This window comes from Limanda limanda, chromosome 11 (genome assembly GCF_963576545.1).
Source record: "Limanda limanda chromosome 11, fLimLim1.1, whole genome shotgun sequence".
Lineage (NCBI taxonomy): Eukaryota > Metazoa > Chordata > Actinopteri > Pleuronectiformes > Pleuronectidae > Limanda > Limanda limanda.
Genome location: NC_083646.1, coordinates 28,735,143 through 28,877,049, shown reverse-complemented (window position 1 = coordinate 28,877,049; position 141,907 = coordinate 28,735,143). Strand labels below are relative to the sequence as shown.

The 141,907-nt window shown below is 42.6% G+C and overlaps 3 protein-coding genes and 1 pseudogene across 4 annotated transcripts; 3 read left to right on the top strand and 1 right to left on the bottom strand.

Moving 5' to 3' along the window:
- The first annotated feature begins 58,978 nt into the window (after positions 1-58,978).
- zdhhc3a (zinc finger DHHC-type palmitoyltransferase 3a) lies at positions 58,979-77,284 on the top strand. Of its 2 annotated transcripts, none has more exons than XM_061080549.1 (7): positions 58,979-59,227; positions 61,057-61,510; positions 63,206-63,330; positions 63,564-63,660; positions 63,843-63,924; positions 66,818-66,948; positions 77,078-77,284. In XM_061080549.1, exons 2-7 carry the CDS (start codon positions 61,169-61,171, stop codon positions 77,282-77,284), a joined length of 984 nt encoding a protein of 327 aa, XP_060936532.1. In that variant the 5' UTR covers positions 58,979-59,227; positions 61,057-61,168. The 2 variants fall into 2 exon arrangements, with proteins under 2 accessions (XP_060936532.1, XP_060936533.1); XM_061080550.1 differs by lacking the exon at positions 77,078-77,284 and adding an exon at positions 72,388-74,041.
- A 6,539-nt stretch (positions 77,285-83,823) lies between these two features.
- LOC133014032 (transmembrane protein 42-like) lies at positions 83,824-87,192 on the bottom strand. The gene is made up of 3 exons (XM_061081149.1): positions 86,531-87,192; positions 84,247-84,393; positions 83,824-84,148 (listed from the first exon to the last, which is right to left on the bottom strand). Exons 1-3 carry the CDS (start codon positions 86,762-86,764, stop codon positions 84,005-84,007), a joined length of 525 nt encoding a protein of 174 aa, XP_060937132.1. The 5' UTR covers positions 86,765-87,192; the 3' UTR covers positions 83,824-84,004.
- Positions 87,193-91,417: 4,225 nt separating this feature from the next.
- kiaa1143 (KIAA1143 ortholog) lies at positions 91,418-113,951 on the top strand. The gene is made up of 3 exons (XM_061080984.1): positions 91,418-91,631; positions 96,469-96,622; positions 112,569-113,951. Exons 1-3 carry the CDS (start codon positions 91,518-91,520, stop codon positions 112,769-112,771), a joined length of 471 nt encoding a protein of 156 aa, XP_060936967.1. The 5' UTR covers positions 91,418-91,517; the 3' UTR covers positions 112,772-113,951.
- A 13,831-nt stretch (positions 113,952-127,782) lies between these two features.
- On the top strand, positions 127,783-130,572 carry LOC133014615 (uncharacterized; annotated as a pseudogene).
- The last annotated feature ends 11,335 nt before the right edge of the window (positions 130,573-141,907 follow it).

The following is a 141,907-nucleotide window of genomic DNA, read 5'->3' as shown; positions in this document are numbered from 1 at the left end:
TCTAAAAGTAACATAAATATATTTGTATATATATATATATTTAAATTTAATAGGATTTTATATATAAATATATATGTGAAATGTTATTAAAGTTGTTAATGCAGAATTTTGTGGAACTGTCATGCTGTGTTGTGGTTAAAAATGCAATGTATTCATTGTCATATACGGTAGCTTAATGCGCCTCCGCATATACTGTTGGTTATACGGTAGTTGCAGACGCATGTGAGTAACATATGGAGTGACGCTTTAATGCATCACCGTGTCTCACAACAAGCGAGCTGAGCAACTATGATCAATGCCTCTATGGCATTGATCTACATGGTGTCAGAAGTGAAAACGAAGTCATGCCAAAGTTCGCTGCCACGACAAACTTTTCCTTTGATAAACCAGGAGAATGGCCGGAGTGGAAGCAGCCTTTTGTGAGATTCATAATCGCCACCAAGCTGGACAAAGAAGGTGGCGCCGTGCAAGTGAGCAGCCTGATATACGCTATGGGAAGTGAGTCGGAGAACTTCTTCCGTTCATTTGCATTCACAGAAGATGGACATAGAGGTGATTATGTTAGGGTGCTTGGACTGTTCGATGATTACTTTGTGCTGAGAAGGAATGAAATACACGAACGTGCATGTTTCCATCTGCGCGTGCAAAGACTGGGAGAGAAAGCTGAAACTTTTTTCAGGGCATTGAGAATTCGGCGGGAACAGAGATGAGAATATCCACAACAAAGAAGTCTCACGGAAGTTATAGCTGAAGAAGGACCTCACACTAGCGCTGACCATAGAGACAGTCAGGCAGTCGGAAGAGGTTGCTTTGCAAGTCATCATGCAAGGAGAGACAACAGGGGTGATACAAGAAGTCACTCACGAGCGCAGCAAATACCCCAACCACTACGGTAAGCCAAAATGGGGAAATAAAGGGCAATGTGGACTGTGTGGGAAAACGTGGCTCAGTAAAGATGAAAATTGCCCGGCCAGAAAATCTACACGCAATACATTAAGATACATCTATTTGTCCCAAACACATGCTCAGACATGCACAAGCACACTCATGCAAGGAGGGAAATTTAACCTCTGCTTTTAACCCATCTGGTGCAGGACACACACACAGAGCAGTGGGCAGCCATGTACGGCGCCCGGGAGCAGATGTTGGGGGAGTAAGGTGGCACTAGGGGGCACTAGACAGGGTAGGGAGAATCCTCTTGGATGTTTGACAGATCAATCCAGGTTCGTCTTTTTGTTGTTTCTCCTTGGAGTCGAACCAGAGACGAACCAGAGACCTTTTCTGCCCATAGTCCAAGTTTCTGCCACTAGTCCACCGCCTCTCCATGCAACAAAGTTGGACATTGGAGTAGAGTGTGTAGGAGCAGGCAGGCAGTAGTGAGGTTACAGAGCAAACGGAGCAGCAGCAGTCATACTTTCTTGGGGCTGTGTGTAAAGCAGGCGGGTCGCCAGAGCAATGGGTTCTTCCAGATACCGTTGCACCCAGACAGCTGTAAGCTCACCACCTTCATTACACCATTTGGCAGACTCAACTTCAAGCGGCTACCGTTCAGAATAACAAGCGCACCGGAAATCTTACAGAGGAAGATGATGGAGACCCTGCAGGGGCTTGAGGGTGTTGAGGTCTTCATGGACAACATTCTGGTCTATGGGGCCACTAAGGAGGAGCATGACGGTCACCTGGAGAAGGTAATGCAGCGCATTGAGACAGCTGGTCTGAATCTCAATCGTGAAAGTGCTCCATCAGGCAGAGTAAGCTGCGGTTCCTCAGGCATCTCATTGACCGGTCCGGGATTTGGCCTGACCCCGACAAAGTGAAAGCTATTCGGCAGCTGTCACCACCAGCAGACGTGCAAGAGTTGAGAAGGATACTGGGAATCCGCCGCAGTCTGGACAATGTACCTATACGATGCCAGCGTCTTCTCATGAGGCTCATGAGATAGAATCCAGTGGTAGACTATGCACCAGGGAAAACTCTGGTCATCACGGACACCCTGTCCCGCAGTCCACTGGCCAGCACATGCGCAGAGACAGACACACACAATGAGCTGGCATACTACGCGGATAGTGTAGGAGAGGGGATCCCTGCGTCTACAAGCAAGATGGATGAAATCAGAATGGCGACAGCAGCCGATGCCGAACTGCAGTCAGTTGTGAAGCTCATAAAGAAAGGATGGCCTACACACCTAAGCAATGTGCCCATGGACGCGAGAGAGTACGTCCAAGTGAAATCAGAGCTATCAGAACACAATGACCTGGTCCTCAGAGGAAGCAGGATTGTCGTGCCAATGAGAGGTGAGATCCTTCAGGAAATTCACGAAGGGCACCAGGGCCTAGTCATATGTAGGGAGAGCGCGTGCTCATCTGTGTGGTGGCCTGGACTCTCTACGGCAGTGGTTCTCAAAGTGGGGGGCGCGGACACTCTCCAGGGGGGGCGCGATGTCAGAGGTAAAAAAAAAAAAAAAAACGACCTGTCACTGGTTAGTGAAAGCTCCCTTAGTGGCGAAATGCAAGGGGCTGGACTGACACAAACAAATCAAATAATGTTTCGTTCCTGATCCACCAATCAAAAGAGGAGTGTTATCATTTGAACGCGAGTTGCACGTACGCTTCCGAGTATAAAAGTAACTGCAGGCATGGTCAGCGCTCACCCTCACTGAGACGATACCCTGCAGAGCTTGTGCGATTGATCTTGTTCCCTCTATTATTCACATATTCATTGCTTTATAAACAGTCTTTTTAAAGACTCACTCCTTCCTTTCCATTCTGTGCTGCCTCTGTCTACATTGTGTACTGTTCGTTTTGTTAGGAACCATTGCCTAGAACAGCCTTATTCATTATTCGTGTGCAAGTTGCTCACAGCCACACATACAAACACACTCACAAGACCACGACGTTGCAATTACAACTTTATTAACATCACATACACTGTATCAGCAAACAAACACAACCATGGAAAAGTTTCTGATTCGGTAAAGTCAGGCAACCGGTGCGCCAGTTGCGAAGAAGCCAAAGCTTCGCAAATATGACGAGAGCTATTTGCAGTTTGGTTTCACCGTCACTGGCACGACTGAGCAACGTCCTCAGTTTGTTTTGTGTGCCGAGGTGCTGGCAAATGACAGCATGAAGCCATGCAAATTAAAAAGGCACCTCGACAGCAAACACCCGGACTGAAAAGAGAAGCCTGTGGACTTCTTTAAACGTAAACGTGATGGCCTCCAGCAACAACAAACCACCATCTCCAAGCTTAGCACTGTCTCCAAGCAGGGTCTGGAGGCATCGTATGTAGTTGCTCATAGAATTGCTAAGCTTGGCAAACCCCATACAATTGCTGAAACACTGATTTTACCGGCCGCGCGATAATGATAGGAGAGAGTGCAGCTGCTAAACTCAGCGCAATACCCAGATGGGGTCAGGGCACGAACAGCTGTTGCTGCACAATGAATTTCGCTGGCTCTCCAGGGGGCGGGTGTTACAACGGCTGTATGAGCTGCGAGAGGAGGTAAAGTTGTTTTTGACTGAAAGTCAAACAGATCTGGCAAAGCACCTGGATGATGCCATGTGGCTTGCCTCTCTCTCCTATTTGGTGGATATTTTTGACCGGCTGAATGGCCTTAACCTAGGGTGACCAGATGTCCTCTTTTCCCCGGACATGTCCTCTTTTCGAGACCCAAAAAATTATTTTTTTTTGCCTCGTCGCATATTTGTGTTTCTGGGTCTTTCACATAGCCTACTAGTTATTTCGGCCTTCCAAGTTCTGGAAATGGTACCACCCTTACGTTCCACCTTCTTGCGCGAGCTGACTGTAGAGAGAGTCTGTCATTGGGCGACCGATCTCAGGGTTGCCAGAGCCACGATAATTATCCTCCAAATACGACTATTTTGAGCCTTTGGAACGTTACTTTGCCATTTCCAATCTGGCAACATTGAGCACCTTGCCGCTTCCACTCCGTGCGCTGTTTACAACAGCACATTACATCTGCAGCCATGCCTAAACGTAAATGTAAGTTCACGGACGAACTAAAAAAAAAATACCCATGTTTTCGCCTCGGCCGTGATGCTTCGGAAGCTGAGTGCATGACATGCAGAGCAGGCACTTACGTGTCAGTGGCAAATAAAGGTGGCAGCGATTTGGAAGCTCACGTACACTCTGCAAAACACAAAACTGCAGCAAGAGGAGAGAGCTCGTTGAGTAAAGTGACAGACTTTTTTGTGAGTAAAACCGACACTTCTTTTACGGCTGCAGAGGGTACCCTCGCTTTTCACACAATAAAGCATCACAACAGCTACAGATCAATGGACTGCACATCTGGTTTGCTAAGAAAGATTTTCCCAGATTCGGTGACAGCTCAAAAAAGACAGAAGCCCTTGTTAATGCCGTGATAGCCCCACATTCTGTCGAAGTTGCTCTGAAAGCACTCGAAGAAATCCCGTACTGTGGCGTGTCTACTGATGGCAGCAATCATGGAGCTGAGAAAATATTCCCTTTGCTCATTCAATATTTTGATTGGAAGAATGGTGGTCTGCAAAGTAAATTAATTGAAATTAAAAGGCAACTCCTGGGTAAGATTCAGTCTTCAGAGAAATATGACCAACCACATGAGGAGGACTGAAAAGTGTCTTAATTTTCTTATTTTAATATGTGGCCATATAAGTAATTTATTATTTGGAATATTGTATTTGTTATCATTATTGCTTTAATATATGAGGAGGACTGAAAAGTTTCTTAATTTTCTTATTTTAATATGTGGCCATATAAAGAATTTATTATTTAGAATGTTTTATTTGTTATCATTATTGACACATTTAAATGCCACAAAAAAGATTTGTTTTACATTTGCACTTTGCAATTTTGTTAAAGTTCAATAAATAGATGTTCATATAGTAATTTGTATCATTTTTGTCATTTCATTTGTGACATTTGTATGCATTCACATGGTCATGGTGCGGCATGCTATACACTACACCTCCCCACGCCAACCCCCCCCCCCCCCCCCCGCGACGAAGTGTCCTCTTTTTTACAAACTCAAATCTGGTCACCCTACTTAACCGGTCTTTGCAAGGCCGCGAATCTAACGTTCTGCTCCTCGCTGATAGAGTGAATGCCTTCACTCAAAAAATTGCTCTCTGGCATGGTCGCATCAGTTCTGGAAACTGCGACATGTTTCCCAGCCTTGCAGACTTCATTGCCGATGCACGTGGCACTGATTTCTCCTCTCTCCTCCAATCAGCTGCTGATCACCTTTTAGCGCTGAAGAATCAGTTTGGGTCCTATTTCAAAGAGGACTACCGTTCATTCGCCTGGGTTCGGGATCCATTTCTCTGCTCAGCAGACGAGCTGTAAGTAGACATGCAAGGGCAGCTTATTGAGCTGAAGAGTGACAGTAGTCTTTTCAAGACTGACTGCGCTCAAAACTAAATATCGCAACCGCGCACAGATCGAGGATGACCTGAGGATATGTTTGTCAAACATTGTCCAAGATTTGAGGACCTTTGCAAGGCAAAGCAGGCTCATGTCTCACATTGACAGACCTGTAAAATGTTTTTTAAAGATCACAAAAGGCCCATAATAATAACAGTATCCTAATGATAGCAATAATAACACTTATTATTATGATAATAATAATAATATAATGATGGTGATAATAATGATGAATTATTATAATAAGACAGTATGCAGGCTCAGATAGCTGCTAATATTAATAGCCTATTAACAGGCCTACTACTACTGATCAAAATCATAATAATAATAACAATAATAATAATAAATAGTTAAAAAAGGTATAAAAATAATTGTCTTTATGGGCCTAACAATAGCCTAACCTTGACATGTCAGGCCTATCAATAATAATATGCTATCTATCTATGCAGTTTGAGGGCGGCGGTGGCGGGCGGGGGGTGGGGTGGGGGGCCCCAACTACCCCTAACCAGCTTGAAAAAGTTTGAGAACCCCTGCTCTACGGAGATAAACAAGCTTGTGACGTCATGTCAGGTGTGCTGTGAACTGAAAAGAACACAACAAAAGGAACCTCTCATCTCCACACCGCTTCTGGAGCGACCCTGGAAGAGAATTGCAATGGACCTTTGTGAGCACAACCACCACAACTACCTGGTAATCTAAGATTATTACTCCAGGTTCCTAGAGATACTGCAGCTGCCCTCGACAACGAGTGCACAAGTTATCCAAAGACTGAAAGCGGTCTTCGCCAGGTTTGGCATTCCAGATGAGGTGGTGAGCGATAGTGGACCTCAATTTTCAAGTGCGAAGTTCAAGGAGTGCGTAAGGCAGCTCGACTTCAAGCACTGTATATCCAGCCCTCACCATCCACAGAGCAATGGGCACGCAGAGAGAGCCGTGCAGACAGCGAAGAAAATTCTCAAGCAAGAAGATCCTGTGATGGCTCTGATGAGCTATAGGTCCACTCCCTGCTCCACCACAGGCTTCAGTCCAGCCGAGCTGTTGATGGGGAGGAAAATCAGAACCACACTCCCCGCTCTGGAGAAAAATCTCCTACCCAAATGGCCCAGCATGACAGCTGTGAAAGAGAGGGACAGGAGGGAAAAGGCTTAACAGGCTCACTGCTTCAACCGCTGTCATGGAGCCAGGCCCTTACCTGCCCTGCGACCAGGATGTGTAGTATTCTCCCAGTTGGACCACGAAAAGTCATGGTCTTTGCCAGCGGTGATCTCAAGCGAGAGCACCACCCAGAGATCCTTTGTCATCAGGACGCAGCATGGAGCAGAGCTGTGTGCTCCAACCAGGGCCGGTTCCCCAGCCCACCCCAGCAGCACACAGGGAGGTCAAAGGGACAGGCACACACTCTGACGGAGCCACAATGTTAGAGACTGTTCCTGTCAGTCAGAGATCAGTGTATGTTGAAATGTCTCCATTTAAGTTAATCTTGGTTTGTGCTATGTGCTGTCTGAATAGCTATTTTCAGTTAAAGTGTTCCTATGATGTTATCGACATAACACTCAAAAGAGGTGGAGATGTAACATACGGTAGTTTAATGCGCTTGCGCATATACTGTGGGTTATACGGTAGTTGCAGACGCATGTGAGTGACATATGGAGTGACGCTTGTTGTGAGACACGGTGATGCATTAAAACGAGCTGAGCAATTAAGAAGCCTCTAAAGCAGTGGTTCTTAGGGGTAGTTGGGCCCCCCCCCGCCGCCCTCAACTAAACCACCATAGATAGATAGAGAGAGAGAGAGCATATTGTTATTGATAGGCCTGACATGTCAAGGTTAGTCTATTGCTATTGCTGGGCCCATACAGACAATTATTATTACCATTTTACTATTTATTATTATTATTGTTAGCAGCCTCGTCGTAGTCTTGTGAGTGTGTTTGTATGTGTGGCTGTGTGGCTGTGAACGACTTGCACACGAATAATGAATAAGGCTGTGCTAGGCAATGATTCCTAACAAAACGAACAGTACACAATGTAGACAGGGACAGCACAGAATAGAACTCAAGTGCTGGTATTTTATTTGTTGCAACTTGTGGATGATTGAAGATGTAAAGGTAGGTGTTAAGGAGAAAAGGGCTAGCTGCAGTTGGAAAAAGTTAGCTAGCTAGAAGGATAGCTCTTTGGGCTACGAGCTTTCTAAGAAATTACTCCGTAGATTAGGCTATGAATAGGCCGGCTGCAAGTGCAGGAAGGTATTACTAAGGAAGGAGTGAGTCTTTAAAAAGACTGTTTATAAAGCAATGAATATCTGAATGATAGAGGAAACAAGAGCTATCGCACAAACACTGCAGGGTGTCGTCTCAGTGAGGGTGAGCGCTGACCATGCCTGCAGTTACTTTTATACACGGAAGCGTACGTGCAACTCGCGTTCAAATGGTAACACTCCTCTTTGGATTGGTGGATCAGGAACGAAACAGTATTTGATTTGTTTATGTCAGTCCAACACCTTGCATTTCGCCACTGAGGGAGCTTTCACTAACCAGTGACAGGTCGGTGGTCTTTTTTTTTCTTTTTTAAAATGTTTCTGAGATATATTGAATTGCATAAAAAAGTTACGATGGTGCGTGCCCACCGCCGCGTGAGTTTTCCTCCTTTATTCTGGTCGGTGTGTACATACCACCTCAAGCCTGTGTTAGCGAAGCACAGCGGCACCTGGCTGACCAGATAACCGGCACGGAGCAAAAATACCCGGACTCTGTTCTGATTATCCTTGGGGATTTCAACCAAGCAAATCTCAGCCGCGAACTGCCAAAATACAGGCATCACAAGTGTCCCACCAGGGACAAAAACACACTGGACCACTGCTATACAACACTTAAGAATGCAATCCGCTCTGTTCCCCGTGCAGCTTTGGGACTCTCCTCCCAAGCTACAGGCAGAAACTAAAATCTGCAAAGCCTGGGGTGAAAACTGTGAGGAAATGGACCAAAGAGTCAAAGCTGGAGCTACAGGCCTGCTTTGACTGCACTGACTGGAGTGTTTTTGAGGCTGCATCTACATCACTGGACAAATCACTGACACTGTGACGTCATATATCAGTTTTTGTGAAGGCATGTGCGTACCCACCAAAACGTACTGCATCTTTAATAACAATAAACCTTGGTTCACAGCAAAGCTCAAGCGGCTTGGTCAAGCTAAGGAGGAGGTCTTCAGGAGTGGGGACAGGATCCTCTACAAACCAGGCCAGAAACACACCGCAGCGGTTCGCCGGTCTCGTTTCCGAACTGTGTTGCTAATTCCGCAGCTTGAAGCTACATAAAGGCAGCTAGCTTCCCACCAGCTTCCACACACAGTCAGCATGGACTGCCGATACTAACTACTGCCCAGTGTTTGTTCTTAACTGACGGTATTTGAGAAACAGTGTCATGATAGAGCAGTGGAATTAAAGTCGTGACAGCGGGTTTTTGCGCTGTTACCACCGCAGTTAGCATGGGGGCTAGCACGCTAGCGCCGTTATGACGGGGCATTATAACCGTATGTGACTGTACACACATGCCGTTAGTACTCTAACCAGCCACCGTCAGCCGGACAACTCCGCTGGCTTAACACACTTGTCACATTAATCGTAGTTGTGTTTGGGTTTATTGTGATTTAGGGAAAGAAACAGGAAGTTTGAGGTCCGGAAATGATGTCGTTCCGAAATGCTGTCGTTAGCGGACCAATCAAAGCCAAGGGCTGTCCCTAGACTCTCCGAAATGCCCACGAATAGCAGTGATGCCGGTAACGCGCTACTTAGTAACTCGTTACTCTTATCTGACCCCTTTTTTCAGTAACGAGTAATCTAACGCGTTACTATTTCCAAACCAGTAATCAGATTAAAGTTACTCCTCCAAGTCACTGTGCGTTACTATCTACTTGAACATGTGCACTTCTCTCTCTTAATCTGTCACTCGCACACATCAACAACACTTCACTTCCTCATTGCCCCCCCGATCCCCAACACAAGCAGCCAATGAGGGCCTGACATTCCCAACAACGCCATCCTATTGGTCTAAACAGTCACATGTCCCACCCCGACCTTCACTGACCCTCAGGATATCGGAACGCTCCTTCAACAAAGTGTTTTACTGAACATACGTCAAATCCAAACATAAACCCAGTCCGTTACAATATATTTGATTTTCTTCTTGCGTCTCTGGGAGTGAGGTCATGTAGCCTATGCGACAATTAAGTTGAATTGCCCTCGTTTCGTGCCATAATAAACAAGATCCCTACTACTGTCAATGCCGGGCTGCCTCACAGAACAGCTTTTTGTAAAACCACTCCTTGCTTCTCTAATGCTGTGAACAACAGGTACAATGTTCATAGAACATGTTGAAAAGTTACATTTATAAACAATGTAGATCATAAGTAGTACGTTTTTCCATTACAGTGTTAACAGTTAAATATGTCAGGTCAAGAAAGATTGTCATTCTTTTATTTTTTATAAAAACAAGTATTTATGTTAAGTGAAGTCAAGAAAGACTGTCTTTATTTTATTTTTATAAAAACATGTATTTTTTCAGGAAATAGTTTTTAAGTTCAACTTAAAATGTCAGGAGATACATTATACGTTGTTGTTGTGTACAGTACTGTTAAAAATGCACTTCTAATAAAGTGAGTGTTGGCAAAACCGGTGTCATTTTTATGTTGAGGCGGCGGGGCTGTTGTCGTCAGCTGCTGAATGTAACTAATAAAGTAACTTGTAATCTAACTTAGTTACATTTAAAATCAAGTAATCTGTAAAATAACTAAGTTACTTTTAAAATCAAGTAATCTGTAAAGTAACTAAGTTACTTTTTCAAAGTAACTGTGGCAACACTGACGAATAGTTAGAAAAATCAGAGGTGCACGAAAAGCTCTCCGAGGCGCTCGGAGTGGGCGTTTCTCTTTCCGTTTCAGTCCGTGTCAGTAAAAACGGAGAAGTATATATCAGCCTTAAGGGGATCAGAGGAGCAAAGAGAAGCTACTCTGAAAAGCTGAAAAACAGGTTTTCAGCTAACGACCCTGCATCAGTGTGGAGAGGCCTGCAGGACATCACCAACTACAGGAAAACCTCCCCCCACCCCATGGAGAACCCCAAACTGGCTGAGCATCTGAATGTGTTTTACTGCAGGTTTTGCAGTAAAACTGCAGGTTTTGCAGTCAGACTCTGACTTGGAGTCTGACTCCAAGTCAGACTCCACACAATCATCTGCACCCCCTTTTATCACCTCCCCCCTCCCCCCTGACTCCCCACCTGCACTGACGGTCTTTGAAGAGGATGTGTGCCAGCTCTTTCAGAGACGGAAGACAAGGAAGGCATCAGGCCCAGACAGGGTGTCACCCTCCTGTCTGAAAGCCTGTGCAGATCAGCTGGCCCCCATCTTCACACGGATCTTCAACAGATCTCTGGAGCTGCGTGAAGTCCCCTCCTGCTTCAAACGGTCCACCATCATCACAGTCCCTAAGAAACACTGCATCACTGTACTGAATGACTACAGGCCCGTCGCCCTGACGTCTGTGGTCATGAAATCCTTCGAAAAACTGGTGTTGACCCATCTGAAGTGCATCACAGGCCCCCTTGCTGGACCCCCTGCAGTTTGCCTACCGGGCAAACAGGTCAGTGGATGATGCAGTCAACATGGGGTTGTAATACATCCTGCAACACCTCGACTCCCCAGGGACCTATGCAAGGATGCTGTTTGTGGACTTCAGCTCGGCGTTAAACACCATCATCCCAGAAGTCCTCCTCACCAAACTCACCCAGCTCACTGTGCCTGCCTCCACCCGTCAGTGGATCACAAACTTTCTGATAGACAGGAAGCAGCAGGTGAGGCTGGGTGAAATAACATCTTTGAGGATTTCAATATTTTTAACTATAGGTTGTGCTGACAGAATTCTAAACAAATAAAGATAGAAGCATTTCAAATTATATTTGTACTCTTGACAATAAAGATATGAGTAGTTTTAGCTAGATATTATGCCTTCATACAAATGATTTTAATAACCGCTAGTGGTAGTTAAGAATGAATGTTTCACTTGTTCTCATTTCTAATTTTTGTATTAAAGCCTAATTCCCTTAGGTTCATTAAACTCACATAGATTTCGAGCAGCTGTCTGATAAGTTCTGGAGGTCGGACAAAGTGACTTTGTTGACTTAATTCTGTTTCGTTGCTTTGGTTTCGAGGATCCGAGTGTTTACAGTGTCAGGATTGTTTTGATGAAGCAGAAAACATAATATTCTTTGCTCAAATGGACAACAGTTTGGCCCTCATGGGCTCAGCTGTGTCAAGGCCTTGGGAGTGGCTCCTTGCTACTTCCGTATTCAAATGCCAGGAGAATGGCCTGCTCCTGCGCACTTCCGCGGAGGGAGGAACGAAGACCTACTGTTATAAAATGGACAGGCGCCGGATGTTAGTGGCACTCTGATACCACTAGTTTATGGAAGCCCATTGCATTGCTGATGATTAACCTGTTCATTGCTTTCTAAATAAATACTTGTTTGAACGAAACCGAGTTCGGCTCATCTTCTCTTAAAGAATAAACGAACATGCCTAACACATCCAGCACCCGGTCAGTCAGCACTGGTGCACCTCAGGGATGTGTGCTCTCCCCACTGCTCTTCTCTCTCTACACAAACAACTGCATCTCAGGAGACCCATCTGTTAAAATCCTAAAATTTGCAGACGACACATCAGTCATCGGCCTCATCAGGGATAATGATGAGTCTGCATATAAGGGGAAGTTGGACAGCTGGTCCTGTGATGCGGATCGCAACAACCTGGAGCTGAACACGCTCAAAACCGTGAAGATGACAGTGGACTTCAGGAGGAGCCCCCCAGCACTGCACCCCCTCACCATATTCAACAGTACTGTTTTGGATGTGGAATCCTTCAGGTTTCTGGGATCCACAATCTCTGTTTTACAGGATCAGCAGCTTCTCTGCATGGATCATTGTTACACACAACTACGGAATAGTTACAAACCCCTCCCCCGCCCGGCTTTTGGGAAGTCGGATCACACCTCCATTATGCTCATCGAGTCTGTTCTCTGCACATCCATAACTGTCTGGTTTGGATCGGCCACCGAATTGGAAAAAAATAGACTCAAATGGACAGTCAGGTCTGCAGGAAAGATCATCGGTGCCAACCTTCCCACCATCCAAGAACTGTATACCTCCAGAGTCAGAAAACGGGCAGGAAAGATCACTGCGGCCCCTTTGTTCTACCGCCGCTGTGTTTACCAATACGCCGACGGAGGAGAAAGAAGCGAGGGAAGCGCGCCGGTATCCTGTGCAGATCTCGGACGAGATGCTGCAATCCCCCGCTGCCGAGCATTCTGCTCGCGATTGTTCAATCCCTGGACAATAAAATGGACGAGCTACACGCACGGATTAACTTCCAGCGGGACATCGCGAACTGCTGTGTGCTGGCGCTCATGGAGACCTGGCTGGATCCCATGGTGCCTGACGCGGCCGTTACTCCGGCCGGCTTTTCCATCTACCGGCAGGACAGAACCTCCGAGTCGGGTAAGAGCAGAGGTGGAGGGGTGTGCTTGATGGTGAACTCTCGCTGGGGCTCGGATGTTGCTGTGCTTTCTACACGCTGCTCACTGGAGCTGCTAGCGATAAAAGTGCGCCCCTTCTACCTGCCCCGTGAATTCAGCTCCGTCATCATCACAGCTGTTTACATTCCCCCGCAGGCCGACAAAACGTGCGCATTAGACGATCTGTACGGAGTAATTAATGGACTTGAGGATGCACACCCTGAGGCAGTCTCTATTGTTGTTGGTGACTTCAATAGGGCTAATATGAGGAAAGTTTTGCCAAAATATCTGCAACACATTAACTTTCCCACCCGGGGTGACCAGACTCTTGATCATTGTTACACACAACTACGGAATAGTTACAAACCCCTCCCCCGCCCGGCTTTTGGGAAGTCGGATCACACCTCCATTATGCTCATCCCAACCTACAGACAGCGGCTAAAACAGGAAAAACCGTTTTTTTTGGGCAGTTCAACGCTGGAGTGCTGAAGCCATCTGCACTCTCCAGGACTGCTTTGAAACAACAGATTGGCAGATGTTCTGTGTTGCAGCGGATGGGGACATCAACGAATACACAGACACTGTCTCTTCATATATCTCCAAATGCATCGATGATGTCGTCCCTAGGGTCAGTGTCAGGACTTTCCCTAACCAGAAGCCCTGGGTAAATGGTAATGTTCGTGCTAAGTTAAGAGCACGGACCTCTGCCTTTAACTCCGGTGACCCAGAGGCCTTGAGGAAGTCCATATGGGACCTGCGGATGGCCATCAGAGATGGAAAAAGAGACTACAGGGACAAGCTGGAATCCAATTACCTCAGCTCTAACCCCCGACGCTTGTGGGGTGGCCTGCGACACATCACAGGCTATAAATGGAGAAATAGCAGTGATGATCAGCCCGCCGCCTCTCTACCTGATGACCTCAACACCTTCTACGCACGGTTTGATGCAACCAACACCCTTCCATCCGCGAGACTGGCCGAGGATCGAGACGTTGACTGCACTCTGTCCCTGACCGTGGCTGACGTCAGGCGAGAGCTTCAAAGAGTGAAGCCCCGAAAGTCATCTGGGCCCGATGGAGTTCCATGCCGTGTCCTCAGGTGGTGCTGAACAGCTAGCAGAGGTCTTCACCTCCATATTCAACCTCTCCCTCCATCTGCAAACAGTCCCCACCTGCTTCAAGCAGGCCACCATCATCCCCATACCGAAGAAACCATCCATCACCTGTTTAAACGACTACCGCCCTGTAGCACTGACCTCCACCATCATGAAGTGCTTCGAGCCGCTGGTCAAAACCCACATCTGCTCGACCCTTCCGAACACCCTTGACCCCCTGCAGTTTGCTTACCGTACAAACAGGTCCACGGATGATGCTATCGCCCTGACAACACACACCACCCTCTCCCACCTGGAAAAGGCAAACACGTATGTGAGGATGCTGTTCGTGGATTACAGCTCAGCGTTCAACAAGATTGTTCCTGCCTAACTCGTCCCCAAGCTCAGGAGCCTGGGTCCTAAAACCCCCCTGTGTAACTGGATCTTGGACTTCCTGACGAGCAGACCCCAGGTGGTGAGAATGGGCAAGCACACATCCTCCTCACTGACCCTGAGCACCGGGGCCCCTCAGGGCTGCGTGCTCAGCCCCCTCCTGTACTCCCTGTACACGCAGGACTGTGTATCAACACACAGTTCTAACATCATCATCAAATTTGCAGACGACACCACCATCCTGGGCCTCATCTCCAACAACGATGAGACCGCCTATAGAGATGAGGTCAGTGGCTTGGTTACATGGTGCCAAGAGAACAACCTGTCTCTCAACGTCTGCAAGACCAAGGAGATGATCGTGGACTTCAGGAAGCTGCAGAGGGGGGGGGGTCACAATCCCGTACACATCGAGAATGGAAAAAGTCTCCGAGTTCAAGTTCCTCGGTGTGTTCATCACGGATGACATGACCTGGTCCAAACAAGCGGACTCGGTGGTCAAAACTGCACAAAAGCGCCTCTACTTCCTGAGGAGACTCAAGAAGTTTGGCATGGCTGGAAAAACCCTGACAAACTTTTACAGGTGCACCATCGAGAGCATCCTCACAGGCTGCACTACTGCCTGGTTTGGTAGCTGCTCTGCTGCTGATCGCAAGGCCCTGCAGAGGGTGGTGAAGACAGCAGAGCGGATCACTGGCTGCCATCTCCCTTCTGTGCAAGGCATGTACAGCACAAGATGCCTGAGAAAAGCACGGAAAATCATCAAGGACTTCTAACACTGCTGCCGTCTGGGAGACGCTATCGGAGCATCCGAGCACGGACCACCAGACTTAAAAACAGCTTCTTCCCCCAGGCCGTAAGGCTTCTTAATCAGCAACACTGACCCTCTGAACAGTTATAATGTACATTCTGCTCCACCACCATACAAATACACTTTCTACACATATATTCATATTATTTTATTTAATATTCCCCCCGCTTCAACTGTTGGTAAACTGCTGCTTCTTTTTGGTTTGCTATGTTATATGTTATATGTCTATGTTATATGTTATATGTTATATGTTATATGTTATGTTATTTTTATTTTGTAAAGCCCTTGCCTGCCAGGTCAAAAGATCACGTACTTACTACATATATATTCATATTTTTTTTTGTTTTAATTTAATATTCCCCACTCCACCCGGTAAACATCTGCTTCATTTAAATATTTTTCTGCTTCATTTTAATATGTTATACGTTATATGTTGTATGTCAATTCTTTTTTTTAATTTTTGTAAAGCCCGTCTACTGTGTAGATGCTGCCTGCATAGATGCTGCCTGCCATGTCCCAAGAATTTCACTGCTCCAATGACGCTGTCATTGTTGCATGTGACAATAAACTTTGATTTGATTTGATTTGATTTGATTTGATGTGGCAGGCTTGTCCATTTTGCCAAAATTCAATTTCTGCAACTCAAAATGCTTCTCAATATCTTGTGTGGCCCCCACGTGCTTGTATGCATGCTTGACAACGTCGCGGCATGCTCCTAATGAGACAACGGATGGTGTCTTGTGGGATGTCCTCCCAGATCTGTCTAAGGGCATCAGTGAGCTCCTGTAAAGTCTGAGGAGCAACCTGGCGGCGTCTGATGGACCGAAACATAATGTCCAAGAGCTGTTCTATCGGGTTTAGGTCAGGTGATCGTGAGGGCCATTCAATTGCATCAATTTCTTCATCCTCCAGGTACTGCCTGCATACCCTTGCCACATGAGGCCGGGCATTATCGTGCATCAGGAGGAACCCAGGACCTACTGCACCAGGGTAGGGTCTGACCTGACCGACAAGGATTTCATCCCGATACCTAATGGCAGTAAGACTGCCGTTCTCTAGCCTGTAGAGGTCTGTGCGTCCCTCCATGGATATGCCTCCCCAGACCATCACTGACCCACCACCAAACCGGTCATGCTGAACGATGTTGCAGGCAGCATAGCGTTCTCCTTGGCTTCTCCAGACCCTTTCACGTCTATCACAGGTGCTCAGGGTGAACCTGCTCTCATCTGTGAAAAGCACAGGGCGCCAGTGGCGGACATGCCAATTCTGGTGTTCTATAGCAAATGCCAATCGAGCTCCACGGTGCTGGGCAGTGAGCACAGGGCACACTACAGGATGTCGCGCCCTGAGGCCACCCTCATGAAGTCTGTTTTTGACTGTTTGGGCAGAGACATTCACACCAGTGGCCTGCTTGAGGTCATTCTGTAGGGCTCGGGCAGTGCTCAACTTGTTCCTCCTTGCACAAAGCAGCAGATATCGGTCCTGCTGATGGCTTGAGGACCTTCTACGGCCCTGTCCAGCTCTCCTAGAGTAACTGCCTGTCTCCTGGAATCTCCTCCATGTTCTGGAGATTATGCTGGGAGACACATCAAATCTCCTTGCAACGGCATGCATGGATGTGCCATCCTGGAGGAGTTGGACAATCTGTACAACTTCTGTAGGGTTAAGAAATCGCCTCATGCTCCCAGTAGAGATAATGACTCTAGCTAAAGCCAACACTAATGGAAAACCAGTCAAAGTGATCAAGAGGGAGAAACTTGAAATGGCCTCCACATGCAAAACCACTCCTATTTTGGGGGTCGTCTCATTGTTGCCCCTCTAGTGCACCTGTTGTTAATTCCATCAACACCAATGCAGCTGAAACTGATTAACAACCCCCTATGCTACTTAACTGACCAGATAATTATCAAAAAAGTGCAATTGAATTCATGCCATACCCTGATAAAAAAGTGTTCCTTTAATTTTTTTGAGCAGTGTATTTGTCGTAATGTTACGTAGCTTTGATAATACTTTCATAGGCCCCTCAGTAAAGAAACTATGGACCTAGATTCTGGTAAAAACAAATTAATTCTTTACAAATTTCCTACCATTAACTTGCAAACACAGCATTTGCAAATACAAAAAAGACCTTAACAAAACTGATCCTTTTTTTGCAAATACAATACACACAACAGACAAATATATACATATATTTAACAAATTTATGTTTGTATGTTATGTAAGTACAAAAGAAAAATCCTACATATGTATATAGCACTTTTCTAGTCTTGATGACCACTCAAAGCGCTTTACAGTACAGTTTTACATTCACCCATTCACAAAAACATTCATACAAGAGATTGAATGCAATCGCGAATATCAGAGACAATCAGACATTAAGGACGAGAAGATGATTGTGTTGTTGTTGTGGAAGCTAAAAACACAAAATGAGTGGTGTGCAGGAGTCTGGACTTCAGGAGTCTTTACAGAGTGAGAGAAATTAAAGTTGTTTCCGTAAAGGTCTGAATACGAGCGCACACCAAATTTTGTAAGGCGTGTGCTGGTTTGACTACAGATATACAAACAATATGGCTTGACCGTAGTAATGACTCCTGCAGACTAGAAACAGCATGTGTGATCCATGACTTCCAGCAGAAAGTCCAACCCATCTCTCAGCTTTTGATTATTACAACGTGAAAAGCAACAACTACCCTGAGGATGCTGTGACAAGACCGGTCCATACTGGTATCTGCAATGTCCACAGTCTCTCAGGGCTTTATTGAAAACATAATGACTGAATGCACTTATTTCCACTGGTGGTGGTATGGGTGCATTGGGTCAATTGATGAAATGGATAAAGCCTTACCCAAATTAAATCTAGAAAGTCAAATACGCATTTTTCTTATATATAATGGCTATGGTATTTGAATTAAATAGTGGATACTATACAAAAAGTACTATATAAAAAAAACTGTACTGTAAAGCGCTTCGAGTGGTCAAGGTCAAGACCAGAAAAGCGCTTTATAAATACAAAACCAAAACCAAACCATTTATACACTATCTGACCATGGTTTAAGGCAAGACCTCACTGTAGAGCAAGATGTGGTGATTGTTCAAATTGGGGTAATGGGGTTAATCTGTGGTAATAGCACTTTTAGAATTCTTTCCTCACAGGTGTTAATGATGTTGTTCTCAGTTGACACAGCAGCTGACAGAAGTAGCTCTGAGAGGGCCTGAGAGACATGTTTCAAACCTGTGTACTCCTTATCTGTTTTTTCAAATGTTACTGACAAAGTTGAATTCTGGAGTTAGGCTTCTTTGCTTGCTTGGTGTTGGCTTTCACTGTCCCAATGGGTTTGGATGAGTTTAGATGCCAGTCAAAGAGTTTTCCCCCACCAAACTGGGTATGTTTGCATTGCACACACAAGAGCAATAGAGCGCATTCTCTAAACTGAAACCACGACATTGGAAAAAACAATGTTGTTTTAGATAAAATTTTATAAAGCAGCATTAATATTTTCCTTCAGTGGAACTACAGCCAAATCTTGAACCTACACTGCAGAGAGATGCCCTAACCCAATTGGTCGCAGCCATAAACATGACATGAAATATAGACATTATCCATAATCAATTCACTCTTGCTTTCATCTCACAAGTTGCTTATGCAAACATTTCTTTCCTCTCCAGGCCTCTCTCTATTTCTCTCTGTCCATCCCTTTTCTCCATACCAAAACACCTATCTGTCCAAGTCCTTTATTGTGAAACATCTCTGCATTTCTTTCCCTACATTACAGTTTCTGTTTTGCACTGTTTGATGTCCAATGAGGCTGCATTTATAGCACTAAGCTATAGCATAAAACAAGCTATGTTGTCTATACTTTTTCCTGTTTCCTTTTTAAAATGATGATACCTTTTTGCACAGATGCTTAGTTGAGCCACAAGCCCTCAACAGTGAGCTCCTATTGAAAAATTATCTGAGCCAAATTAATCAGCCAGGACTTTACAAAATGAGAGAAGGAATCATAATGGACAGGGCTAAAGTTACCAGTATTCTAGACAGTATACTGGTAACATAAGACCTGTCCATATAGCCTTGGCTTGCTGTCTTACTCAGTAGCCCCACATCTTAATGTAATTTTCTAAAACGCATCCTTGATTTGTCTGTTTTCCTCTTCCAGATTAACCATATGGCAATCTGATTATTTTAAAAGTACATTAAGCTTTAAAAACAGCAACAGTAAATGCACTGTAACAGTAATTAACTCCTATATAGCCATAGACAAAACATAGCTCAAAATTTAGTTTCCCCATTGAATTCATGGTAAGACATTATATATGTAAAAGCTTGAATTAAATGAAGAATCATGTAAGAGCCTTACTTGTTCCTTTCTTCACAGCCACTTGCTGAAACAACCTTCTAGTTTAAAACGTTTTTCAGAAGATGTTTTGTCATTTTGAAGAACATCCAAACACAAAGTACTGGTATTAGTGCTGAAGTGAATGCATCTTCCAAGAGGTGTTTGGGCAGTTGATTGTGTTTATATAGGAGGGAAATGAGTTTGTTTTTGTAGCCTTGAAATGCTGCCTTACCAAGGCTATGATACATGTTTTTTAGTCCATTTCAGTGTTTTTCCTGTTTGTCACTGTGTCTGTAATGAAGACAGCACAAGGATAGTCAGTGCACTGACTGACCCTCCCTATCTCTCTCGTTTATTCTCTCTCTCTGTTTAGACAGTTACCTAATTTTGTTTGTTTTCAAGTTCATGTCATTCATCTGTAAATCATACAGTGGAACAAAATTGCATTTCTTAGGACCCATGTGCGACCACAGTTGAAAGACAATATTTAAAATAAGCAGCAGCTTTAAAAGACATGCAATGATGATTAATGCAATCAAATTATTTATATATTTAATTTTATTTATTGAATTACCTCATACCTGGATATATCAAACATGGATTGGTTAAAAGTGGTGCAGTATTCAGCAAACAGTAATTCCTCCTGTATGTGGTCATTCATGCTTCAGTAAGTATGTCCACAGCAAATGTTTTCAATCTACCTCAGGCAGGCTTTGTAAATACGAACATTTCCGTGAAGTAAATTATGTATCTTCTAACCATGTGTGTAATGGTATACGTATATATGGGACCCAGATGCAGAACAATACACAGCAGAGTTAAGGCTCCAGTATGCTTCTACGTATCCGTTTCTCGGAGAGGGCTCCACGGAGGGCGAAGAGTCTTTTTGATTTTTACCTCTCCGACCACTGTACGTTGAAAAAATTCACCGCCAAACCCATAGGTGGCGCAACGGAAGACGATCTCAGAGAAGCCTACCCCAATTTTGGGAAGAAGAAGTCCACGTGTGTTTATTTATCTCTGTGGCTTGCCTCCCACACACTGAACCATGGCAACTAACAGAACTAAATAAAGTGACACCCAGCAGGTCAAGATGCTGATGTTATCGTTTCTTAGCACAGCGCAGCTTTCACTAGCATGGACCAGACCACAGCAGTGTATCATTTGAATGGAATTTCAGACTGTATAGGATTTAAATTGAGTTGATTTTGGGCTTGACGGATATCATTGAGGTTCACTGCAAGAAAAGTTGAATTTTCACACAAATTGGCAGAAACATACTCCTGGTAGCAGTGGAGGGGCTGGGGAGGGGGAAGTGCCGCTGGGGAGCCAAGGTGTGATCTAATTAGCATATTAATCAAAATTGCTTGTGAGAACTTAGCTCAATTCACCGTTAGATGAAACCACAGACCTTTGAAACGAAAAGTCACTCTTGATTGGCTGGTAGATCTGTTGCTATTGGTCACCCTCGGTTCTAATAAAACATATACGTGGGAAAAAACCCTCCCACACAAAATAATAATAATAGTAATTAACACATAGTTGTTAGTACTAATAATGTATTTACATATATATCAATTTTTAGTAAGCCTTTACCAAAAGCACTGCAGTTGCTGAAGAATATCATTCCTTCTTGTGATGCTTGATGTTATATGTTGAACATATTGTAGAGGGGGAAAAAACATTTACAAGGTATATGTTGAGTCAAAGCTTTATTTACACACAGCGCAAATAGTGTAAAAACACAACTGGCCTAGCCAGTGAAAAACTAATCAGGTGAAGCTTGAAATGTGTCTTTGCTGCCTCTGTGTCATAAGTTCTTGGTGGTTATACACGGCTATGTAGGCCTATTGTCCGTATCTGACTATATGACTACATAGTTATTTCCATAAGTATGAGTTACATAATTTTACAAATGTTTGTTTGAGGTGAAAAAACCTAAAGCTGTGTGGGTTGGGTACATTAAAGATGGACACATAATTAAAGGACAATTTCTCCCCTTTATTGAAAACAACAATGAAAAACATGCCACCTGAGCGAGTGAGTTGGGGCGGGGCCCCAGGGCCTGTGTGTGTGTGTACTGTATGGGCGCGGGCTCTCGTGCAAACACACACACGCGCCCGCTCCTGTTTTTTTCATGCTGGCCTGATACAATGCTGATTTGACGCATTAACGTGACGTTCCCTTAAGTTCCCGTTCAACATATGAACACTGTACAGGAAGCCACTGCAGAGGGGCGGAAGAGCCTCATGCGGCTTCACAACTGCGGGTCGCCAACCCCTGGCTACGGCGAAAGAACGACTTGTTTGAGTGTTCCGCCGTTAAAGAGATGCGGACGTCAAAACATAAGCTCTGCTATAACGTCAGTTCCACCTCACATTGCCCCCTCCCGGTCGTGCGCCCCACACAGTTTGAGAGAATCACTTTCAACAAGCAGAGGACGGTCGGCAAGAGCTCCTGCGCATGAGGCCATGTCTCCCCTGAGATCACTCACTGTGAGTGAGGGCTGCCTGTTGCATGTGTGAGAGCTGGGCAATACCCTCCCTTGCAGTCAATGCGTGCAGGCAGCGTGACAGGGAGCGGAATAGTAAGTGCGCTCTGATTGCTTGCTATTTTAATGAAGTACCAGTACTAAAAATATGCAAAATCATTATCGTTTTTAACGTAAGGGTACCTTTCTAGTACCGATACACCGTGCAACATTAGTGTATAGACGTCTGTGTTGTGTAGCTGTGAGATTCAATGTAGCTTCTAGTCTTTTTTGAAGTGTGGCACACAGGTCAGTGAGCTCCTGGCTGTGGAAGGATGGATCCATCTCATCTGTCCTTCTTCAATCAGCTGCAAACACCATCAGGTCAATCAGCAGTTTAATGACAATATATACCTATACATGTTACTGTAAAATGATGTAATGAATCTCATCTTACCCTCTTTCTTCTCTGTCGACTCCTGAACTTCTCGATTCTGCTGCAAGGTCCGATAAGATGTACCGGAAGTTCCTTCATACTGGCCCATAGTAAGTCTTAGTATGTCTTACAAGCAGCTGGAAAACAACATAAGTAACATGAGTTTATTATTAACTAGGGCTACGTTGTAGCACGGGCGGGCCCGAGCACCAGCATGTTGAAGCCTGTTGCGATCGGTGGAGAGAGCGATCGATGATCAAGCGCACGTCTCCGCCTTGCATGCATTTTGCGCACTGCGGCACGGATAAACACTTCACTTCCTGCGTCTGTCATGCGATGTCAATCCTTGCCTGATAATTGCTCACTACGGTCCACGCTATCAATTGCACATCAAACTGTGAACATTTTATGTAAATTGAATGATAGTTGTAAAAAAAAGCTTACTTCCTGTTGCCAGTAGGTGGCGCCATCAATATTATTACATACAGACATATAGATCTGTTCAAGTAGGCCCTCTGATGTAGCGTGAGCAATTTTGTGTCAATCTGACAATGTTACCACAACTTAATTTTCACACTGATCAGTAGGTGGCGCTATGACCCTGAACAAATATTTATATATGGAGCTGTTCGGGTCAGGCTTGTGATCATAGGTCAGTAGTTCGGAGTCGGTTGGATAATGCAAAGTGGATTAACAAAATACTTCCTGTTTCATGGCGAATCAGTAGGTGGCGCTATGACCCTGAATTAATATTTATATATGGAGCTGTTCAGGTCAGGATTGTGATCATAGGTCAGTAGTTCGGAGTCGGTTGGATAATGCAGAGTGGATTAACAAAGTACTTTCTGTTTCATGGCGAATCAGTAGGTGGCGCTATGACACTGAGGAAATATTGACACATAGAGCTGTTCAGGCTTGGACTCTAATCAGGAGACAGAAGTTTGGTAGTTATAGGACAATGCACACTGGAGTTATGACAACATCGGGTCCTTCGCCGCCCATCAATGTTTACACGGTTTGACACGGTATGTCACAATTCTGCCCGTGATCCAATGACTTGACTGAGCTCATTTGAGCTGTATATTGTAAAGCAGCCAGGAGCAGATTATCAAAGTATAAAACATGTCACTTCCTGTAGCCACCAGGGGGCGCTGTGATTTCAAGTCACAATTTCCGTATAGATGTCATCAGGCCGGGACTCTTGTCTTACATGTCTAGTTTGGACTCGATTGGACCATGTATGATATACAGAACCTTGTGTTTTGATGTCTATTAATCAAACTTTGACGCCACGCCAAGGTCAACGTCATCTCAATTGGAAGTCGATCTGATGAAAGCCCTGGGCAAAGTACGTCAAAGTAAAAATAAAAGCATTAATGGCGGGCTTCCTGTTTGGTCTAGCAGATCTAACCAAGAGACTTATTTCTTTGTTCTGAAAAGACACATGTCCCTTTCGATTTTTACACAAACAAAAAACAAAAAAGGCATTTCCTGTTGCCACCAGGGGGCGCTGTGATTCGATTCTTCTCTGTTAGAGAGGGTTAGGACTCGATTGGACCGTTTATGTCCCGAGATACAGAACCTCACACGGTTTTTTATGTTTCAAATATGTTTATTGGGAAACCAATCGCATAACAGAGAAATTAACAGTCGACAGTTATGTTTCCTTTGTTTTTTACAGAAGGTGAAAAAGTAATCCCTGACAAAAAAGACTAATGACAAAGGACAGGACAAAAAAGAAAAGAAAAAAGACAACAGTGTGTACCCTCCCTCACCCCCCCCCCCCCCCCGCCCCCCCTAAGGAGTGCATCCAACTAGGGACTCAATCAGATTCTCTTTCGAGATGAGAGACCAAAGGTTGCCAGATTTTATCAAAGTCCCTCAACTTGTCTTTTAGAATAAATCGAATTCTCTCCAAATGTAAGGTGTCTGTCAAATCAGTCAACCAATGCTTAAATGAAGGGACCTCTCTCTTCTTCCAGTTAAGTAGGATCAGTTTTTTTGCTGTTATAAGGCCATATGTCAGAAGGTGCTTTTGTGCACTATTTAGCTTCCTTAGCCCCTCAGATGTTCCCAGAATTATTAAGGTAGGATCTGGATCTAGTTGGATCCCCAAAATCAACGAAAAGAAATCAAATATTTCATGCCAATAGTTCTGAAGATTGGGGCAGAGAGCGAAACTATGAGATAGAGTACCCTCCATGGAGTCACATTTCTCACACAAAGGAGAGACTTCAGGAAATATTTTATGCAGCTTCGTTTTGGAGTAGTGAAGTCTGTGCACTATTTTAAATTGAATCAAACAGTGTCGGGCGTTTATAGAACATTCATGGATGTGCTCCAAACTCTCCTCCCACACATTGGGAGGTATCAGGGCTCCGAGCTCTCTTTCCCACTCCTCTTTTATTCTGTCCATCTTAGGAAGGCACAAGTTTTGTAGTATCTCATATAGTTGCGAGACTATGTAGCATGGATTGGGGAACATATTAAATAAACTCTCTATCTTGTCGGGGTTTAACTTCTCGAAATTAGGGAGGTGTGTTCTGACATAATTCCTTATCTGAAGATATCTGAAAAACTGATTCCTCGGTAAATTAAACCTTTCTTGGAGTTGCTGGAAAGAGGCAAAAGTCCCCTCTATGTATAGGTTACCAACACGACGAATCCCCAATTGTTTCCAGGTGGAAAAGGCCTCATCTAGAGCCGAGGGAGTAAAAGAGGGGTTTGCAGTTATAGGTAGCAGTAATGAAACTGCCTTAAGTTTGAAATGATTCTTCAGTTGTTTCCAAATCTTAATTAAAGCATAAATTACAGGGTTATGTTTAAAACAAAATCTATTGACTGGGACGGGAGATAGTACAACAGCTCTAATAGAATAAGGTAGACAGTCTTCCCGTTCCATCTCTAGCCCATGGTAGGGTATTGGGTTGTCATCTAACCAATATGCCATAGAGCGTATCCCAGTGGCCCAGTAATATAAAATAAAATTAGGCAGTGCTAGCCCCCCATTAGTTTTGTGTTTACAAAGATGGTCCTTCTTCATTCTATGAGACTTGTAATTCCATACAAAGGGGAGAATGATTGAGTCCAATTTAATGAAAAAAGATTTAGCAAGGTAAATAGGTAGGTTTTGAAAAAGATAAAGTAGCTGAGGGAGAAAAATCATCTTAATAGCATTCACTCTGCCTAGCAGAGAAATGGGGAGTGTTTTCCAAAATTGTATATTGTTTGCTAACTTATTTAACAGGGGGTTGAAGTTGGCCTTGTAAAGATCATTATACTTCTTGGTAATTACTATTCCCAAATAAGCTAAACTGTCTGATGCTACTACTGGTAGTAGCTCGCTTTTGCCCCAGTTAATCTTGTACCCCGAGAAACTACCAAACAGTTGAAAAGTTTTCAAAATTGAAGGAATTGTAATCCTAGGCTGCATGGCAAATAACAAAATATCGTCCGCGTACAATGATATTTTACGCAGGTAAGGAGCCAGCAATCACCCAAACCTCTTTATCTGTGCTCGGACTGAATGAAAATCCTCACACAGCGTCACAGCGCTCCTCCCATTCACACACGGCTCTGCTCACTCACTCACAGAACAGCTCTCTGTCTCTCAGTCACTCAGGTTCACTGCGCATCGGGACTGTTCCATAGGCTCAGTCAAGGAAGCAGAAATGATTCGTTCATTTCCCGACTGGGTCTTCGGGTACGAGTCTTTGGAAAATTTTTCACGAGACCTGCATTGGCTCAGTAGAGGAGCGCTGCAGATGTAGCGAGGGACGTTCACTGTCTCCCGGAGAAATGAACACTCCGTGTTTCCAGCACAGAAAGACGCGAACCACATCCGTCCACAAGTCACAATGACTGGCCCCGTTATTTTCACTTTACATTCACACCTACTTTACAATAAAGTAAACCTCTATTAAATACAGTACAACATGACAGTTTGTATGGTTTGAAATTGTCATTTATTATCACACTGGCATTTAATTATCACGGCAAACAATTACACTGCACTAAACTTTAAGTGTTAATGTAAAGTGAAAATAACAAAACCAGTCTGTATGACTTGCGAACGAATACAATTCACGTCTTTCCACACCAAAAACACAGAGTGCTCATCTCTCCGGGAGACAGCGAACTTCCCTCGCATCTTACTCACACACGGTTGTTAAAATCCCAACAAAACCTATTCAGTTACAAAAGAGATTAAATATCCCCCATTAACAGCATTGAAAAGAAATGTAAACTTCCACGTCTTAGCAGACCTTATTGAAATAAACACAGAACACAAAACTCTGGGGCTTACACTTATTCATAAACCCCTAGGATTAACAAGGTGTCCCCTCCTCTGAGTGATTTAAAGCCATGCTGTCTCTGCTGTGCAATAACATCCAAGGAAATAATGTGATAGTTCAAAAATTAAATTGTTTAAACTACCAAATGAAATATGAATTCTAGCAGACATGCAGGCAGAAATCAAATAAATAAGTAAACTAAATGACAATTTTTAAATACAAATATTTCACATTATAATAGGGAGGAGGGGGAACCGAAATCCAGGCCTATAGCAGGCAGAAATAATGATACTGATTGTAATATCAAGGCATCATTGTGTTCCTAATACTCTCAAATTCAGTGACCATTCTCTCAAAGTAATATTATTACCATGGTTGTGGCTATGTTATTTTCATGTAATTGTCCATAGGTGTTTATTAACAATACCTCTGGTCCAGTTGTCATTTACCTCCAGTCTCTGTCAGAAGTGACTGGGCCTTGCTCTTAGATGTGCACCTCAGGTACGACCCTGACCGAAGTGGCGTTCAGCATACAGACGGGCCTCTTCAGGGTCTGTGAACGTGGTCTCTTTACCATTATGTGTCACTCTCAACTTGGCTGGGTATAGGAGACCAAATTTAACTCCAGGCTGGTCTCGCAGCAACTTCCTGGCCGGAGTGAAGGCCGCTCTGCGTTTAACTACAGTGGGTGGAAAGTCTCTGAAGACTTGGATTCTCTTCCCTCGAAATGTGAGACTTTTGGACTTCATGACCTTCTTCAGCATGCTCTCCAGCGCGTGACAGTAGTGCACCCATAGAATCAGGTGCCGAGGTGGCTCGTTGTCCCTGGGACGCTGTCTCAGGGCTCTGTGGGCTCGGTCGATCACTGGTTTTTCATCCAGCTGTAAAACCTCCACAAGCAACTGGGCCACGAAATCACTGTGTTTCTGGCCCCCTTCCGCCATTTCTTTCACTCCCGTGATTCTCAAATTCTGACGCTTGGATCGTCCCTCCAGGTCCAAACACTTCTCTGACAGTTGTTCAACTTGGCTGTGTAGCTGCTTTACTGTAGCTTCGAGGTCCACAACAGTATCAGAAGTAGCATTAGCATCTAAACTTTTCAGCGTCTCACTTTGGGAGTCTAGTCGGCCATTTACCACAAAAGACGCGGCGTCACTCTCTGCTTTCAGAGCTGCGATTTCAGATCTCAAAGCCGTACTCACAACAGCAATCTTCTCCTGAATCTTGTCGCAAATGTCCGACTTAGCTTGGGACAACTCCGCTTGCAGTGATGCTATGGCGGCCAGCACAGCCTGGATGTCCGTGTTCGGCGTGCTCGGCGCCGGGTCCCGTCCCTCACTCTGGACCGGTGCTTCAGTCGAGCCTTCATCTTCCTTCTGTGTTTCCCAGGACTTCCCCGCTCGCGTCGGCATTTTTCGCTGTGCAGTGGGAGAGTTTAGGATGAAAAGTACGGTAACCGTTGGGTCGGAGGTAACACAGGTTTTGTTTTAAATGTAATTAAAACGTGAAATCTGTAGGAGCTACAGAGCGACGCGTCCTATCTCCTCATTGCTCCGACACGCCCCCCCCACTCATCTCAATTTGAAGTTGATCTGATGAAAGCCCTGGGACAAGTTCTTCAAAGTAAAAATGTGGACCACTAAATGGAAAATGTCGGGCTTCCTGTTGCGTTTTTCATAATGCTCCCTGAGACTTTTTTTATGATTGGTCAAGATACACCTATGTTCGGATTTTGGTGAATATCGGTTATATGGAAACCTAGGGGTTGTGTTCCAGGTGGTGGTGTTGAGCCATTTTGCCACGCCCTTTTCAAATTACTCCAGAATACGTACATTTTCACCACTTTCTAATTTTCTGCAAAGTTTGGTAAGAAGTTCAGCATGTTAAAGCCAATTCAGTTTAGTCACAATAATAATAAGAAGAATCCTTACAATTTCAATAGGGCCTCTCACCATTCGGTGCTCGGGCCCTAATAAGAATAATCCTTACAATTTAATAAGGCCTCCCACCGGTTCGGTGCTCTGCCCTAAGATGAAAAAGAATAATGCCTACAGTTTCAATTAGGGATGCACCGATCCGCTTTTTTCACCTCCGATACCGATATCTGAGGTTTAGTATCGGCCGATACCGATCCGATACTAATTAAACAGTCGGATTCCCCTGGTCCGCACCAGTTCTAAGTCACCCGCGGGCGAGTTCACCAACTTTGCAGCTCCGCCGGTTCCGTTCAAACTGAGCAGGGCGGGAGATCCGGACCGGGACCCGTCCGGCACCGGGCCGGCGGAGGGACCGGGAGCCGGACCGGGAGCTGGAGCGGGACCGGTAGCTGGACAGGGAGCGGCACCGGGAGCCGGAGCCGGAGCGGGAGCGGGAGCTGGACCGGGACCCGGACCGGGGTTCACAGCCGCCCCGGGGAAGCTAGCGGCGGCGGCGGGCGGAGTGGGCAAAGTTCCGGCTCCCGGTCTGGGTCCCCGTCCCGGGGCACCAGCAGCCGGCAGCCCGGCTCCGGGGAGCCCCGCGGCCCCGGTGGAGGCGGCTCGGCTCGCACCGGGGCCGCGGGGAGAGGCGCCGGACACTGTCGGCTCCGCACGGCGTGTTGCTTGCGTATGACGTCACTCACAGCGCACAGCATAGAATTACACTGAATAGATCAGCCGATATGGATCGGCCCATTGTCACCGATACCCGATCTAGAAATTTCTTCAATATCGGTACCGATACCGATACAAATATCGGATCTGTGCATCCCTAGTTTCAATAGGGCCTCTCACCATTCGGTGCTCGGGCCCTAATACATGGATAAAGCCTTGCTACATCACCGTTGGAAGATCAACAGTAAAAACACACAATTACTTAACAGTTACTTATATACAATGGCATAATTTTCCACACTGCAAATCCGGATTTGCAGCTAGAGTCTCGGCCTAATGTGCAGTGACTGCCTCCTTGTGGCTCAGGCTGTGAAAACACAATGATGAAATGGATCAGATAATGTTAACGTAGAGAATGTATTTTATACAGCACAGCGCTTCTCTTCTTTAAATTTATCCTTGCTCCAGTTCGTGGCGCCGGCTATTTGCGTCAGAGATGTGAAGAGACGGGCAGTTTCCTATAAAATACAACCGGACAAAAAGTCACGTTTATGAAAAAACTTAACAAGACAAACTCTTGAGTTTAAGCAGTCCGTACATATTTAAACATGCACTAGTTTTGCTCAAGCACTCGATGCTCTCTTTTTCTTTTTACAACTTTCTCGATAATACCACAGTTGTTAACACGCTAACACGAGTGTGCATTGGACTTCTGGAGTTTCATACTACTGGACTACTTGGATTTAGGCAAAGTATATTCTTTAACAAGCTTCTCTGCTAGATTAAAATTGTATCCGCTGTCTTAGGTTAACTAGATTGATAGGTTGTACTGTTTGGTCTTACCTTGAATTGTATGAGCTAGGATTTTGTTTATAGTTTCACTTAAGTGGTTGAGAGTTAAAAGGGAACGAGCTAAGGTTAAAGTGCTTGATCTTTATTCCAATTCTGTAAAGGACTAATTTCTTTATTACTTTCTACCTTTTGAGGTAAATAGACATTGTCCATTATCAGTGTTTGACAAATTAGGAGATTTTGTGAAACTCACCTGATCAGTGAGTAAAGTGACAAGTTTCTCTTTTGTTGAACTCTGCTGAGTTTCTATTGCTGGGCAATTACCACCTTGTGCCTGATTGACTCATGAGCAGGGGGTGTGGTCAGCACAGCTGTAGCCAACCATCATCAACTCTGGTTTAAAAACCAGGAATCTTTTGAAGCATTAGCTTCAGCGTCTGTGAAGACTCATCGTCTTCATACAACTCGGAGGGTAAAGACAAAGGAGTCTTTCGTTGGAGTATTCGGCGGAGGCTGGGTATTAAGCGGCTGTTTCCTTTTATTTGAATATGTGTATACTTTCCGTGCGCATTTCAAATGTAGATACTTTAGGCCTTGCACTCGTTCACACCATACCATAACCTTTCCGCTCTTATCTATCCCACCCGTTCCACACATACCAAACACCTTGTTACAGGGGGCTTATGGAACTGCCAGTCAGCTACCCGCAAGACAGACTTCATCTCTGGCTTTGCTACAGAGCAATCTCTTTACTTCCTTGCTCTCACTGAGACTTGGATCACACCAGACAACACATCCACCCCAGCTGCTCTCTCCTCTGCCTTCTCTTTCACCCACACACCCAGACCCACTGGTAGGGGTGGCGGTACAGGTTTACTCATCTCCCGCAAACTGAGTTTTTCTCTCTACCCACTGCCGCTTTTTACTCCAACGTCTTTTGAATTTCATGCTGTGACAGTTACTCATCCGGTTCAATTAACTATCGTTGTTCTCTACTGTCCACCAGGTTCTTTTGGAGTTTTCTTGGAGGAATGAGACGTCCTCCTGTCAAACTTCCCAGAAAATGACCATCCACTTATCCTTCTGGGTGACTTTAACATCCAAACAGAGAAGTCATCCGACCTATTACTTTTACTGTCTATTTTTGCTCTCTCACTCAGTCCTTCCCCTTCTACTCACAAAGCCGGTAACCACCTTGACTATATTTCACCAGAAACTTTTCAACATCTAACCTCACTGTAACCCCATTTCATGTCTCTGACCACTTCTTTATATCTTACTCTCTTCCAATATCTCAAACTGACAACCCTACCACATCAACAGACTCTGTACCTGTCTGTAGCAATATTCGTTCCCTCTCTCCCGCCTCCTCTGTTTTATCAGCCCTCCCTTCCACTGACTCTCACTCATGCATACTAACTCAGCCATGGACATTTTCCTTTCTACTTTGTTCTCCTCTCTTGACTATCTCTGTCCTCTTACGTTACGACAGGTCCGCAAGTCCTCCCCAGCTCTGTGGTTGTCTGACTTGGTGCGTGCAGACAGAGCCACTATGCGAGCATCAGAAAGGAAATGGCGAAAGTCTAAACACCCGGACAACCTGCTCACTTATCAGTCTCTTCTCTCCTCTTGTTCTGCTCCTATTTCCACAGCCAAGAGCATTTTTGACCAAACTACAATTCAATCCTAATTTTTTAACCCCAAAAAACTCTTCTCCATCTTTTCCAACCTCCTTGACTCCCCCAGTCCCCCTCCTCCTTTCTACCAAGCCACTTTGTCAACTACTTTACAAAAAAAGATAGAGGACATACACTCCTCATTTTCTAATTCTCCTTCTACAACTACATTTCCATCAACTTCATCTTCATCCCCTCCGCTTTCCGTTTTCACACCCCTGTCTCCCAATCAAGTACTTACCTTGTTAACCTCTGCCCGCCCGACCACCTGCCCCCTTGACCCCATCCCATTCTCCAGGCTATCGCTCCTGACCTTCTTCCTTTTCTCACCCATCTTATCAACACTTCCCTGTCAACTGGCTGTTTACCTAACGCTCTGAAAGAGGCAAGAGTATATCCTCTCCTGAAGAAACCCACCCTCGACCCTTCTGAAGTAAATAACCACAGACCTGTCTCTCTTCATCCCTTTATTTCCAAAACTCTCAAGCGCACTATCTTTAATCAACTCTCCTCCTATCTCCACCACAACAACCTTCTTGACCCTCAACAGTCTGGATTCAAGGCAGGCCACTCAACTGAGACTGCCCTCCTTGCTGTCTCTGAGCAATTTCACACTGCTAAAGCAGCCTCTCTCTCATCTGTCCTTATCCTTCTAGACCTGTCTGCTGCATTTGACACAGAACCACCAGATCCTTATTTCCTGCCTTCAGGGCTTGGGTGTCTCAGGCTCTCCTCTGTCCCTGCTCTCATCCTACCTCAATGGCCGCACTTACCGGGTTACTTGGAGAGGATCTGTGTCTGAACCTTGTCCTCTCACTACTGGCGTCGCTCAAGGTCCCCTTCTCTTCTCTCTGTACACCAACTCTCTCAGCTCTGTCATTCACTCACATGGTTTTTCCTATTATAGCTATGCTGGTGACACCCAACTAATCCTCTCTTTTCCCCAAACTGAAACACAGGTAGCAGCACGAATCTCTGCCTGTCTGTCTGACGTCTCTCAGGGGATGTCTGTACACCACCTGAAAATTAACCTTGACAAGACTGACCAGTTTTTCCTTACAGGGAAAGACTCTCCCACCTATGACCTTACTATTAACTTTGACAACTTCGTGTTAACCCCCACTCAGACTGCTAGGAACATTACTGTAACAACACTTTCCTGTAGATTCATGCTGTACAACATCAGGAGAATACAACCCCTTCGGAATCAGAAGGCGGCGCAGGTTCTGTTCCAGGCCCTTACCTACCTAAATTGACACACTACTCCGCTCTAGGGCTGCAACTAACGACTATTCTGATAGTCATTGATTATTGAAACGATTAATCGGATAATGAATGACACAAATTCTCAATTGCTCTTATTTAGCAAACAGCTTTAAAATTTAGCTTGAGGTTGTTCGAGGCATGTGATGAATGAAAATAAAGACAACAAACAAATGCTCGTGTCATGCTTACATGGAAAGAGCGGTCCGCCGCACACATATTGCAAGTATTTTTTTTTGGGCCACGTTAAGGGTGAAGTTCTCCCTTTCAGAGATAGGGAGGGAGCGAGATGGCTCATTACTCAGCTACTTCCATCAGCACCTCCGGTAAAACGACGTTTAGTTCAGCTGCACGGCACGAGAAACAAGCGCTATGACGTAACCAACGAATCATCGACGAGTTAATTCGTCGTCGACTATTTTTGTCATCGATTTGTCAATGACGCCGATTAATGGTTACACCCCTACTCGCTCCCTTCACTGGTTACCGGTGGCTGCCTGCATCCATTTCAAGTCATTAGTTATTGTGTACTATTGACAATACACCACTGTTCACACATATGCACATACTTTAACGTGTAGTCAGATACATATAATGTCCTTTGAGCGTAAACACACATACATTCATCTTCTGCTTCTCAACTTCAGATACACACACACATATCTCCAGCTAGTTGCAAGATTGAACATTCTCATGCTCCGTATCAAACAGGGAGTCTACCACACAGCAGATTAGACGTAGGGGAGGCTTTCTCTCACAGTGCTTTCATGAATCACTTCATTATATTAAATTCTGAGATGTCCTCTCTCCTGTGAAATTACCAGTCTTAGAATGCTTTGAGCCCGGGACACTATGACCTCTGGTTTCACTTCACTTCACACATGTAATGAGCACACACTCAGGCAAAATGCTTATGACCTCTGGTGGCCACAACAGTGGCATGCATATCATCATCATCAACACGCGACGCCAGGATGAGGACCCAACGAGCCAGGAAGGCAGGACTGCCTTGTGCTCCGACCAATCCCAATCCAAGAAGAACCTCTGTCATGCCCAGTATCAATATATAAGCTTTGTGTGCACTCTGTCTCAGCGCCATTTTTCCTTTGCAGTTTACTGTGTAGGATCAGTGGTCCATGAATGATAATTTGCTGGACACAGCAGTTTCCTGACCTGTGACCTCTGAATAAACCTGCTTAATTTTAACTTGAGAACGACGCCTCCTGCCTTTGATTTCCACCCGCAACAGTACCGTGCTGCTAACGGATCAGGTCCAGTCTACATCCAGGACATGGTCAAACGTTACACCCCAGCCAGTTCAATCCGCTCTGCTTCTGCCAATCGGCTTGTTGCTCCCTCACTGCGAGCTAAACACTCATCAAAATCATGACTGTTCGCTGTCCTCGCTCCTAAATGGTGGAATGAGCTCCCCATCGACATCCGGACAGCAGAAAGTATACACATCTTCCACTACATGAGGCTGTGACTGGATGAGCCCTCTAACACAATGACGTTAATGACTAACATAGCATCTTCATGAATGCACGTATTCACGATCTGAGTGTGACGTTTTCGGGGTAAAACTTTACAAAAGACCTTTTCACTTTTGAAGCAGCGGTTATAACAGTTTTTAAATTGTACTTTCCATTTATATGGACCAGTGTTTTCTTTCTGGTATTAAGTTAATGTACTTACATGATTCTTGCTCTGTTGTACCCTCATAATTAAATACACTTGTAAGTCGCTTTGGATAAAAGTGTTGAGTGTTTTAATGGAATACTGGGAACGTTTGATAACAACAATAGGACAATTTAAGTCCGAATTTTGAGGCAATTTGCAGAGTCAACAGCTTAGTATGCCATGGACATGTGAATATGGTGCTATATGAGTTGTTCCTAGCAGTTTGGGAGGACAAATGTTTGGGACTTTGTCACAGCTGATATGCTTTATGTGAAGCAGTGTTTTGGTGTCAGCAGAAAGACTTCTCTTAGATCAGTGGTTCTCAAAGTGGGGGGCGCGAACACTCACCGGGGGGGGGGGGGCGCGATGTCAAGAGTAAGAATAAATAAATAAATAAACATTTTTAAAAAAATGTAAAAGAAAAAAAAAGACAGCTGACCTGTCACTGGTTAGTGAAAGGTCCCTCAGTGGCAAAATGCAAGGGGCTGGACTGACACAAACAAATCAAATACTGTTTCGTTCCTGATCCACCAATCAAAAGAGGAGTGTTATCATTTGAACGCGAGTTGCACGTACGCTTCCGTGTATAAAAGTAATCGCAGGCATGGTCAGCGCTCACCCTCACTGAGACAACACCCTGCAGAGTTTGTGCGATTGCTCTTGTTTCCTCTATCATTCAGATATTCATTGCTTTATAAACAGTCTTTTTAAAGACTCACTTCTTCCTTAGTAATACCTTCCTGCACTTGCAGTAGGCCTATTCGTAGCCTAATCTAAGGAGTAAATTGCTCCACAGTCTTCTTAGAAAGGTCGTAGCCCCAATAGCTATCCTTCTAGCTAGCTAACTTCTTCCAACTGCAGCTAGCCCTTTTCTCAACACCTACCTTTACATCTTCAATCATCCACCGTGTTGCAACAAATAAAACAACAGCACTTGAATACTATTCTGTGCTGTACCTGTCTACATTGTGTACTGTTCGTTTTGTTAGGAACCATTGCCTAGCACAGCCTTATTCATTATTCGTGTGCAAGTCGCTCACAGCCACACATCCAAACACTCATAAGACCACGACGAGGCTGCTAACAATAATAATAAATAGGGTGGTTAGTTATGGACCCTTCCCTCTTTTCGGTTTCCTGCCGCTATACTAAGCCCCAGCCCTGCTTTCATTTCCCTTAATTCCCCTGCCTGAGTGTTTGCTTATATTGGAGTTGGGTGTTGGTAAAATTTAGGCTTCATTGAGCTGCATTGAATATATTGTATTAAATAAATCAAATAAGTCTTTTGTTAATGTAACTCACTCTCTGAACCTATGGATGCTTCAAACCTGTGTGACCTCATTTATTTTAAAACTCATCCTTTTAAATTCCTGGGCCTGAAATTCCCCCAAAGGATTTTGAATGCAATCCAACTTCTTATAGGTACAAAGGAACCTCTTCCACTGACCATCTGCTTTTGCAAAATGTAACTTTGAGGATCAGTGACAATGCCATCAAAAAATATATTAACTGAAAGGTAGTGAATTAATTAATCAGGCCTTTCAAGTTCAAGAGTACTTCCAAGCTGTAGATCTGTTAATTAAAAAAGAAGACTTGGAAGAAACTCAAAACCACTGTTCATCAAAAATTATTTTATTTCCATTTTCAAAGGAAGTTTTCCATGTTATAACAACAGCACTTCTGGTTAAGGAAGACAGGGATCATATTGAATATCCTTATTGAATTCCAGTTCAGTAAGTTGGACTTTCTATAGCTCTATTAAAGTGATGAATAGACGGTCGATTCAACTGACATGACATTTTTACAAATATTTTCTGCTCCAGAATCATGTGTCATAACATGTACATTTAAATTCCCAAATTCTAACTTTAAAAAGTTGCACGTGAGATACTAAGTGAGGCCTTCATAGTACTTCTATTTAAGACACTGCTTATTGTAAAAGCCCATATCGTCGAACCTAGAGCCCGCTCTTCATAGGTCAGCACAGCTGACAAAGAAAGCTACATAATCAAGAGAAAATATTAAATAAAAGAACCAAACTGTGATGGAAAATGACAAGATGCTTTCAATTGAAAGCACAATTTTATGGGGATGTGATTAGAGGCACTGAGCTTTCTCTTTTCCTGCGGAATGGAATGGAATGGAATCCTTTGTAGGTATTTCTTTTATTTCTGTGTCCTTTATGCAGAGTACCCAACCCTTACAATTACATTTATTTCACCCCTTTTTTCGTTATATGTGATAGGGGCCAGCCCCGAGCAGCCTGTTAATAGTTCTCCTTTATCAGCTATTCGTAGCTGCTGGGCGCTGTTGTTTATCTATTTTTTATGTTTAAATCATAAAAAGTAACACAGAAAGGACCTCAGAAGAACTGGAGGACAGATCATTTCTTGTAGTAAAATGCAGATAAAACATAACGTCTCATTTCTGCCCCTCCTAGTCTTGTCCCAAAAATAATGGATGGTCTTGGGTCTCTTACCTCGATGGTTAAACACTTCATAAGAAATCTAAGTGTCACTATGGGCCAGGCCCCGACTCTGGACCAACATGTCAAATGTCTGATTCACTCTTGTTTTAACCAGCTGAGAAATACAATTTACATAATGTGCTAAACAGGAAACAAGACAGAATCTGGCAGCACTAGTACAGAAAGATGAATCAAACCCAGCACACAGATAAAGGTCAGCAGGAGGTGAAATTACCAAGTAAGGGCATGAAGTTTGAGGTTGCATCCGCTATATGCACAGAAACCAGTCAAAACAGCAGTAAGACATTCATAACAGTAGTAAGACATTGATCAGTGGAATTTTCCATTACATCACTCACCTTTCACCTATAACAGCAAAGCTTTCTTTGATCATTTACTAATGGTCCAAAATACTGCCGCTAAACTCCTTGCCATGTCCTCCAAAAGATGTCATGTGACACCAATCCAGAGGAAACCTTCCAAGCACTGAAAGGAGACATGCAATCTGCCCAAGCACATGGAAACCCAGATTATTCTAAAACATTTCAATTGATTCTCGCAAAAAGGTTGGGATACACAAGCCAGTATTAATGCAGGAAACGCCAACAGGTAAGCAACCACTAGCCTATTACAGCACAAAATTAGAGGATATCGAATCAGTACTGCCACCTTGCTAACAGGGTTTAGAAGCAACTGTTTTGGCTTTTCATTAAGCATCTTCACTATTGAGCCGCTCCAAGCTGTTTGGTGGTCACCTGTTCTTGTATCCACAGTAGAAAGAACATTGAGTGAATGTGACGTATGTGTGTGACAATACACGGAAATCCTTATCAGCCCCAATCGCACATATCCCAACCCCAGATTGCCCTTTTTGGCATCTAATGATTGACAATATGGACATGATCCAACGAATAGGAGGAATGCTATAGAGATTCCTCCTTCCTTCTAATATAGAGGAAGATGCTGCCATCCCAGAGACATTACAACAGATATGTCCTGGAGAGATGGTAAATGTCAAAGTGTTCAGAAGAAAGTGGGACCAACCCAGACGAGAGGGTCCCTACAAGGTCATTTTAGCAACACCTATGACCTTGAAAGTTGAATGTAAGAAGGCCTGGTTTAACCTCAACCAGTGCTGCAGAGCAAGCGACCCAGAAAGCAAAAGCGGACGAAAGCCACTCCCTGGGCAAACTGGGGCCACTGCCACCTCCCCATGAGAAGGTAGATGACCGCAAAGCCCACTGGGATGCTGTTGTGCGCATGCGCAGAATAAACAGTCACGTGAATTCTCAGACCAAAGAGACGATGGTAGTCTGTCCTTTTTCTCCCGTGTATATTAGCTACTAGAAGGTGCTTGCTAACCACTTAGGTGACAGAACTTTGGCTCAGAAACCCAAACCCGGCGACCGCCCCAGACCCATGATTGTGCGGCCGCACTACTACTCGGATAAGGAAAAAGATCCTGCAGTTATCCAGAAACAAGGGCGAACTTAAATTCAGAGAGGTGAGGGTCCACATACTCCCGGATATGAGCGCCGAGCTCAGCCGCCGCAGAGCAGCTTTTAACCCGGTCAAGGCGAAGCTCAGACAGGCAAGCATCAGGTATGGCATGTTCCACCCATCCGACCTGCGTCTCACGTGTGACGGCGTCTCACACTCCTTCAAGGTACCCGCAGAGGTAGGGATGGGTATCGTTCGGTTTTTATCCGATACCGGTTCCTAACCGATACTTTTAAAACGATACCGGTGCCTAAACGGTGCCTGAACCGATACTTTTTTCAAAAAAGTGCACAAAACGATACTTGACTAAGAAAGGCTTTTTTATTGCCAAATATATTAACTGTATAAAGTAGATTATAAATATAAATAAATACAAAACCCTTTTGAACTTAAAACTATGAATAACATACGAACTGTTAACAAAAGTTAACACTATACTTAAATAAATAAAAATAAATACAAAACACACACACTCTGACTCGTGACTCTGACTTCGGTGCCTGAGCCAAATGAAGACTGAGGGTCGCTTTTCCATCACTCAGAGACCCCCGTGTCTCCGTGGCTGGGGCTGTCGCAGGCAGGCTTCGGCCCGCCTTCGTCCCCCTAAAATGCGGTCGTTTTTATGAAACATTTCTCGGCGTGGTCTTCGTTCCTCCCGCCCGAGCCGGTCCCGGAGCCGGAGCCGGTCCCGGAGCACCGCCAAGGAGGAAATGCGCCCGGCGGGGGGGGGGGCAGCCAGCGCCGGGGAGAGGTCTCACGAGGAGATCCCCCACCCCCACACCTGCACGGGAGCCCTGACGCACGCGGGGCGCGGAGACAAGAGTCTACCGGCAGCCGCGGCCGACATCCGTGAAGGAAGGAGTGGAAGTGTGAGGAGGCGGGACGAGCGGAGACCTCAGTCTTCAATTGGCTCAGGCACCGAAATGAGGCACCGAAATCTCCGTTGCATTTCGGTCCGGGTAGGTACCGGTTGTATTGGAACCGGTTCCATATTGGAACCGGTTCTCGGTACCCAACCCTACGCAGAGGTGGAAGATTTTCTCGCCAAATGGAGCCATTCCTCCTCTGAGACATAGGTAAACTTTACCGGTGTCTCATGCTATAAGCGATTCTCTCCCACTGGTACTGTAAACTTTCTTCATGTATATTTTTGCTGCCCTGAGCTGATTTAAGTTGATCCTAGGCTCAGCTGAGGTACAGTACCGGTAATATGTTCATTTGTTTACATTTTGATATACAGCTCATAAACTCATAATATCCTCAAAGGAGACCACATATTTTATTTGTGTAGCCTATTTAGTTCCCTTTATTATGATGAGTGGTTCTCCATGTTTATATCTGGATATTGAAGGCAGGGATATTAGTTTTTCTTTAGTTGTGACTACTGAAACATATAACACTCTAAGGAGCAGTGTGTTTTTTGTTGTTGTTTTTTCTCTGCGTATGATAGCTCAATGGAAGAGTACCAAATGTGTATGGGGCTTCTTACCTCTCGTTTGGGGAGAGGTCATTTGGGGAAGGTGGCATAACGTTTTTTCTGTCTGTATGTATAACTTATTATTTTGTATTAATGGATGTGTGGCAGTGTCAGCGATATCCTGTGGATGCTTTAAAAGCAGTCAAATTCGTGTCTACCTCTGATTATGGTTAATTCAGTGCTGACCAGGAGTAATGATGATATAACTGTGAACTGTATTAGTTGGAACACCAAGGGAGTTAATCAACTTATCAAACGTAATAGAGTTTTATCCCATTTGAGAAGTCTTGATGTTAATATCGCTTTCCTTCAAGAAATCCATCTCACGTCCTCTGATCATAACAGATTATGTAAAGGGTGGGTGGGGCAATTATATCACTCCAATTATCAAAGCAAGTCTAGGGGAGCTGCAATTCTTGTTAATAAGAATACTCCTTTTATTGTGCAGACTGTCACTGCAGACCACAGAGGGAGATATGTTGTGGTCACAGGTACCCTGTATAATATACCTATAATTTTGGCTAATGTATATGCGCAAAACGGAGATGATGCACAATTTCTGAAGCCTTTTTTATCCTCATTACTAGGGATGAGCGAGTACAGCATTATCTGTATCTGTTAACCATATGAATTATCCGTATCCGTACTCGGAGTGGGCCTAACCCGGAAGTGGGTGTGATTTAACCCGGAAGTGGGCTGGTTCAACATAACTTTCTTATTTTTTTTAAATTTATTTCCGCACCAGGTGTGTGTGTGTGTGTGTGTGTGTGTGTGTGTGTGTGTGAGTGAGATGCGAGGGACGTTCACTGTCTCCCGGAGAAATGAACACTCTGTGTTTTTAGTATACAAAGACGTGAATTATGTTCGTTCACAAGTCATACAGACTGGTTTTGTTATTTTCACTTTACATTAACACTTAAAGTTTAGTGCAGTGTAATTGTTTGCCGTGATAATTAAATGCCAGTGTGATAATAAATGACAATTTCAAACCATACAAACTGTCATGTTGTACTGTATTTAATAGAGGTTTACTTTACTGTAAAGTAAGTGTAAATGTAAAGTGAAAATAACAAAACCAGTCATTATGACTTGACAAATATGATTCACGTCTTTCTATACTAAAAACACAGAGTGTTCATTTCTCCGGGAGACAGTGAACGTCCCTCGCATCTCCAGCGCTCCTCTACTGAGCCATTGCAGGTCTCGTGAACATTTTTCCAAAGACTCGTACCCGAAGACCCAGTCGGGAAATGAACGAATCATTTCTGCTTCCTTGACTGAGCCTATGGAACAGTCCCGATGCGCAGTGGACCTGAGAGCTGTTCTGTGAGTGATTGAGCAGAGCCGTGTGTGAAGGGAGGAGCGCTGTGACGCTGTGTGAGGATTTTCATTCAGTCCGAGCACAGATAATGACTCCGATTACTCGTATTATACTCGTAATCGGCAAAAGTGCTTTATCCGTACCGGATACTCGTTTTAGCCGAGTATCCGGCTCATCTCTACTCATTACCCAACTTAAACACACACAGGCTTATTCTAGGGGGTGACTTTAATTGTATATTACATCCAGTTTTAGACCGTTCCTCTAGCTCTCCCTACAATATAACAAGATCAGCGAAGATTATTACTTCCTTCCTTCAAGTATACAATATGATTGATCCCTGGCGTTTCCTGTACCCTGATCTAAGACGTTATTAATTTTTCTCCGCTGTGCATCATTCCTACTCGTGCATTGATTATTTTTTAATTGATAGCCAGTTGCTGACCTCAGTCAGAGATTGCAGGTATGAAAGTATCGTGGTTTCTGATCATGGGCCTGTAGTTTTGCAAATATCCTTCCCTAAGAAAGTAACTCGGCGCCCATGGCGCTTTAGCAATACTTCACTCGCTAATGAAGAGTTCGTTAACCATAGAAACACACAAATAGATTTTTTCTTATCCATGAATGATACACCAGATGTTAGCAAGTCCACTCTTTGGGAATCGCTTAAAGCTTTTTTGAGAGGAGAGATTATTTCATACACCACCTGGGAGGGCAGGAATAGAAAACAGTGCCTTAAAGATCTTACAGACCAAATTCATCAGCTGGACCAGGCACATGCACAGACATTTTGGGGGGCAGGTGCTCAAACCCCAAAAAAGGGAACCCATCGCCAAAATTATTTATGAAATTAAAAATAATAATGATGATTAATAAATAAAAACTTACTGATTCTCCCTCATTTGTTTTACTAGTTGATGGCCTGATCCAATATAAAGTTCCCTGTCCTTCTGCTTTTGGAGTCTGTCTTTTCTTGGCATTATGCTGCAAATTTTTTAAATGAGATAAATAAATTTTGTGCATAATAATCAAGAGTGACGTACATAATCTTTATACAGCTGACAACACAGTACACACACATTTTTGTTTACTGTTTTCTGACAGAGTTGAAGTATAAGCAGCATTACACTAATAATATACCACAATATATACCTCACGTAGCTCAACTTAAGACCTACCTTTCATTTCAATAATTACGATTTTAAATGAAACAAAACTAGTGAACTTTTTTAATTTGTAGAACAGTAAAACTGCCTTTAAATTCTCTGCCTGCCTGCCTGTCTGCCTCTCTGTCTGCCTGTCTATCTGTCTGTCTGTCTGTCTGTCTGTCTGTCTGTCTGTCTGTCTGTCTGTCTGTCTGCCTGTATCTCTCTCCCTCTCTCTCTTCATTAAACATGACAAACGTCAGTAAATAGCTGGAAAGGCTTTGAAATCACGGATTTCGTGAGTTTTTTGTTAGTTTATTTTTTATGAAACGTCGGACCAGTTGCGACGTAATGTTTTCAGCGGCGCTAATGTTGTGGTTAATATATCACCAAACAACTTTGGGGGATTGCACACGCAGCGTCATTACCTGTTTGTGTGATGCTGCGGGTCAGAGGAGAAGTGGCTGCAGCCGTCTGGCGCTCAGCTGCATGAGGAGGAGGAGGAGGAGGGAGAGAGAGGGGGGGGGGCCTTGTGAGCGCAGCGGAGCATGTCGGGGCGAAATTCTCACAAGAACTCAAATAAATGCCCTGTCAGATATCAAAACACATTGGGGGGAATTGATGACAGAGAGAGTAATTTTTATTCTTAAATATTGATGAATGAGGAAAAATTTGGACTCCAGCAGAAGGGCACTTTTCTCATCCAGGGCAAAAGGGCTGGTGCTTGAGCTCTACTAGGGGTCTATCTGTGCACGTGCCTGAGCTTTTAAAGGAGAGGTCAGCTCTGCAGACAGAGTTCGACTTGATGACCACCTATTATACAGAGCAACTACAGCTTCAATCTCGCTCTAATCTGTATGAACACTCAGATAAGGCAGGCAAGACTCTTGCTCAACAGATTAGGCAGTTCACAGCCTCTACCCTGATCACAAATATCCATAAACATGACGGTCAGATCTCTAATGACGAGCAGGAGATACGTAATGAGTTTAAAGCATTTTATTCCTCCCTTTACACCTCTGAGGTGATCCACAACCCTTCTAGGCTAGAGTAGTTTTTTCAGAGCATGGATTAGCCTCAAATAAGTGAATCATTAATGGAGCAATTGGAAGAACCTCTGTCTTTGGAGGAAACTAGATCAGCTCTTTACAGTATGCAGAATGCTAAAGCTCCAGGACCTGATGGTTTCACGGTCGAATTCTTTAAAAGATTTGGAGATAAGTTGCTGCCATTTTACTTACTCTTTTTGAGGAATCCTTTGTCGAGGGCCAACTTACACCCACACTCTCTCAGGCTCTCATCTCAGTTATATTGAAAAAGGATAAGGATCCCCTTAGCTGTGGGTCTTACCGTCCAATATATCTCCTGAATGTGGACTGCAAATTGTTAGCCAAAGTCTTGGCTCACCGCCTAGAAGCTACCCTACCTTCGATTATCTCTCCAGATCAAACTGGTTTTAAAAAAAAACGCCTCTTTTTTTAATATTCATCAGCTTTTAAATATCATGCAGAATGCGGATCCCAATCAGCCATTACCCGATGTAATTATCTCTCTGGATACTGAAAAAGCGTTCGATAGGGTCAAATGGGGCTACCTTTTTCAGGTAGATAGATTTAAATTTGGTCCAAAATTCATATCATGGTTAAAATTGTTATATAAATCCCCAATGTCGTCAGTACGCACTATGGACTCCCAATATTTTCCGTTGCAACATGGCACGAGACAAGGATGCCCATTTTCCCCCGAACCTCTGGCAACATCACTGCGCTCCTCACCTGAGATTTGCGGCATATTAAGAAGTGGAAAAGAACATAAGCTATCATTATATGCTGATGATTTATTGTTATATATTAGCGATCCCCAGAATACTTTATCGCACATTATGACTACACTGGATCGTTTTACCGAGCTTTCTGGGTATAAGATTAATGCTTCAAACAGTGAGCTTTTTCCTGTCAACTCTGCTGCACAATCACTCTCTTTTAATTCCTATCCTTTTAATGTGACTAATGATAAATTCACTTACTTGGGTATAGTTGTAACTCGGAAAATCTCAGATCTCTTTAAACTTAATTTTAATCCACTTTTAGAACGCACCAAGATGGCCTTCGACAAATGGTTTTCTCTTCCTATCTCATTAGCTTGCAGAATTAACCTAATAATCTCAATCTCAATAAGATCATCTCTGACTTCATTTGGAATAAGAAACCTGAGAGCCTTGGCTTACTGGCTTCAAACCTATGCTAACAACAAAGCCCCTGCCTGGGTCCAAATGGAGGCTGATGCGAGCCTCCCATTATCCCTCCCAGCCTTGTTGTATTCAGCAATGCCTATCACACCACGCCGTGCTTCTATTCCCCTCCTTGTCTATCATTCTCTGCGTATATGGGCTCAGGTGCGAAAACACTTCGGTTGGCAGGCTAGCTCGCTTTGTGCCCCAATTATGGCAAATCATCAGTTTCCCCCCTCACTTGAGCATGACTCTTTCTTAGTCTGGCGGGAGAAAGGTATTGTCTCATTTAACGTTGAACAACAGCCCATGGATACTCTGTTCCCAACAGCTCCATCTAATAAAGGCATAATATGCATTATGTATATGAACCTTTCATCTTTACAGACGGCATCTCTTGATGCATTGAGAGAAGCATGGCAGGCTGATCGGAATTTACAAATCACAGATACTGAATGATCAGATATATTTACAAGGATACACTCCTCATCAATCTGTGCCAGACATGGCCTACTTCAATTCAAAGTAGCACACAGACTGCACTTGTCTAAAGTAGGGATGCACCGATCCGCTTTTTTCACCTCCGATACCGATATCTGAGGTTTAGTATCGGCCGATACCGATCCGATACCGATACTAATTAAACAGTCGGATTCCCCTGGTCCGCACCAGTTCTAAGTCACCCGCGGGCGAGTTCACCAGCTTTGCAGCTCCGCCGGTTCCGTTCAAACTGAGCAGGGCGGGAGATCCGGACGGGACCCGTCCGGCACCGGGCCGGCGGAGGTACCGGGAGCCGGACCGGGACCCGGACCGGGAGCCGGACCAGGAGCCGGACCGGGAGCCGGACCGGGATCCGGTCCGGCTCCCGGTCCCTCCGCCGGCCCGGTGCCGGACGGGTCCCGTCCGGATCTCCCGCCCTGCTCAGTTTGAACGGAACCGGCGGAGCTGCAAAGTTGGTGAACTCGGACCGGGGTTCACAGCCGCCCGGGGGAAGCTAGCGGCGGCGGCGGGCGGAGTGGGCAAAGTTCCGGGTCCCGGGTCCCGGTCCCGGGGCAGCAGCACCAGCAGCCGGCGGCTCGGCTCGCATCGGGAACCGGGGGAGAGGCGCCGGACACTGTCGGCTCCGCACGGCGTGTTGCTTGCGTATGACGTCACTCACAGCGCACAGCATAGAATTACACTGAATAGATCAGCCGATATGGATCGGCCCATTGTCACCGATACCCGATCTAGAAATTTCTTCAATATCGGTACCGATACCGATACAAATATCGGATCGGTGCATCCCTAGTCTAAAGCTAGAATCGTGAAGATGTTTCCAACAATTGATGATTCATGTAATAGATGCAATTTTTCACCTGCAACATTAGCTCATACGTTCTGATCTTGTCCGAGACTCTCGGGTTACTGGTCCTCTATATTTGATGCCCTATCCAAGATATTTGAAAGCCCAATAGAGCCGAACCCGCTCACAGGTATATTTGGTATTCAATGTGAGGATGACCATCTTCCTAGGGCACAATCTGATCGCATTGCTTTTGTCACCCTCTTAGCGAGAAGAATAATTTTACTTAATTGGAAACAGGCTGCCCAACCCTCCTATAAACATTGTGTTAGAGATACGCTGCAACTCTTGAAGCTAGAAAAGATCAGACTGGCTCTGCGACGTCCTAACTTCAGCAGGATATGGCAACCTTTTATTACATACCTGCTTGAACAAGTGTGAAGTTTTGTCCTATATGTCATGTACAGTATATATTGTTATTTATAATTACTGAAAACCACATGAATGTTCTCTCACACACACACCTTATGTTTTGTCTGTTTTTTTTTGTTTTGTTTTATTGATGACAATGATGTCTATGTATATATATATATTTTTTCAATTATTATTATTTAATTTTTTCTTTTCTGTTTGTCCCCTGGGGTGGGGGGCGGGAGGAAAATTTGTTCATCTACGTCTGTATGTATGAGGTTTCATTTTCAATTGTGAAAACCAATAAATAAAGTGGAAAAAAAAAAAAAAAAAAAGGACCTGCAGGCAGCCTGGGAGGAGATTCAGCTCAAACAGGGAAGGAGGGGTTGGAGTGATGGGACCAAGTTAAACAAGGACAGCAGTAGGATGAGGAAACCATGCTATCATCAGCCTGAGACCATGCCAAATAAAACAGGTGCAATAGTTTGACTACACTAGACTGGATAATGAGGCTAGACCTAGAGTAGTGGTGAGCTAACAAGTATCGATATGACATATTAACTTCTTGCCAGGTAGGCCGTCAGACTGTTAAGTGTCAAGCGTTGTTATCAGATCAGAATGTTACCTTTCAAAAGAGACCAAAACCATGCATGTATTCCAAATGGTTCAAGAACAGCTTTCAATTTACTTTGGGTATGCCTTAGACAGGTGTGACGGCCTCCTGCCTGTGGATGTGTGTATGCGTGTATGGTGGCCTCTGCTTTGTCAAGCTGCAGGTGATGAGCTGGTGGGCGTGGCCAATTCCCAAACCTGTGTTAAGCTGGTCCTTCCTCCTGCCTCAGGCTCTTCCTGACATCGCCTGGCTCCGGAGGGAGAGCGGTGTTCCGCTCCGCCGCAGCCCCTCGTTTTCTATTGTGTTCTCTTGGTTTGCTTTGCCGTCACTTTGGTCCCTTGTGTTAGGGAAATAAATTATCCTTTTGTTACTTTTACCTGCGCAGTTCCTTTTATTTGTCCGACCATGAGCCGGGTCGTGACAAATGTGGGGGCTCGTCTCGTTGTCCGTGTGCGCTAGTAAGCCAGAGTTGTGAATGAACTCACGGGAGTTTGTGAATGGAACCGTTTTGGCGGCGTTACTATTGAGTGGCGTGGGAACCCGGAAGTCGCGAGGGCTTGTGTGTGTGGTTTGTACGCCACGGTTTAGCTGTGAACTGCGTAGGTAAATTTTGGGCCATGGTTGTGTTGTTTCTCTGGGTCACTTGGCTTTTGTTGCTGCTTGAAGATAATTGTTTTGTCCGGGCATCCTGATCAGTTAGCCGCCGGGTGAGCAGATCTCGCCACTTTATTATTTTGCCTTTTTTGTTTTGGTCGGTAACCCTGAGGAGGGAGTGCGCTGGCTTTGGGTTGTTGCAGCTGGCCAGTCTCGGTCAGATGTAATTTCCTGCGGTTGGTGTCACTTCGAGCTCGGCAAGCCGACGAAGACTACGTGAGGTTTAGTAAGTATTGTGGTAGGTAGTTAGGGGTTGGGGTGTCTCGGCTTGTGTTTTTTCGTAGCTCCTTGTTTGGGAGTTACCTGGTAAGTAGCAGCAAAAGTAAGTGTCCTGGAGTTTTGTATTACTGTGTGTAGAGTATGGCGGATGTGGCGTTTTTTGTTCAGGCTCCGTCGGAGGAGTTGCTGGATAAGTGCACCCGGGAACAATTGTTTAAAATAGCGGAGCATTATCGTATCGATATCCCAGATAGAAGAGTGAAAGACGCGACAATTCAGAATGTTTTGTTTGCTGCATTATGCGAGTTGGGTATATTGTCGGGTGCTGCGCGTCCTCCCCAGGCCAGGGTGGAGAGTTTGGCTCCACTGGCTGCGAGCGCGAGTGACCTCACGTTTGAGCAGCAGAAAGAGTTACTGGTGTTGCAGTTGGAGCATGCTAAGACGTTGAAGTCAGTTGAAATAGAGAAGCAGATTGCAGTGGAAAAACTCCGCTACCAGACGGAGCAAGCGAAGCTGTCGGTAGAGCAGTCTCGGCTGGAGTTGCTGAGGGCTGGATTTTCGGGTGGAGCCGCCTCGGGAACGCAGGAGAGTTCCTCCGTTCGTCCCGGGGGCGGAGGTGAGTGTTTTGATGTGCTTGGCAATCTGCGGTTACTTCCGAAGTTTAATGAGCGGGATCCAGAGTCGTTTTTTTCTTTGTTTGAACGTATGGCTGAGTCACGGAAGTGGCCTGAGTCAGCCCGCACGGTGATGCTCCAGTGCGCACTGACTGGCCGTGCGCAGGAGGCGTATTCTGCTCTGTCGGTGGCTGATGGCCAAGATTATGAGTGTGTAAAGTCTGCCGTATTGAAAGTGTACGAGCTCGTGCCGGAGGCTTATCGTCAGCGCTTTCGTTCATGGAAGAGAGTGGAGAAGCAGACGCACCTCGAGTTTGCTCGTGACCTGGCGGGTCATTTTGCGCGTTGGTGTGCCGCGTTAAAAGTGGAGACGTTTGAGGATTTGTCCGAGTTAATTGTGTTGGAGCAGTTCAAAAATTCCATACCTGAAAACATTGCACAACACATTAACGATCTCAAGGTAAGACGTGTGTCTGAAGCTGCTTCAGTGGCAGATGACTATGTGTTGACGCATAAACGCTCTTTTGGTGAGTGGCGCGCGCATAGTGGCAGCCGTGGTGGACTGTTTGCAGAGCGTGCTGAGGCAGCTCTGGGGAGTTATGTTGGTCGTTCAGGTAAATCCGACGCCAGGGAACGTAACTCGAGGGGTTTTGAAAAAACCTGCAGTTATTGTCATAAAAGAGGTCATTTCAGAGCTGATTGTTACGCACTTAAACCCAGGGTTCCCCAGGGGGGTCCCATGGCGCAGCCAAAAGGTGCTTGCTGCGCTGTCTCGTTGCCTCGCGCACCAGTGGTGAGTGAGGTGGGTGTGCCAGCTCGGGGTGAATCCGTGTCTGTGGGGTTGGCGTCTTTTCTGCCGTTCATTTCTGGTGGCCATGTTTCTCTGGTGGGGGGCAGGTTGAAGGTGCCAGTTAATATACTGCGCGACACAGCGGCCTTTGATTCCTTCATTCAGGCTTCTGTGCTGCCTTTTTCCGCTGAGACTCACACAGGTTGTTGGGTGCCTGTTGTAGGTATGGAAATGAATGTTTTGCAAGTCCCTCTGCACAAAATCACATTACACTCTGATCTCTTCCAGGGCGAGATAGCTGTGGGTGTGAGGCCGGCGCTGCCTGTTGAGGGGGTCACTCTGATCCTGGGTAACGGTGCTGCAGGTGAGCGTGTGTGGGGTGATGTGGCCCCGTCTCCAGTGGTTTCCTCAGTTCCCCTGGTGAGGAAGCAGCCTGATGAGGATGAAATAAGTTTCCCCGAAGTGTTCACAGCGTGTGCGGTGAAGCGGTCTATGTCCCAACATTCTCCACCAGAGCCGCCTGAGCGTGGCGTGGGTGATGGTGAGGCAGTAGATGGGTGGTGTTTCTCCCTGACTGATGTTTCCCTTTCAGTTACGCAGGAAGAGTTGGAGAGTGAACAGCGAGCCGACGCGTCCCTGAAGGGACTGTTTGACATGGTGTTGCCTGCGTCGGAGGTAAAGAACGACTCTCACTGTTACTTTCTGTTGAAGGGATTGCTCATGAGAAAATGGGTGCCTCACGGGGACGATTTTGTAGGGGATCCCGTCCTCCAGATTGTCCTGCCTTCGAAGCTCCGGGAGACGGTGCTTCGCCGGGCCCATGATGACTCGGGTCACTGGGGGGTGAGAAAAACATACAACCGAGTGCTGAAACATTTTTTTTGGCCTAAATTAAAGAGGGATGTGTCTGAGTATCTGAAAACCTGTCATACCTGTCAACTTGCGGGGAAGCCAAATCAGGTGATTAAACCAGCTCCTCTGTTTCCGATTCCAGCTGTGGGTCAGCCATTTGAACACCTTATTATAGACTGTGTGGGTCCGTTGCCACGTTCCAAGTCGGGTGCTGTTTTATTTGCTTACTGTCATGTGTCAAACCACCCGTTATCCGGCAGCGTATCCTTTACGCACGATCACAGCGCGTTCTGTGGTGCGCGCCCTGACACAGTTCATTGCTATATTCGGTATCCCGAAGGTGATTCAAACTGACCGCGGATCAAACTTCACCTCTCACCTGTTTTCACAAGTTTTGAAACAGTTGGGGGTTAAACACAATAAAGCATCGGCATATCACGCTCAGAGTCAGGGGGCCCTGGAGCGTTTTCACCAGTCTCTGAAGTCGTTGTTACGTACATATTGTGTGAAACTGGACGGAGACTGGGAGGAGGGGTTGCCCTGGTTACTGTTAGCGGCGAGGGAGGTGTCCCAAGAGAGCACAGGGTTCAGTCCCAACGATTTGGTGTTTGGGCACACTGTGCGCGGCCCTCTGGATCTTTTGTGCGAGCAATGGCTTGATATTAGACACATAAAGGGTGCGGAAAACGTCGTAGCCGACGCACTGTCTCGCGTTCCTCAGGATTGAGGTTTGAGCTAAGACTTTATTGCTGTTATGATGTTGTCCTGTTGCGCTCCTGTTCCGTCTTCTGTCATCCTTCCCTCTTAAATTGCTTCCCACTGGTACCAGGTTGCTGAGGTGGGGGTGTGGAAGATGCGCGTAGTGAGCTGTGTGGTTCTCAACAGCAGCTGGTGTTCCTGTCCTCGGATGTGTGTGCCCTTGTGTGTGTGCCTTAAACATCGTAAACTCTATACGTGTAAAAAAAAAAAAAAAAAAAAAATCTTCAAAGTAAGTAGAATGTATATATTTGTGAAGAAAATAAACTTTATAGTAGGTAGAATGTGTAGCCTATATATGAGCAAAGTAAAAAAAAAAAAAAAAATTGGTTTTGGTTTAATAATGAGGGAGCCATTGTCGAGTTCGGGGTTGGGCCCCGTTTTTCAGGGAGAGGGGTGTGACGGCCTCCTGCTTGTGGATGTGTGTATGCGTGTATGGTGGCCTCTGCTTTGTCAAGCTGCAGGTGATGAGCTGGTGGGCGTGGCCAATTCCCAAACCTGTGTTAAGCTGGTCCTTCCTCCTGCCTCAGGCTCTATCTGACATCGCCTGGCTCCGGAGGGAGAGCGGTGTTCCGCTCCGCCGCAGCCCCTCGTTTTCTATTGTGTTCTCTTGGTTTGCTTTGCCGTCACTTTGGTCCCTTGTGTTAGGGAAATAAATTATCCTTTTGTTACTTTTACCTGCGCAGTTCCTTTTATTTGTCCGACCATGAGCCGGGTCGTGACACAGGCATTTTAGGCGAATTTCACCCGACTGTTAAGAGGTAGATAAGAAAACTCCAGCTCAGCTGGTTGCTCTGACGAACCTATGTCTGGCATTGGAAAGGACCATGAAGTTTTATCGATCAAAGGCTCAGTTCAAAAGCCTCTTTTGACTGAGACTTATTATAGGTGTCAGAGTTGGACAGTGGGGCAGTAGACCTTCCCAAGGGGCTCTCCCAAATCACAGCCAGAGACAGATATGTTGCTTTTAAGCATGTTTTATTGAATCAGACACACAAGAATAAACCTAAATAAATTTAAACTTAAGCAACTAGCCTTGCAGCTTAGTCCTTCGCTCAGTGTCTGGGCGTCTGTCTAGTGTCTGAGTTCCAGAGTCATTCCCGTGAGGCAGCGCAGACGCTGCCTTTTAAGCACGAGGACCAATCAGCTAACAGCTCTCACCTTCGCTGATTGATCCTCTGCGGTGCAGGTGAGGGTGCTCTCCCATCCCCCTCACTTCCACAGACAGATAACCAGTGATTGATAACACAGATACAAAAAACTCTGATTTAGAGCCAAAATCAAAAAAGATAGTAATGCAACCGTTAGATCTGGGACGAATCAGAAGCTTTTAACCAGGAAGGAGGTGGGAAAACAACCACTCGAACAGACAGTGAACATACACAATCTGAAGGTCATTCTTTAGTTAGGTTACGGAGCCTGCTCGTGTTTATTGCTTGTGAAAGAATAAATTCTACTGTATTGAACTCTGACCATCTTTTTTCCTTTTGATCAACAATTGAAGGCTCCAGTAACAATAGAATATACGTGTTGGATAAGAAGTCAAGTCTTAACATCTGGCCTAGTCTTAGACATTTTATCTCCAACAGGAGAGAGAACCAAAGATGTTGTATTTTCTCCTTTAATAAGGATTTTAAAATTACCATCATGATTGCATGATTGTAATATCTTAGTTAAATATAATTTCAAAGTATTATGGTCACTTTTTTCACATCAACCTTTGAACAAAAGATCATGACCATGCTAGCGATCTTTCTATTGCACGATAGTCACGTATTTTCAAATAATTTCATGTCCCCCCCCCCATTCACTTTAGTAACTGCAAACAAGAGCATTGGTTTATTTAAGATCAACAATGTTATAACAATGACATCCCCGGCAAAACTGTCTCGTCTGTTTAAATCAACGACTACTGATGACGTCTCAGGGTTCCTCTATGACTACTGAGTATGTACTTCTTGAAGGGCTGTCCCAATTCATAGGGGAAGATTTCAACCACTACTCCTTGTGAGTCTTCTTCAAGAGAACCCTCGAAAACAAGGGGTGAAATGGAATTGGGCCTACGCATAGATTTAAATTTGTATATTTTTTCTGGTAAATGGGCATTGCTAAATTAAGGTTATGGTTATGGTTACTTTATTTGTATCCATAGATAGATTTGTTTTGCTGCAATAAAAAGAGGAAGCATCCATCCAAAACAGTACAAAATTCTAACACACAGACAGAAGACAAGACCACAACAACCATGACAAAAAGTGTTAAAATGCAATGCTATCAATAGAAACTGGTTAGGGACAAAAGTACAAATTTGGCTATAACACGTTCAAGTGAAGAATTGCAGAGGGAACAAAACTCTTTCTGTTGCGTTTTGTTTAACCCCTTTGGGCTGTTAACCTTAGACCAGAGGGTAGAAGTTGAAATCCTCCATGTAGAGGATGCGAGTCAACAACCGTAAGGGAGCTGGTTATCCTCTGTAGCTGTCTGGTGTACAGGGACTCTAGACTCATGTGACGCTCACCAATCAGCCGACTGGATCATTTCACCATCTGACTCGGTCTGTTTCTGTCCCTTAAATACGGGGTCACAAACCATGACACCAAAGAAAATATAAAAGGATGATAAAATAGTGTCAGCATGGGTTTGTCAATATTAGAATAGAACATTTTACTTTAACAGTACAAACGCTGGTGACCCTTTTTGCACAAAGCTTCAATGTTTGCTTCAAAGTTTAGTTTGGAGTCAACAATAGTCCCAAGGTTTTTATACGCTTCCACACATTCCAATTGGGGAATATTGACAGGGTTGTTCTACAAAAGAATCCAAGACCAGAGGAGAAATCTGATAGCAGACGATTCACGAGCGTGCAGAAAGGAGCCAGAGTGCGGCTGAAGCATTGAGCACAGGAAATTTCGTGTGACCAACAATATATGTGAGTGCAAGCACATAGTTTGAGCAGAAGCAGAGCAAATTTAAGTGCAAACATTGTCAGTCGATCGAGCACAACATTTAAGAAGATAGGGCACAGAAAGCAGTGTTACTTTGTGATATGACATCAGTGGAACCTTTTCTCTCTCTATCAGATTTTGGATGCTAAAGGTGGATTGAGAAAATCTTCCATGTAGTGTAATTTGGGTACCAAATTCGCGTGCCTCCAGGGAAGGCGCCGCTTGTTCCTCCTCCCTGTCTGCAGTGTTGGACAACCTTGCTTCACCGCTGATTGCAGCGCACAAGTCATTTATCCCTGTCCGTTTTAACGCACCCCCATACACTGACCGATTCTATATAAATCTGCGGGTTCCAGGTCAGTTGGCTGGGATGTCGACCGATGCAACGGTCTCCACACAGACTCTTGCTCCGGTCTCCATGCCATTTCCTGTTTAGGGTCTCTGTTGGCAGTGAGGTCGAAAACAGCAGCACCCCTGGGTTCTGGTCCTTCATCCATATTGGGACAGATGCCAACAGCCCCTGTTCATGGGAAACCGATATTCCAGGTATTTATTACATATCTTGTTTTTGATTACCACAAATCATTATTTTTATTTTTCCTTTCTTACTTTATGAACAAACAAACATTTTATATTTTGACATTAACTTTACACACATCGTCAAAAATAACCCTTACAGTATACATATTTACCACGGAACATCTGCCATTAATTTCTTCTGCCTATATCAGTGGTTCTCAAACTTTTTCTGGCATGCCCCACTTTGGAGCTAGAATATTTTTCATGCCCCACCCGCTCCCCTACCCCAACAAAATGATGACAAAATGGATCAAGTTTAACATGTGTATTTACATAACATACACATGAACATTAAATTCACATTACTTTCAGGAATTTCTGATGTGAAAATAAAAAAACCTTTTGTGACATTTGTCGCATTTTTCAAAAAATAGTGCAATAACTTTGCTTAAACCCAACTTAATTGAAGTACTTTTTGTGACATTTATCACTACATTCCTCCATCAGTCTCTACTTTCAAAAATAATATGATCACTTTATTTCAAAGAAGATAAAGCTCGACCAAAACGAACACATGCAAATGACTGGGGTGTAATGTTTGTAAGTGTCTTCTTAATTTATTGGGTCTCATAGAGTTTTCAGACATAAAATACACACTGGCCTCTCCTCATGTCCTACCGCATTCACTTTGAACCGAAGAGCAAGTGAGTGGGGGCGGGGCGGTACCCCAGGGCCTGTGTGTGTGTGCGCGCTGTCTGAGTGCACACACACACACTTGCCCGCTCCTGGTATTTCATGCTGGCATGATACGATGATGATTTAACAATTAACCTGGCGTTCCCTATAGGGCTACAACTAACAACTATTCTGATAGTCGATTAATCTATAGATTATTTGAACGATTAACCAACTAATCGGATTCTGAATGAGACAAATTCTCAATTGCTCTTATTTAGCCAACAGCTTTTAAATTTAGCTTAGTTACATGTGATGACTGAAAATAAAGACAATAAAGATTGATACTTCATTAAAAAATGTCTTTTAATAAACTTTGCTATTGATACAAAAACAAAGAAAAGTTCAAAAGTTAAAGTTTTTGCTAATATAACAAAATTTATTTAATTCAAGTTTCCCTTTTTCCTGTGACCCAAGGACAGGCGAAGTGCTGATACTAAAAATAAATAAAAAATCAAGTATCCATTTTTTCTGTTAACAAAAGGGCAGGGAAAGTATCAGCAATAAAAACATCAACAAACAAAACTACAGCCTTCTTCGGACTGCATAATTGTGATTAACAAAGACGTTTGTCAGGCAATAGGATAACATTACGCTTTACACTCATAAAAAAAATGTTTAAACTATATTTTTTGTAATACGATGTAATTACGTCAAACATGCCTCCTCTTCAAATGCTCGTGTCGTGCTTCCATGCAAAGCAGATCCGCCTTTTAGTTCAGCTGCACGGCACGAAAAACACGGGCTATTATGTAACCAACGAATCATCGACAATTAAATTCGTCAGCGTTTATTTTTTTCATAGATTTTTGTCGATTAATCGTTGCACCCCTAGTTCCCTGACTTTCACGTTCAACATATGAAAATGGATTTGTAAAGTTCACTGTTCGTGAAAAATATGCGCGACATGCAAAACACTGTACAATAAGCCACTGTAGAGGGGCGTCAGAGACACATGGGGCTTCAGAGTCGCGGGTTGCCGACCCCTGGCTACGGAGAAAGAATGATCTGTTTCGCCATTAATAAAGAAATGCGGACGTCAAAACATTATCTCGGCTATAACATTAGTTCCACCTCACATTTCCCCCTTCCGGTCACACACCCCACCTGTTATGCCTCAGCGCCAAACAGTTTGAGAATCACTGTGTTAGTACAAGAGGCAAACAAACGTATATTATATATATATAATATTAATATAACTCAAACACAATATGGGAGACTTTATGTCAGAAAGTAAATGCTATAGGTAAAACCAAAGAACAACGTACGAAATTAAGAGAAGCTGGCAGGACATAAGAAGGAGAATACAAGAAAAGATTGCTATAAAACCTCTGCAAATAAGACAGGTTGGGGGCTGGTGAAAGAGATGCCTCTGACCAATATTGAGCAGCAGGTGCAGTTCACTTTCTGAAAAAAACTGTTCTTCCATGCAATCTCCTCTCACCAAAATAACTTCAGCCATCTGTGCACAACGCTATCACGATTAGCAGCCACCTTTAAGGCAAACGTACTAAATTGACAGTGCCTGTTATTCTCCACGCAATCCTCAGTGCACACCATTTGTAGATAGACTTGCATGTTTTTTTGCAGGTGAGATCAAGTTTGCCCACTTTTTTAAATGCACAACCTTTAATAGATCAGGCCCTAAGTGTATTCAGGAGATCTGACAAAGAGCATCACAATATATATATCACAATTTATGTCTATATATCTGCAGCTGTGGTTTACAGGTTATGGAGCAGGTTCCATCAACTAATCTATTGGCCTTTACAACTTTTGCTATATTAGATGAAACAGTTTGATGGCGTTTTCAACTGTTGTTTTCTTAAACAGATGACGGAAACATCTTTAATATGTTGCTTTCTTAAATAGATACAGACATGCATCATGAATACTAATCTTGGAAATCAAGTAAGTGTAGGATAAAGGTCATATATATAGGGAGATATCTGCTTTAAATTAATGTAATTCATTACAAGATCAGTATTGTTCTGTGTTATGAATAAATGTGGAGAAAAATATGTTTGAAAGCAGCTTTAAAAAATAGTGAGCTTGAGGGTTAAGAATATTGCAATAGTGTATGAGTATATGTTTTTACATGATTTCCTTCAACTAAGCACCTAGTTAAAATCTGATCATTTTATTCAACATGTCTGTCAATTTCATTGGAACTAACAGTAAAGTCAAGTATGCCCTCTGCTGTTTTGCTTGTGAATTACAATGTTCCAAACAATTCCAACGCAACATCTTCAATTGTATTTTTCAATTATCTGTAAGAGCAACATATAAATCAAATTTGAAAGATTCAGCTGCTGAATGATTGAAGCCACAATATCTACTAATGTGTTTCCTTCTTGGAGGAGCAACGGGTGGCAATTTTTTAACGAGTTATTAAAGTGCAATCCAAATATTAAGTTTTTATCAGCTGCACAAAATAGGGAAGAAAGCTTAAAGAAATAAAAGGTAAATGGGGCAGTTCGAGGTTCAGTATCTTGCCCAAGGACACTTTTGCATTTGGAATGAGTAAGATTGGGATTGAACCACCAAACTTCTGGTAAAAAGACAACCGTCTTGGTCAAACAAATCGAAGCAATGCATTGTCAATGTGTTGTGTATGTATAGTTTGTGCGTAAAGCAGAATATTAATTATTATTATTTTTGGTTTAGGAGTAAGGCTCATGTTATGGGAACACAATAAAAGTCCTCTACTGTAATCTAAGTAAGCTTTGTTTAACAGTGCCTTAATGTGTGTGGGTAACTCCTTATGGCTTCTCTGAAATGTCTGCACTACCTCTATTTAATGAGATCACTATCTGAATGTTTGGTTAATCTATAAAGAATATTAGTTGTGTCTGACCCCTGAAGAGGCAGAGCTACTCTGAATTGATGGTCCAGGCATCCACAATTGTGACCTCAATTCACATTATAAACTGACAAAAAGTTAAAATCTTATTGGCTGTCTGAACTTTGCACAGTGCTCTCTCCTTTCACTCGTACACAAAATAGTACAAAAAACAATACACTACTCATGCTTAAAATGTTAAAAAAAAACATAAATTATAGGCCTTTGGAAACTCAGTTCATATCCTACTCACATTACTAACTGTAAGAGGTTCCCAAACTTTTGTAAGACATTGTAATTTTCTCTTACATACTGTTTGTCTTTTTCCTCAATGTCGGGCTTGAAGTTGATATTATGTGTTTTATCCTAATCACTGTTTTTATTCTCTATATAGTTAAACAGAACACTTTGAGGACAGGGTGAAAAAAGTGATAACAACAAGAAGGCTACACACATACGCTGTATGTGTTTAGAGATACAGCTGTTTTAGATTTATGTTTATTATGTTGGCTTACGGCTGGCATTTTTATAAATAATCAAGTCACAAGCTTTTTATAGGAGAAAAGAACAAAAAAATTATGTATTAATATATATATATGTTTGTATATATTTTATTTACATTTATTTATATTTATTTGTTTTTTTTCTCATAATGTTGGAAGCCATGGAAGAGTTGGTTCCCCGAGTATGTCAAAGTGGTGGCGCATGCGTACGTCTGAAACGGAGGCGGCTTTATAGGTCTTGGTTTCTCTACGCATGCGCGAATTCCACAACCTCCGTGCGCAACCAGTTCACCATACGCGGAGAACCGTGCGCTACCACGGCTGCAAACACTATATCATATATGCCACGTCGTGTTGTTTGTGAAGGGCGGGAGGAGCATGTTGAGGAGGTGTCACAGAACAGCTGCAGAGGGATCGGCTTGAAGGTGCTCTTCCTGGCTCATCGTTCAGATGAGATTCAGCGGTAAATAATGATCATTCATCTCCAGTGAAGGCAGCCGAACAGTCCCGGTAGTCTATCGCTTCACAGTTTAAAGTAAGCATACCGACAGGAATATGTGACCAAGTCAGGAAATGCTTACCCTGACACGTTTTAAAAGCACGAGCATTAGCTAAAATGTACTGTGTGTTGATTAGTGTGTGTGTGTGTGTATCAGGTTTCAGTTGATATGTAGGCCTGAAAACTGTCTTATCAATTATTGTTAGCCACTAAATTATTACTTTATCTAGCCTAAGACAAGGATGCCTGTTTACCTCGCAACAATGACAAAAGTAAGATATGTATATGATGTATTATGCATAAGATTTTAATGTAGACTTGATGCATCAAGGAGACCAGAAGGTGAAACAATATACAAACGCCAACAGAGTAACATAAGCAATTGTCTGACGATGTCTCCCACAGCATCCACATATATCTTCCTCTATTTGCATCACCCATTCCAACAGCACATTCATGTTTGGCTAGAATTGCTGTCACTCTCTATGTTATCTGTAGGTGTTCTCATCCTATTGGATAGTTAAGTCAAAAGCATGCATTCCTAAATCACATTGTGTCCTTAAATCTTGCCACTGGTGGAATATGCAAAAGAGGTGAAGTTGGTAAGAGTGGATGTTGGTGCCTCTCTGTCTGGCGCATCTGAATTAGATACGAAAGTCCCTAAGCGTAGACACTACAGTGCACTGTTGGTTGGTCCATTATCTATAACCTGACCGTGGGCACTTCTTGGAGAGTAGGGAGTGTGTGAAGAATGGACAGGATCGTAAAAAAATCCTCAACATAAAGTCTGTAGAACGTCAGGAGTGAGTAAACAGCAGGAGATCCAGCGCAGGATTCTCCCTGAGTGAGTAGGGAAGTTGATGACGGTTCATGCGTAAAGATAAAAAAAAATGAGAAAGCTATTATATCAGGGTTCCGCAGCGGAATTAATATATTACTTCCTGCATCTGCCTGTTGCACCACCCCTTACCTGAAAAATCCTGTAGAGGATCTCCCGCTCTGTTGTGCATGCGTGAAAGGCAAACAGCAGAGAAAGACTGGAGGCCGGCAGGTGTGTTCTGAAAATGTCTTTAGAGTTGCAGGGATGATTGAGGTTTCATATATTTAGTGCTCAATGGGAGAAAGTTTAATTAGTGAGTTTTCATGGAAGGTTCAGTTCTATTCAGCATGTCACCACATCACATGGGTTTGTCATCCACAAATCTGCTGTGCAGTGTGCCATAAGTACTTCATTACAGGTTTAGCATTAGCACACATCATTGCTTCAAGCTCTGCATGTTGTACAGGTGTCCAGGACTGTAAATTTACAAACAGTTGTTCCTAGTGTACAGTTATGTTTAAAAAAAAAAAAATGTTTTGCAACCATTCAGACACAATTTCACGCCTTCTGGCAATTTAGGTCCTGTGTATCTTTGGACCGTGGGGGGATGCCAGTATACAGAGAGAGGACCCACACAGTAATGGGGAGAACATAACTATACCGTATACAAATAGATTTATTCATACATTCATCTCTATTTTCAATGAATTTTCTGTCAAAAAAGTGCCCATCACAATTTTTCTTAATCCCAACCTAATATCATCAAATTGCTCAACAGTTACAATGCTTAATATATTCAGTAAATACTCACAGTTGAGAAGCTGAAACTACAGAATCTTACATGTTTGATTAACAAAATGGATGACCATTGTTTATACGTCAATAGATTAAGCAATTAATTGTTTCAGTTCTGCAGCATCTTTCATTTGTGTCTATTGCTAGTATGTGTTTTTTGTACCATACATCCAACAGTAGCGAATTTTCAATCCCTCAGATTTAATAGAACCAATGCATGTGGATTCATAATATGTTTTTTCCCCCTTAGAAATTCACTAGAGACACAAATTGTGGACCCTCCTGCTCTTCACCATCAGCATGCGGTGACTGGGGTCTGAAGACCCAGTGTGTCCGGCAGCAGCAGGCAGCTTAGATGAAGGATGAAGAGCCCAGTGCACAGATACAGGGACGTAGAGCATGGGCGTGGGCATGCCGGGGATAGGGCAGGAGTAAACTGCCTACAGGCTGAGCAGCGCATCCCCATTTCCAAAGATGTTATCACTTCCTCCTCTGCCTCTGCCATGTGGTTCATCTGGGATGCCTGCGGCATTGTGTGCGCGGTCATCACCTGGCTGCTGGTGTTGTATGCCGAGTTTGTGGTGCTGTTTGTAATGCTGCTTCCCTCCAAGAGTCTGACTTACTGCATTATGAATGGGACCTTGTTCAACACACTGGCCTTCCTTGCCCTGGCCTCACACCTCAGGGCCATGTGCACTGACCCTGTAAGCTGAGCTTTTTCGGGGTGTTAATATCTGGGGCTGTACCCAAATAAGATTTTTTTTAGTTGGATATTCAATGATTCTTTTTATGTGATGTAACACTATTTTTTTTAATAAGGTTTTAGGGAGATGTTCAGGGTTACTGCGATCATGTTATTTACTCACCCTCTGAGCTATTAGGGTTGGGAAATTGGCCGAATATAATGTCTCTAATATAAAGTCTATAAAGACTGAGTCCATTGTCAGTTGTTTTTTTATTCATTGCTGCGTGCATTCATAAATTTATCGAATCCCATCTGACTCCACTTGCTCTCTTTTGATCTCTCATCCAACACGCCTGTAAATCCATACTGGGTAAAAACAACAAAATTTGTCTGTAATTATATTACAAACGTGTTGTGTTAGAATCTGTTGCTGCCCTGCACGTTTGCAAAGATACAACGGTTAAATGGTTTGTATTTATATAGGGCTTTTGTAGTCTTTACGGCACAGTTTGCCATTCAAACACACATTCATACAGTGCATCTATTAGCAGCACTTATTTTCTATGAGGGACAATTCGGGTTAGGGCTACACGATATTAGGAAAACATGTCGTATGCGATTACTTTGTTCAATATTGAAATGACGATATGACTTGCAGTCCCTGGCTACGGATGCAGACACCACGGACAGCTCCATAGCCGGGAGAAAGTGCACAGCCCGGCTGCAGCGCCACCAGGTCCAAGTCAGACACCACAGAGCCATGCACAGCTCCACTAAGTCCACCAATGGTGTTAATTTTAGGTCTTTTCATACAGGTTTGGGCCGTGAAAGTTTTTATTTTTTATTTTTTAAATCTTTTAGCGTCTATCATTGTGCACTGCGCCAACTGCGTCAAACCAGACAAAGTGACACCAGCTCTTCCAGTGCCAGATACATTTACTAAGTTTACAAAGTCTGTTGTTTTTACCCAGACTGCATTTACTTGTGTGTCCAGAGAGAGAGAGAAACGAACTGAACTGAACTTTCTTCACAGTTAATTATTTGGATACTTAAATACAGCAAAAGAAGAAATGCAAAGAGTTTATAGAGCTCTCTGTGTGATAACAAACACGAGATAACTCGTGAGCCATCATATTTTTGTTCTTGCATTTACATGGAATGCAGAGAAAGTATTCATGAGGATGTGCATGTCTAATAACTGACTTGTCTCAACATGCATGCTTATATGCTTATATATATATTTATGTATATCACATATACGGGGTGACTGTGGCTGAGGTCGTCCTCCAACCTGAAGGTCGGTAGTTCGATCCCCAGTCTGTCCCATCTGCATGCGGAAGTGTCCTTGGGCAAGATGCTGAATCCTGAATTGGCCCTCATAGAACAACAAAAGTGCTGCTAATAGATGCACTGTACGAATGTGTGTGTGTATGGGTGAATGTAAAACTGTACTGTAAAGCGCTTTGAGTGGTCATCAAGACTAGAAAAGCGCTATATAAATACAAAACCATTTACCATTTTACCATTTATATCATCTTCAATCGGGCAAAACATGTCAGTAATGATGTATGTCGAACAAATGTTCAAGAATTTGTGTATAGATAGGCAATGCAAAATCTAAATATTAAAGTATGTTTAGCCTTATTTGCAAATTATTTTGACTAATTATCAAAAATTAAGCTCAAGTCTTCTCTGTGGTGATGTTTCCTGGAAGGGGGCCGTACCTAAAGGGAATGCTACTAAGGAATACATAGAAAGCCTTCAGTTGAAACCAGGTCAGGTGGTCTACAAATGTCCAAAGTGCAGCAGCATCAAGCCTGACCGTGCACACCACTGCAGGTAGGGCAAATGTGATGTAATATGCTCATTGCAGTATTTGATGTTCACACACCCTGTCCTATGTTTACAGCTGCAGTGTTTTTGTACAGTGCAAACCGTTATCAGAAATTTCAACCTAAGAAAATTGCTTGCCACAATCATGTTACTTTCACTCTCTACTAACATTGTAATTCACAGTTTGCCTTTTATTTTGATTAATTACTTTTCCCCCTTTACGTGTAACTCTCTCACAGTGTTTGCAAACGCTGTATACGGAAGATGGACCATCACTGCCCCTGGGTCAATAACTGTGTTGGGAAGAACAACCAAAAGTACTTTGTGCTTTTCACAGTAAGTTCATGCTGACAAGGAGTCTCACTCAGTAAAATACCAACTTTCAGCATCTTAAGTTGGAAGATAAGATAAGCTTTATTTATCACGAGTGGGATTCCTCAGTGGTTACCACTTTGTATGCAGTGTATGTGGTGAAATGTCCTTCATTGTGTCTTTTCTTTTCTTGTCTTTTAACCCAGATGTATATTGCACTCATCTCTCTCCATGCTCTGGTCATGGTGGTCTTCCATTTCCTCTATTGCTTTGAAGATGATTGGACAAGTGAGTGTTTTTTAAGCTCTATAAGCTATAATTTCCTTCACTGTCAAAAAAGATGTCACAATTTTGAGTCCTGGATTGATATTGTATTTCACTGTAACTATTCTCTGACACTTTTATTGTAATACAAATGAATATAAGTAACATTTAAAATAATTGGCAAGGTTTATTTTAGTTTGAGATATCTTTAAAACTAAAGAATGCTTTACACCTACATTTGGCAGAACAAGTGCGTAGGAGAGGGACAAGTAGATCAAAAACTGTGAAAAGAGCTCCAACTTGAAATCAGTTATTTATTATGCTGCATCGTTTTGGTACTAGACCTACACAGGTCAGCCACCCAATCACATTTTTTCAGTTGAAGTTCTCAGGTGAAACTGAATTGATTCATTCATGGCAAGTTCAAAATTACCAGTAAATGAAGATATAAAGTATCATTATCATAATGCAGTGGTTCTCAAAGTGGGGGGCGTACACTCTACAGGGGGGACGCGATGTCACAGACGGAGAAAAAAAAAGAAAGAAAAAAGACCGCTGACCTGTCACTGATTAGTGAAAGCTCCCTCAGTGGCGAAATGCAAGGGGCTGGACTGACACAAACAAATCGAATACTGTTTTGTTCCTGATCCACCAATCAAAAGAGTAGTGTTATCATTTGAACACGAGTTGCACGTACGCTTCCAAGAAAAAGGAACCGCTCACCCTCACTGAGACGTCACCCTGCATAGTTTGTGCGATTGCTCTTGTTTCCTCTATCATTAAAATATTCATTGCTTTATAAACACAGTCTTTTTAAAGACTCACTCCTTGCTAAGTCATACCTTCCTGCACTTGCAGTAGGCCTATTCGTAGCCTAATCTAAGGAGTAATATGCTCCACAGTCTTTTTAGAAAGCTCGTAGCCCCAAGAGCTAGCCTTCTAGCTAGCTAACTTCTTCCAACTGCAGCTAGCCCGTTTCTCCTTAACACCTACCTTTACATCTTCAATCATCCACCGTGTTGCAAAAAATAAGACACATGCACTTGAATTATTCTGTGCTGTCCCTGTCTAAATTGTGTACCGTTCGTTTTGTTAGGAACCATTGCCTAGCACAGCCTTATTCATTATTCGTGTGCAAGTCGCTCATAGCAACACATACAAACACACTCACAAGACCACGACGAGGCTGTTAACAATAATAATAATAAATAGTAAAATAGTAATAATAATTGTCCGTATGGGCTCAACAATAACAATAGCCTTACCTTGACGTGTCAGGCCTATCAATAACAATATGCTATCTATCTATATCTATCTATCTATCTATCTATTTATGGTGGTGTAGATGAGGGCGGTGGTCGCGGGCGGTGGGAGGATGCGGGCGCCCCAACTACCCCTAACCAGCCTTGGGGGGGCCCAGCTTGCAAAAGTTTGAGAACCCCTGTCATAATGAATATGATCAGGCCTCACAATGTGATATATACAATAACCATTGTCATAGAAAAACTATATATCATAGAAAAATAAACATTTGTACATCAAACCAGAATCTTCCTCCATGTCCACCTCAACATGTAAATGCAACCAAAATCCAAACAATCATCAAAATCATGCCTAACACATTTTTTAAATAACGTTTTCGGTTCAGAAAGTTATTGATTCACCCTGCCTTCCCTTTGAAAGTAGAATGGAAAACTTATATTTGTTTTAATAGTTGAATAAACATTATTATTATTATTATTATAGTGTGTGTGTCTGCTCATCTCTGTCCCTCTTCACACAGAAACAGATAATCACATTTATAAAAAGCCACAGAATTCATATTTATGTTCCTGGATAAACGGGACGTCGCTTCTTCTGCAACAATTATGTTAAAACACAGCGTTGCCTCATAATCTGATGAAGAACTTATCTTCTGTCTGTCTGTCTGTCCCTTAGTCCATCCATCCATCTTCACACAAGAACTGATAATCACATGTTTTCAGTTATTATGATTTCAGATCATTAAATCCGGATCGTTCTGGTTAGTTTAACCCTGATGTCCTGGAGACATGTTATGTATGTGTTGTGTAGCAGGTTTAAATGTGTATATCCTTAACACTAGCGTGAATAAAAGAAACACCAAGTAGACGTCTGTACTGTTTGCGTTGTCTGTCAAAACATTGATGGAATGACTTATGGATCATGTATTATATTTCTATCTGGAAAAAGTTATATTGTGATAATTATCTTTATCGTTTTATCGCTCCAGCCCTTACTACTTTGCAGATTCTGTCTCCAAATAACGTCTTTGCTGCAAGATGGCAGAATTCATGCCTGGGATATTTTGGCTTCATTTCTTGAGAGAGGGAAGAAGAGGATACCTTTCCTCCATCTTTATATACAGTCCATGGTCAGGATTTATAACTTTAATTAGTTAATTGGATGTTTCTGTTACGGACTATCAAGCAGTGTGAGCAGCAGTTCCAATTTTGATTGACTGCATCATAAATATGAATACTCTCTCTACTTTGTTCGTAATGAAATAAAACAGCAGATCACATTGAAAATCAGGTGTAGTTGATTTTTTATGATGAGTCAATAAATTGACAAAACCTATATGTGTATAAGGGACTTGCACAATGCAGCAGACGTGACTGACTGTAAAGTGGTGATAAAATATAGTATTATAGTTGTACTTAAACCTGTAGCTACAAGTTTTTACTATCTGCTTAAAAATTCATCCTAAATCTCAATAATCAGTACATCACTGCCTGTGGCTGTAGACTGAATAGTTTATTAGCTTAGCCTCCTTTATTTAGTGAAACATAGTTCAACATTAAAGTAACTGTAGTTTTTTGTAAGTGTAGCTGTTCTTCATATGATCATCTTTTTTGCCTTTTCACTTCTCTTTCTCCTTGTCCCTCCATCCCCCCAGAGTGCAGTTCCTTCTCTCCCCCTGCAACAGTCATCCTCCTCATACTCTTGTGCTTTGAGGGTCTCCTATTCCTCATCTTCACCTCTGTGATGTTCGGCACCCAAGTCCATTCCATCTGTACCGATGAGACCGTAAGTGACCTGTTTAGTGTCCAACATTCCCCTCCTATCCATTTTTTCCAACAACATCCTGCTACTTTTCAGATGTTCTCCCTGCTATTTTCACCCCCTGTTGTATAAAGATTAATATCGTTGACCTTCCACATCTAATTTAGACCGTTGCAGCCAAGTGACGTTTCTCCCTGTGTAGCCTGAGGGTACATCCACACAACTACGTTTTTGTTTGAAAACACATCAGTGTTGCTATGTGTATGCCTGTCATCCACACTTTTCTGTCAATTCTGCAAATTCCAGAACCTGAGCTTCCAGCACATCCTGTCTGGCTACAAGGATACGCTTACACAGGGCACATGAAGCTCCCTGAAATCCTTGAGATACGCAAACTGGAAGCAATCCGGGCTAGCCTCTCAACAGTTCAGAATCAGAATTCTTTTGTTGGCCAAGTATATTTTCACATACAGGAAATTTACATGGTGTAGTTGGTGCATAGGAAATAAAAGAACAATATATACAAGTAAAAAAAGCACTAACTGATATTGGCAAAAGAGCAAATATTAACAAATAGCGAAAACTACAAATAAAAAATAAAAATAAGAGACAAATGTTTTAGGAAATGGAACAATAAGTTATTTGGGCATGTGCGGTACTAAGGTGCAGTGATTTGTTGTTGATGTAGTTTGTAAGGCAAGTGGGCAAGATTTACAGCAGCAGGACAAGGGAGTGGTCTCTCCTGTCTCCTGGAGGGGAGTGGAACATGAGACCTGACCTCGACCACCAGTTGAAACTTCCCTTCCCTTTGACAGGACATTGTGCTATCGTCTACCCCCCAGTGGGACAGTCATCATTGCTGAACTGTCGGTTCCATGGGACGATGGTATGGAAGTTGCCTTTGAGAGGAAAAAGTATACAGAGCTGGCAACTGTATGCTCACAAGCAGGATGGAGGGCATACACTTATCGAGTGGAAATCAGCTGTACAGGATACACTGGATCCTCCACCCAGCGGTTCCTTATGTCTATTGGGGTCAGAGGCTACAAGCTGAAGAAGGGTCTCAAAGACTTTGCGAAGGAGGCAGAACAAGGGGCTACAAAGGAAGGATATGGTGTGGTGCAGAGATGGATTCTAGGGCCAGCTGCAGTGAGTGGTAGTGAGACATCCCTGCTGCTGAGCTTTCACCTCGAGATATTCCGAGATTAAAGGAGCAAGTGAATAGTGTCTCCCACTTGACAACCCTGCAGTAGGCGCAATGGCACCATCTTAAATGCGTCAAGCAGAGTTACCCAGCAGTTGGACCCACTTGCGCTTACATTTACATTTGATTCAAAGCCAAATCATTTGTTTTGGACAGACATTGATTCAGTTTTAAGACGCTGTTTTAAAAAGAAAAACGTATTAGTATGGAGCTAGTCTGAGAAAACACTTTTTTACTTTGATTTAAAATGTGTGAATAGAAACTTGAATGTTGAATGTGTGGTTTGGGATGGTAAGACCAGTGATAAAGGTATATATGGTTTCAAAAAAATGGTTGTGAAATTAGTCTTACAGGAACATGGAGCTCTTCCACACTAAGCTTTATGCAACCATACGAGCAGAAAATACTAATTTAATGCAGTGCAGGACTTCCCCGTGCTTCTCATACAGCTTGTTATACTGTATTGGAATCATGGTATGCAGTTATTGTGGTAAGGAGGAGATGGCATGGAAAAAGACTGAGAGAATGTTTTTTTTCAGAAAGTGTAACTGCACCTGCTGCTTTATATTGGTCAGAAGCATCTCTTCCACCGGCCCTCAACCTGTTATATTTGCAGAGGTTTTATTATGAGATATTTTTTTCTTCTGTTCTTCTTCGTATTTCCTGCCATTTTCTCTTATCGGTTTTTCTGTTTGTTTTACCCACAGCATTTACTTTTTCACAGATACTCTCCCATTTCGCGTAATATCAGTTTTATTGATATGTCTTACGCGTAAGCGCAGCGCCAAGCCTTAAATAACAGCTGGCTCCCATCCACTCCCATGTTAATCCTTTGTGCGGGTCCCGCGCTGCGCCAAGGCTGCCTAGCGCCGTGCAGCGATCGTTTCGGCGTCGAGTCTAATTTTTGCGCTTGACGCGAGCGTATCGCACCAGGAAACACAGTGAAAAATGATTTTTAAGCGATATTGATGACATATTTTATATGATATAAATGATCAAATATGCATCCCATAGTTTGTATTCCCCTTCTGTTGTCCTGGAGTTTTAATTTTACCAATTTTACCAATCACATTATTAAATGTCCCCCTCTGCCCCTCCACTACAGACACACAAGCAGTCATAAAGATAAAAAGAGAGGGGTAGTAGTATATGCTTTTATACTACTGGGTCAATGAGTCACACTCACTGACACAGACAAACAAAAAGTGAAGCAGGTATGAGAGAGTAGAGGTTGTTGACATGAATGAGGCAGTATGTGTCGAACAGTGGCAGCTAAACCGAATACAGTGTTTCCATCACGGCCGCCAATGCAAAACGATAAGCACCTTAAGATCAGGGCAGAATATGGGTCAATATATTGTCCAACAAAAACTGTTGTGTGCAACAGGCCTGCCTTAAAGGTCCAGTTTGTAAATTTAGGTGAAAGGTATCTATTGGCAGAAATTGAATTTAAAATAAACACTAGTGTGTTTCATCTAAACTGTACAAATTGTTGTTTTCTTTACCATAGAATGTTCCCTTTATATTTAATTACCAGACTGGACAAAGTAAACACCTTTTGAGTTTTTATAACAACTGAAGGATACCACAGGTTCTATTTCATGTTTAGGGGGTGAGAGGCATTCTAGTGCAACATGCAACCACTAGATATCACTCAATTTTACAGATGGAACCTTTATTATTTTTAACAATGCAGGAAGTGAGAGGTTTCCTTGCACAATTGACAGCTTATGTTCTCTGAGATCTGTCCTATCCAAGCAAAATTGGTATTTTATAATGAAATATCCTGAACTGAATCGATATATTGAACGAATTGAAAATCAAATAAAATCAAGACCTTGTGAATAGGAATTGAATCAGTTTGGGAAATCACTGCCGATACCCAGCCGTAGTTGAGAAATTACTAATGTATTTGGGAACTGTCAAGAAAAGGTATAATAGGTGTATTGTTGCGGTGCCAAAAGTAACAGTGAAAAATCATAGGTGCACTTAAATGATGTGCTGGTGCACCAGTGCAATCAGAGTAAAATTTTAGTCTGGAGCCCTTATCTTAATCACAATATAATGGCCTTTAGGATTTTTCACAGCAGTCTGTGATGTTCACATACGGCAGCTATCAACTGCTTGATTATGCATCTCCTGGGTTCCAGTGTACACCGCGTTCCACATTATTATGAAAATTACACTTTGCTCAGATTTTCCTAAATAGTAATGCACAGCCAGTCAGTATAGTTTTCAAGTCATCAACTGTTAGAGTATAATTCAAATTTTATTGAACAAACCTCCCAATGATAACAGTATTTTTTTTTAAATAAAAAACTCAAAATGCAGTGTTCCAAATTATTATTCTGAGTTTCAGAGTTTCAAGATATTTTATAGGTTGTAAAGAACTAAAAATTGTCATTTGTTGAATTTGCAGCATTAAGAGGTCATATTTAATGAAATCAAAAAAAGTTTTAATCAAAAACATCTTAGGTCAAGTTACATGTTAACATAGGACCCCTTCTTTGATATCACCTTCACAATTCTTGCATCCATTGAACTTGTGAGTTCTTTGATAGTTTCTGCTTTAATGTCTTTGCAGGATGCCATAATAGCCTCCCAGAGCACCTGCTTGGATGTGAACTGCCTTCCACCCGCATAGATATTTTGCTTGATGATGCTCCAAAGGTTCTCAATAGGGTTAAGGTCAGGGGAAGATGGGGGCCACACCATGAGTTTCTCTCCTTTTATGCCCATAGCAGCCAATGCCCCAGAGGTATTCTTTGCAGCATGAGATGGTGCATTGTCATGCATGAATATGATTTGGCTTCGGAAGGCACGGTTCTTCTTTTTGTATCACGGAAGAAAGTGTCAGTCAGAAACTCTACGTACTTTGCCGAGGTCATTTTCACACCGTCAGGGACCCTGAAGGGGCCTACCAGCTCTCTCCCCATGATTCCGGCCCAAAACATGACTCCACCTCCTTGTTGACGTCTCAGCCTTGTTGGGACATGGTGGCCATTCACCAACCATCCTCTACTGCATCCTTCAGGACCATCAAGGCTTGCACGGCACTCATCCGTAAACAAAACAGTTTGGAAGTTAGTCTTCATGTAGTCCTGAGCCCAGTACAACCTTTTTTGCTTGTGAGCTTGGTTTAGGGGTGTCCGAATAACAGGTTTAAGGACACTTGTAAACCTCTTGAGCATCCTACATCTTGAAGTTTGCGAGACTCCAGAGGCACCAGCGGCTTCAAACACCTGTTTGCTGCTATTCAATGGCATTTTAGTGTCTAACCCTACGCATTTGTTTGGCAGAAATCTTCCTTATTTTGCCTTTGTCTGAACGAACCCGCTTGTGCTGTGAATCAGTGACAAATTTCTTCACCGTCCGATGATCACGCACAATTCTATTGGAAATATCCAATGTTGTGATACCTTGACCAAGGTATTGCACTATTTGCTGCTTTTCAGCAGCAGAGGGATCCTTTTTCTTCCCCATAATTCCTGAAACATGTAGCTTGCTTAATAATGTGGAACATCCTTCTTAAGTAGTTTTCCTTTGATTGGGCTCACCTGGCAAACTAATTATCACAGGTGTCTGAGATTGATTTCAATCATCCAAATAGCCCTGAAACACAATACCATCCATGAGTTTAATTCAAAAACTAAAAAATGAATGTTTATGACCCTTAAATCCAATTTGCATAATAATGTGGAACGCGGTGTAATGTCAGATATATGATGACATGAGTCGTAATCAAACTATGCTTTGCAACCAGAATATAAATGAAGCATTCCGTGAATATCATGTAAAGACCATATCAACATTGTCACAAATGGTAATGGGAAATGGTCTGTATTTTTCTAGTATTCATGACCACTCAAAGCTCTTTACAGTACAGTTTTGACATCAACCCATTTAAACACATTCACACAGTGCATCTACAGTATGTGCAGGACTATCATACATCAATCATACACTCCCAGTACAGCCGTCAGAGACAATTTGAGGTTCAGAAGCTAGACCAAGGCACACAGAATGGGGGATACAGGGATCTTCTGGTTAGTGGATGACCTGCTCGACCTCCTGAGACATAACCAACCCCTTTAGACAACAGAAGTAGATAACTTGAAGCCTGAATTACTTGGCTTTTGGCACAGATGGTAAACCTTTCCTCATATTTAGCAGTTTGAATGAATTGATATTTTCATTTTGAGTTATTGACAAGGTCTCAAAAGCACACCTACTGAAGTTTGGTTATCTTTCGTTTTCAGGGTATAGAGCAGTTGAAAAAGGAAGAGAGAAGATGGGCTAAAAAAACTAAATGGATGAACATGAGGGCGGTGTTCGGACACCCTTTCTCCTTATTGTGGTTTAGTCCCTTCTCCACCCCTGACCATGGGAAGGCTGAGACATACCAGTATGTGGTGTGAGAGCTCAGCGCAGGGAACAGGGCAGCTGGGTCGGAAACAAATTGGGATGCCCGGTCCAACCCCACAGAGCAGACGTTTGCCATTTTGTTGCTCCCAATGCTGAACACGATTTACACTCTGTATCATGGACAGCTTCTCATCTCTTTTCATGTTGCCAAACCAAGTGCGCTATACATTCAATTTTGTGATGAGTCGCAGAGAAAAGGAAACTTTCAGTTTGTGTATCCTGTTTCAAACTATGATGAATCTGTTTTTGTCTGACCTTCTCTGTGTTGTATCAGAAGCCCATTTTCTCACTGTGTCTTGTCTTGTTTTTCCTTAAAGGGGACATATTGTGCCCATTTTACCACAGTCGATATGGTTCCTTGGGGTCTTAATGAAATGTCTGTAACATATTTTGGTCAAAATACCACAAGGATCATTTAAAACAGCACCCTTTTTACCCTGTCTAAAACAGCCCTCCTCAGATTGACATGTTTTGAGGTGGGGGTGAAGGGGCTTCCGTATGCCTCCCTCCTCACTGGCCATGTAAGGGACTCCCATTGGGCCTGTGACGAGGGAGGCACACGGAAGCTTATTCGCAGTCACTCAAGCATGACGTTTCTGACATAGAGAAACCATAACAAATCGCGGGAGTTGTTTTTTTTCCAGAGTTTTTGGGACGGTAGACATGCCAGATACCCAAATAAATTTTCATAATGTGTCCCCTTTAAGATTTTATTTCAGCTAATTTACGAGAAGTCATTTAACCACCTTTCCCTATTGATTTCTTGTCACTCAAATAGTTTGAGATTTAGGTACTGAAGTTTTAAGACATGGAATGACATTTCTACTGCCATCCCAGTACAATAGAAAAAAAAATTCCTGAGGGTTGCAACGAATCTTTTTTAAATTTTTTTATTATACCCAAATGTATCAAATTTACTCCCACAGGAGAAAAATAGAACAAACAGGACATTGCTTCTGGCAATACATACAATAAAGCTTTTTTTTTTCGAGTTTAGAAACATTGCAAACTATATACAACTCAAGGTAAATGGTAAAGAATTTCTAATTTTGGTGAATTTTTCAAAGCAACAATCAAATGCAACAATTTTACCATACAAAAACAGCTTGAACATCATCTTGATGTTGTGCCTCTCTCGTTTTCACTCTGGTCCTCTTCAGAAATGTTATCAACATCTGATCTGATCATAAGAGTTAAGCGCAGGTCTGAACACACCCAAATGCGTCCTGAGATCTGATCACTCAAGCCAAATCCGGAGATGGTCCGGGAAGCATGTGATCAGATTTTTGCTAAGTGAATGCAAATGCAATCTGGGCCCGAAAGGAAGGGCTGCATACTCATCTTACCTACCATAGTTTCACAATGAATTAAACATTTAATAAAGAATCTAACATGTTTACACATCTCAGTGCCCATATTTTGTTGGTAGCCACAGCACAAATATCAACCCTTTTCACAACATAATGATTGGTGTTTTCCTTAAATTGATAAACTACTCACAGCTACATGACATTAATTCAACCCCTCTGGACTCCTCTCTCCCTACCTCTTGCTTGCTAGCTCACACCAACTCAAAAAAAGCACAGTCACATCTGCATATTAAAAAAAAAATTGTAATATGTAATTATTCGCATTTAGAGTGGCAAAGTGAGATCTGATTGCAAGTGGTCACAGGAGACATATTTAGGATGCATTTTATGTAAATTTTGACACATACTTAATGCTCTCTACTTGTGATTGAATCTCTCAGGATGGGTGTTAATACTAGGTGTGAACAGGACCTCTGTGCTCAGAAATCCCATTCTTACACTGACTGAGTATTTACAATGTTCAAAAAACAGTTTTCAACTACAGCTGTCATTAAGCAAAGAAACTTCAAATTTCAGGAGTTTGCTGTGTTTGTTTCAGGGACTGCACTTCCTGTTCAGGCCTTGTTTCAGTTAAGTGAGTGTGGCTACGCAGTTAGAGATTGATGGGCTGTGTTCTCTGTACATGGAAAAACTGCATAACGTCAACAACTCAGAGCTGAGACTCAGCACACGTTACAAAAGTCTTTTTTAAGACAATTGGGTCCCCTGAGTTCTCCTTTCACACATGCACATCACAGTGGGAGATGCTCTGCTTAGAAACGTTCAACACAGGAACCAATCGTTTGCATGATACAGGTGAGGGGTGGTGCAGCAGGCTAAAGGATGCAATGAATTCTGCTTCAGAGATCAGATGCCTTTGTTTACACATCGACACCAGCTTCAACTGACATTGCCAAAAACTGTCTTGACGTCTTCATCAAGGTCTTCATGTTTCCATCTGTTGCATTTCAGAAACATCATTAACAGAGGTTGAAGAAACTGTATTTAATATAGATAGGTCACATCTGCATAAATAATCATCAGAATGATCTCTAAATTTTATGCCACACTTCAGATGGATGCATCTCAATCTAGAAATCACAGCAATTACAAAATAGGTCTGACTCTACTAATGAAAAAAAACAACGTAGAAGGCTGCTGTACCCAAGAGGTTAGCATGGTCAGTTGTCTCAGTACGGAGCACACTGCACACAGCTTAAAGATCTCTTTAATGATGGACACATACGTTTACACTCCCCCCTGCTTTTCTGTGGGGCTATTCTCTCTGTTATTTTCGCTTTCAGAGGACCACGATCCTGTGTGCAGCATTCCTGTCTCTGTCTCCCTCTGTCAGAGTTGTCAAATACCCACCAGGCACAGCTGGAGGTGTCCCTGATCCACCTCCTCATCCACAGCTGTAAATCATTTTGATTGATGATAAAAAGTTTTTATTTTTATTTTTCTTCCCTCCAAACAAAATCAGTTTGCCAGCTTGGTTTGCTCTTGCCTTATTTTGTTGATTCATTGTTGCACTGTTAATCTGGGATATCTAATGGCTTTGTGTGTGCAAAATTCAAATGTCAACTTTTAGTATCTGTATTCTCCCCTTTTTTGTATTTTCGTAGAAAAGCTTATCTTCCTGCAGTAACACAGATTATCTCTGTTTTCTCCTTTTTTTTGGAGAAAAGCTTGGCCTACTGCACTAAAACCAATTCTATTCAATGATTGATAACAATAAGTCTTGGTTATACAATTATCTCTACTGGAGAAAAGTTTAAAATCCTGTTAAAGAGAATCTGTGTAAAAAAAAATGTGAACTTCTGCATAGAGCATATTAAGCAGCATCTGGATTTTAATGGATCTCAAAGCCTTCAAAAATGCCTTCAAAAATGTATTGACTTTTGACATTCACAGTTCACATGTACACTAATACTAAAATCGGCACACTGTTTCATTTAAAATGTTCACCTATGTGAACTGCTCTCTGTATTTTATTTGAATTCTGTCCAAATATTCTGGAAATATTTTCAGCACAGGCACAGATAATCAATATTTATCAGTTGCAATACAATAACTATGTTTGCCCACTTTATTTGTAACAGTTTCACTTTGACCCTGGACAACTGTGTTTTTCAATATTTAAATAATGTTTAGAACATTTTATTTTTACATTCCCCCTCACACACTCCTATACTCACCCTGCATCGTTAAATTTCACTGCTGTCTTTTATCCTCCTCCCACTGCACTGTTTGTAATCTGACCCTTTTCTCCTAATGTTCTCTCCACCCTCATGCATTTGCTTTGGTTGATAACGCACTCTGCCAAAAGCTTTCTGAAGCAGACAGCTCTTTAAACATTGACAGAGGTAAGCTTGGATCAGAGATCATGTTTGTCATCCCATCAAGCTAAACACATCACAAGTATGCTGATTTCAATCATGAGGTCAAAGTGCACTTCTTATTTCCTTTCTCTTTTTTTTGCAGTTTTAGATTCAACTAAACATATGTATGAATGAGTGAGCTCTGTGACGCCTCTGCTGTTTTTTAAATATTTTGTATGGTTTCTTATTCCAATTATTACTTATTTTCAATTTGCACGTGAGCAGTTTTGTGCTTTAAATAAATCTTGGGCATGTTTCTTAGAAAACAACTGAATTCAGTCTGGTAAAATAATTCTCGATTGGGAAGTCAGACATTCATATTCCCTTAATTGCAACATCTGTAATGATCCCTTCACCCACCATCTAGCACCCTTATTAGATCAAAAATATTGTTTCAATTATTTTCGTAATGCATACTTTTAGTGGACCTGGAAAAAATTAAGAGGACTACAGATTTTGTTCATCATTTTTTGCAGTATAGTCACTCTAGGACAGGATTGCTGTTGGCCAAAATGGAAAGAAGGAACAAACTCAGGAACAATTTGTTTTAAACATACATACAGCAAATGAGTATTGTTGCCTGTTCAATAATTTAATTATCAATGCTATTTTTAGTCTGGTTAGTTTAACGTGTGTCTGAGAAGCTAGCCCACAAAGCTAAACCATGATCGTTTGCTGCAGTTTTTTTAGTACCGTCATCTGTGTCCCATGTGTGAATGATTATATGTAGAAGGTTCACAGTCAGTCCTTGTGACGCAGCTCCTTTCACCTCTGACTCATTGTGTCTTCTCCAGGCAATTGAGCGTCTGAAGGGCGAGACAGGGAAGTGGGTGAAGGTGCCGTGCTGGGATGCCATGCAAATGGCTTTTGGAGGCACGTTCTCCCTTTCCTGGTGCAGCCCCTTCACAGGGCTGAGCTGCAAGAAGAGTCCTCTAGAGCACAACACCACCACACAAGGGGAAATAATCAAGGAGGACGTCATAGAGATATCGCTCAACTAGGACTGGAGAAAAAAAAATCTCAGTCTGAAAGAGCTGCTCCATTGGCACATGAAGATCTCTTGGTTTCCAACATTTTCTAATGTAGAGACCACCTTTCTGGAATTTAACATTTACATATACATGTATATAAATATATATTATATCTGATATAATGTGTTAAAAATAATTTGTGTGTGAACTTTTCTAAATGCACTGTACCTTCACACACCATAAGAGCGAATCCAATGATCAGTAAATTCCTGCTGCCAGACCTCCAGTCCATATATAATAAAACAGAGAGGCTCTTAGGAGAACATCACTCGCACAGTAAACCTGTACTCAACTCCAGTGGGTGAACGCAAATGTCCAAGCGAGAGCCTCTGGAGTTTCTACAGACTTTCTCTGTCTGGCCACCCTGTATAAAGTTGGAGCACAACAGGAGACCAATACCTAAGCGACTGAGAGGTTGATGATGCTTCTAACACGTGACAGATGTGACAAAAAGGAAAGAAAGAAAAGAAAAAAAAAATCTCACCATGACAAAGTGGAGCCATACACATAGAAGACACAGATGAAGAGGTCAAGAAAGTTTTTGGTGATATGGACCTATGCTGGTGTGTTGATTCTACCTCCGCAGCAAATTTGAGATGTTACTTCCCGCCTGCTGCACCACCCCTCATCTGAACACTCCATGGGATTTGTCGCTGTTGTGAACGCACCTGAGCAGAGAATCTCCTGCAGTGTTGTTCATTTGTGATAGGAAACCTCTTGAGCAAGACCCAATCATCTGGAGTTCCTTCGGAGGTCATGTCTGAGAATGTCTTTTCACAACTCTGCTTCATTGTCTCTGAGGATTTGTATTCACCTTGTGCCTTATCGTCTTTCATGAATTTTTTTTTAATTGTGACATACTTTGCATATTGGTCAACTTCTGAACTCAACTGGCATACGTATGTGTCTGAGTTTCCATTGTCCTTTTTATCACTCCTGTGGAAAATGGAGGGTAATTGTCTTCAGCTTGAAGTGATTCCTCTGTAATTGAGTGAGCTAGAAAGTGGCTGCTGGCTCAGAGCGTTTACATTTTTAATGGGTGCTTGATGTTTGATAATGTTTACATTATTTTACCTAACTGTGTTGTATGACTTGGTGGGTTTAATCATATATTTGTCTTAATTGGAAGTTCTTATTAAATCTGTCTTGTCAAATTACCATGGGTGTGTTAGTCTTACAATCAAGTGTGGTCAGACACCCTGTTGGTGCATTTGTATTACTATTTTTAGGCAGCAGCAATTGCAGTATTTGCACAATTGACCAACCAATTCTTATCCAGATCCACTTTTTCAGAATATTAATATTTAGTGGCATAGCCAGAAACACATTGTGTGCCATGCACACTCTGCTTGTTACACACACAAACACACACACACACACACACATAAGCTGTTTGTGCACAAAGTGCACCCTATTCCTCTTCCAAAGCATTCTCATTTATCTGGTAAATTGTCTATTATGACCTTATGGCAATCTGCTGATGCCTAATGACATGACAGTGTCTGCAACTCACCAATGATTTCATAGGAAAACTACAATGCTTTTGAACAATGTGCCTGGTTGCGTGGATTTGATTTGGATTTGCCTGGATTTGAACATGACTGATAGCACCAACCCCAATGTGCTTTAGACCATGAGCTTAGATAAATTAAATAGTGCTCTTTTTTTTAATATAAGAGATGTTGAATAACCCTTGTACGTTTGAAGGTCTTCTGCACAATTGAGGTTACCAATTACCACTAGATGTAATTCCCAAAGTAGGCATTAAAAGATTCTCCAAATTCTTGGTTCTGTTCATACCTCAGTTTTTTAATTAAAGAATTTTTGTCTAACTTAGCTAGTTACACAATTAACCCAGATATGACCACCAAATCATGGCTGGACCAAAATCATGTTACACATGCAGTAAATGTAATGTGTGATCTTTATAAATAGTTTTTGATTTGCATCTCTTATTGTGTAAATCACAAATTAAGGCTCCATTATGCTTCTACGTATCCGTGTGGCGGAGAGGGACGCACGGAGACCAGAGAGTCTTTTTGATTTTTGCTTCTACGACGAAAGTCCGTTTGAAAACAATTCACCGCCAAACCCATAGGTGGCGCAACGGAAGACGAGCTCAGAGAAGCCTACCCCATTTCTGGGAAGAAGAAGTGTACGTGTGTTTATTTACCTCTGTCGGCTTGCCTCCCACACACTGAACCATGGCAACTAACAGAACTAAATAAAGTGACACCCAGCGGGTCAAAATGCTGATGTTATCGTTTCTTAGCGCAGCGGTTCCCCGGTCTTGTTTCCCAACTGTGTTGCTGATTCCACAGCTTGAATCTGCTTGAGGCTACACGGAGCTAGCTAGCTTCCCCCCCAGCTACCACACACAGTCAGCAGGGACTCCCGACACTAACTACTACCCAGTGTTTGCTTCTAACCTGACGGTATTATAGAAACAGTGTCATGATAGAAGTGGAATTAAAGTCGTGACAGCGGGTTTATGCACTGTTACCACCGCAGTCAGCATGGTTGCTAGCCTGCTAGCGCCGTTTTGAAAGCTCGTTAAAACCGTATGTGACCGTGCACACATGCCTTCAGTGCTCTAACGAGCCACCGTCAGCCGGACAACTCCGCTGGCTTAACACACACGTCACATTAATCGTAGAATCGTAGTTGTGTTTGCGTTTATTGTGAAGCAGAAGTTTGATGTCCGGAGATGTGAAATCCGGAAATGACGTCGTACGGAAATTATGTTGTTCGCGGACCAATCACAGCCAAGGGCTGTCCGTGGGGTCTCCGAAATAAACTCGGACAGTTAGAAAAATCAGAGGTGCACGAAAAGCTCTCAGAGGTGCTCGGAGTGGGCGTTTCTCTGTCCGTTTCTGTCCGTGTCATAAAAAACGGAGTAGCATATATCAGCCTCTGGACAATAAACTGGACTGGTCCACCAACACACAGGCCGTCTACAAGAAGGGCCTGAGCCGGCTTTACTTCCTGAGGAGGCTCAGGTCCTTCCACGTCTGCAACAAGATGCTGCAGATGTTCTATCAGTCTGTTGTGGCGAGCACCATCTTCTTTGCTGTGGTGTCCTGGGGTGCGGGCATCAAGGCAAAGGACGCCAACAGACTGAGAAAACTAATAAGGAAAGCAGAGTCTGTGGTTGGCTCTAAGCTTGTCACCCTGGAGGAGGTGGTGGAGGACAGGATGCTGGCAAAACTGCTGGCAATCATGGACAATCCCACTCACCCCCTCCACAAAACACTGGACAAGCTAAGGAGCAGCTTCAGCCACAGACTCATTCAACCCCGCTGCTCTAAGGAACGATACAGGAAATCGTTCCTCCCAACCGCAATAAGACTGTTCAACTCCTCTACCTCTGTCAGAGCCACCATCACAGAACTGCACTAAACCTGTCTCCTTGCACTGTGTACCTGTACAACACTCCGCTCCATATACACTTACTTCACATCATATGTGATATGTGTTCATATACACCATATTGATATTATATATCATTTTATACAATAATATTGTCTTTTGCACACTCTGTCTACATATTCTTAGACTCATAGTATATTATATTACCTATTGTATAGTCAAATACTTATATTCATATTCATACCTCTACTATATATCATATCATACTCTCTGTATATTCTTGTTTACATAAGTCTATATACACATATTTATACATGTGTACATGTTATAATTACTATTATTATATCACCATTACTATTATTATTATATATACTGTTGATGCTATTATTACCATATACTGCTTTTATATTGGTATAATTACTATCATATATAAATATATATTATGTTATATTATATACTATATATACTGTACTATTCTTATATACTGTCTAACAATACCATTACCATCATATCATCAGTACTTTTACCATCATCTTGCCAATGCACCTTATCTACCTATTTTATTGTATTCTAACAATACCATTACCATCATATCATCAGTACTATTACCATCATCTTGCCACTGCACCTTATCTAGCTATTTTATTGTATTTTATCTTGTGCTTCTGTTTTTTTATTCTTTCTACCTCAATATTTTTAATTTTATTGTATTGTATTGTATTTTATTGTATTCAAATATACCGGCTGCTATGACAACTTAATTTCCCTTCGGGGATGAATAAAGTTAAATCTATTCAAATTTATTTAAATTTAACAAATTATGGTCTGATCGAATTGGTTTATGTGGATAGATGTTAAATTTTGACACCATGTGACAAGGTCAAGTGTGTGGTTAAAAAAATCATAACTGGGTTGGTGTACACCACATTGACTGAAACCAATTGAGTCTAATATTGAAATTAATGCAGAACTAATGCTATCATCAGTATCAACATGAATATTAAAGTCTGTATATTCATGACTTTATCTGTAATAATAATAACTTTATCTGTAATAGATAGAAAATAGGATTGGCTGGGTGTGTGTGGCAGATTAAGAGCATGACTTTCAAATTAGATTTAGTTTAGGTTTCAGATTAATTGATAAACTAGATTTACAAATAGTAGCAGCTCCTCCTCCTCGGCCAGATTCTCGAGGAATATCACTGTTTACATGACTGGGTGGAGTATATTAATTTAGGCTGACATATTCTTCAGGATGCAGCCAGGTCTCAGTGAAGACGGGGACAGCAAACCTGATATGACAAGGCAGAGATCCTTCCCACCAGGACAGCAGGTACTTCTGATAGCAGGCCACAACTAATATACGGCTAATTAAACCATTGGAAGACTGAATTAGGCAAAACTTCAGTTGCAAAAGGAAATTTTATTTAACTGATATTGTTAATGTATTTTCTAATTCGGATATTAAGCCATCACCTTCCAATGTATGTGTACTATTTTATGTTCTTTTAAATGGTGGTCTCATTCCGTTGATAGCGTGAATAATCATGGAAATATTCAAGCAGATAAAAACCTTAGAATCATATCTCTAGCAAAATTGTCACTACAGAAGGTAACGTCTGTGTCTCACTGGCTGCGGTTGCGGAACAAATTAGAGTAGTAGATATTCAAGGTCTCGCCTATTTCCTGCCTTTGTGTGCAGTTTACAGCAGAATACATAGTGAAAATGATCCTTCACAACAGTTAAATGTTTATATGTTGAATATGTCATGTAGTGGAAAAAACGTATGGTGGAAAACTATTTTGTAGTTGAAAAGAAACTGAAGAGACCTTGCCCGGTCACTCAGTTTATGAGGACGGCCAGCTCTAGGCAGATTTAAACAAGTGCCATACTTCTTCGATTTTTTAAAGATGGATTTAACTGAACTCTGTGGGATGTCCAGTGAGTTGGAAATATTTTTGTAGCCATCTCCTGACTCATACTTTTCAATGATCATTTCTCTGAGTTGCTTCAATTGTTCTTTTGTCTTTATTTTGCAATTGTAGCAGGAATACTGATGAACCTGATACTGGACCTCCCAGACACAGGTGTTTTTATTCTGCAATCACTTGACACATTTCAACTGCACTCAGGCGATCTCCATTTCAATAATTGTGACACTGCTGGCATCAACTAGCTGGACGTCTGTTGAATTAGGTCAGTCACTTTAGAGGGGGAGAATATTTATGCAAACACTTATTTTACACTATATATTTTGTATTTATTGACGTTAGTTTGTAAAAATCTGTTTTCACTTTGATATGAAAGAAGCTTTTTTTGCAAATTCTTGTCAAAAAATCAAAATTATATTGACCATGATTTCATGTTCATACATTAACAAAAGGGTGAACCATCCAAGGGGGTGAATACTTTTCATAGGCATTGTATGGTAAATGGTAAATGGACTTGTATTTATATAGCGCTTTTCTAGTCTGATGAAGACCACTCAAAGCGCTTTACAGTACAGTTTCACATTCACCTATTCACACACACGTTCATACAGTGCATCTACTTGCAGCACTTTGTTATTCTATTGGGGGCTATTGAGGGTTCAGCATCTTGCCCAAGGACACTTCGGCATGCAGATGGTTCAGGCTGGGGATCGAACCGCCTACCTTCAGGTTGGAGGACGACCACTCTACCCCTCAGCCACAGCCGCCCACGCATTGTATGCAACAATCCCTGATGTTGGGGATAATTGTTACCAAAATACTAGTTTTGAAGGAAGGAATGAAATTCAATGTCCTCACCTTTCATCCAAGTATGGATGTAGGAAGTATGAAATCATATCTGCAAGGCATCTGTTATTTTGATTTATTTTAATATTTTATTCCTTTGTTTTATGTATGTTTTCCATGTTTTCCATGTTTAAATGCTAAAGTCTGTCAACTGTCTTTATGTTTTTTGTCACCAACCCCAAAAAAGCTTTAAAATAAAATATTTAAAAATTTTAACTTGAAAAGAAAACCAGAAGGCCTCTGGCCCCCAAATGTTCTCCCTGGCCTACATATTCTGCTAAGTCACATGCATGACCTCTTTATAGAGATTAGGTACACGGTCACTTCTGTTGTGATGATAGTAAAGAGTCAGAGAATATATTACTAGTTAAAAAATTACGATTCTTTTTATTAATCCAAAACCTGCTATAATCTCAATTCAGTGACAAAGTCACCACTATGAGCTAACAATATATTCTAAACATCTTGGTTGACCAAAGGTTGTTGTGACCGTAAATGAAGAGCAGAGGCCACACAAATGGGACAAGTAAAATTACTGACATTACTCTTTCTTTTTTCCCTCCCCCTCTGGGGGAGACTGAGGTGTGGATACATGAAGCAGCAACAGTCCACACAGAGTGACAGAGATGCCTGTCCACCATAGAACAGCATGTGTCTCTCCAAAAATCAGCCTTCCCAGGAGGGCCTGAAGACACAAAGCAAAGAGAATTGTGAAATGGCGATGAGGCCCAAACCTAAACACTTTCACTAAAACCTTATGTATTATATTATAAGAGAGCTTACTGAGGAGATGAAATTGGACGCAGTGGTAATCACTGTAGCTCTGGCTGTAGAGGAGCAGTGTCGGAGAGCCTTAGAGAAGAACGTCCACATGACAGTGTTGCAGGTGAACAGCAGAGCTCCACACAGCAGCCGCAGGGGGGCGTGGAGCTGTAAACACAAACATGGAAAAAAGGACAGCAGGGGTCAGCTACAGATGTTCAGTGTGGTTCAGATCTGACAAGTTGTCAAAATAGCTGCTGTAATCAATCTGTGCCCACTTCTGTAAATTTATTTGTTCCATAATAATATATATTGGTGTACTGAAAGATATGTAACATGAAATTTAAAAAATAACTAAATGATATACATGTACAGAGGAAAACAAAATAATAAACATCTAGAAGTACTGAAATAAAAAAGAACAGGCAAAAGTTATTATGATTATGTGTATTGGAAGGTTTTACAAAGGACACAAACCAATCTTGCTGTTCAATGCTTTGTGTGGTTTGAAGCTATATTGGCTACTGATCTATGATGCCGAAAAATGTAGTTATTACATATTGAATCCTTTCTTTAAAATCTCAGAAAAAACGCAAGCTGCAGGACCTGAAGACAGAGGATGAAGGTGTACTTTCTGATTGGTTAGATTTTTTTTACAGAGTTTGCACAGTGTTTCCCTATTGGTGTCTACCTGAAATGAGGGATGGTTTCTGTCTTTACTGGCCCTGGTGTTATTCCTTCAGAGTTACAATGTGCTGTGACGGAACTAAATTTGTAAACTTGGCCTTTTTTCCATAAAGCAGGGAAGTAGAATGAACATCATCAGTACTTTAAAAAAAAAAACTAAAATGGCAGATTTATCTCAGGTAAGGGGATTCTTACATGTGAGTTATTAGATGTGTTATAACTAGCCCTGGTGTTATTCCTTTAGAGGTACAATGTGCTGTGATGGAACTAACTATGTTAATGTGACATTTTCCATAAAGCAAAGAAAGACTGAACATCCTCATTAATATTTTTAGAAACTGAAAATGGCTGAGGAATAATCTGAGGAAAGGTGATTCTTACATGTGAGCTCTAGGCTTTGTTATGGCCTTCTTGTACCTTGAACACTTCTGAAAATTGAATACTCCCATTGATCATGTTGCAAACATAAGGACATTTTAAAAAACATTATGAGGATGCTGGATTAGCTTGATGGTCCTTGCTAACTTCATGAGTTCATACTGAATACCATTTTTACAATGTCAAAGACTTCACTATTCAGTGATGGAATATAAATAAATAAGTGCACCTCTTCAGGTAATACAGGCTACATAGAGAGTAGTGCAACAAACTCCATAACCAATCAGTTGAGCGAGAATTTGTGATTCCGTTCTTCAGTTTACCATTCTCATTGACATTGTGAAGACATGGCCAAATACTCACACCACTTTATATGAGGACACACTTGCCTTTTTAAGCCTCCTCAAACAGATGCTACAAGTAGATTTAGAATACAAAATTACTATCATATAATAACAAAGGTATCTATAAAATTGAAAACATTTCAATTTTATCCTGACCGAATGATCACAATTAAGGTCATAGAATTTAATTGCATAGTCAAAAATGGTGATTGTAGGCAACACTGTAGTATTGTCTACCATGTTTACATATTTGCTATGTCTAATACGCAATATTTGTAAACCACGAGGTAACTAACCAGATTTAAGGATGGGTCACATGAAATTAAGATTTCATCTTTTTTTACCATAATCCTTATGACTCTGCATTATCTATACCTGCTCTGGGCTCAAATTAATAGCCAATCCTCTCTGTAGGAGGAGAGTTGGATGTCTGGTATCCCCCTTTTTTTTAAATACCTTTTCCTCTCGACAAAAAGTATTTGCATATCCTGGGCTTTAACTTTAAGTGTTTTTTCTGCTTTAACATGGCTCTATTTCATTAATTTGACAGATTATAGCTCACCTAGTCCGTTTTACCTTCCAAAGTACCTTTTAGGGGCTATAAGACATGAGGTTCTTATGAACAGGGGCTGCATTTTAACAGCAATTTGAAGAAATACATTTTTGTGCTTTCCTAGTTTTATTGGTTTGTGTTCTTATCCAGTTATATGGGTTAACCCTAACCCTATAACCCTAACCCTTTTTTCAAAAGGCCATACATACATTTAATTACATCATGTTTTTCTCAGTGGCCTTCTGATATAAATTTAACATGCATTGACTATTCCTCATATCCCGTCTTCTTTAAAATAAAGTACAATGTTGAGAAAGGGACAAAACATGGAACTGTTACTTACCCAGTCACAATCTGTAGTTCCACCGTATTTTTCCATAGTTAACTTACACACATCTCTTATGTAGTCTGCACCAAGGGACAGCTTTGCAGACAGAGACGCGGCCGCACTCAAAAACCCCGCTAACAACGCGCAAACAGACCACGAAAGCATACTTGACGTGGGTATAATGAGTGTCTCTTTTGAATTGGAGGCTATAGTCCCTGGTTTGTTTCCAGTAGTATTTAGAAGAAACATCTGCTAAATGAACGTCAACAGTTACGAGCAATACAGTGACGACAAAACCCAAACCTTCAATTACTAGGGCCGTGTTCCATTAAGCTCGGCCGTCGCAACGCCGTAGTAAAACGTCTAAAGACTGGACTGTACTATGCGTACGACACAGTAAAAACTACAGCTTTCACTACTGTTGGTATACGGAAGGGCCATCTTGCATTTCGAAGTCGGGGGTAGTGAGGTTCGTCGGACCTTCCGAGTCGAGATTTCGACTTGAGGGGGCGTTCCAGTTGCAACTTCCGACTCGTGGGTCGGGAATTCCGAGCTTTGAGGTTTATGAAACGGAGCATAGTGCCCAATTCATGCTTCAGCCTAGAAGCTACGTCGTAGGTACGCACAGGGAGCCGATAATCCATAGTTGTGGGTAGGAATGTGAGTCGCGCTGCAATTACACCGCCGAAACGCTTGTGGCGTTAGAGTTTCTGTGTTGAGTGACTTCCGTGCCTTACGGACAGTCAAAGCGACACCCACTACACGGCACGCCTACTACATTATCTGTGAGCGACACGTATGACACTATAATCCAGACTTTACATGGTAAATTGAAATCTTGGCTCCTCCTCTAGCAACACTAAAGAAAGCATTTTCCCTTTTGAAATTGACTTTCCGATGCAGAAGATGTCCGTTAGTGTCTCCGCTCGCTGCCCCCTGAGCAGCTCACTGTCCTCACCGGTTACCAGAGTGAAGACTTTATGACTGAGGTCTGCATTGGACAGCAATATGAAAGGACAGTAGGCTACCATCCCAAAACAAACATAAAATGACTTACATTATCTGTTTAATTGTTAACAGGGTCTGCAAAGTAGTAAAGCTGGCAGTCACTGTAATCCAACCCCAGGGTGTGTATTTTCGGAGCAGTGGGCACTAAGTGAGAAAAACACATTATATGTTGTACATTACAGTTACTTTAGCTGATTAGTTCAAAGTGTAGGACTCATCTACAATCAATGTCAAAGTATAATGAGCTCGTTTTTCACTCTTGGTTCGGTGTCCCCAACCTGTGAGTGGTGGGAGAGACAACTCTCTCGTTTTGAGTTTGGGTTGTACAGTGTTGCTGTCCTTTTATACAGTATATTGTACGTTTAAAATATATACATTAGAATTAAAGCAAAAAGAACAACAGAAAAGTTAAGAGGTTGACAAAAACATTAACTTACAAGAGGTGGAGAGACACATACAATTTGTGGGGTCAAAGTCTTAAGTTGTTTCTCCCTGTAAATAAAAAAGGGATAAAGAGATAAATTACATTTAAAGTGCCCATATTTTACACCTTTCCGGAATTTAATTTGAGGCATTGGTACACCTAAGATGATAATATCAGTGTTTTAAAGTTGAAATAACTGCTGCAATGTGTATTTCCATATCATCTCTTCTGCCCATAGACTGAAAACGCAATTGTGCAATGTCTGTTTCCCCAGGAGGGGATGTAGTCTGACCATGAATGATTTCAGATGATGTATGTGTATTTATATGTATATAAAAATAAAACTACATTATCTTCATCTTTTCTCTTACAACTTGACTTGCTAGTTTAGAGAGAGTAGTACATATCAGCCCTCTCTCCCTGGCGATTCATCTACTCCTTACTCTAATCAAAAATATGTTAATTGAAGACAGGATAAATACATACAGGTTAATATTTCGCTTTATTTTCACAGACCAATTTGAACAATCTTTTCAGTCTTGTACAGTCAGTTTCTATGGGGTACATCCCGAATATATCTGATGGCGTGTGTTTTCTATGACCTGCACGAGTTGTGGTGATAACATATGTATTAAGAGCGCATCACAGCACAAGCTACGGTAGACACGGTTATTTTGACATTTAAACATGGCCATTCAATGTGTTTCACTTGCTAAAGTATTGATACCAAATGTATAATAAACATAAACAATTATTTTGAGGATCTTCACAGGCCGGTGTTCCAGTTTAACTGGTGATCATGGCAACTGGTGCTATGTTTATTCCAGATGTTGCTGGTCGGTTGCAGACTCTGTGGCAGATTCGTCATTTTCACAAAGCACTTGTGTGTGAAGTGCGGTGATTTAATGAAGGTGCCTTTGAAATAAACATCAAACAAAAAAACCTTCAAGAGTTAATGTAATGTGTCTGAGGCAACATCACATTGAGACAACAATATAAATCATATGGGTAAAAAATAAAGATGGTGTAAAAATCTTGAAAGGGTTTCGAAACGACAAGCCAAAGCAGTATTGGTTTCCGGCCTGATGACAATCTGTCTGTCTGTCTGTAACAGATATGTCGAGAACTTCTCAACCTGGCTTGAGTATATGGTGGATCCTAGGCCACAGTCCCAGAGCTTGGTGCTCTGTCCCTATCCAGGTCCAACTTATTATATCCGGATCTGGTGTCCTAGCCAGTGGGGGCACAACAGCAGAAGGCTTAGCTGAGGGAATAAGGATGAAAAGAACAAAACCATAATTGGCAACATGTATGTAATTTTGGTGGAAGTGGTGTTTTTGTCTTTGTTGTAAAACAACAACCAAATCTAGCTTAAGTGCCTCAAGCTGAAGTCATCTCAAACTAGTTAACATTTTATTAACGTCATGTTTAGCTACCTGCAACGACTTCCTTTCTCACATATCAAACTCAAACTTTTAGCAACAGGTGCGTGCAAAAGCCCCGTTACTTGAATTCAATTTGGGATTTCTCTATTTTCTCTTGGTTGGAGATCTGTTGGAAAAATTCAAATAATGTAGATATACAAATCAAAAACACATGTATGTAGATTAAGTAATTATTAAAATTTTTAATGTTGAAATCTAACATATTATAGGTTTAAAAACAGACTTATGGAAACATATTACTCTGCGGTGGCTCAGGTGTACTAGGGGCTGGTCTGAGTCTCGTGGGGGGACAACAGAAGGACCTGCTAAGAGAATAGGGATGAAAGCATAGTGAAGTTGAATGACATCAATCTCTGTACTGTTCTGTATCTGATATTACTGGCATAATATTGTACCAGCATATTGTTTTTTTTTCCCATGGCACCTTTTGATTCATATATGATTTTTGATGATGTATAGAATCTATTTCTTGGCTTAGATTAATAAACTCTCAGAAATATTAGTTTATCAATCCATGTGAATGTGTACAAATAAAGTGTATTGTTGTATTTTGGGCTCAGCCCCTCTACTGTCCCCAGAAAAGTGGGAGTACTGTCAGAGACTGTTTAACATGTGTTATTTTCTCGGTAACAATGTCTACACTGTGGCCCTTATGTGTTTTTGAGCATGTAAATGGAAAAGAAAGTAAAAGAGAAAGTAAATAGTAAATTTGTTCTTATTGAACCATTGATATTTTCAGGAATCGACATCCTTCTCTGCCCCTCAAACACCTTAGCTACCACACAGTAAGATGTTTCCCAAGTCTTATCTTAAGTATTACTATGCCTCAAACGTTTCCTTTATTATACAGTCTATTATAAGGAGAATACATGTTATTACACTCAGACCAGCCTCTCTACACCTGAGCCACCAGACAGTATGATGTTTTCACAAGTTCTCTGAAGATGTTAATCTTCCCCCAAACTGTTTTCATCTATTATACAATCTACATGTCTAAACGACTACTTTTATCTTTATTCCTTCAGCAAAGTATTCTGCTGTTGTGCCCCCACCTCAGACACCAGATCAGTATATAAAAGTTCGACCTGTTCTTTATTGTTGTCTCAACTTGATGATACCTCGGACACTTTACATTAACTCGTGAAGGGTTAATTAGATCACTGTCACACACAGGCGCTTTGTGAAAATGACGAATCTGTGACTGAGTCTGCAACTGACCAGCAACATCTGGAATAAAGACATACGAACATATCACCAGTTGCCATGAGCACCAGTTAAACTGGAACACCGGCTTGATTGTACGTCACAATTCTGCGACAACAATGGCCGGCGCGGATTAAGTGCATCGAGTAGTGAAAGGCCTGAAAACGTTTTATCTTTTTGCCGATGAGCTCTCTAGTGAAGTAGTGGTTGGTGAATCACTCGGGATTTTGAACACAGCATCTGTTATTAGTAATGGTGAGATGAAGCATCATGCAGTATTGACGCTTTCCATTCAATTGGTTCACTCATGGGCCGAAGCTTCATGGTGCTTAATTTGCTCTACTTCGCCATCAAGTGGACAATAAATGTAAAACAAGCAGAGTGATTATAATGACACCATAGCTTCGAATTGAATAAATTAATGTGTGATGTATGTGATGCCAATACATAAATTATGAACTCATTAATATGGTGTCTTTATGATACAATGGCGGGGTCAAAAGGGAAAGTGGAAACAAATGGAAGAGGTTGGTGATGTGACATTTAACACGTAAAATATGGACATTTTATTAATTTTCATTAAAAAAATTACCACTTTTCCAAAGTGCTGGGATTCAGACGGTTTCTTTTTCTTTGCAACAAACGCGCAATAAAGTCCCAAGTCCACAAAATGTGAGGGGGGGGGGGTCCATTGCGTTTCGCTGCCCCTTATTTTTCATATCGCGAACCATTTCCCTAGTAAGTCACGTGGTACGGCCGGCTCGCGAGACTTTGAACGTCACCACATTCGTCATCAACATAAGCCTCGATACGCGCGTCACAGAAATCTTCCTGGATTACAGCACACACGCTTAGCCTCCACCCGGAAAGACTGATCAATATCTGTTAACTCATTTGTAGTAGTGGAACTTACGGTTTTCCAATGAATAAAAAAAAGGTCAGTGGCGTGTCGTGGGTGAAACCAGCGGAACCCTCCTTTCTGAGGAAGTTTAAAAATGATGTTGGATACAGAGACGGACCGACCGTCGATACAAAGGTATTTGGTGGTTTGGTTTCTTTAGCTGACTGTTTGTTGTGTCAGCTAGCAGTTAGCTGCCGAAAACGTTAGCCTATTGTAGTGTATCAGATCTAAATATAAGCTGCTGATGAAATAGTTTGAAACAACACATATTTAGCATTCGACATGTTAAGCATCTGTTTCTCATTCAGTAAAGCTAAGGTGGCTGAACCGGTTTTTAACGAGGGTATAGTAACTAGTGATGAGGAGATGAAGCATCATGCAGCATTGACGAGGGACAACAGTCCAAAGAAGACTGTAGTTTCGTTTGTTGATGTTTTTATTGCTGATACTTTCCCTGTCCTTATGTCAACAGCAAAAATGGATACTTGATTTTTAATTTATTTTTAGTATCAGCACTAGGCCTGTTCTTGGTTCACAGAAAAAGCTAAACTTGGTTTAAAATGGACAAAAACTAGATTTTTCTTTGTCTTTGTATCAATAGTAGGGGTGGGAATTGGCAAAAATGTGACGATTCAACAGTATTGCGATATTTGGGCCACGATTTCAATAGTATTGCGATTCTTAACATATTGCGATACTGCAAGTATTGTGATTCGATTCTGCAATATATTGCGATTCATGTCCCCCATATTATTCAAAGGCATTACAAAAAATGAGCAAAATAAGACTGCTCAACTCACTTCAAATGTCACATTTAATTCTGTGAACAACACTGTCTTCTACACATTAACTGAAGTGCAAAAACTAAGAAAGGGTAGTGCAAAAACTTTGCCCTTGAACATTCAGGAAACAGGACCTTTGTAATTATTTTCTGAATAGGAGACCTCACGTGAACGCTGAGCTCCCAGCACATAAATTAAAATTATTTAAATACAATACAGTAACATAAAGCAGACATAATAGAGTAACATAAATCTGTGAATAATCATATAAATAAGTAACTTAGAGCTTCAATCAAATTTAGAAAAATAAACAAATGTGTACTACTAGAGTCCAGTCCAGTTGGCTGCAAGGTCATGACTGATAAATTCATGCAAGGTCATGAATGATAAATTCATTTGGGAATATTGGCATCTTTGTTCAGAAAAAGGAGTTAGTCAACATGCTCAGATGTCAAGTGCTCCTCTGGGCCGTTACTATATCTCCTGCAGTGGAGAACACCCTTTCAGCAGACACACTAGGTATCTTTTTAAACTCTGAAACTCTCCTCGTCATGCTTTGCCAGCCACGGGCTTTTACATATATAATTGTAAATAAATTATTTAAAAAAAAAAAAAATTGTAATACTTTGTGCTACAGTATCGATATAATCGCATGTGCAAAATATCGCGATACGGAACATAATCAATTTTACCCAATAGTACCCAAATATGCAGCAAAGTTTATTAAAAGACATTTTTTAATGAAGTATCGATCTTTATTTAGACAAAGCCTTTTTTAACAGACTCAACATTGCTTTCATGCACAAACGAGAGATAAAAAAGTCCATCTACTGAGAAGTAGTTTCAAAAAGACCCAAATTATGTAGCATTAGCTGAGAACACTACACACTTAACAAATACTGTTAAGGAGTGTGAATAGACTTCACTCCGCTGCATAAAAAATCCCCTTCAAAATAAAGGCACATGATTTTTTTTCTTAACATTTTCTTTTGCCCAGGCAAAGGCCCACGACCCACTGAAAACGCCCTCTGAGTCCCGACCCACCAGTTGAAAATCACTGTTCTACATGTTTTAAATATTATTTAACTTTTAATACATTAACTATTAAGTAAATAATTAAATCTAAGTGTAAATGACCCCACAACAGTGTTTCATATGTGTCATTTTTATTTGCATTGATGTATTTGTTATAGGATATTGCTTTTGCTTTATTTACCATTAAAGGGCCCATATTATGAAAATTCCACTTTTTTAGTGCTTCTACACATTAATGTGGGTATCTGGCATGTCTACCGTCCCAAAAACTCTGGAAAAAAACAACTCCCGCGATTTGTTGTGGTTCCTCCATGTCAGAAACGATACGCTAGATGGCGTCGAATGGGATTACGAGCGAAAAATACGTCATAGTCATACCATGCCCATGTAGGGAGTCTCGTTACATGGCCTTGGACCACCCCCCACCATTATCTCACCGGCTCCGGGGAGAGAGAGAGAGAGAGCCCGGCTCCCCACTTTCCCGGCTACTGTTAGCTCGCAAGCGACCGGTGGAGCCCGGGGGGCCGGGCCGGTGGAGCCTGGGGAGCCGGCTAGCGTTAGCTGACATTTCATCAAGACCCCAAGGAACCATATCAACTGTGGTAAAATGGGCATAGGATGGGTCCTTTAACACAGATGTGCTTTAATTTGGAAAGACACTATGCATGAATGTACGTCAATTGACAATTTACACTAGTCTGGTGAAGGCGCACAGATCATTTCTTCAGACGTTATTTTGTGAACCTAAATAGTTTCTTGCTTGAAAAAAATTTCTGTTTCGGTCAAGACAAATATAGCCAAGATAGACATAACATTTTAAAACATGAATTAAAACTTACCTCATCGATGGATCCGATCACAGCCCGCTACAGTTATGTGTCATCTTTTTCGCTTAAAGTCGTGCTTAACGCAGAATCTTCTAACACTCATTTCAGAGCATTGCTGGATACCCATCTGCTGCAGTGTGGTGAAAAGCTCTGAATGCATCTTGCCAGTTTCCAACAACTCCATAATTAAATCAGCAAATGTCGAGGCCAATATGAGAGTGATTCAATCACTGCAAATTTGTTTATGTTCAGTTTATCTCGTGCAACACAAGAAGATACTGACTTCCGGGTCACACAAATTATACAAGTTAAATATCAAATTCAAAGTCGGCCCATGACCCCTTTTTAGAATTTTCCTATTTTTGATCTGAACGAAAAGATCTATACTACAAAAAATAAACCGTTATAAATTTTTTGGTGTCAGATTCAAAAATGAATAACGAAATAATGACTAAATTTATAATTTTAATATGAAAAGAACGAATGATACACTGGACGATTTGGGGAAATAATCTAATTTCGATTTTGCCAATATTGTGATTTAATGTGTTTTTTTTATTTTATTCTCTTTTTTTCCCAACAAAACGTACTGAATGATTTGAATATGACCAACCCAATATTAGATACAGTTAGTGTAAAATATTCTTTCCCACATTTTACATTTTTATTTATAACGGCTCATTACAGAAACAAGAAGAACAAATCGGTGGCTTTGCCACTGTGCATTTAAGTAATTTAAACAAAGTTATTGTAAGTATAAACACAAGGCATGCACTTTTTAAACACTGTGTGCAAAATTTACAATCTTAAGAAAAAAATAATTTAAAATTATAGGTGTCTTACTGCTCCCAAGTCAGCAACATTTCACACAACTGAAACATAGAATTTGCCTCTACTACTTAGAAAATATTTTGTAAAATCAAAGTAAATAAAGTTATAAATAAAAAACGGAGAAATAAACGGGTCACAAAGTCAAACAGTACAACTGCATGTATGTGGGTAGTTGATAAATAAGGGTGAAACAGTATTTTTTTAATAAAGTTCTAACAAGGATTACAGTTGTATGAAATTATAATGTTCAAATGCTGATTTTTTTTAAACTGCTAGTGTTCTGTGGATTTTTTTCTATAATTTCATTGTGGTGTGACGGGACGTCACATCACAAGGGCCCCTTTAGTTGTCCATGTAACTGCCGTTTCAAAAATCTGATTTTCCATGTCACACCACAGGACAGCATTTGTGTTACGAAAGTTATTTTGCTGTATACTAATATACTAGTTTTGTGCATATTAAAACTTAATATTAATAAAGTCATTATATACAATAAAATGCCAAGGCAGTTGTTACCTGCTCCAGATATTTCTGGTTTATTTTGTTAATATGTAAGTTTAATGCTTCACCTATGTTACGGTCACACCGCAGGACATTTTGCGTATTAACCTTAAAATATAATCAAAACATAACATATTTCATACAAAATCATAAGTTTCAAACAAAGTACCATAATATGCATCACATCCATGTGTTGTTTAAGTGGTTAAATGCATCTAAATAAACATTCACACTTAATTACAGAAAAATCATGCATCATGTCATCCACCCATGAACAGTTTCCTGAAGCTAATGAAATGGTGCCACTCCTCAGACTTTGGTTTTTAACCCTTTCGAACACAAGTCAACTAACAGACAGAGTGTGTGTGGAGCCACAACACAGCAGACATGCGGCGGTGTAAAGACCTTGAGCATCCCATTCATGTCCTGGTGGTCGTGCAGCGGTATGGAGGCGCCAGGCCTCAGCAGGAACACCCCCATGCTGAACATCTCCGTCCCTGCATGTAGGTGACCTGGGGGCTCTGGAGCTCTGCTTTCTTTTCCGGGGAGCGATTTTCAGGTCCGCCGCCCGCACCGTGGTCACCAGCGAGATGAGCTCTCTGTGTGTCCGCCACGTTGGCTGAAGACTTGAGGCCCCTGTAGTTGATGCAGGCCTGCTTCGCTATCTTCTCGATCAGAGGAGTTTCGTCGTCCCGCGGCATTCTGGTTGCGGGTGAGGACAGCAGCCCAGTGCCTACTCTCTTTCCCACGTTGTAATCGCACACGTTGCGGTTAGAAAAACGAGATTTTATCGCAAATGCAATTAATCGTTCAGCCCTAATTTACACTGATTCTTACTATTTTTTTCTACTTAATATCAAGACCACAGTTATTATGCAACAGCATCTTTGTAATAATAGATTGTAGTTCTTCCTATGAACAAGAAACTTCTGAGATTTCTGGTAGAAATGGTTTAAGAAAAACGTATTTGTCCGTGTTCCCATTTCCTCTTCTCAGCGTGACGTGATGCCAGTACTGGATGATGATAGTGGAAGCGATCGAGAGGATGAGCTACCTCAAGTTGTGGTCCTTAAGGGTGGAGACCTGACGGCAGAGGAGGTGAAGAAGATCAACGCTGAAATGCATGCTGGTGGTGGTAGTGCAGATAATGGTAAGAATGAAGGAGCAAGAGAACATGAAGAATTGTGTGATTGGATATACAGTTAGGTCCAAAAATATTTGGACATTGACACAATTTTCATCATTTTGGCTCTGTACACCACCACGATGAATTTTGAATGAAACAATCAAGATGTGCTTTAAGTGCAGACTTTCAGCTTTAATTTGAGGGTATTTACATTCAAATCAGGTGAACGGTGTAGGAATTACAACAAATGTTATATGTGGCCCCCCCCTCTTTAAGGGACCAAAAGTAATTGGACAATTGGCTGCACAGCTGTTCCATGGGCAGGTGTGTGTTATTTTCTCGTTTGACATTGACAAGGAGCAGATAAAAGGTCTAGAGTTTATTTCAATTGTGGTATTTGTCTTTGGAATCTGTTACTGTCAACTCTCAATTCGAAGTCCAAAGAACTGTCACTATCAGTGAAGCAAGCCATCATTAGGCTGAAAAATGAAAACAAACCTATCAGAGACATAGCAAAAACATTAGGTGTGGCCAAATCAACAGTTTGGTACATTCTTAAAAAGAAAGAACGCACTGGTGAGCTCAGCAACACCAAAAGACCCGGAAGACCATGGAAAACAACTGTGGTGGATGACAGAATAATTGTTTCCCTGGTGAAGAAAAACCCCTTCACAACAGTTGGCCAGATCAATAACACTCTCCAGGAGGTCAAAGTCAACAATCAAGAGAAGACTTCACCAGAGTAAATACAGAGGGTTCACCACAAGATGACTCATCATTAATTTGTACGAATTGGGAGCGATCAGAAAAATAAGATTTAAACCAGTTTAGGGCGGTTCCATTAATGTTTATTAACTGTTTTAGTCTCTGTAATAAAATGTGATGGTCAATTGTGTCGAATGCTGCACTGTGATCTAACAGAACGAGGACAGACACAAGTCCCTGATCTGAAGCTATTAGAAGGTCATTAGTGACTTTTGCCAAGGCTGTCTCTGTGCTGTGATTGGTTCTAAACCCAGACTGAAAGTCCTCATATATATTATTTTCCTGGAGAAACTCACACAGCTGATTGGCTACAACTTTTGCTAAGATTTTAGACAGGAAGGGGAGATTAGATATTGGCCTGTAATTTGCTAAAACCTCTGGGTCTAGGGTGGTTTTTTTTGAGAAGGGGTTTGATTACAGCTATTTTAAAAGACTGTGGTACATAACCTGATGATAATGACAGATTAATTGTGTTAAGTAACAAACTATCTATTAGAGGCAGAATTTCTTTAAGTAATTTTGTAGTAATAGGATCTAAGATACAGGTTGTTGGTTTAGACCAGGGGTCTCAAACTCAAATTACCTGGGGGCCGCTGGAGGCAGTATCTGGGTGAGGCTGGGCCGCATCAGGTATTCCACAAAAAAAAAACTTTGCTAAAAAAATCCAAACTTCTTTAATGTCATTACTGTTGTGCAATAGGAGTAGACTTGACGTTGGCTAATTAATAATAATCATGAAATATGATTATTAAAAATAATAAAAATTATCTATCAAAAATAATTAAATTATTAATTGAAGATGATCAGTAATCAAATAACAATAAAACCACTAATGAGAAAATAGGAATGATCAATTAGAAAGTACAAGCTATCAATTAACAATGATAAGGTTATCAACCAAGAATAATGAAAATAATTAGTCCAACACAATAAAATTATCAATTTAAGAATAATACTATCTATATTAATAATTGAGAAAGGGGGGGCACCACCCTGGTTTCCCAGGGGCCAACGATGTCAAGCTATAATTATCAGTCTCATAATGATAAATGTCACATTAATAATGTCAATATTTTAATATTAACGATTACTTAATAAACAGTGAAGGCTTCTAAGTTCGAGCACAGGCGATCATAATCCAGCTGCAATCACATACATATGCACAAATAATCACAGACTACAGATACTTTAATTACAAAAGTATTTATTAAAAAGGGGAAATAAAGTTATAATGTTATTCAATGATTTATCATTTTAACAAGCTCCAATATTTCAAAGGTAAACACAGCAGCAGCACTTATCACAATTCAGAAAATACATGGACAACCTGCGGTCTACCTATGTATGTCTGTCTCTATGTGTGTGTGTGTCTGTGTCAAAGTGTCTCTCTGTGTGTGTGTGTGTGTCTATGTGTGTGTGTGTGAAATAAAGTTAGTGTTATTTAATGATTCATCATCTTAACAAACTCCCATATTTCAAAGATAACAACAGCAGCTTATCACAATTTAGAACACGCATGTAACCTCTGGTCCATCTATGTGTCTCTGTGTGTGTGTGTCTGTCTGTGTCTATCAATGTGTGTGTGTGTGTGTGTGTGTGTGTGTGTGTGTGCGAGAGAGAGAGAAAAAGAAGGGGGGTGGCGATGACGCGTAGTGACATCACATCTAAGATGGAGGCCGATCATGATTCGTGGAATCAAGGCCTAAAAACTCTCAAAATGGCGGATTGACTACAAAACAAGATGGCGGAGCCGTTACGAATTTAGAGCCAGGATGGGAAGAGAGAGAGAGCGGAGGCGTGGCAATAATAGACTCAAAATGGTGGGACTAACTTAACGTTCCCCAAAATGGAGAATATGTTAATGACACCATGTGGCCGGAGCGCACACTGGTGGTCGTCACATGAATTACACAAAGGAAATTTTAGACAAAGAGAATTCTTATCTCTGCTTGGCTTTGGGGCCGAATGGTTTCCAGATGTGTTCAGCCTCTCTAAGCATAGATTTAACTATGTGACATGACCTGTATTATAAATACAGGTCAGAAGTGTGTATAGGTCGGTTTAGAAGGAGAGAGAGAGAGAGAGAGAGAAAAAACATGAGAAAACATGTAAGGAGAGTTCAAAGAAGCTCTTAAAAATACACGCCTGAGATGAGTTAACTGTGATTCACCCCTCAGCCCTCAAGCGAGCGTTGTGGGCCGAGGTTCTGATCGGTGAAATCACTGCAGACTCACACAGACGTTAACAGTGCGGGCGGAGGCTTTCCTCGCGGCCTCAAGCACTAACACAAAACCCGGAAATGAACCGGAAGTAGCGGCTCGTCGTAGCCGGCTAAAACAATGAGACTCAGCGGTCTCGCAACAAATACAATCAAATATTAAATAATATGCTACGTATCAAAACTAACATCTGCCCAGATAATCAAGTCTCTTACTGTACCACCCTCGCGGTGTGTCTGCACCTCGGCGCGAATGTGTCGGGGGCCAGTGAATCACGTAGTCTCTCTCACGAGCGGAGCTCCTGGCTCGGCCGCTGGACCGGAAAAGGAAGCGAATTATTCGTGCTGCCTTGACGGAATGAAACTTCGTCTTCTCCTGTAACAGCGGAGAACGTGCTGTTTTACAGGAACGGAGTGGATTGCCTCTTACTCCTCAGCGGGATGAACGTCGCGCTTCTGCAGGGGACGGCTGGTTTGAAGCCGTTTGTAGATTGTTGGAAAAAGGAAAGTCTATAGAAGTGTCGGAGTCCGTCCAGCGGGGCACTTCCTGTTTCGATGTCTAATCGCCTCCTTAGTTACTGAGTCGTGTGGTTAGACCTCTTGAGGTCAGAAAACAACTTGAGCAGCGTGGAAAAGAGGAGGACAAAGAGAGTCTCTTAAAAATACCGAGTTAACTAGTAGAACCCCGGAGGGGTTCTGTTGTTGCTTGGGCATCTGAGTGAAGAGAGGGAGAAGTCTGTGAGTTCAGCCCTTTTAAGTCATGTCTCAGGTGACTCCCCCCTGGGAGGAGGGGTCAGGGGTCAGTGTGGCCCTCCAGCCAATTGAGTTGTCAGGATTTGGCCCCCAGGGGCGGGCTTACCGTGGGGGACCAGGACGTGATCTTTTGCCACATGGAGATAAGGGCCCATGCTGGATTTTTAAATGTAAGGGGTTACCCGAGCCTGGCCTAAGGTTTTACGACCCTTTGTTCTAAGTCGGATCACTGGGCCTTGCCCAACATTACTAACAGTTATTTAACTTCAATGGGTTCTTCTGAACATGAATAGAATATTGAAGAACACGAACAGTTCTTGTAAACATGGCTTCTCTTGCCTTGCTGCCAGAGACCTGGCAGCGCTTCCTCTCACATAGCTGAGCCACATTTGGCTTGAGGGAGGAAGCAGTTGAGACCCTCAGTATGGCTTGAAGATGATCATCAGTAAGCCTGGACCTGTACCTGGACTTATTGAAGTTCAAGGTGGAGAAGAGCTTTTCACACAAATATGTGCTCCAAAAAAGGCACATGGTCCGCTTGAACATTCGGGAAAGCTCAAGGAAGCTGGGGTTCAATTCTCACAAAAATTGCCCCAGCTTGTCTTCCTTTCCACTCACCTCCCTGAACTTGGCTTTGAGGTCAGAGTTGCACTGCAGGCCAATGAGCTCCATTTGAAGCACAGGAGGGGCATCTTGCACATCAAAGGAGAAGGGATCCGCAAAATTTTTGTAAAAGTCGCTCTGTGCGTCTTGAAGTCTGCAAATCTATGATCAAATTCCTCCTGTAGCCTCACATTTTTCTATACATTTTTGTGCTTACTTTGTGCCGGCGTGTTGGCTTGCCTGCGTTCTGGGACTTATTTGAGCAGATCCGGTACCTCTCGTATCGAAAAAAATATGAACATTAAAAAAAGTTTTTTAAGAAATGATTAAAATAAAATATAACAATATAATGTAATCACTAGAAAATTACGGAGCCCCTGTTGACATCGGTGGATGAATTACTAATTTGTGGCCACGCAATAACAAGATAATCTAATAAATTATATATAAAGCTTTCTTAACAACAACATCACAATTTCATAAAATAATAACAAATGCAGACTTCTAAGATGAACCAAAATAACTAGCACATCGTCATGTACAGTCCGTGGCTCGGTGCGTAAATGTCACCACCAGAGGGTGAGGGAATTTAAATCATTAAAATTCATCCACACATATCAGGTGTAAATAATAATGTAAAACAGCCCAGACTGTAAAATGTAGATATTAGCTCAATGACGTGTTATAAACTGCTGCGGTTTAGAATAATCTGTCTGCGTAAAGAAGCTCCCAAAACCTCACAGCGCAGCGTGTGCGTAAAGGAGCCGTGGTGTCCCTTGAATTTGCCTTCAATTTAACAAATTGTGTGTGTGTGTGTGTATGTGTGTGTGTTCCGTTCAGAAGTCGCCTTTGCTCAAGACGCCACTTTATTAATCACTGACATAAAGACTGATACCGTCACTGCAGTATAGCCTAAAAAAGTCCCACTGCATTGTAAGTGGCATGTGTGTGCTGTTTTAAGCGGCGTTTTATGTGCGTTCCGGGACCTGTGCTCGTCGTACCTGCGCTGTGATATGTACTTAGCGTTCCGGCACCTTGTGATTTATAAATGAAGCACTGGATACATCATGACCTGCGCGAAAGAGGGCAGAAAACTATGAATTTCACCCTCCTGCACCGCACATCCAAAGCCACTCTTTTCTCTCCCGGCTCTCTCTCTCACTCACTCTCACACGTACACACACACACACGACCCCGCCCCCCATGTCACTCACTTACATGCTGCGTTCACTGGTCAGGCACACAGTAGGAAACCAGAACATCATAACATTGTCCCACACAGCAGCTAACAGCGGAGCTGCTACAATGTTTGTGCGGGCCGCACTAACATTAAACTTTCATATTAAGGTGGGGGCCACAAAATATCGTCCCGCGGGCCGCAATTGGCCCGCGGGCCGCGAGTTTGAGACCCCTGGTTTAGACCCTGAGATTATTTTTGCTAAACTGATCACGGGTGATCAATCAATCAATCAATCAATCAAGTTTTATTTGTATAGCCCACATTCACAAATAACAATTCGTCTCATGGGGCTTTAACATTGTGTGACATCCTCTGTCCTTAACCCTCAACAAGAGTAAGGAAAAACTACTAAAAACCCTTTTCACAGGTAAAAATATGTAGAAACCTCAGAGAGAGCCACATGTGAGGGATCCCTCTCTCAGGACGGACAGAAGTGCAATAGATGTCAGGTGTAAGAAAACATCATCAGGATTTTTAGCAGCATCCATTAGGCTAAACATTTTTCAATACTATGTGTCAGGCAGTCCCGCTGCAATCACAGTCTCTGGCCAGCAGCAAGACCACGATCCAGCATCAGGATGGGATCCACTATAATCCACAGTCATTGTCCACCGCCGCCAGTTAGAATCCATTATCAGCTGCCGCCTCGGTCGTGGTCCCTCATCATCCGATGCCAACTCGACAAAGGATCCTCCATTACAACGACGATCAGCTGGCACGATACAGAATCCACCGAACTGGATCCACCATTGCGACCTCCGACACGCGATCCACAATCATAATCCATGGTGCGGCCACAGCTGTGGCCCTGCATCCGCGGGCGCTAAGGCACAGAAACTCCGGGAAAAGGGGTCAAGTTAGTAACATGTACTGATCAGATAAGAATTATCTTGATGTGATAAATATGGAGAAAAGGAAGGAGAAGCAGGTAAGAGAAGCTCCGTGTGTCTTGTGTCATAAATTCCCTGTGCGTCTTAGCATCATCAGGGGTTTTTGCCATTTAATCAAATTTGGAACATCGCACAAATTAGCTCTAACTATAAGCTTTATAAAAAAGGAAGGTTTTGAGTCTACTTTTAAACGAACAGAGCGTGTCTGCCTCCCTAACTGAAAGTGAGAGATTATTCCACAGCAGTGGGGCTTGATGGCTAAAAGCTCTGGCTCCTACTCTACTTTTAGAGACTTTAGGGACAACAAGTAAACCTGAGTTCTGGGATCGGAGTGCTCTAGTAGGTTGATATGGAACTAACATCTCTTTAAGGTAAAGAGGTGCCATATCATTAAGGGCCTTGAAGGTGAGGAGGAGAATTTTAAATTCTATTCTAGATTTAACAGGAAGCCAGTGTAGCGATGCTAATACTGGAGAAATGTGCTCTCTTTTCTTAGTTCTCGTCAGGACACGTGCTGCGGCATTTTGGACCAGCTGCAGAGTCTTTAACGACTTGCTGCTGGAGCCTGATAATAATGAATTACAATAGTCCAGTCTCGATGTAACAAAGGCGTGGACTAGTTTTTCTGCATCTTTTTGCGAAAGGACATGTCTGATTTTTGAGATATTACGCAAGTGGAAAAACGCGGTCCTAGAAATTACTTTTAAGTGACTATTAAAGGACAAATCAGGATCGAAGATCACTCCCAAGTTCCTGACTGTCATTGGAAGCAAGGGCAATGTCATCTAGCGCAGCTATATCATTAGATAATGTATCTCTAAGGTGTTTAGGGCCGAGTATTATAACCTCTGTTTTATCTGAGTTTAATAAGAGAAAATTGCGGGTCATCCAGGTTTTTATGTCCTTGAGACATGCTCAAAGTTTAGTTAATTGATTACTTTGATCAGGTTTTATTGACAAATATAACTGGGTGTCATCCGCATAACAGTGAAAATTTACCGAGTGTGTCCTGATAATGTTTCCTAGTGGAAGCATATATAATGAGAATAAAATTGGGCCGAGCACAGACCCCTGTGGGACACCATGGTTAACTTTGGTGCGCACCGATGACTCATCATTGATTTGAACGAATTGGGAGCGATCAGCAAAATAAGATTTAAACCAGTTTAAGGCCGTTCCTTTAATGTTAATTAACTGTTTTAGTCTCTCTAATAAAATTTGATGGTCAATTGTGTCGAATGCTGCACTGAGATCTAACAGAACGAGGACAGACACAAGTCCCTGATCTGAAGCTATTAGAAGGTCATTAGTGACTTTTGCCAGGGCTGTCTCTGTGCTATGATTGGTTCTAAACCCAGACTGAAAGTCTTCATATATATTATTTTCCTGGAGAAACTCACACAGCTGATTGGCTTCAACTTTTTCTAAGATTTTAGATAGGAAGGGGAGATTAGATATTGGCCTGTAATTTGCTAAAACCTCTGGGTCTAGGGTGGGTTTTTTGAGTAGGGGTTTGATTACAGCTATTTTAAAAGACTGTGGTACATAACCTGATGATAATGACAGATTGATTGTGTTAAGTAACGAATTATCTATTAGGGGCAGAATTTCTTTAAGTAATTTAGTTGGAATCGGATCTAAAATACAGGTTGTTGGTTTAGAACCTGAGACTATTTTGGTAAACTGATCACGGGTGATCAGAGAGAAGCTGTCTAAATAATGGGAAGGATTCTCAGCCGTTTCTGAGATCTCTATTGTTGGGAGGGTATTAGTGCCAATTGAGGGCAGGAGATGATTGATTTTATTTCTAATAGTTAGAATTTTATCATTAAAAAAGGTCATAAAGATATTGCTATTTAGGGATCGAGGAATACTGGGTTCGGTGGAGGTGTGACTCTCTGTCAGCCTGGCTACAGTGCTGAAGAGAAACCTGGGGTTGTTTTTATTCTCTTCTATTAGTTTTGAGTAATAGGCAGCTCTTGCTTTGTGGAGAGCCTTTTTATATTCTGTAACACTACTCTTCCAGTCTAGGAGATTTTCAACACTGTTGCTGGAGCGCCACTTCCTTTCTAATTTTCTTGATATTTGTTTCAACTCATGTGTCTTGGAATTATACCACGGAGCCTTTTTTAGAGGCGCTATTGAGTCTAATGTTAATCGTAATGAGTCTGCAGAGCTTTCTACGAGGTGGTCAATCTCAATAGAGCTCGGGTTTTTAAAGAATTTGTTGTTTATGTCGACGGATAATATGGGTTTAAATGTAATCGGAATTATTTCCTTAAATTTAGCTACAGCACTATCAGGTAGACATCTAGAAAATGAGTTTTTTATTAGTGGAATATATTCAGATAGTGAAAAATCGAAGCTTATTAAATTATGGTCTGATAGTACTGGATTGCGCGGAAGTACTGTTAAATGTTCAATTTTGACACCGTATGATAACACAAGGTCAAGTGTGTGGTTACAACAATGAGTAGGTTGATGCACACACTGACTAAAACCAATTGAGTCTAGTATTGAAATAAATGCTACGCTCAGGCTATCTTTATTATTGTCAACATGAATATTAAAGTCACCAACAATAATAATTTTATCTGTCTTTAGGACTAGGTTTGATAAAAACTCAGGGAATTCTGTTAGAAATTCAGTATAAGCCCCAGGAGCACGATAAACTACAGCAAATATGATTGGCTGTTGGTGTTTCCTGGATTGACGTGGAAGATTAAGAACAAGACATTCAAATGAGTTGTAGCTAAATTTAGGTTTAGGATTAATTGATAGACTGGAGTTAAAAATAGCACCAACTCCAACTCCTCGCCCGAGTTCCCTGGGAACGTGTGAATTTATATGACTGGGGGGAGTAGATTCATTTAAACTGACATATTCATCAGGATGCAGCCACGTCTCAGTAAGGGACATTACATCTATATTGTAGTCTGAGACTAGTTCATTAACTAAAATAGCCTTTGAGGACAGTGATCTAATGTTTAAAAGACCACATTTGAAAGTCTTAGTTTCCTGTGTTGTTCCAGAGGTTGTGTTAATTTGTATAAGATTATTGTGAGTTCTCGCTCTGTTATTGTTTAATTTAAATAATTGAATCGGACGGTAGACAGAGACAGTCTCTATGCGGTTGGGTGACTGATCCAGAGGGAGCGCAGAGAAGTGTTTAGCACTGCAGCTCTGCTTCCTGGTCCCAACTCTGGGTTGTCATGTGATAGACTTAGTAATATTCTTAGATAAGAGAGCTGCTCCATCCCAAGTGGGATGAACGCCGTCTCTCCTAACAAGACCAGGTTTCCTCCAAAAAGTTTGCCAATTATCTATAAAGCCCACACCGTTTACAGGACACCACCTCGACAGCCAGCGATTAAAAGAAAACATGCGACTAAACATGTCATCACCTGTAGTGTTAGGGAGAGGGCCAGAGAAAACTACTGTGTCCGACATCGTTTTAGCAAAAGCACACACAGACTCAACATTAACTTTAGTGACCTCCGACATACGAAGCCGGGAGTCGTTGCTGCCGACGTGAATTACGATTTTACTGTATTTACGTTTAGTTTTAGCCAGCAGCTTCAATTTGGATTGGATGTCGCCGGCTCTGGCCCCCGGGATACAATTGACTATGGCCGCTGGTGTCGCTAATCTCACGTTTCTGAGAACCGAGTCGCCAATAACCAGAGTTTGATTCTCAGCGGGTGCGTCGCTGATTGGAGAAAATCTATTTGAGACGTGAGCTGGTGGGTCTTTAATCGTGGGCTTTCTTTGGGTGGTACTATGCCCCCTCCGGACCGTCACCCAGCCACCCTGGGCTCCTCGCTGCCCGGGGCAAGTCGAGGGACTGCTAGCTGAAGCTAAGCTAGGTGGCTTCGCTGCGGCTAGCACGGGCCGGCTAACTATAGCTAACGGGGGTTCTAAGCTGAGGAGCCGAGCTTCTAAGTTGCTAAGCCTCGCCTCCATGTCTACCAACATACTACATTTATTACATTTACCACTACTGTTAATGGAGGCGGAGGAGTAAGTAAACATGAGACACTCGGAGCAGGAGAGAGCGGTGGAGCGAGAGGGGGACAGCTTCTGATCAGAGAGAAGCTGTCTAAATAATGGGAAGGATTCTCAGCCGTTTCTGAGATCTCTGTTGTTGGGAGGGTATTAGTGCCAATTGAGGGCAGGAGATGGTTGATTTTATTTCTAATAGTTAGAATTTTATCATTAAAAAAGGTCATAAAGATATTGCTATTTAGGGATTGAGGAATACTGGGTTCGGTGGAGGTGTGACTCTCTGTCAGCCTGGCTACAGTGCTGAAGAGAAACCTGGGGTTGTTTTTATTCTCTTCTATTAGTTTTGAAGCTGCTCTTGCTTTGTGGACACATACCTGTCGGCTAATTAACCCAGAGTAGGTCAGTGTTATTCTTACCTCCAAACCCTTGGAAATGAAAGTTGGCCAGGTGAATTAAGTTTTTTGTTATTTTTAAATAAATATTTGGCCTGTATTTTCTTTCTTTATTGCTTTTTTTCCTAAATATTATTTTATTTTAAAAGAGGAACAGAACAAGAAACAACATGGGGTTGGTTACATTAACAAACAAACACACAAACAAGCTAGGGGTGTTGTACAATAAACATATAAATCATATCCTGTACAATTAAAAATCTTTAAAGTTTTAATAGCCTATTTGTTTGCTGATCTGGAAATTAAGGATCAGGAACATCACACTTGAACTCTGTAAGACTGATTGTTGTAATGAAAACGATTACAAGTCGCATGTTAGAAATGGTTTCCTATAGATATTAGGGGTGCAACGATTAATCAAAGTAGTGGACAAAAATCTATGACAAAAATAGTCACCAACATATTAATCGTCGATGATTCGTTGGTTACGTTGTTTTACTGGAGGTGCTGATGGAAGTAGCTGAGGAGTGAGCCATCTCGCTCCCTTCCTATCTCTGAAAGTCACGCATGTGCAATACCTTCAAAACATAGACCAATGGCGGCGTCCGTTCCATCGCGTACCAGAAAGTCAAAAGTATGGGAGAACTTCACTGTTAACATAGCCCGAAAAAAACTATCTGCAATATTTGTAAGGTGGACCTGCTCTACATGGAAGCAGGACACGAGCATTTGAAGAGGAGACACGTTTGACATCGTAATGTAGACGATGAAGACGCGCCTCGGTAAGAGCCTGTATCTAGCTTGCTATATAAACGTATAAAAATGTGCGCAGGTTTCTAAAATCCATTACAAAAATATGGATTAAACTGTTTTTTAAGCAGGTTTAAAAGTGTAAGGTTATCCTATTGCCTGACAAACGTCATTTTTAATCACAATTATGAAGTCCGAAGAAGACTGTAGTTTCGTTTGTTGATGTTTTTATTGCTGATACTTTCCCTGTCCTTTTGTTAACAGAAAAAATTGATACTTGATTTTAAATTTATTTTTAGTATCAGCACTTGGCCTGTTCTTGGTTCACAGAAAACAGGGAAATTGAATTTAAATTTAAAAAAATGTAGGGCTGTCAATAGATTAAAAAAAATTAACTAATTAATCTCACATTTTGAAATTCATTAATCTAGATTAATCGCGATTAAAAGTTTGTTTTTCTTCTAAAGACTAAATCTTATAAAGTAACGAGTAATCACTTTAGACAGCCTGTGTTTTACACAATGCTGTGTTTTCAGCCAGGCCGTTAAATATCATGTATGATAAATTGTGTAAAAATTTTTAAAAAAAACAGCTGAAAATATTCCCAATGTCCTTGGAAACAATAACACTGCTTCTTTCTTCAGTGAAACATCCAGATTAGTAAAAGGTAAAAAAAAAAGGTGTATTTGAGACACCATTACGAATACGTAGTCTCCACATCGGCTTGAGTGGAGAATACGTAATTTACCCTCCACACCCGACATTGAACGGAGCGACAAGTGGAGAAGTTCTTGAAGATGGATGACATTAAATTAATAATTGAAGTGGAGAAGTAAAGTGAGCTGTATGATCCTCAGCACATATGAGGCAAAAATACAAACGTTGGGACACTGTTGCAGTTAATGTTGGAGCAACAAGTAAGTATATGCTTGAAAAAAATGATTTAATGCAGTTTTTACTGCAGGCTGATAACAGCAAAAGTATGTGATATTATTGGCGCTGCGCGGCGTATCAGCAGCGGAGAGTAGGACTACACACAGGAACATGCGCACAAACACACATGTTGACACGAGAGGACAGAAAGAGTGGAGTTGCCTGTGTGACGTGCACTGCTACTTTCTTCGTTCACTTCACTTGACTCAGGCTTAGTGAAACAGTTTAACTTAATTTTCTGTAACGGGTCACAGTTATCTACAAAAGAAAAGTTGCATATTACTAAACAAGTTTCATACACTAAAATAACCATTAGAAACTAACTAAAATACGGAGGCCCCCAGGGGACACGTGGGGAAAAAAATGATGGGTGAAAAAAAAAAAAAAAGGAGAAAGTATCTCGAGATACTTTCTCGAGATCTGTAAAATGAAATCTTTTTCTGACTGTTTGGGCAGAGACATTCACACCAGTGGCCTGCTGGAGGTCATTCTGTAGGGCTCGGGCAGTGCTCAACCTGTTCCTCCTTGCACAAAGCAGCAGATATCGGTCCTGCTGATGGCTTGAGGACCTTCTACGGCCCTGTCCAGCTCTCCTAGAGTAACTGCCTGTCTCCTGGAATCTCCTCCATGTTCTGGAGATTATGCTGGGAGACGCATCAAATCTCCTTGCAACGGCACGCATGGATGTGCCATCCTGGAGGAGTTGGACAATCTGTGCAACTTCTGTAGGGTTAAGAAATCGCCTCATGCTCCCAGTAGAGATAATGACTATAGCTAACACTAAAGCCAACACTAATGGAAAACCAGTCGAAGTGATCAAGAGGGAGAAACTTGAAATGGCCTCCACATGCAAAACCACTCCTATTTTGGGGGTCGTCTCATTGTTGCCCCTCTAGTGCACCTGTTGTTAATTCCATCAACACCAATGCAGCTGAAACTGATTAACAACCCCCTCTGCTACTTAACTGACCAGATAATTAGCCCTGTGGCATGCACCACTGTCACATTGACAAAGTGGCTTGGTGGAAGGAGGAGGGAGAGTGGGGGGTCAAGGAGGTTGGAAAAGATGGAGAACAGTTTTTTGGGGTTCGAAAATGAGGATTGAATTTTTATTTGGTAAAAATAGCTTTTGGCTGCAGAAAATGGAGACAGAGGAGGAGGAGAGAAGAAATTCGAAAAGTGAGCATGTGATCAGGGTGTTTAGATTTTCACAATTTTCTTTCTGATGCTTGCATAGTAGCGCTGTTTTTGTGCAGTCAGACAAGCACAGAGCTTGGGAGACTACGCACCTATCCTGAAATAAGAGGAGAGAGGGAATCAAAAGAGTAGGACAGAGAAGAGAGGAGAGTGTCTGTGGCAGAGTAACGCCGGCTTCACACCAGACGCGTGAGCGTCGCGTAAACGCTAGGCTGTCACACCGGACGCGTAAGCGTCGCGTAAGCGTCGCGTAAGCGTCGCGTAAGCGTCACGTAGATCCCTAGCACGCCGGGGCCAGGCTGCACACCGGACAGGCTGAACTCTGTGGCGGTCATCCTGCGATTCCTCTCCGTGATCACACATACAGCTGATATTTGTCATTAACTGAAACGGTGTCCCAGCATTTGTCCTTTTTAATGTTGTCTTTAAACAACACGGCCGAGGATCGTACAGCACACTGTACTACTTCTCCACTTCAATTATTAATTTAATGTCATCCATCTTCAAGAACTTCTCCGCTGTTTGCTCCGTTCAATGTCGGGTGTAGAGGGTAAATTACGTATTCTCCACTCAAGCCTATGTGGAGAGTACGTAGACACACACACACACACACCCCCTCTCTCTTTCTATCTTTATGACTGCTTGTGTGTCTGTATGGAGGGGCAGAGGGGGACATTTAATAATGTGATTGGTAAAATTGGTAAAATTAAAACTCCAGGACAACAGAAGGGGAATACAAACTATGGGATGCATATTTTATCATTTATATCATATAAAATATGTCCCCAATATCGTTTAAAATCATTTTTCACTGTGTTTCCCGGAGCGTTAGCTCGCGTCAAGCGCAAAAAATAGACTCGACGCCGAAACGATCGCTGCACGACGCGAGGCAGTTTGGTGCAGCGCTGCACTTCAGCGTCCGGTGTGGCCGGCACAAGGGATTAACATGGGAGTGGATGGGAGCCAGCTGTTATTTAAGGCTTGGCGGTGCGCTTATGCGACGCCTACGCGACGCCAACGCGACGCTAACGCGTCTGGTGTGTGGCCGGCCTAAGGATGCATGAGTGAGAGAGTCAGATGAAGGGACGGCTGAAAAAACAGAGGAGGCCAGAAGGAGAAAATGTTGCGGCGGACAGGTACAGAGTCTGTTGATGTGGTAGCGTTGTCAGATTGTTAGAGTGGGAGAGAGTAACAGATAAAGCAGTGGTCAGAGACGTAAAGTGGGGTTACAGTGAGGTTAGATGTAGAGCATCAAAACAACTGCAGCTTCTGCTCTGATCATGAAGCAGCGCAGCGGTGCTGATCATTGTGTGATGTGACCAGAGAGAAACTTTGTATTCTTACTGTGTGCTTACATCAGTGATTCTCAAACTGTGTGGGGCGCGCGACCGGGAGGAGGAAATGTGAGGTTGAAGTAATATTATAGCCAAACTAATGTTTTGACGTCTGCATCTCTTTAGCGGCGCAGCAGTAAACAAATCGCTCTTTCGCCGTAGCCAGTGGTCGGAAGCCCGTGGCTTCAGCGGCTCCCTGTGCAGTGTTGTGCACGTCGCGCAGACGCGCACACACTCAAGCCCCGGGGCTCCGCCCCCACTCACTCACTCGCTCAGAGACACACACAGGAGATCAGAGCTCGTTAAAAAGAGCCCTTAAAAAGAGAGGCGCTAAAAGCTAGTGCTTCAAACAGAGGCTGACAGGAGGAAATTTTCAGATGAAATTCTAGTGCATTGTTAATGGCTTCCAGTGATCACCTTTGTCCCGGGCCAAATTGATCACAGTAAGTGGTTGATTACTAAAAAAGAAATGCATAGCTTCTGTATGACAGTCCTGGAACTTCAGGGAACGCTAACTGCACTCTCTCTCCTCTCTCTGTATGTCTGTCACGCTGTGTCAAACAAACGGTGTCATCAGATACTGGGTAAAAGCAACACAATATGAAACATTTGACAATGTATGGGATGGTGTGGCGCACTCCATTCGGCAGTGCGCAGCAGGAACAATAAAGACACAGATAGGAGTAGTAAATTACTGACAGAGGTGATCAAAATTGTTAAAAACAACTTTTGTATGGTCCAAAACATGTTTGAAGGGACCCAAAATGAACACTGTAAGTGGACTTTGTGGAGCTTTGCATGACTGCCTCGGTGTCTGCCCCAGGCTAGGTGGTGCTGGGTGTCTTTGTTTTGTACAAACTTAATGAATCTCTCATCTTTCTTTTCTGCAGACGATGGACCTCCTCCTGGCGCTAAAATCTTTTTTAAGAAACCAGCCAAGCGCTCGTCCTCGGACAAATTCCAGGGGCTCACTGCCAGCTCCAGCAAGAAGAAAAAGAGTGATGAAGGAGAGAAGGAGATGAAGTCTGGAAAGAAAATAAAGAATAACAGTCTTCTCTCATTTGGAGGGGATGAGGAGAAAGACGAGGACTGAAAGACTTGTCATTACAATAGGTTAGTCAAGGAAGTGTAGAGCCTGACCAATGAGGATTTTTGGGGTCAATGTCAGTGTATCAACAGATGTCTGTCATTCCTAAGATGTCGTTTTTCAACACTTATGACAAAGAAATGGACTTCGTATTTTACATTTTTACCATAAATTTGATAATAGACGAATCTTTTTTTACTTATAAATGTGATCATAAATGCAACATTTCCCCGCATTAATCAGCAGACAAACACTGATGATGATAAGTATGTGAAAGGCTCATTTTTATTGGTCCACTGATAAATCGGTCGGGCTCTACTTAAGTGAAAATTTATTGTTTACTAAAAGCATCGAGAGCAGAGTTGACAGATGTCTGGAGTTCATCCGCAGTATGCAGCCGTTTCTCAGCACTGGGAAAACAACTGGTGTGGTCTGTCTGTTTGATTTCATTTTTAAAAGCAACTTTCAGAGACAAATGACTTAATGTAAACAATTTCACATAAGGAAAAATGTCATGCCCTTTGTTTTTGAATCAGTCATGAGAGTATAGTTTTGTGCAAGATTCCTCCAACTGAACTTGGTGCAATCAGGGACCCTCGGACATCCACATATTGCCATCTGACAGGGTCTCTCCATAGGCCGTATATTAAGATGGATGATGGAGCTCGAGTTATTTTCAAATGATGCAGCATAATTTGATAAAAGGGATCCAGGTAACACTTGGTATATTACCTTGTTGATAACTGCTAATTAAATATATTTAATGAAATGAAAAAAAATCCACTATTTCATGTTTGATAAAAATGTTGCATAATATTGAACAACCTTCTGGTAGCTTCCATCAAACATTTGATAATGTTTTTTGTGTGTTTGACTTTGAGAGAGTAAAATGACAGGACATCTTGTCATGTGGCTCTGACGGAGCCATATAATCTCCTGCTGTACAGATCCAGGAGACACTTGCCACTTGAAGGTGGAAAATGCTTCTCAAACATATTGAGATAATTTTGTTCCTTTGTGTCTGAATCCTTATTTGTTGTCAAGAATGGTGTAATTAGAATAGTGATATTATTCACAAGTGCCATGTGGCAAGTGCTCATTGTAAAGTGAGTGTATGAATATATGGGGTGGCACTGTATTAAGGTGTGTGTGCACTGTGCAAGGCAATAAACGATACTGCAAAGTGCTTTGAGTGGTCTTCAAGACTAGAAAAGCGCTATATAAATATAGACCATTACCATATCCTGGCTTTGACAAAGAAGCTTCAGAACTTTGTGTAGAAATTATGCATTTTTGCCAATGCAAATTTGAAATTTTAATTTATTATCGAGAATGTTTGAGGCTGTAATGTTTTAAATATCAAACAATAATCATTTGTACTTGTAAACAATAATTTCCATTTTAATACATCCCAAAAGACACGGTTAACATAACATATGCAGGCTATTTAATCTCGTCAACCTTTCACAACAAACTCTAGTCAAAACTATGTATAAGTGGGCGCTTTAAAAGCATTTGATCAACCTAATACACTCAACAAATTTGGCTTGGGGAGTCATTCATCTACTCGCTAAGGACACTATAGATCTCACCCATAGTCACGGTCACCACAAAGGATTGCACACTTCCCCAGGGCACCTGGCAAGGATGTCCACTCCATTATTGTTTGCTCTCTTCATAGAGCCACTTGCTGCAGCCAAATACCATAGCAACAGCATCAAAGGTATACAGGTGCATCTCAATAAATTAGAATATCATGGAAAAGTTAATTTATGATGATAATTCAATTAAAAAAGTGAAACATATAGATTCATTACACATATTGAAATATTTCAAGCGTTTATTTCTTTTAATTTAGATTATTATGGCTTACAGCTAATGAAAACACAAATTCTGTATCTCAGAAAATTAGAATATTACATAAGACCAATAAAACTGTCAGCCTACTGAAAGTATTTTCATATATAAGCACACAATACTTGGTCGGGCTCATTTTGCATGAATTACTGCATCAATGCGGCGTGGCATGGAGGCGATCAGCCTGTGGCACTGCTGAGGTGTTATGGAAGCCCAGGTTGCTTTAATAGCGGCCTCCAGCTCGTCTGCATTGTTGGGTCTGGTGTCTCTCATCTTCCTCTTAACGATACCCCATAGATTCTCTGGGGTTCAGGTCAGGCGAGTTTGCTGGCCGATCTATGTGCCTTTCCACTCTTTCTCCAGACTCTTGGACCTTGATTTCCAAATGAAATGTAAAATTTACTTTCATCTGAAAAGAGGACTTTGGAACACTGAGCAACATTCCAGTCCTTTTTCTCCTTAGCCCAGGTAAGACGCTTCTGACGTTGTCTCTGATTCAGGATTGGCTTGACACAAGGAATACGACAGTTGTAGCCCATGTCCTGGATACGTCTGTGCATGGTTGCTCTTAGTGCACTGACTCCAGCCTCAGTCCACTCCTTGTGAATCTCCCCCAAATTCTTGATTAACAATGCTGTCAAAGCCGCGGTTATCCCTGTTGCTTGTGCACCTTTTTCTACCTCACTTTTTCTTTCCATTCAACCTTTATGAATATGCTTGGATACAGCACTCTGTGAACAGCCAGCGTCTTTAGCAATGACCTTTTGTGGCTTACCCTCCTTGTGGAGGGTGTCAATGACTGTCTTCTGGACAACTGTTAAGTCAGCAGCCTTCCCCATGATTGTGTTTCCTACTGAACCAGCCTTAGAGACCATTTAAAGCAGGGCTCTTCAATTAGTTTGGAGCTGGGGCCGGTTCTTGAAACTGAGGCAAAGGGGCCGGAGGATATGAGTAATCAGAGCAACAAATAATGAAATTACAAAAACATACTGAAGGAGTCAATATATTCTATTTTGTAAGAGCTTAACAACATCTGCCCAAGAGGCAGCATAGGCCCAAGGATTCAAAAATCAAACCAGGTGAGCAATAACCAAGCCATATTAACAGACATGGGAGAAATACAATTAACTAACAAAAACATGCACTTCATTGTACATACTTGTACCAACACAACTTTACTGGTCGTTATCCTCAATATTTAAGATTAAACTGATTTGCGTGACAGGCAGAATCATATGTATCTCCACCAACAAAGTGTATTGCATGGAACTGAATAAAATTGAATAAATTTATAAGTGCATGGTATTCTATCAAGGAAAAGTGTTTCAAATTTCATCACTCAGTTCAGGTGAACTGTATCAGTTGTTTAGAATTTCATTCATTTATTTACAAACAACGTCCAAGTCCACAAACAAATACAAAACAAAACTGCATAGTAGACCTCTGAATTGAAATACATGACAATTAATGAGGTGAATAACATCCTAATTACATCATACTGTTACAAATATGAACCTTAATTGCTTGCTTGACTAACATGCTTATTAATTAGCATGTAATTTGCCTATTTTTGACTTGGCAAGAGCAGTGAAGTCAGGTTTATAAGTTGTCAGGGCAACGCGCATGCAGTCATGTAAATGCTGGTCAGTAAGGGATATGTGATTGTGAGTTTTAATAAGTGCAAGATCCCTTGAGTGTGGAAATTTCTCACAGCTGACTTCATGGGTCCATATTTTTTCAAAACCTGCCTGCTGCCATGACTGTTGCAAGTCACCTGACAACTGAATGTCAATGGTTTCCAGTTGTAAAGACCCCTCATCCACAGAGGATAAAAGCTCCTTTCCTTTCAATGCAAAGCCAGATTGAACGTTCACAGAGAAAGGATCCTTTACAAATGTCATAATTCCAATGGGGATGCTAAAATCATGAAACCTTGAGGCAAAGTTGTTTTTCAACGAGTCAATGGAGCCTGACATCATTTCTGTAATTTGTAGGCAACAGAACAGAGTAACACAGAAAAGGGAGAGCTTCCTTTGAAAAGCATGAAGCTCCTCCACAAACTCTGCAGCTGTTTTATCCCTGCCCTGCAACTTCAAGTTGAGTTGGTTCAAATGGTGGAATTTCCTATCTTAACTCACAAAAACGTTTCAATGCATTTCCTTTGCTAAGCCATCTAATGTCATTGTGAATGAGCAAATCTTTATATTGAGCAGACATGTCAGCTAATAGCTAAAAGGCAGTGCTGTAAACTGGAAGTTGACCGGATAAAATTTGAAAAGAATCTCACCGGTAGTATGTCCCTCCATGGGAATTAGTCCAAGCAGATCCTCATGAAAACATTCCCCATCAAAAAATTGCACATAGAGGCACAGCTGTGCAACATCACTGTTATCGGACTCATCCACGGCCAGAGACATCACTTCGGCCCTCCTCAGATTGTCCAAAAGCTATTTTATACACTGTCATTGATTGCTACAGTAAGATTCAGAGTCTGAATTGAAAAGATAGGAAAACTCTGGCCACGAGGATTGTCCATCACAGACATGCAATGTCACAAAAAATGGTCCACAATGTTAAGTGCATTTAAAAATGATAAAACAACATAACTGAACATTACATGATTCCCAACAACATTCAGAGCTACAGAGCTAAATCTGCTCCAACAACATTCCACTCTTTGCAGAGGCACGTACTTTGAGAAATTGGATTGCCTGAAAGCTTTAATTGTGCTTATGCAAGGGACTCCACTCTCCTCATATTTGACGAGTCAGATATTGGAACTTGCAGGATGGAATCGATAACGCTTTTTCGTGTTTTCTCATCTGCTACCACCTCCTCAATGGATGCTAGCATACACTCCTTGACCATCTTGGAGTCTGTAAACTGCTTTTATTTTAAGCCAATATCCATGCCAGTCGTACATTGCCACCGTTGCTCTCTCTTGATCCGTAGAGGCCCAAAATAAAGTTTGACATCTTCGCTCATAACAAGATTTGAGGCTCGTTATCTTCTGCTTCCGAGCAGCAGAGCCCAGTGGGAAAGTGACATCAGTCAAGTTAGCATGCGCCGTCTTCAAATGCCTTCCATACCGGTTCCTACTATCCAAAGTTATAAATACGTATTTCCCTGTCCATTCATTTTTGAACTGAATATTTTTTGAGTCAACTTTTCTTTTTTTTTAAGGTGGAGAGAGACGTTTTTGTCTCGTTAGCGCAGCTTGAAAGATACGAGTCGGAACGGTCATCATGATGCACTCTAGAGCGCGAAGGGGAAAATTTGATTGGTCATTTGTTGTCCCTCATAATATATGTCCAGCCAAAACATGCAGTACCTGTTAACTTGGCTTAAACGGGTGCATACCGCCACCAACTGCATGTGAGAGTGTACAATTAGCCATAGTTTGGACGCAGTTACTTTTGCATGTGGCGTCAGCTGCATCTCGAGTATGTGCAGTTACTGTGAGTTACTGACCATGATACTGTGACAAGACACTGACCGCATCTGTTTGCAACAGAGAGACTGTGCACTTGTGATTGAACGTTTTAAAGGCTATTTAGCTGGATGTCTTCTGTAACAGAAGGTTATATTAAATAAAGTGTAGTTAAACCAAGATTGTTTCATAAATCTGATTGAATTTGTGCTCATTAAAAGATAAGAGTGATAAAGGGCTGAAATCATTTAAAATGGTGCTTTTTAAATAATGATTTAATTATTTTCCTGGCACAAAAGGGTGAATGAATAACAACAAAAACAAAATAAAAAAATATCGGCTACCGGCTAGATTGTTGTTTTAAACATCGGTATCGGTAACAGCCAAGAATTTCCATATCGGTGCATCCCTATCACAAACTGAATGAGGCTACCAGATCATTACATTACATTACATTTAGCTTACGCTTTTATCCAAAGCGACTTACAATAAGTGCATTCAACCCCGAGGGTACAGACCCAGAACAACAAGAATCAAGAAAGTACAAGTACTTTTTGAGCACACTCCGGGAGCCAGTCCAAAGCAGCTTGAGGGCCGCCAACTGAAGAGCCCTGATTTAAAGGCTCAGGGAACCGTTGCAGGTGTTTTGAGTTAATCAATTGATTAGAGTGGGACATTGTGAGTCTACAATATTGAACTTTTTCACAATATTCAAATTTTCTGAGATACTGAATTTGGGGTTTTCATAAGCCATAATCATCCAAATTAAAAGAAATAAACGCTTGAAATATTTTACCCTGTGTGTAATGAATCTATATAATATGAGTTTTACCTTTTGAATAGAATTATCGAAACAAACAAACCTTTCCATGATATTCTAATTTATTGAGATGCACCTGTACACACCACAAACCTTCAACATAGAATCAGTCTTAATGCGGATGCTATATTTACAAGACCGTTTACCCCTGCTTAAATCAACCTTTACACTCATTAACACCTTCTCTAAAATCTCTAAATACACAATAAACTGGAACTTATCCATTATACACCCACTTTTCGAAGAGTCTTGGAATAATGATTGTAAATCTCACAACCAAGAAGAGTTGTTGACAGTCAGTTGTTTTTGTCTTGTTGTCTAGTACTGTTGTATACAGCATTATCAGGCGTAGCATCGCACAATGAAAGAAACAGTAGGACAAAGACCTAGAGATGGAAGCGGGATGGAAGCAAGGGAGCAACCGCATGCAAGACACCAATGTCATTCGCTTACCAGCTAGATGTGCCCAAAGCCAATTTACAGTTTAATGGTAAATTTGGTGGGATGTTGGTAGCCTCAGTAAAAGACAAGCGGTGACAGTTGGACAATAAATATATTTTATTGAGCATGCATATTACAAGGTATCCACAGAACAAGCTACAAGATAAAGATCGAAAAACAATGCTCAAATTTTTTGTTGCTCTTTCCCCAACCCCTTGACATTTAGACAATCTCTCATTAGTGAAATAAAGTCTGTATGAGTTTGCATTGAATCAGTCCATGCTGGGTACAGATGGAGGAGTTATGTACTAGCTCATGAATCTTGCCCCTCCGGCCATCCTCTATGTTTAGCCCCAGATCTTGTTCCCATGCCTCCCTACTTTGAGGGGGAAAGACTGAACTGATAGCAAATATAGGTCATATTCCCTCTCTGGTTGGGATCCACTGTGAAAAGATTGTCAATTAATGTTTTTGGGGGGAGATTCGGATTTTGAAAAAAATGAAAGAGGTGGGATGTTGGTACCTGAAGTTTAGGCTGATCGGCAGTAGATTTGTCCATCCAGTATAGGAGTTTTGAATATTAGAATCAGAATCAGAAAGGATTTATTGCCAAGTAGGTTTACACCTACCTGGAATTTTCTTTGGTAAATAGGTGCATACATTTAACATAAAGCATAAAAACACAATAAGTACTTCACATAAGAAAGAAATAACTGTATATAAAATAAAACAAATACATACAAGATATAAAAAGTTAAATAAAGAGTAAAATGCAAAACAGATATATACAAGATATAAAAAGTTAAATAAAAAGTAAAATGCAAAACAGGAGAGAAATGTGGATGTGCAATATGCAATATACTGTTTTGTTATGTGTGTTAATGTAACACAGAATTGAGACGTGGGTGCGGGATAAGAGTCCAAGTCAGGTGGGGGTCCCGGGCCTTGTTGATAAGGCCCACTGCAGCCGGGAAGAAGCTGGTCTTGTGGCGGGCGGTTTTAGTCCTGTTGGCCCCGCAGCCTCCTGTCGGGGGAAAGAAGCTCGAAGAGTTTGTGACCCGGGTGAGAAGGATCGGCCACAATCTTGCCTGCACGCCTCAAGGTCATCGACGCAAACAGGTCCTGTAGAGATGGCAGATTGCGGCCAATCACCTTCTCAGCAGAACGGATGATACGCTGCAGTCTGCCTTTGTCGTTTGCGGTGGCAGCAGCGAACCAGATGGTGATGGACTCGATGATGCAGGTGTAGAAGTCCACCATCATTGTCTTTGGCAGGTTGAACTTCTTCAGCTGCCGCAGGAAGTACATCCTCTGTTGAGCCTTTTTGGTGAGGGAGTTGATGTTCAGCTCCCACTTGAGGTCCTGGAAGATGATGGTGCCCAGGAATGGTAAATGGTTTTGTATTCATATAGCGCTTTTCTAGTCTTTTTTTACCACTCAAAGCGCTTTACAGTACAGTTTTACGTCCACCCATTCACACACACATTCATACAGTCGCAGCACTTTGTTATCCTATGGGGGGCCATCCGGGGTTCAGCATCTTGCCCAAGGACACTTCGGCATTAAGATGGGTCAGACTGGGGATCGAACTGCCGACCTTCAGGTTGGAGGACAACCACTCTACCCCTCAGCCACAGGGACGGCTGTGGCTGAGGGGTAGGACTCCGAAGTGACGACTGGGGCGTCTCTCAGGGTGATGTTGGTGGGGGGGGCTGGGTTCCTTCTGAAGTCAACAACCATCTCCACTGTTTTCAGGGCATTGAGCTCCAGTTTGTTCTGACCACACCAGTTAACCAGATGGTCAATCTCCCACCTGTAGGCGGACTCATCCCCACCAGAGATGAGCCCAATGAGGGTGGTGTCGTCTGCAAACTTAAGGAGTTTGACGGACTGGTGACTGGAGGTGCAGCTGTTTGTATACAGGGAGAAGAGTAGAGGGGTAAGAACACAGCCCTGAGGGGAACCGGTGCTTATAGCCCTGGAGTCGGAGACATGCTTCCCCAGCCTCACGTGTTGCCTCCTGTCAGACAGGAAGTCTGTGATCCACCTGCAGGTGGAGTCAGGCACACTCAGCTGGGAGAGCTTGTGATCATTTAGTCCCGTGATCTTAGTTTTTTTGGGGACAGGGATGACGGTGGAGGTCTTGAAGCAGGCTGGTACGGGGCAGGCTATAGAGTTATAGAGTAAAAGATTGGGCAGGGCGATGCCCCCAACACGTTTTGGAAACTGCAAGATTTTTTTCTGCATGTGCACCGGTTTATTACCCCAGAGCAAATTTGTTATTGATTTGTATTATTTGGCAAATCACTTTTGTAATAAATTTAGAAATATGTTGGAAAGGAACTTGGGCAAAATAGACCTTTGAAATGTACCTCCAGTACATCTAATATAGATAGAGCTGGTACAGGCTTGTCTTAGACTTGCTCTTAGTAATGCTGCCATAGGATTAGAAGGTTGAGGGACACATGACACACGGAGCTTCTCTTTCCAGCTTCTCCTTCCTCTTCTCAATCGTTAACACATCAAAGAAATATCTCATGACTACATGTTACTGACTTGACTTCTTCCCCGGAGTCCCTTTGCCTTATCGTCCGCTGATCCAGGGCCGCAGCTGTGGCCACATCATGGATTACGATCTGTGGATCGCGTATCAGTGGATCCATTATGGCAGATTCTGTATCTTGCTGGCTGATCGTGATAATAATGGCAGCTGGCCCTGAAAGCTCAACGCACAGCAACTTAAGAAAACACATGCAAGTTGTCAAAACACCAGCAACGTAAGAATACGTCTTCATCAATTTCACAACACCACACAACACATTACAGAAACTCGCAGCAAATACACGAACGCGCAGCAAATACCCGAACGCGCACCAAGTACAGAAACGCGCTGCATATAGAAGAAACGATAACGGAAGTGTTTCCAGAGGACACCTAAAAGTGACGGACACGACCGGATCTTGTTGCCGCAGGTGTTGGAGTTTCTTAAGCCGGTTACCATCCAATACTGGAAACTTAACTAAACTGTAAGTTGTTTTGGTTTATTTTCATAAATAATCACTTTATTACTGCAGATGTATACTGTTGACCGAGCGTTGACGTTCTGCTTATTATTAGACTGCCGATTAAAAAATACGAAATACACACAATTAATTGTGAAAAACGCTAGCTCTGCTAGCAGCAGTACTTTCAGTACTGTTATCAAGTAACGTTTAAGGACAAAAATAAATTCTAAATCGTTTAATTAATGGTTAAAACAAAACGTAAGCAAATTAAGATGCAGTTTGACAGCATAAATATTTTAAAATGTATACAGAACAGCAGAAGACAATGTAACATGCTAACTTTAACCCATTATTTTTCAGATAAAAACGTTTTGTCCTATCTGTGGCATATCATTGGACAACTCAATCCAGAACCCAAGATTTTGCTGTTCCCGTGGGCGAGATGTAAGCTTTATTGAGAACGCTTGTAAAGCGTCAACAAGTGCAGGTGAAGACCATAGGTCATGTAAAATTGTGTCTAAAGGTAACATTATCCTTCGAAGCTGCTTGTATATTATTTACTGCATTGTCATAAGTAATGTTTATTGTTCTCTCTCTCTGTCTCAGTGACTGTTGCAGGTAAGAACATGGTCATGCAGAACAACCTATTACAAGTGAAGATTGTGATGTCAGACTTCAGCTTATCATTTTCAAGTAATGTCGGATAGCTTACTCACTATAAAAAGCCCATAAAAAACTAAAACTAAGTTTTAGTTGTAGTTTAAATGATCCACACAACTAAGAAGAGACGGTCTTCATATGTTCTTGCCTTTAACTGACTGTTTTCTTATTCTACAGTGATGGACTGACAGCTGCAGACGTGGTCTTAAATCTGTCTCAGAAGCTTAACACTACCTCCTTTAGCAGATTTAACATTAACCGGGCCAATGTCTGGGATGGTGCCTTAAGAGGGTTCAAGCGATCCACATATGACCCTAGCTACAGCATGATGGTGAAATTCACCGATGATGTTGGGTTTACGGAAGACGCTGTGGACACCGGTGGGCCCACTCGAGAATTTCTTACCCTTTTGATGGACTCCATCAAGACAAGAAGAATATTTGACGGCAAAGACAGTGCAAAATACCTTGCATTTGATAGTAAAGGTAATCCTTATTTGTCAAATTTTTATAATGTTGCAAAGTAATTTGTCCAACATTGCAATATTGGTATTTTCTAGCTGTCGAAGATGATGAATACTTCCACATTGGAAGAATGATTGCAATCTCCTGTGTCAATGGCGGTCCAGGGCCTCGTTGTCTATCCCCAAACTTCTTCCTGTACCTCATTGGTAAAGTAAAGGCAATTGAGGCTCGAATTGAGGATGATGAAGTGAAGAAGGCCCTCTTGGTTAAGCAATTTCAAGAAATCATTAAACCGAAACAAAACTATATATAAAATATAAATTGATACCTCCGTGGCTGAAAAATAGTTTGTTTGACAGTACTTTAATAGAGGATAACATGTGGAGAGGGACTCTAAATCAAAAATACTTAAGTCTATTTTGAATAGACTTAAGTATTAAGCTGGAGAGCTGAGATGTGTAGATGCTGCCATTGAGTCTGTTTTAGAAGACATCGATAGCGCATTAATTTTGAAAGAGGAACAGAGAAACGCGATCAAGGCATGGCGATGCAACTTGGCGTGCACGACGAGGTGGACATTATTTTTTCATCGATAAAACTATTGCATGTTCGCTATGTGGCAGGAGGTTTCCCTGAACGAGGTTGCCCTGAACGCAGCACAGCGAAGACGTTAGCAGCTGGAAGCAGCAGCCCGGAGCTAAGCCTCCGCTGCTCGGCTTCATGTCCGCACACGGACTGTCAGTCCACGGGAAGGCAACCCGGACAGACCCGGGTCTGGGTGAGGAGTTCCGAAAGTGAGGGCGTGACAACAATCGGACTGAGAGGTCGAGAGCCGTCAAACAGAGCTAGCTCTCAGCGGCTAGCTGCTCTCTCAGCGGGGCTTAGCTGCAACAGCGCTTATTTACAAGTGTGACCATTGACCGGATTCCGTTTAACTGCCACAAGAGTTGTTCATCTTGTAATAAAGATCTCAATGAGGAAACGCGCTGTGTTGTTTTTTTATGGTAAGAGAAAGTCTTGACTGTCTGACTTAGTCAATAACTCACAATGTCGCTAAACATACGTCACACACTACGTTGCTCTGATTGGTTGTAGGTCTATCCAATTGAACGAAGAGGCATTTTTTTTCCTGGTTCGTTTGAAACACGCCCCATAATCACAGCCCAATGGAGCGGTCTCAGACTCATATTCTGACTAGAATTGAGTATGACAACGTCAGGCTAGATTACTACATCACTGAGGGAACTCCGGGGTCTCACAGAAAATTACTCCAGCATGCTTCAGACAGCAGGCTGCTTTCGCTTCATGAGGATACTGGAGGATCAGAAGAAAGTTGTAGAGGATTACATTCAGTGGTATTTCATCTACCGGAACCATCATTCGATCCAGAGGTATAACATATTCGGTCTATTCTGTGGAACAAATTCCTTGTACATTGTACTGGAAATAAAAAAATAATTCTGTATGTGTTGTAGGTTCAAGGGAGACTAGCGACGCTGGATTTTGTCAACGCCCTGGAACAGCATCCTTCATTGTTCTTTTCATTCATCTGCTACACTGAGACAAACTGACTGCTGATGCTTTGGAAAACATCTTCCACGTGGAGTTCAGTCTACCTGGTAGCACCAAGGAGGAGGCCAGAGTACTGGGCTACTCGCGAGATTATCTGCTCTACGTCGAAGGTATTAACTCTCAAAATTATAAGATGTGCAGAATCATCAATGCATTAAACAGTGAGATATAAAACTTTAAATGCAGCAATCGTTTTCTGCCACAATCTATTCTTAAAAAAACAAATGCCTAACATACCCCCTCCCCGCCAGAAAAAGAGGCAAGGCCCATCTTTGGAGGATGTCCTTATGTTTGGGACCGGGCTGAGGGAAGTTCCTCCTGCAACTATACAGCCACAGCCACAGATACTTTTTCAAAAGACCTCACGCTTTCCTCTGGCGAACATATGCTCAAATACAATTAAGATTCCGATCTTACAAAGCTATGAAGACTTTAAAGAAACCATGGATTTTGGAATACAAAATGCCCCTGGGTTTGGGCTTCCTTAAAGCCCAAACCGTGGTTCACCAAAGTTAATGTTTAACTATTATATTCAAATGCTGCAAATGTTTCATTTATGTTCTGTCCATTGAAGCAATGCAGACATGTTCATATTAGTCTGAGTTTTTAGCCTGCAATTTGTTAGTAAACAAAGTTTCAAGCCATTTCATTAAACAAGGCACATTCAGGTTAAACATTTTGAGTGTACTGTTTCACTGTTCAACATCTTGAAGAACTGTTTTATTTTTACATGTTACAGTTTTCTTTAAAGACCACAGGGTTTTCCATGTGTGGTATATTCATTGTGTTGAACCCTAATATTTACAAAAAACTGACATAACAGAACAAATACACAAGGCTGTTGGATGTTAGTTAATTTTTATAATAATTTATTTACATAACACGTGTACCAGTCAAATTATGTTGCAGAACCAGGAGCTGAAGATTCTAAAGTCCAGACATATTCTTAAGTGATATGTAATTCACAACAGCAGTTGACTGGTAGAGCAAGCCCACTTTGTCTCTCCAAGTCTGCAAAATGACTTTGGAGATCAACATCACCACACAGACTGCGCGGAGCTGGCAGTTAGTCATCGAACTGGTGTAGGGCTTCCTGGGACACTGGGAATCCACATTCTCTTCCGTCAAACCTAAGGCCAGTCAGAAATCAAAAAGCTTTAAGTCAAGTCATTGCAAATTTATCATTTAACCCTCCAAAAGGTAGGCAAAAATTCTAAATAAGAATTATAATTCAAACTAAGTCAGTTCTCTTTCTTAGCATTCGTTTCGATGTCTCACTATGGGATACGCCCCTCGCGCGTATTCACAGAAGCACTATAACAATTCGCCAGCCCTGATAGGCTGGCAGTCGTGACGTCCGCTTCAAGGTGCCGCACCTTAAATACGGTGGACGCGGCGTCACACGTCATTCAAACAACTCTTCTCGCTTCACGAACAAGCATTTTCTAATCGACGTCGATGCTAACTAGCTGCTGTCCATAGACCGGAGCTAACACCTCCTACGCCGGACGCTAGTGGTAGCAACGTCGACCCGACTGCCTTCACCATAGGTAGTTTTTCAAATTTAAATAGCTAAACGGCACCGGGAGCCTGTGGTCACCGCACTGCCTGCTACCGGAGCTAGCTAGCTAACAGGGATTATCACTCCAGATAATTCGCTACCCTTTAGCACACCAAGCTAAATGGAGCAAGCTGCAAAGCTTCATTCCACCCCGAACCTAGGCGATGCCAATCGCCTGTGCACCTGTGGAAATAAAATGTCGAGAACGGACACTCACCAGGTCTGCTCGGCGTGTCTCGGGCTGGAACATGCCCGCGCCGCCATCAGCAACCCGGGCTCGTGCGCCGACTGCTCCCGCTTCACAGCGAAGAGCCTCCATCGATGGCTAGCACGCCAAGCTAGCCTCTCTGAGGGGGACCCGATCCTATCCACGGCCACCACCGAGAAACCCCAACCCGGTGTAGCCGAGGAGGACACTCCCAAACCAGAGATTCGGCACTGGGGCTCCACGCTGGATTTGCTGGACCCGCTAACGGAGCCACCTCTCATGTTGGATTATGAGGAGGAGGATGAGTCCGACTGCGAGGATTGTCTGGTGTCGGATGGTGACGACGAGGATTTTAAATCCTGCTTCGTTCCACCGGCACAGGCTCTCAGCTCTCCAAGCCCTGCAAAGGGCTCGGCTGGGGTAATTACGCCCCAGCTTAGCGGCGATATGCACGATGTGTGTAAGCGCGCCGCAGAGAGACCGAAGATTCCATGGCCCGCTGTCGTGGCGGAGGCCCCAAGGTCCCGCTACGAGGGGAAGAAATCACCCCAAGCGAAGAGGGCTGCGAGACAACTTCTCCCGGTGTTCCCGGAACTCCTGGAGGAAGTTACCGCCTCATGGAAGCAAAACCCTTACTCCAGCAAAGCCACCATTCAAGGTGCGTCTTCCCTGGATGTTGAAGGGATGGATAAACATGCCATGGCCCGCATGCCTCCCATGGAGCCCATGGTGGCAGCTCACCTCCATCCACGGCTGTCAGCTGCCTCGTCCAGGGCCCCCACACTCCCCACTAAAGCCGATCGCCTCCAGTCTGCCATGACTGAGCGAGCTTATAAAGCAGCGGCTTTGACAGTGAGGGCTCTCAACGTCACCTCCATGTTGTCAGCTTACCAAGCGGAGCTTTTTGAGCCTGAATGTTCCGCATGGGATGAGATCACCACAATTGCGGATATCTGCCTGCGCGTACAGCGATGCGCTGTACAGGCGGCGGGGAAGTGCATGTCGATGTTGGTGTTACAGGAGAGGACGAGATGGCTGAATCCGACCAATCTGTCCGATAGAGAAAAGGAGGACATCCTGGACATGCCTATTGTCTCCGAGGGTGTCTTCGGCTCCGCTCTCGCTTCAATGCAAAAGCGCTGCGAGGCGAAGAAAAAGGAAGATGAGGCTCTGCAGCTCTGCCTTCCGAGGAAAGCACCTGCTGCCGCGCACCCGGCCCCCCGGCAGACTTTCGCTCAGGTGGCCTCTAGGAGCGCTCCCCCTGCTTTCCGCATCCCGAAGCGCCCCAGGGCTCAACCGGGTGCGAACACCAACGGCCCCCCGGACACCAAGCCCGCTTGGCCGAGGAAGCCCTTCTTCTCCCCGTCGACCCAGGCTGCTCAACTGTCACCCAGTCAGCAGGCCAGGCGGAAGAAGAAGGCGACTTAGCGGTCAACCCCACCGCGAGCAGAGCTGCCAGCCGATCCCTGTTCCCTGGCAGCCCAGCTATCCCGTGTGTTAGGGGAGAAATTACCCAGTGCCACCCATCCCTCTCGGCGACGCGTGGGCCCAGAGCTCAGTTCGTGCGTCCCATTAAAGAGGAGAAGAGACATGTTTCAGATGTGGGATTGTTCAACACCACACCAATGTCTCACAAGCACTCACACACAGTTTGTGTCAATAAAAAGTTTTTCACTGACGCATCCAGGCACACAGCCGAGGGAGCAGGGTTACAAATACAAAAAGACTCAAAAACGACACACAACGTGCAAAGCACACCGTTGTCCCCCTTAACACCACAAGGGGGAAGCAGCGTCCCACCTGTGGTGAAACGTCCCGTTCCGCTCATCTCGAGCCTATCAGACCGCGCATGCGCGGTGATAATCGGAGGTGTGCAGCTCGTGCGGGCCCCCAGAGATCGTCTGTGTCAGACAGAGCTTCACTCCCCCCTAACTTTGAGGTTAGAGAGTTGGAAAGCATGCACAGCGTCAGAGTAGATATTGAAAACACTGGCCAAAGGCTACAGGCTTCAATTCGCCACGATGCCCCCCCGCTTCCGCGGCCTCATCGCTTCCCGTGCGCACGGAGAGTCGGCCCGGGTGTTACGGGAAGAAATATCAGCTCTATTAAACAAAAGTGCCATACGAATAGTGCCACGCCAGCAGAGACTGGAAGGTTTTTATTCGAGGTATTTCCTGGTCCTTAAGAAAGGGGGGAGTTGCTTACGTCCCATCCTGGACCTTCGCATTCTGAACTCGTATCTCAGGAGATACAAGTTTCGCATGCTGACACATTCAACGCTGATACGTTTGACTGGTTCACATCAATCGATCTGAAAGATGCATATTTTCACATTCCCATTTATCCTCCGAACAGGAGATATCTGAGGTTCGCTTTTCAGGACACAGTGTGCGAGTACCTATTCCTGCCATTCGGCATGTCACTGAGCCCGAGGGTGTTTGTGAAATGTGTCGATGCCGCTATAGCCCCCCTCAGGGAGCAGGGCTATAGCGTTGCCACTTATCTGGACGACTGGCTGCTGCTGGCGCGCTCAGAGCAAGAGGCGGCGGCGCACACAGGCATTGTGCTGGCACACCTAGCCGATCTGGGGTTTGTGGTGAACAGGGAAAAGAGCGTGTTAACACCGAGCCAGGACATTGCCTTTCTGGGTCTCACGTTAAATTCACTGACCTACACGGCTCGCCTGTCAGCCGAGAGAGTAAACACTTTCAGGTCCACTCTCTCTCATTTTGCCGTAACACGTCGGGTCACGTATGGACTGTGTCTCCGGTTACTGGGATTGATGGCCTCAACCATCTTGGTGGTGAGGCTGGGCAGACTGTACATGAGAGATTTCCAGCGCTGGGTGGCTTCTCTCAGACTGGATCCTGTGCGACACAGACGCCGCAGTGTCACGGTTTGCGCGTCCTGCGTCAGCGCGCTGCGACCATAGCAACAGCTGTCTCTGTTGACAGCAGGTGTGCGCATGGGCGCAATATCTGCCAGAAAAGTGGTGACAACGGACGCCAGTCTGTCAGGCTGGGGAGGTGTGTTCGAAGGCAGATCCGCGAATGGGATGTGGAGCACAGATCTCAAACATGCCCATATAAATTATCTGGAGTTGATGGCAGTGTTTCTGACGCTGAAACATTTTCTGCCGTTTCTCCGGGGACATCATGTGTTAGTGAGGACGGACAATACGACCACGGTGGCGTATATCAATCGCCAGGGGGGTCTACGTTCTCTACAGTTACACACTCTTGCACGCAGACTGATATTATGGGGCGAGGTGCATCTCCTCTCAGTGAGAGCAACCCACGTTCCCGGAATTCAGAATGTGGGTGCGGACCTCTTGTCCAGGGTAAATCCTCTCTACGCGGAGTGGAAGCTTCTCCCGTCTGTAGTAGAGAAGATTCGGTCACTTTTCGGCCGCGCAACAGTGGATCTGTTTGCGTCGGGGGCGAACACACAGTGCCCACTGTTCTTCTCCCTGCACGACCGGAGCGCACCGCTGGGGCTGGATGCGTTCGCTCACGAGTGGCCGCGCGTCCCGCTTTACGCGTTTCCACCTCTGGCTTTGATTCCCCCGACACTGCTCAGGGTGCGGGAGAATCGTCTGTCACTAATTTTGATCGCTCCTCACTTGCCGTCCATGCACTGGCTGGCGGAAGTGAGGCAGCTCCTCTACGGTCACCCGTAGCCTCTCCCGCTGCGCAGGGACCTGCTCTCCCAGGCGCGCGCTGGCAGATATTTCACCCTCATCCGGAGCGCCTCGCCCTGTGGGCTTGGCACGTGAGTGGTTTAACCTGAGCCAGAATGTTGTTAACACGATTCAGAATGCCAGAGCATCATCCACTAGGTCTCTCTATGACTGTAAGTGGAAATTGTTTGAGGATTTGTGTGCTTCTGCACAGGAAATCCCTTTTCAGTGTCCAGTTGGTACTATCCTGTCCTCCCTGCAGGACTTGATTGATCAAAAGAGGGCATTTTCTACTGTCAAAGTTTACTTGGCAGCTATTTCCGCTTGCCATGTTGGATTTGATGGAAAACCAGTGGGCCTACACCCCCTGGTTTGTCGTTTTATGAAGGGTGCACGGAGGTTGCTGCCCATCTCTAAAACTATGTCACCATCTTGGGATCCAGCAGTGGTGCTTGGTGCCCTCTCTAGTCATCCTTTTGAACCACTGGATAACGTCGACATGAAAACGTTATCCCTGAAGGTGGCTCTGTTATTGGCTTTGGCTACAGCTAAACGAGTGAGTGATATTCACGCTTTATCTGTACATCCGGCATGCACTACATGAAAACAAGCGTTTGTGTCAATCTGTGTCCCAGGAAAGTGTTGGCACATCCTTCGGTTAACGACTTTCACACGTATCTGCAGGCAGCAAAGGAAACTCTGCAGTTGTCAAGCCTGAGAGCTGTTGTGAGGTGACCCCCCTACTCCTACGCCTAGAGGACGCTTTCACATGCAAATGACAATGCTCTGAGCTTCACAAATGCAAATCAGGATAGTTCCCCTCAGAGCAGATAACACCTTTTTCTAAGAGTATACTAAACTATCTGGCATCTTGACAAAGGTCAATGCTGTCAAATTAAACAATGCACTTTATTTCAAATTTTTATTGTCATCCAAAACAATCCTGAATCTCAACCACTGTACAGAGTGGCATGATTACAGTCACTTTTTCAATTGTGCTGGTTAAATGCACAGAGGATTTGTTAACCACACCTCTACCAGCAAAGAAATGATGCTGGGTATGATCATCTGTGTCCTGTAAGCTCCAAACTTCTACTGGCTTTCCATAAAAATATCTGTCCTCCCAAAATACTGGCATCAAATTCACATGTCAATGGCAAACTAAGCTGTTTTCCATGAATTATAAATGCTACCTTTTCACCACTACTTTCAAAACAGCCTCGTAGACGCCGTGCAGCGTCGAGTGTCGCTGACATGTAACTCCGGCTCGTGTTTAGCTTGTTCCGTACGAGTGACTCTGTCTTCGGAGTAAATAACTTGCTGAAGTCGACACGACGCTGTTCCCTGGAGGAGAAGATGAGTGCGTGGGAAGCAGATCCGCGCGCCCTGTGTGGACGAGTCAAGGCGGAGAAGACGGGAGCACAGTCCCTGAGTTAAGGTGAGAGCTAAACGGAGCCGCCATGCTAACTACGAAGCTAACTGGTACATCTGAAAGCATGTCCGCCACTTTCGGATAGCGAGAAAGTTGCTAAAATACGAATACAGCATCGAGTGCTGGAGCGGATCTAGTGCATGTGTAAATATGTATGAATTACTTAGATGTAACAGTTTGTTCTCGTTAAGTTTTTTCATCAACGTGACTTTTTTCTGTATGTTTTCACAGCCTGAGTCCCCCCCCCCCACACACACACACAAACAAAGAGGCGTTAGGCTGAGACGCTGAAAGTCCGGATTTAAAGTGCAGAAAATTAAGCCATTGAATGTAAGTAACTGTTTATGAATTGTTTTGGTGTTTTTTTGCTGTGGATCTTCCAACGGTGATGCAGCGCGGCTATTTTCGTTTATTAATAATAAACTCATGTTACTCGTGTTGTTTTCCAGCTGCCTGTCCATGACGTAGTAAGACACACTATGAGCCAGTATGATCCGACTAGACCAGGGGTCTCAAACTCAAATTACCTGGGGGCCGCTGGAGGCAGTATCTGGGTGAGGCTGGGCCGCATCAGGTATTCCACAAAAAAAAAACTTTGCTAAAAAAATCCAAACTTCTCTAATGTCATTACTAACAGTTATTTAACTTCAATGGGTTCTTCTGAACATGAATAGAATATTGAAGAACACGAACAGTTCTTGTAAACATGGCTTCTCTTGCCTTGCTGCCAGAGACCTGGCAGCGCTTCCTCTCACATAGCTGAGCCACATTTGGCTTGAGGGAGGAAGCAGTTGAGACCCTCAGTATGGCTTGAAGATGATCATCAGTAAGCCTGGACCTGTACCTGGACTTATTGAAGTTCAAGGTGGAGAAGAGCTTTTCACACAAATATGTGCTCCAAAAAAGGCACATGGTCCGCTTGAACATTCGGGAAAGCTCAAGGAAGCTGGGGTTCAATTCTCACAAAAATTGCCCCAGCTTGTCTTCCTTTCCACTCACCTCCCTGAACTTGGCTTTGAGGTCAGAGTTGCACTGCAGGCCAATGAGCTCCATTTGAAGCACAGGAGGGGCATCTTGCACATCAAAGGAGAAGGGATCCGCAAAATTTTTGTAAAAGTCGCTCTGTGCGTCTTGAAGTCTGCAAATCTATGATCAAATTCCTCCTGTAGCCTCACATTTTTCTATACATTTTTGTGCTTACTTTGTGCCGGCGTGTTGGCTTGCCTGCGTTCTGGGACTTATTTGAGCAGATCCGGTACCTCTCGTATCGAAAAAAATATGAACATTAAAAAAAGTTTTTTAAGAAATGATTAAAATAAAATATAACAATATAATGTAATCACTAGAAAATTACGGAGCCCCTGTTGACATCGGTGGATGAATTACTAATTTGTGGCCACGCAATAACAAGATAATCTAATAAATTATATATAAAGCTTTCTTAACAACAGCATCACAATTTCATAAAATAATAACAAATGCAGACTTCTAAGATGAACCAAAATAACTAGCACATCGTCATGTACAGTCCGTGGCTCGGTGCGTAAATGTCACCACCAGAGGATGAGGGAATTTAAATCATTAAAATTCATCCACACATATCAGGTGTAAATAATAATGTAAAACAGCCCAGACTGTAAAATGTAGATATTAGCTCAATGACGTGTTATAAACTGCTGCGGTTTAGAATAATCTGTCTGCGTAAAGAAGCTCCCAAAACCTCACAGCGCAGCGTGTGCGTAAAGGAGCCGTGGTGTCCCTTGAATTTGCCTTCAATTTAACAAATTGTGTGTGTGTGTGTGTATGTGTGTGTGTTCCGTTCAGAAGTCGCCTTTGCTCAAGACGCCACTTTATTAATCACTGACATAAAGACTGATACCGTCACTGCAGTATAGCCTAAAAAAGTCCCACTGCATTGTAAGTGGCATGTGTGTGCTGTTTTAAGCGGCGTTTTATGTGCGTTCCGGGACCTGTGCTCGTCGTACCTGCGCTGTGATATGTACTTAGCGTTCCGGCACCTTGTGATTTATAAATGAAGCACTGGATACATCATGACCTGCGCGAAAGAGGGCAGAAAACTATGAATTTCACCCTCCTGCACCGCACATCCAAAGCCACTCTTTTCTCTCCCGGCTCTCTCTCTCACTCACTCTCACACGTACACACACACACACGACCCCGCCCCCCATGTCACTCACTTACATGCTGCGTTCACTGGTCAGGCACACAGTAGGAAACCAGAACATCATAACATTGTCCCACACAGCAGCTAACAGCGGAGCTGCTACAATGTTTGTGCGGGCCGCACTAACATTAAACTTTCATATTAAGGCGGGGGCCACAAAATATCGTCCCGCGGGCCGCAATTGGCCCGCGGGCCGCGAGTTTGAGACCCCTGATTTACAGGGTCTTACCTGGAGACTTTGGTGGAAAGCTCTGTTTGGAGTGTGAGTGTGGGGGAGATGAGGGTTGGTAACTTGGTCTAGGAGGTGAATGGGATCTGGATGGTGCTGTGGTAGGAAATAGAGGTGCAGGTTCTAATGTACAGCTAGGCAAAAGAGAAAAAAAGTAATACAAGGTAAAAACATTTTCACATGTTTATTCAAAAACTAGTCAGATTCATCATGATGATCCTTATTATGAACTCAAAATTGTATGAACTGTAATGGAAAATTCCACTGATCAATGTCTTACTACTGTGATGAATTTTTTACTACTGTTTGACTATTTGCTGTGCACTGTGCAACCTCAAAGTGCATGCCCTTACTTGGTGATTTCACCTCCTGTTGACCTTTATCTGTGCAACTGTGTACTGGGTTTGATTCCACTTTCTGTAGCATTGATGCCAGACAGCAGACATTTTCTGTCTGCTCTCTGTTTAGGTTTAGGATTAATTGATAGACCTGAGTTAAAAATAGCAGCAACTCCACCTCCTCGGCCGAATTCTCTGGGAACGTGTGAATTTATATGACTTGGAACTACCAGCACTCTTCCTAGAGCTGGCCGCCCGACCCGAACTGAGCGATCAGGGGAGAAGGGCCTAAGTCAGGGAGGTGACCAAGAACCCGATGGTCACTCTGACAGAGCTCCAGCGTTGCACTGTGAAGAGAGGAGAAACTTCCAGAAGGACAACCATCTGAATGCCAAGCATCATGTCTGGAGGAAACCAGGCACCGCTCATCACCTGGCCAGCATCTTGCTGTGGGGGTGTTTTTCAGCAGAAGGAATTGGGAGACTAGTCAGGATTGAGGGAACGATGAATGCAGCAATGTACAGAGACATCCTTGACGAAAACCTGCTCCAGAGCGTTCTGGACCTCAGACTGGGGCGAAGGTTCATCTTCCAACAGGACAACAACCAACAAAGGAGTGGCTTCGGGATAACTCTGTGAATGTCCATGAGTGGCCCAGCAAGAGCCCAGACTTGAATCCGATTGATCATCTCTAGAGAGATTGAAAAATGGCTGTGCTCCGACGCTCCCCATCCAATCTGATGGAGCTTGAGAGGTCCTGCAAAGAAGGATGGGCAAAACTGCCAAAAAATAGGTGTGCCAATCTTGTAGCATCATACTCAAAAAGACTTGAGGCTGTAATTGCTGCCAAAGATGCTTCAACAAAGTATTGAGCAAAGGCTGTGAATACTTATGTACGTTTTTTATTAGTAATAAATTTGCAAAAATGTCTAAAACACTTTTTTCAGTTTATCATTATGGGGTATTGTGTATAGACTTTTGATAAAAACAATGAATTTAATCCACTTTGGAATAAGGCATTAACATTACAAAACAAGGGCTACGTTGTAGCACTTGCGGGCCCGAGCGCCCGCACTTTGAAGCCTGATGTGGTCGGTCGAGAGAGCGATCGATAACCAAGCGCACGTCTCCGCGTTGCATACGTGTTGCGCACTGCGGTAAGGATAAACGCTTCACTGCCTGCGTCCGTCACGCAATGTCGATTCTTGCCTGCTAATTGCTCTTTACAGTCCACGCTATCAAATAGCACATCACACTGTGAACATTTTATGTAAGTCGAATGATAGTTGTAAAACAAAGCTTACTTCCTGTTGCCAGTAGGTGGCGCCATCAATATTATTACTCATAGACAAAAAGATCTGTTCAAGTAGGCGCTCTGATGTAGCGTGAGCAATTTTGTGTCAATTGGACAATGTTAATATGACCCTGAACTAATATTTAAATATGGAGTTGTTCAGATCAGGATTGTGATCTTAGGTCAGTAGTTCGGAGCCGGTTGGATAATGCAGAGTGGATTAACAAAGTACTTCCTGTTAAATGGCGAATCAGTAGGTGGCGCTATGACACTCAGGGAATATTGACACATAGAGCTGTTCAGGCTTGGACTCTGATCAGGTGACAGAAGTTTGGTAGTGATAGGACAATGCAGAGTGGAGTTATGACAACATCGTGTCCTTTGGCGAAGGACTATCCTTCGCCGCACATCAATGTTTACAAGATTTGAGGAAAAGTCACAATTCTGACCATGATCCAGTGACTTGACTGAGCTCTTTTGAGCTGTATATTGTAAAGCAGCCAGGAGCAGTTAATCAAAGTATAAAACATGTCACTTCCTGTAGCCACCAGGGGGTGCTGTGATTTCAAGTCATAATTTCTGTGTAGATGTCATCAGGCCAGGACTCTAGTCTTACATGTCTAGTTTGGACTCGATTGGACAATATATGTCCGAGATACAGAACCCCGTGTTTTGATGGCGTTGAATCAAACTTCAACGCCACAGTCACGCGGCCTTAAAACCATATGAATATCTTCGGGGGGGGGGGGGGCTGGTGATACACAGATGTAGTTTGAGTGAGATAGAACCATGAACACTGAAGTAACAGCAATTTCGTGTTTCACGGCGAGTTGAGGAAATTTGACGCCACGCCACGGTCAGTTTTTATCTCCATCTTGTTGTGATGACACTCATCTTAATTTGAAGTTGATCTGATGAAAGCCCTGGGACAAGTACGTTTTGATGGCGTTTAATCAAACTTTGACGCCATGCCACGGTCACATTGTGTGACGAAAAATCGATTGAAGATGGAGATAAGTCAGTTCTTATCTCCATCTTGTTGTGATGACACTCATCTGAATTTGAAGTTGATCAGATGAAAGGCCTGGGACAAGTACATCAAAGTAAAAATCGCCAAAATGGCCACTAAATCCAAAATGGCAAGCTTCCTGTTGCATTTTTCATAATGATCCTTGTGACTTTTTTTCATGATTAGTCACGATACACCTCTGGCCCGATTTTGGTGAAAATCGGTTATGTGGAAACCTAGGGGCTTGGTTCCAGGGGGCGCTGTTGAGCCATTTTGCCACCCCCATTTCCAATTACTCCAGAATACGTACATTTTCACCACTTTCTAATTTATTGCAAAGTTTTAAAACTTTTTAAAACTTTTTGAGCCCTCAAAAAGCCCATCCTTTTGTCGGAAAAATAATAATAATAATAATCATCACAATTTCAATAGGGCCTCTCACCATTCAGTGCTTGGGCCCTAATTATGGAAAAAGTGTTAGGGTTAGGGTTAGTGCTGTGAATACTTTCTTGATGCACTGTGTGGTAATACTTGATTCTAGTCCTGTGTGTGGATCATATAGTTGTGATTAAAGGTGTGGGATATATAAGCTACAATTTCAGATTTTATTTCAATTTTAAGCCTGGTGTACACTGAGTGAAACTATCCTGATTTGCATTTATAAAGCTCACAGCATTGTCATTTACATGTGAAAGCCCCCCCTAGGCCTAGAGCAGGGGGGTCACATGCCAACATTCTCAGGCTTGTAAAACTGCCAGAAACTGAAACCCCGCGTCAATTGCCGGCAGTTTTCTGTGCTGCCTGCAGATTCCTGTGAACAGTCGTTTACCTGAAATTCCACCGAAATTTGGAGGGGCACTAACTGACACAAATTCTTTTTTTCATGCAGTGAAAGCACTTAATTACTGTAGAGGTAAGAGCCACAGGTCTGTAGTCATTCAGGCAGTTGATAGATGGTTTCTTGGGTACAGGCACAATGGTGGCAGATTTTAAACATTTGGGGACTGTGCAAGTTGATAGAGAGAGGTAAAAGATGTTGCTAAATACCTCTGACAGCTGGTCCGCAGAGTCCCTGAGTACCCTCCCTGGTATGCAGTCAGGGCCAGCAGCCTTCCTGGGGTTCACACCACGGAGAACTCTTCTGACATCTTTGGTATTTACAGTAAGTGCCATGCAGGTTGTTTGTGGATGGTAGTGGTGCCGGCCCGGTCTTTGACTAAGTCACCTCAAAACGGGCAAAGAAGTGGTTGAGCTTCTCAGCAAGCAAGTCGCTGCTGGTGCTGGTAGTTGGGTCCTTGTTGCCCTTGAGTTTGTCAGATGCTGAATGCCCTGCCAGACACGCTGGGGGTCCCTCTCACTGAAGTGTCCCTCAATCTTCCTCCCATATGCTGTTTTGGCCTCTTTGATGCCTTCCTTTAAGTTGGATCTGGCAACGCTGTAAAGTTCCTTGTCCCCAGACCTAAGGGTTGAATCACAGTCTCTCAGCAGCAGCTTGACATCCCTGGTCATCCATGGTTTGTTGATCCGATAACATCTGATCTGTTTGTTGACAACGATGTTATCAATACAGGTCTGTATGTAAACAGACAGTGGATGTGTAGTCTGCCCCATCCTGTTGTGCAAATATATCCCAGTGAGTGCACTCGAAACAGTCTTGGAGTTGGATGGAAGCAGTGGAGTATAAAGTACTTGAAAGCAATACTTGAGAAAAGTACAGATATCTAACCTGAAAGAGATTCCGGTAAAAGTCACCTATAAGAAAATTACTTGAGTAAAAGTCTTAAAGTAGCTCATATTAAATGTACTTAAGTATCAAAAGTATCTGGTGTTGAAATGTACTTTAGTATCAAAAGTAGGCATAAACAGACACAAAACAACCCAAAATTGTTCTCTTCAGGCATTATTTCTACTGACTAAAAAATTATAACAAAAATATACATATAATTTATAATTTTAAAATTTTTGAACCCCAGATGCTGAGGTTCAAATAGTAATGGCCTAGTGCATCTGAACTTCTAGGGACAACAAATACCCAATTCAACAAAATAGTGCCTCTTGTATCTGCCTAAGAACACTAATAGACCACAGTGTAACCACTAAACATGGACCTTTCACTTTCTAATCAGTAGCAGGAATGAAACACAATGATGACTCAGAAAAAGGAAACAAGTTCTAGGCACACAACCTGCACAGTGCTGGTACAGAGAAGTAAAAATCACTGCACACAGTCTGGGGAGTGTGCTCGCATTGATAAAGTCCCTGCCCTTTGTACACACATCGCTTATACCCATTAGATAGTTTAGTGAGGTCCTCGGATCGTTCCTGGCGGAGCGCCGTGAAGACTATCAAACTTAGTAACAAAGTAAAACTCGTGACAAAGTTTCTGAAGGTGAACCTGTGGAGGGATCATTACCGGTACAGCCTGCTCGACCCCAGTTGACCAAGGCAACCCGACCAACCTCCGGACACTTAGGGTCCCGTGCTACCCCCCCGACGGCAAACAAGCCGCCAGGCCTGCACATCTCCCGAGGCAGGGGACATGCGAGTGAGCGAGAGAAAGGTGCGCCGTGCATAAAGGCGAGCGTTGCGCCAACCTCCGCTGCTCAAGTAACAAGCCAGTTTTGACAATATAAGAAGTAGAAAGTAGAAAAATGTCTGTTCAAATGTAGCGAGTAAAAGTAAAAAGTGTCAGGAAAATAAATACTCAAGTAAAGTACAGATATATGAAAAATCTACTCAAGTAAATCTTTATGCTCCTCACACTAGGCAAAGTTTTCCTAATGAGAGGCCTATATGTCGGGGTTAGAAAAAGGGAAAGGTGGTCAGACTGGCCTAAGTGAGGATGGGTGGAGACTTTGTATCCTTCCCTGATGTTGCTGTATACATGATCCAATGTATTTTGACCCCTCTTAGGACATGTAACATGCTGGTAGAATTAAGGGAGGACAGTTTTAAGATTTGCATGGTTAAATTTCCCAGCCACGATGACACAGTCTGCAGATTTTTGATGGCTGTAAGCAGGATGTTCAGTGCTATCTTGAAAGACAAATACGCCCCAGCTCTACTGTGAGGAACCTTGTAGTTATGTTTGACCAGGACATGTTATTTGACCCACATAAAACAAGTCTTGAGGAGAGCTTTTTTCCACCTGCTTTTATGAATGTAAATTTAATTTAATTGATTAGTGCTACACTTAAAGCACTAAATAGTACTTCGCAGTTAAGTGACATTTAATGTACCACATCAATTCTTTTACATTAATTCAATTCAATTTTATTTGTATTTTGCCATATCATAATATTAATAATCTCAAGGCACTTTAGATAGAAGGTCAAGACCTTAAAATGTATAAAGAAACCCAACTGTTCCCACAATAAGCAGCACTCTTTCACCTGTCGAGAGAAAAAACTCCCTCGTTAACTGGAAGAAACCTCTATCAGAAGCAGACTCACGGAGGGCAGACATGTCCCTCGACTGGTTGGGGCAAGCAGAGAAAAATGTGGATGAGAGGAGAGATGGGTGGAAAAGAGTGGAGAAAAGAGCAATTTCGAAAAATTTTCATACTTCATGTTTGAACTATTTGTGAACTCTTTTATGCTCTGTTATTTTAGTCATAGTCATCTCTCTAATTAGAGAATAACTATTATTTTTATAATTATACTATGGCTTGGTTGAATCCTATGTGATGCCTTCTTTATATGAAAAACGATTAACAGTTCTACTGTGTGAAAAGGTGTCAACCCCAAATTTCTTAATGCCTCCTGATTCTGAGCAGTCTAGATCCAGGTCCTGCCCCAAGCTAAGGAGTTTTTGATAACATCTTCAGTTTAAATAGTGGCCTTTACAGAAGACCGTTAATCTCTGACAATCTCTCTGTGATTTTAAGCCCCTCCAATGACTTTCTTACTCTGAGAGTGGAAATCTAATTCCCCTCCTTGCTTTATATATCATGTCCACAACCTGCATCATCAAACAACACAGAAACCAGGCTTACTACCCAGATAAGTTGCTGATCTGCCTTTCATGTTATCTGTCTGCATCAGAGGAGAGATCAAGAGCTGAGTGGCACAACCGCTTACCCTGACTCCAGTGATCACATTCCAAAAACCTGTATCCATATAGGGCTAAGGGGAAAAATAAACAGGGAGACCAGCAGAATAATAACTTTTTAAGTTTTATTCATTACGCTGCAGTTTCACTACAGCATAAATACAAGCAAAAAAACGTTGACTACAACAGCACTTAGAGCAACATTTTTAGATTTTTAGATTTTTTTTCTGTAAAAGTATTACAATAACAATTACATCACAATTGCTTAAATACAAACAGGCAAAAACACAACTTTATTTCTGTGGCTGAGCACAGAGGGAGAAGGGGAGAATGAGAATAATAAATATTTGCAAATAAAGCAAACTGATGTTATAAAACCAATGATGGAAGCAGTCCTATGGTAACTGTCAAGACACAGTGATACCAAACGGTTGAGATGCTATCATTGCTATTATAATTGTTATTGTTATCTGAAACAGTAAAAACAGCTACTTGCAGGCATTTGAGTAAAGACTTCTTGCAAGTAGAAAGTGGGAGCACATTGCAGGGGCATAATTGAAATAATTATCAGTCAGAGCCCAGGCTAGTTCTTCAGGCTAATGCAGGAAACTGAAAAAAACTGGTCTTTTACTGCCCCTCATTTGTTGCTTTGAAGAGGAAATGGCGTGTTGCCATATACAGTGGGGCAAAAAAGTATTTAGTCAGCCACCAATTGTGCAAGTTCTCCCACTTAAAAAGATGAGAGATGCCTGTAATTTTCATCATAGGTACAATTCAACTATGAGAGACAGAATGGGGGGACAGAATCCAGGAAATCACATTGTAGGATTTTTAATGAATTAATTGGTAAATTCCTTGGTAAAATAAGTATTTGGTCACCTACAAACAAGCAAGATTTCTGGCTCTCA

Coding starts and splice junctions, on each gene's coding strand:
- zdhhc3a (XM_061080549.1), top strand. CDS start 61,169: ATGAAGAGCCCAGTGCACAGATACAGGGACGTAGAGCATGGGCGTGGG. Junction 63,331..63,563: donor GACCGTGCACACCACTGCAG/GTAGGGCAAATG, acceptor ACTCTCTCACAG/TGTTTGCAAACGCTGTATAC. Junction 66,949..77,077: donor CCATCTGTACCGATGAGACC/GTAAGTGACCTG, acceptor TGTCTTCTCCAG/GCAATTGAGCGTCTGAAGGG.
- LOC133014032 (XM_061081149.1), bottom strand. CDS start 86,764: ATGTTTCTTCTAAATACTACTGGAAACAAACCAGGGACTATAGCCTCC. Junction 84,394..86,530: donor GAACTACAGATTGTGACTGG/GTAAGTAACAGT, acceptor TTGTGTTTACAG/CTCCACGCCCCCCTGCGGCT. Junction 84,149..84,246: donor CGTCCAATTTCATCTCCTCA/GTAAGCTCTCTT, acceptor TTGTGTCTTCAG/GCCCTCCTGGGAAGGCTGAT.
- kiaa1143 (XM_061080984.1), top strand. CDS start 91,518: ATGAATAAAAAAAAGGTCAGTGGCGTGTCGTGGGTGAAACCAGCGGAA. Junction 91,632..96,468: donor GACCGACCGTCGATACAAAG/GTATTTGGTGGT, acceptor TCCTCTTCTCAG/CGTGACGTGATGCCAGTACT. Junction 96,623..112,568: donor TGGTGGTAGTGCAGATAATG/GTAAGAATGAAG, acceptor TCTTTTCTGCAG/ACGATGGACCTCCTCCTGGC.